Source organism: Cervus canadensis, chromosome 13, assembly GCF_019320065.1.
Source record: "Cervus canadensis isolate Bull #8, Minnesota chromosome 13, ASM1932006v1, whole genome shotgun sequence".
In the NCBI taxonomy this organism is placed as follows: Eukaryota; Metazoa; Chordata; class Mammalia; order Artiodactyla; family Cervidae; genus Cervus; species Cervus canadensis.
This window is the reverse complement of record NC_057398.1, coordinates 6858214-6970905: the sequence shown is the minus strand read 5'-3', so window position 1 is coordinate 6970905 and position 112692 is coordinate 6858214. Positions and strand designations below refer to the sequence as shown.

At 51.5% G+C, this 112692-nt stretch overlaps 2 protein-coding genes across 10 annotated transcripts; one reads left to right on the top strand and one right to left on the bottom strand.

Moving 5' to 3' along the window:
- The first annotated feature begins 14326 nt into the window (after positions 1–14326).
- On the top strand, positions 14327–61716 carry LAMB3 (laminin subunit beta 3). 8 transcript variants are annotated; one of them, XM_043486236.1, is made up of 26 exons: positions 14327–14579; positions 17715–17904; positions 20386–20458; positions 20673–20840; positions 22040–22257; positions 23321–23475; positions 36447–36561; positions 37084–37157; positions 41222–41413; positions 41904–41967; positions 42320–42513; positions 44427–44547; positions 45288–45476; positions 46533–46688; positions 47037–47233; positions 47438–47549; positions 48266–48644; positions 49992–50152; positions 50291–50511; positions 50802–50999; positions 51566–51710; positions 55387–55594; positions 56872–57013; positions 57423–57599; positions 58545–58698; positions 61243–61716. In XM_043486236.1, exons 5-26 carry the CDS (start codon positions 22230–22232, stop codon positions 61377–61379), a joined length of 3519 nt encoding a protein of 1172 aa, XP_043342171.1. In that variant the 5' UTR covers positions 14327–14579; positions 17715–17904; positions 20386–20458; positions 20673–20840; positions 22040–22229; the 3' UTR covers positions 61380–61716. The 8 variants fall into 8 exon arrangements, with proteins under 8 accessions (XP_043342171.1, XP_043342173.1, XP_043342172.1 ...); XM_043486232.1 differs by having other exon boundaries at positions 14328–14579; positions 20702–20840; positions 22193–22257; XM_043486231.1 differs by having other exon boundaries at positions 14328–14579; positions 22193–22257.
- Positions 61717–62639: 923 nt separating this feature from the next.
- On the bottom strand, positions 62640–93656 carry CAMK1G (calcium/calmodulin dependent protein kinase IG). Of its 2 annotated transcripts, none has more exons than XM_043485387.1 (13): positions 93574–93656; positions 83694–83814; positions 77632–77760; positions 74829–74903; positions 72216–72354; positions 71456–71579; positions 69712–69787; positions 68065–68177; positions 67230–67308; positions 65221–65308; positions 64571–64989; positions 63641–63768; positions 62640–63507 (listed from the first exon to the last, which is right to left on the bottom strand). In XM_043485387.1, exons 2-12 carry the CDS (start codon positions 83783–83785, stop codon positions 63678–63680), a joined length of 1425 nt encoding a protein of 474 aa, XP_043341322.1. In that variant the 5' UTR covers positions 83786–83814; positions 93574–93656; the 3' UTR covers positions 62640–63507; positions 63641–63677. The 2 variants fall into 2 exon arrangements, with proteins under 2 accessions (XP_043341322.1, XP_043341321.1); XM_043485386.1 differs by lacking the exon at positions 93574–93656 and adding an exon at positions 92587–92707.
- Positions 93657–112692: the final 19036 nt, after the last annotated feature.

Sequence of the window (112692 nt, the reverse complement as noted above, 5' to 3'; positions counted from 1 at the left end):
GGTCCTTTATCAAACTAGCCCAGGACATTCGCATTTCCTAGGCGGTAGTGGCAGCAGTAAGGTCCAGGACCTTTGCTGAAGGACCTTTGCTGATACTTTGCTGAAGTATCAGCCATGTGTCTGATACTATGTCAAGTATAGCTAGAAAAAAAAGCAGAGCACAAAATCCTCCTTGTCCTCAAGTAGCTTATAGTCAAGTAGAGGACCCCAGACAATAAATAAGTTATGATGGTCTACTAGGATGAGCACAATCAGAACTGTATACCAGGGAAACAAATAGAATGAGAAATGTATTGGTCCAATTTGGGGAGGAGATGGTCAAAGAAGGCCTGAGAGTGGGTGATGTCTGAGCCACTTAGGGTATTAAAGCAGGGTCCAGCAGGGTCCATGGCCTGTTGGGAACCTGGCCGCACAACAGGAGGTGAGCAGCAGGTGAGTGAGCCAAGCTTCATCTGCCGCTTCTCTTTGCTCTCCATCACTTGCATTACCGCCTACCCCATGCCCTGCCAGCCCTGCCCCCATACGTGGAAAAATGGTCTCCCAGCAAACTGACATCAAAAAGTTTGGGGATTGCCGTGTTAAAGGATATATAGTGTTCCCCAGGTGATTCTGGGGGGGAAAGGTGGGGTTGAGGGTTGGGGATTCAGGAATGAGAGAGGCCTGCACAGGAAAAAGGGAGGATGTGTGAGAAGACACGGCATGGTCCAAGAGAAGGTCAGCGAGGTGGGTGTTAGAGCATAAAGGCTCTGGCACCTTTGGAGAAATGGCAGGAAAGGAGGAGGAAGTATTGGTAGGAAGCAGGAGGGCGACAACGAACAGTTATGTAAACGATCACCGGCTTCTGCCACGCTGGGAACGGCTGCACGCTCCCTTCTTCTAGAGGCACATTCTCCTTGGCTTCCATGATATCAGATTCTCTTAGTTTTCCTACCATCCTATTATGGACACTCTTTAGTTCTTTTCCTCACTTTTGCTTTTCATCTAACCTCTCAATGTCAGCATTTCTCAGGACCCAGCCCTGGAGCCAGTTTTCTTATCCTGCCTGCTCTCTTTAGGTAATTTAGGGTGCTCCCAAGCCCTCTGTTACTGCCTCTTTGTAGATGACATATAAATCTGAGCTCTAGACCCATGTGTCTACCTTCCTATTCTACATTTCCACTTGGACATCTTGCAGATATCAAGCTTACCATGTCTAAAGCTAAATTCAATATTTTTACTCCATAAACTTGCATTACTAGCTTTCTTAATCCAGGCCTTACTGTTGACCTAGCTGCTCAGGTCCTAAGCCTGGGAACCATCCTTTGCTCCCCTCTCTCTGTCACCTCTCATATGCAAACAGTCAGCAAGACTTGTCATTCTACCTCTTAAATATCTCTTGATTTTATTTGCTTTGTATCCTCTTTGCCACCCTCCTCGTCAAAGCCTCCATCATCCTAGCTGGACAATACTGTGTCTCCCAGCTAATCTGTCTGCTTTGGGTCTTGATCCATTCAATCCAATCCAATCCAATCCAATCCAATATAATCCAGTGTAATCTTAAAAAAAAAATCAAACCATGTCACCCTCCTCCTTAAAACCCTCAGTGGACCCCACATTGCCCTTTGGATAATGTCCCAGATTCTTGTAAGTTCACCCATGATCTTGTCCTCTGTTTTCCCAGTTTCATTATGTATATAATTTCCCGCAACCTTCACACTCTCAGTCTTCACAGATGCCAGCCATGCTGTTGTGTTCTTTCACAACTTCAGAGCCTTCCTCACGTTGTTCTCGTCCCTTGGAACATTTTCTTCATGCTTCTCCCCTGACCTTGCGAACTCTTACTCATCCTTCAAGTGTCCCTATCCTCCCACTTCCTCAAGGAGGCATTCCCTACTGCACAGATGAGGCTAGTTCCCTTTGCCACACGTGCCCACACAGTCACCTCATTTTCCCTTTCGTAATTATTGTCTGTCTCCGTTACAGGGATGTAAGCTCTATGAGGGTAGGAACTGTCTCTGTCTTGCTCAGCACAGTGTTCTCAGACTAGTACAATGCATCGTTCCTCGAGGTGTTTAGTCATAGCTATCAGTTTTCCAGTGGTCATATATGCATGTGAGAGTTGGACTAAAGAAAGCTGAGTGCCATAGAATGGATGCTTTTGAACTGTGGTGTTGGAGGAGACTCTTGAGAGTCCCTTGGACTGCAAGGAGATCCAACCAGTCCATCCTAAAGGAGATCAGTCCTGAATATTCATTGGAAGGACTGATGCTGAAGCTAAAACTCCAATACTTTGGCCACCTGATGGGAAGAACTTACTCATTGGAAAAGACCCTGATGCTGGGACAAATTGAAGGCAGGAGGAGAAGGGGATGGCAGAGGATAAGATGGTTGGATGGTGTCACCAACTCAATGGACATGAGTTTGAGTAAATTCTGGGAGTTGATGATGGACAGGGAAGTCTGGCATGCTGCAGCCCATGGGGTTGTAAAGAGTCAGACACGACTGAGCGAATGAACTGAATTGAACTGATCAGTTTGTCTTAGATTGAATTGGTTATCCTATAGGCAATGGGAACCATTGATGAATTTTAGGCAGCAAAACAGTTCTGGCACTTAACATTGAGCAGAGGTCCGTGTGCTATACAATAGGTCATTGTTGGTTATCCATTTTAAATATAGCAGTGTGTACATGACCTTCCCAAAGTCCCTAACTCTCCCCAACAATTGTGTTTGTTTTCTAAGTCTAACACAGCTACTTTTAAGAAAGGGAGATTATCCAGATAGGCCTAACCTAGCAGGTGAGCCCTTCAAAGGAATTGGGCTCTTCCTGAAGAAGAAATTCAAAGTGTGAAAGGAATTCAAAGTGAGAGAAAATCTCCTTTGTTAACTTTGAAGACGAAGGAGGCAATGTGGCAAGGAACGTGCGTATGAGTGGCTCCCAGCTAACAGCCAGAGGGAAAATAGGATGTGTGTCCTACAACCATAAGGAACCGAATTATCCTGCAGGTACATCAACTTGAAAGAAGACCCTGAGCTCCAGATGTAGCCACCTGAATATTAGCCTTGGGAGTCTCTGAGCTGCTCTGCTCAGACTTCTGAGTTACGTAAGTGGGAGCTTATAACTGAATATTATTTTAAGCTACTAAGTTTGTGAATTTGCTATGCAACAATAGGGAACTAATGCAAGTAGCATGCCAGGAGCTCCCGCTGGGATGGTGGGAGAAAACCCAATGAAAACTTGATGAGCGTTGTGGAAGATTCCCCGGGATAAGGAGAATCTGGCTTTGATTGTATGGCCCATCATCATAAGCACTTTCCTGAAGACACCTTGTACTTCCTTGCCTTTCTCTGTTTCTTTTATGTTTACCCAGGAAGATTTAACCATGGTTGGAATCAGCTATCTGCTCTGTATCTATTTGCACCAATAAATTGGAGACATTTGTCCAATTAGGGTGTTTATTTTCTATAAATTTAAGATCACAAATTGAAAATGAGCAGTTAGCTGTAACTTAATGTTTTCCCCGTCATTTTTATTATTCTCTAAAAAGGCTTTCCCAGACTTTCTCCCCTCTTCTCAAACAGGCTATATCCTTTTCTTTCCTGATGCCTCACACCCTGGAAGGAGTACATAGGAGGAATCAGACAGGAGCTACTTGATTTTTCAACCATCAAATCTATCTGCATCAATATGCACTCTACCTTCTGTCACATTACCAGGGAGGAAGCATCCTCAGTTCTTTCTATATAGAGCTGTCCCTTCATTTCATCCCGGCTTATCTATTTAAGGTCTTGGAAATCTACCAGTAACTTAGGTTGCTTTGGGCTGCAAATGAGAATCTAATTCAAAACGGTTTAACAGAAAGAAAAATACTGTGTTTCACAAGACAGGGTTTCCAGGTTTAATTCCAAAGTGTGCCTGTGTGCATGCTAAGTTGCTACAGTTGTGTCTGACTGTTTGTGCCTCTATAGAAGGTAGCTCACCAGGCTCTTCTGTCCTTAGGGATTCTCCAGGCTCTAGTACTGAGTGGCTTGCCATGCCCTCCTCCAGGGGATCTTCCCGACCCAGGGATCGAACCTGCATCTCTCATCTCTCCTGCATTGGCAGTCAGGATCTTAACCACTAGTGCCACCTGGGAAGCCCTCGGTAGTGTAACATTATGAAAAAAACAAAACAAAACAGGGTTCTTTCCAGTGTTCCAACTTCAGCATGGAGATTGCCACAGTCTGGCTCACAAGATATTTTTAAGATAGCTTCCACTGTTCTAGGCATTGTATTCAATATGACAACACCTGGTGAAAGGACAGAGGCTGTTTGTTTTATCACCAAAGAAACCTTTCCTACAATCTCCTAGAGACTTACTCTCATTGGCCAGAACTGCATTAAATGCCCATCCCTAAAACTGCATTAAATGGCCATCTCCTGCATTGAAGGCAGATTCTTTACCAGCTGAGCCACACAAGGGAAGCCCAAGAATACTGCAGTGGGTGGCCTTATCCCTTCTCCAGTGGATCTTCCCAACCCCAGGAATCGAACCAGAGTCTCCTGCATTTCAGGTGGGTTCTTTACCGAGTGAGCTATCAGGGAAACAAAAACTACTTATGAAGGAAAGGATTACCATCGGGACCTTAGACTACTGGTTCTCAAGGATTCTTCCTGGGACAAGAGCAGCAACATTACCTGAGAACTCATGAGAAAAGTAGATTTTTTTTTTTTGAGCCCTACTCCAAACCTACTGAATCAGAAATTCTGGATGCAGGACTAGCTATTTGTGTTTTTAAAAGCCCTGTAGGTCATTCTGACACATGCTAAAGTTTGAGAACCACTGGCTAAGGTTAATCTTTGAACTAGGGAAAGGACAACAGCCCTGGGGACTTGGAAAGCCCTGGGGATCTTTAAGCAAGTAGGAAGGAGGCTAGGGATTCTGGATAGGAAGTCAACTTCCTGCCAGAGCCTTCCTCTTTCCTGAATAGTCATCTCTTCCTTCTTTATCATGGCATCCCATCAACATACAAACATACTCTAATATCTGTGTCTTAAAAAACCTAGTCCATGGCCCCAGATCACTGTCCAGCTGCTACCAGCATTCTTCACCCCTCTTCATAACTGGAACTGTTTACTAACAGTTGTCTACAATCACTGTATTTCTTCATCAACCACTCATTCTTTGACCCACTTCCAAACGGCTCCCATTAGCACCATCCCAACAGGATCTAATGGGGAGCTTGCTAAATGCACTGAATTTTGGCATTCAATAGATAGAACCATTTCTTCCTTTTAGAAACATTTTCTCTCTGCTTCAGGGTCACTGCACTCTTGTTTTTCATCATACTGTATTAGTTGCTTCTTCCTAGTGCTTCTCCGTTACATCTTTCTCCTCTATCAGACAGTGGTTCTCAGTCTTGAAAACCCATTAGAGTAACTGGGTAGCTTCTAAAATTTCTGAAGACCAGGCTGCATTCTAGACCAATTAAATGAGAAATCTCTCCAAGCAGGTCCCAGGCATTCATAATATTTAAAGCTGATTCCAGTGTTCAGCGAAGATTGAGAATCACTGCCCTTGATATTGGGGTACCGTAGGGTTCTATCATAACCTGCTTCTCCACTTGTATTATCTCCGTAGGTCCGGGGTTTTCAGCTCTGACTCTACTTTAGAATCATCCTGTCAGCTTTTAGAAATTGCCATTGCCTGGAAGTTCCCCCAGATGAACTGATTCCTAATTCCTGGGGTGATTCCAATGTGTAGCCAGAATTATGAACCACTTCATAGATGAATTCCTGTAATTCCATGGATTGTGGCTCAGTGCTTTCCTATAGGAATTTCTGTAGTGATGGAAGTGTTCTAAATCCGTGCTGTCCAACATGGTAGCCACTAGCTTCATGTGGCTGTTGAACACTTGAAATGTGCCTAAAGTGTCTGATGAACGGAATGTTTAATTTTATTCAATTTTAATTAACCTAAGTTTAAATTAAATAGCCTTGCAAGTGTGGCTAATGTCTACCATGTTGGATGGAGCACTATATGCTAATGACTCTGAAATCTGAGCTCCAAGATGACATATTAAGCTGTCTTGGTACCTCTTCTTGGGTATCTAATATAGTGGCTTAACCTAATAAACACATAAAAATGGAACTTCCTGATTTTCTTTTTCAAAATGTATTCTTCTCCTAGTGTTCCCAATCTTGGTAAAATTTTAACCACTTCCTTCCCAATTTTTAAAGTCCCAAACATGAAAACCAGCTTTTATTCCCTTCTTTGCTTCATCGCTTTCAGCCAGTTTTCAGCAAGTCTTGTTTGTTTCCAAATATGTAATCTGACTCTGTCTTTTCACCTCTAGCACCTCCCACCTGAGCTAAGCTGCCGTTATTGCTCACAAAGAGTAGTCAAAGCTAGAAGTCACTGCATCCTTAATACATGCTTTCTAAGACTGTTGTATGTATTATCTCTTTGATCCTACAAACAACTCTAAAAAGTGGGTGAACTATTGTCCCCACTTTTCAGATGGGTAAACTGAGGAACAGAAAGCGTACATAGTTTGCTTTGGATCACACAGCTAGGCAGTGGCAGAAATGGGATTCAAAACCAGATTGTCTGACTCGAGGGTCTGTATTTTTCACCTTCACTTTTCTTTTTCTCTAATTGATTACAAGGCCTCATGTCAGTGGTCCTAATCCTGGCTGCAAGTTGGAATCACCTGAGGAACTTTAAAAAAAAAATTTTCATAACCCCCCCCTTCCCCACCGTGTGTGTTAGCCTCTCAGTTGTGTCCGACTCTTTGTGAGCCCATGGACTGTAGCCCACCAGTTCCTCTGTCCATGGAACTCTCCAGACAAGAATACTGGAGCGGGTTGCTGTTCCCTTCTCCAGGAGATCTTCCCGACCCAAGGATCGAACTTGGATCTCCTGTATTACAGGCATATTCTTTACCATCTGAACCACCAGGGAAGCCCCCACCCTCCTAGGCCTGGGGTCAGGCCTCGGCATCAGAAATTAAAAAAAAAAAAATTAGGGAATTCTCCGATATAACCAGCGTTTAGAAACCACGCCCTGTCTGAGACATACTCTTGTCCACATCTCCCACCAGGTTTAGCTCCCATCTCAGTCATACAGTTCTTGTCCCTGCTTCCTACCTCCAGAAGAGGCCACACTCTTTCCAGCCACAGGAACTCTGGACTTCTCTTTCTTTGCCTGGGACACCCTTTTCTGTTATCCCCTAGGGCTGAGTGAGACTTCAGAGGTTCTAATCCCTGAAAATATTGAGGGCTCTAATATGCCCATGTAAATAAAAATAAAAACAGTATTAAACTTTAAAATATATGTAAGGAAGACAGAACTCTAATTCTGCCCAAGGGCCCTATTGTTGTATCTCTTAAAATATATTAGATTTAAATTTTTTCAAAATCAGTGTTGTTGCCTCTGCCTTGCTGGCATCTTAGATACGTGTTTAAAAAAAAAAAGGAACTCCATCCCACAGCGAACTGAGTCTAGGTGGATCTGTTTGTCTAAGTCCATTCATTCACTGGGGACCAGCAGTGTCCCAAGGCTGGCTCGGGCATTGAGGCGGGCATTGAGTCCTGCCTTGCAAAGTCCAACCCTGTATCTCTCAGGCTTATCCCAAGGGTCACCTCCTCGGAGAGAATTCTCTTACCTATCCTTTCCCAAGTGATACTTCCAACATTCCGAGACTCCCATCTATCATATCACTCTGGTTTTTAAAAATTTGTAATAAAAAGCACTAAAAGCTTCAATTGTTGAAGTTTCTAGCTTACTTGTTTATTGTTTGTCTCCTCCAGGAGGGAAGGGTCTTTCTAGTCTGTCTTGTTGGCCGTTCCCTTTTTTTTGTTGTTGTAGCCTAGCGCGATGTCCAGTATAAAATTCATGTTCAGTAATTATTTGTTTTTTAAAACAACTGTACTTATTTATTTATTTTTGGCGTTTCTCTGGGTGTGATGCACAGACTTCTCATTGTGGTGGCTTCTCTTGTTGCAGAGCACGGGCTCTAAGGCGTGCGGGCTTCAGTAGCTGCGGCCACGTGCTCGGTATTTGTGGCACACGGACTTAGTTGCTCTGAGGCGCGTGGGATCTTCCCCAGCCAGGGGTAGAACTTGTATCTCCTGCATTGGCAGGTGGATCCTTTACCACTGAGCCACCAGAGAAGCCCCAGTAATTATTTCTGAAATGAAAGAATGAATGAATGCAGGCTGATATATGGCAAGTCATAGTGAGTAGTTTCATTGCAAGGTCAATGGGCCGTCTTGGGTTGTTACCGTGTAAATGGCTGTCCTCAGGGGGTGAGATGGGAGACGTGAGTTCACAAAGAGAGGACACTCCCGACTGGTTAAAAGGAGGGAAGATGGTGGCACCAGCAACCCGGGGAAGGCATTGAGCTAAGGAGAGAGGTGGCAGCCGGAACCGGCCATAGTGTTGGATGGATTCTGGAGACAGTGAAAGCTGAATGTTTCTTTTTAGGTTATAATTTCCCTGTGTCATCTTCAAATTTTCAGTAAAATCTCTCAAACTCAGCAGCTGTGTCTTTTGTCTTTAGGAGAATGGAGAAAGGACCATACCTTCTTGTTTGGGGCCAAAACAGGCTGGAGAGATCAGGGACGGCATGAGGAAATGGTAAAAAGGAAGCTAAGAGTGCTTGAGAACTAGCGGCGACTAGAAAGAATTTGCGTTATCTGTTAGCATCTCCCTAGAATCCTCAGAATTAGGGTTGTTTGCATAGTAGAGGAAAGAGTGACTTGGATGGCGAAAGAAGACGAGATCCCTCTGGTTGCATGATTAATGAGTTATTTGGCAATGATGTGCTTAATGTCTGTGTCCCGTGAGACAGTAGTCACCCTCTGGACAGGGATGCGTCTGACTTGTTTACTACTGGGTCCCTGGATGCCTGGCATTGGGTGGGTGAATATTTTGTGAATGAATGGTTCAAGATGTCTTTGTGTTTCTTGGTCAGAAGTCAGAAGGGCTGGCTGAGACGCGAGGAGAAACTGGAAGAAAGGCCCAGAGTCTGAGGACGAGGACCAGGCAGAAGCTGTGGGCGGAGGGGTGTCAGTGAGCAGGCTGCTGTGCCGGGAGGATTCAGACCCAAGCTCAGGCCCTGGGGATAACTGGCGGGGGGGACCGGGTCCTGTTAGAGACCCAGGCAGAAAGGCCAGAAGAGCAGCAGGCAGGATATACACAGAGGGAGGTAAATGAGAGAAGTCGCCCTCAATGCTCGAGCCAGCCCTGACACTGCTGGTCCCCAGTGAGTGAACGGACTTAGACTCAGTTAGCTGTGGGATGGAGTTCCCTTTTTAAAAAGTGACCAGTGTTTTCAAAAAAGAGTTTTTAAAAATGTGGACCATTTTAAAATTCTTCATTGAATTTGTTACAATATTGTTTCTGTTTTATATTTTAGGATTTTTTTTTTTTTTTTTTTTTGGCTTTGAGGCATATGGGATCTCAGCTCCCCAAACAGGGATCGAACCTGCACACATCTGCACTGGTGAAGTCTTAACCACTGATCCACCGGGGAAGCCCCTGGGGTGGGGTTCTTAATGGGCTGGGCTTGATGCTCATCGGCCAAGGGTTGAGACAGGCCTGAAGCTCCTAGTGGAAGGACAGGGAGGGACTGACGGACCTTCTGCTACATGTGTCCCTTGACTCTGGAAGTGACCAAGAACCCTTGAACCATGTTTAGGAGTTCTTACTTCCCAAGACCTTCTCTCTCTTTGTGCCCTCCCCTCCCCTGGGCCCATATTTACCCAATTCATTACCTCTCAGGCTTCTTAAAGCTTGGATGTCTTGAGGACCTGGATCCATGGCTCAACCCCAGAAATATTTCAATTCCAAACACCGAATCTACTTCCAATTTGACTCCTGGCTGTTCTGTCCCCAGGTACCAGCCATGGTGGATAGGGCAGGAAGCACAGCCGTGGAAGTCTGCTGATCAGTGGATCAATGCCTCGTGAATTTTCTCAGGTCCTAATTCTTAAGGGGATAAAAAAGGTTTTTCTTTTTCTGGATGATTTTCTATCTATGTTGTCTTGAGAGGGAGTTATAGGGTGATATTCATGACATCATATTCTTCAAACATGCTTTGGTAGATTTTTCCTTGCATCAAGGATTCATACGAGTACATGGTGCTGAGTTGCCTCAGTCGTGTCCGACTCTTTGCGAGCCTATGGACTGTAGCCCACCAGGCTCCTCTGCCCATGAGATTCTCCAGGCAAGAATACTGGGATGGGTTGCCATGCCCTCCTCCAGGGGATCTTCCCAACCCAGGGATCAAACCTGAGTCTCTTACGTTTCCTGCATTAGCAGGTGAGCTCTTTACCACTAGTGCCAGCTGGGAAGGCCCACTAATACAGCAATATACGTTTGTTGAGCCTTTAACTATGTGCAGACAGTGGGTGCGCATAACTCAGCAGATAAAAAGATCAGCAGATAAAAAGAGTGGCCAAGGGTTGCCCTTCTCCTTAAGGAGTATGCAACCCAGATTTGGGAGCAAATCACAAAGTAACTAAATGTTGAATAGCCCTAAGTATGTAAATATGAGAAAGAAGGGATTTACAAGACAGATTAGAATTGGTTGTTAATTGAATTGTATCTGTAAGGTCTGCTGCTGGAGTCTGGGAAGAATTTACAGAAAATAGCAGAGAAGCCATCACCTATCCAGAATCTAATCTGAGTCTTGGATTTAGGATTTGGCCAAGTACATGAGAGGTGGGAAGGGCAATACAGACAGTCAGAGCCAGATGAATCAAGCCTAAGAGTGGTCAAGGGAATGAAATGGATGGATCAGAGCACCTGTGTAGAGCGGGGCTGTGTGAATTAGGGCCACAAAGGCAGCTGTTTTTCAGCAGGACTCTGAGAACCTGACTGTGGACTCTGGACTTTAACCTGGAGATGGTGGAGAGTATACAGGTCAAAGTGCTTACCAAATCCAACCGCAAATGGAGCGCTAAGCCAAAACTCACAGAACAGAATGCAGGAGGAAACAGTGCAAGGGCCTGTGTGTGCACCTGTGTGTGTGCACCTGTGTATGCGTCTGTGTGTACATGCATGTCAGGAATAGCACAACTTCAAGATGACACCGAACTTGAATGGTTTTAATGATATTTGACTTGAAAAACATCGAGGCGTTGATGTATCTATAAACTCACTATGAGTCCTTGATGGATTTGGCTGGGAAAAGCCTCCTGCACGTCAGGACACAGAAGTAGGAGCAGAGTCATAGTTTTTTCTTTCCCCAAGTCCTCGAGGAGGACTGCTTTGCTGAAGTGAGCCAATATCCAAACAGAAGCTTCCCGAGCCCTTGCCTGTGAGAGAGTTTTATTCTCACGTGCTATTTCCACCCGAGTTTTTCTTGGACGCAGGGCCAACTTTACTTTCTCAGATCACTGTGCATTTTCATGCAGAGATTACTGAGCCACTTGAGATGACGCCTGCAGGAGCTGTCAGGGAGAAAAAGTATCAATGTACAACCAGGTGACCGAGCATTTTTCTGGAACTGAAGGGTGTCCTGGAAAGTGGAACTCAGGGCTAAAGCGAGGAGTGTCCTGATGGACTAGGATGGTTGGTTAACAGCATACCAGAATCTCCTCCGTGAAGATTTGCCCTCAGCCCCTGTGGTTTTTCCCTTAGAGCCTGGAGTGATGTTAATGTCTCATAGACATTTACCCTCTGGGTACAACTTGTAGAGGTGTCACTGTTGGTGCTTAAGGTTTTCCCAAAGGCAATCTTGTGATGCTCTGTCGCTATTCAGTTGCTCAGTCGTGTCCGACTCTTTGCGGCCCCATGGACTGCAGCAGGCCAGGCTTCCCTGTCCTTCACTATTTCTTGGAGTTTGCTCACACTCATGTCCATTGATTCGGTGATGCCATCCAACCATCTCATTCTCTGTTGTCCGCTTCTCCTCCTGCCCTCAATCTTTCCCAGCATCAGGGTCTTTTCCAATGAGTCGGCTCTTCGCATCAGGTGGCCAAAGTACTGGAGTTTCAGCTTCAGCATCAGTCCTTCCAATGAGTATTCAGGACTGATTTCCTTTAGGATGGACTGGTTGGATCTCCTCACTGTCCAAGGTACTCTCAAGAGTCTTCTCCAACGCCACAGTTCAAAAGCATCGATTCTTTAGCACTCAGCCTTCTTTATGGTCCAGCTCTCACATCCATACATGACTGGTTTTGCAAATCTAAAACATTCACTATGGCCATTTTCCCTATCAGTTTCCTTGAGGAGTCATAGTCTATAAATTATTCTGTCACGAAAACTCTTTTTTTTAATGAAAAGCAAACTCTGTCAGTTTGGGGAGGCCAAACATTGTAGTGGGAAGAGCAGGGATTTTGGGAGCTTAAGGATCTGCTGTTGGATTCTGGTTTCATTATATACTGGTTGTGGTGGACAGTGCTAGTGGTCACTGAGTCCTATTTCATTTCCCTCCTCTGGACATGCAGGAAGATCTCTTAGGAGCCTTGTGAGTAGTTCTGCCCAGCAGGCCTCAGCTGCATGACTGTGAAGCCTGGGGTAACTGGAGGGAGTTCCTCCGTGCCGTATAACCTTGCCGAGGCCGTTAAGACCATGTGTCCTGGCTGCTGCAGATTCGAGATGGCAGCTGTCCCTGGGAGACTGTGTGAAGCAGAGGCCCTCTCCTCTCACCGTACTCTGTGCAAGCAACAAATAAATACTTGTTGGTTGTGTTAAGCTGCTGAGATTTTGCAGTTAGTTTATTACTTCAGTGACCTAATAGACTATAGCCTGCCAGGCTCCTGTGTCCATGGGATTCTCCAGGCAAGAACACTGGAGTGGGTAGCCATTCCCTTCTCCAGGGGATCTTCCTGACCCAGGTCTTCTGTATTACAGGCAGATTCTTCACTGTCTGGGCCACCAGGGAAGCCCATGTTGGCTAAAACACTAGTTCTGTGTCTTCATCACTTCAGGCTGTTCTAACAAAATACCACGGATAGGTGGCTTAAGCAACATAATATTCATTTTCACAGCTCTGGAGGCTAGAAGTCCGAGATCAAGGTGCCAGCAGATTCCAGGTGGCAGGAACCTGGGTTCCTGGTGAGAACTGGCTTCCTGGCTTGCAGATGACGGCCTTCTGGCTATGTTCTCACATGGTGGAGGCAGATCCTAGTGTCTCTTCCTCTTCTTAGAAGGGCACTAATCCTGCTATGAGGATTCTACCTTCATGACCTGATGTAAACCTAATTATCTCCCAACACCCTGCCTCCTAATACCATCACATTGGAATTAGGGTTTCAATGTATGAATTTCTGGGGATACATATTCAGTCAAGAGCACTTGGAAACCTTGAACAAACTACCAGATAATGCTAAGGCTATAAAAAAGGGAATAATAATAAATCCTTCAAAGAGCTACCCTAAAGGTCTGCTTGTGATGCTTAAATGAACTATTGTAGATGTGATGTCTAGAGTGATGCCTTCCTTTCTCACACAAATACTAAGGAACTGTGTTAAGTGCTTTCTTGAAATAAATCTAACAACCTCAAGAAGCAACACTTCCTAAGAGGGGGAAACCACATGTTATGAAATATACAATGATGTAGAAAACTTGTAGATCCCCGGGGCAGTCTGTGAGTTTAGTGGACAAGGTTCAGGGCAAATGAGGGAGCAAAGAGAGGAAAGATGAATCACTTGCAGGTGGGCAAAATCTCTCTCCTCCACCTGAAACGTTTTACTTTATTTTTTACTGATTGTTCTAGTAAAATAGCCTCATTTTGGAAAATGAGAGCCTCAGAGAAATATAAAGAGATGAGAAATGTTAACATTTTGGGTATTCTCTCCCTGTCCTCTGAGTATTATTTTTACCTTTTTCTTGTATAAAAATTGAATTATCATTGAGTTACAACATTGTGTTAGTTTCTAGTGTATAGGAAGGTGATCTGGTTATAAATATAATTACATATATATGTTTTCTTTTTTTGACTCTTTTCCACTATAGTTTATCACAAGATACTAAATCTAGTTCCCTGCACTGTACAGTAAATGCTTGTTGTTTTTCTATTTTATATATAGGAGTGTGCGTCTGTTAATCCCATATTCTCAAATTATCCTTTCCCCCTCCTTCCCCTGGGGTAACCATAAGTTTGCTTTCTATGTCTGGATCTGTTTCTATCTTGTAAACAAGTTCCTTTGTACTGTTTTTTAGATTCCACGTATGAGCGTTATCGTATGCTATTTCTCTTTGTCTGTCTGAGTGACTTCACTTGGTATGATAATCTCCAAGTGCATTCATGCTGCTGCAAGTGGCAATATTTCATCCCTTTTTGTAGCTGAGTAACATCCAATTGTACATACGGACTTCGCAGGCGGCTCAACGGTAAAGAAACTGCCGGTCAGGCAGGAGTCACAGGGGCCACGGGTTCGATCCCTGGGTCTAGCAGATCCTCTGGAGAAGGAAGTGGCAACCCACTCCAGTATTCTTGCCTGGGAAGTCCCATAGACAGAAGAGCCTGGCGGGCTACAGTCCCTGAGGTCCCAAAAGAGTCGGACATGACTTAGCGACTCAGCAACAACAGCAGCAAGCGGAGGCTCCAGGGAGAAGAAGCGCCCTTTCTCTGTCGCCCTCAGACTTGCTGGGCAGCTGCCCCGAGGTAAGTAGCAAACCGTGGTCCCGACCAGCTTTGACTCCTCTCTTTATCGGTGCTGGACTCTGGTTTTATTAACTCTTGGAGGCCCTAAAACAAGGTTATGCTCCAGCTTGCTCTTCTGCCCTCTGTTTGTAAACACGCCACACCCTGTCTTTGCCTGTCTTGGAAGGCCAGAAGTGTCACCTTGCTCTCAAGGAACTTAGCTCATCTGGCCCCCTGAGTGGCCTCTCTTCCCTTCGGGTCCAGATCATTGTTCCTCGAGAATTTTCCTTCGCCCCAAGGAACAGAGTGGAATGAGGGACCCGAGGCCTCCCAGGTCGGCCCACTGTCTGGTAAGTGAGCTGTCAGACATCGGGATGGAATGGGGCTTGCTTTTTGTTACGAGCAGCTGCGAAGACTGCTGCTCATACCCCAACACCTGTGTGTGTGACGCACACATGGGGACAGACTTTGGCAGAGCACGCAGCCAGCCAGGTACCTTGCTGAGAGTCCTGTAGGCGTCATTCCCTTCGATCTTCCCAAGGATCGTGAGGTGGACTATTATTTGTCCCATTGGATGCAAGTAGCTTTGGCTGTGCAGAGTCGCACAGCTGGTGAGTGCAGAACCCAGACTTGCACCTTCATCTCTCTCACTTTCAACTCTAGGCTTTTAAGTGCTATCCTAAACCACCAGCCCCGAAAGCAGAGCATCCTAAAGCTGGACGGGGCTTCGAGCATGCCAAGTCGCTTCAGTCGTGTCTGACTCTTTGCAACCCTATAGACTGTAGCCCGCTAGGCTCCTCTGTTCATGGGATTCTCCAGGCAAGAATCCTGGAGTGAATTGCCATGCCTTCCTTCAGGGGATCTTCCCGACCTAGGGATTGAACCCGTGTCTCCTGAGGCTTCTGCATTGGCAGACAGATCCTTTACTGCTGAGCCACTGGGGAAGCCTGGATGGGGGCTTCCGGGGAGCTTTAAAAGTATTGTCAATGTCCCTGCCCCTCTGCCTACCCATTAAATCTGTGGCTGGGGCCTGGCCTAGGTATATGATTTTGTAAGTTCTGCAAGTAATTCTGAGGGCAGCCTGGATTTGAGAACCAATAAAATCCAACATGTCTATTTACAAAGGATGAAACTGAGGCCCAGAGCGGGGTTCTCCCAAGTCTGTGCTTCTGTTGAGAAGCAGAAGTGGAGTTAGGACTGGGAACCGTTCAAGTCCATACGGAGACCCTATGTGGCCACAAGCACTGCTGGGAAGCGCTGACTCTAAGCCTTTGGGTGGGCCTGATTCCAGACGAGAAGCCAGACACACCTGTGCCTGCTCCCCCTCCAGCCGCAAGAGTCTCATTTGTCCGTCCGTACTCAGCCCTCAAACGCCAGTCTGAACACTAGGAAACTGAGTTCGTCTCCCAGGTGGCCCTTTCAGGGATGCCGTTTGGAATTTTAAAGTCCCTCCGCTAGGGCAGGGAGCCGATTTCCGGAGGCTGGTTCCCCCTGCCCCCGACTCTGGTCCCTCTCGGCATGCCCAGTGGGTCCTGACCTCAGCTTGGGCTGCATGTTCCCCGCGTCAGGTACAGGCCTCTCTCCTCTCAGCCACGTGGTCAGCTCCACATGGTAGATTTGTGGCCAAAGTGCACAGAGGTTGGACTTAGGTCCTGAGAACCTGGTTCACGGAGGGCAATGACTGGATCCTAGAGGGAGCGGCGGTGGGGGGCGGGGAGGGGGCGTGGTCTGAGCCCACCTGTCTGCCGAGGTGTGGGTGCTCAGTCGCTCAGAGTCAGTTGTGTCTGACTCTTTGTGACCCCATGGACTGTAGCCCCCCAGGTTCCTCTGCCCATGGCAGTTCTCCAGGCAAGAATACTGGAGTGGGTTGCCATGCCCTCCTGCAGGAGATCTTCCTGACTGAGGGGTGGAACTCACATCTCCTATGTGTCCTGCAATGGCAGGTGAATTCTTTACCACTAGCGCCACCCGGGAAAAGCTCGGGAATTTGGGAGGTCAGCAAAAGTGGCAGAGATGCCGAGATATTCCTCCCTCTTCTCGGGGGAGCCAGGAACCAGCCTTTGATCCCACCACACTGCCGGCTGCACTGGGCTGTACCCCTCAGGAGGGAGGGGACATCTGGACCTGGGAGATAGGACCTGACCTGACCCAGAGCCTGGCCTAAGGGGAGGGGATTCCCCTTCCTGCGGTGACGGGGGAGTTGTGTCATCCAGTTCTCACATTCCATCTTGTTTGTTTAATCTTGTCAGCAATCCGTGCTGTTTGTCTGCTCACCTTCTCTGGTTTCCCACCCCTTGTGGGGCGCTCGTGTCCTCACTCAGAGCAGCTTCCTGTTGGCATGAGGGGGAGACCCTGCCCGCATATGCTAGAGGCTCTGAGATGGGGCAGCGGAGCCCAGCGCCTTCTCCACCCGTGCCCACACAGAAGACGTTGTCTGCGTGGGAAAACAGGAAGGCACCTAGTGGTGGGTGCTCTGGATGTTTCTGTAGCATTGTTGTTTCCCCAGGCGTCTCCGGTCCATGTTAGTGCTCCAAAAGCACAATTTTCAGACATCGGGTCCTGATTAGCTTTGGGAAGCATCAAGTTTAGAGTCTGGTGGACTCTGGTCAAGGATTGCCAAGAGCGGAGGCAGGGAGTTCAGGCCATTTTAGGCCCTAAGTAGTGGTGAAGAAGTTGAAGCTCCAATGCTTTGTCCACCTGATGCAAAGAGCCCACTCATTGGAAAAGACCCTGATGCTGGGAAAGATGGAGAAGGAGAAGGGGGCGACAGAGGATGAGATGGTTGGATGACATCACTGACTCGATGGGCATGAGTTTGAGCAAACTCCAGGAGATGGTGAAGGACAGAGAAGCCCGGTGTGCTGCAGTCCATGGGGGTCGCAAAGGGTTGGCCATGACTGAGTGGCTGCATAACAGTGGCGAAGAACATGAGCGCTGAGCAAACTGGTCTGGGTTCCAATGACCACTTATTAGCTGGGACCAAGTTCTTGAAGATGTGCCTCACTGTCCTCATCTTCAGAGAAAGGATGATAGGTGTACACGGCACGGGGACACAGATGGTTGTTCAGGCTGGGAAGGGGAGGTGGGAGGAAGACGGACTCTGTGGAAGAGAGTCACCCGTGATGGCAGCCCAGGGCCCCGTTCTGCCTTCTCCAGGTCCCCGCCCGAGGCTGGGCCCCAGCCTGAGTTCAGGAAGCCCCACCTCCTTGCTCTGGTGTGTGAGGAGTGACCGAGCGTCTGGGTGGCCGAGCAGCTGTGGCTGAGTCACGTGGCCCTTCCTGGAGCCCACCCAGCCCCACAGACGAGGACTCAGCCATGACTCACTGGTCCAGGTGTTGCCCGAGCCGTGAGTCACCCCGCGCCCCTTCCTCTTACACCTGGGATTCGGCATGCACGGCCCGCACCAGCTTCTCTTACCTTCTCAACCTCTTCTCTTCTCTTCTCCCTCCTTCCCGCCTTTCTTTGCTTCATACACCTTTATCTCTCACTCATCAGACCCTGGCTGATCTCCCTGGCTATATGGACGGCTTGAGCCTGGCAGATGGGTAATGCAGATGGCAGCTTCTCAGGCCACTCCTGAGATGTCGTGAGGGTCAACGGACAAGCAGGCAGAGGGGGAGACTTGCCTGCCCTGCCCTGGTGTTGTTTCTGTGACCTGGGGGCGTGTGTGTTAGTCTGTCAGTCACGTCTGACTCTGTGGCCCTGTGGACTGCAGCCCTCCAGGCTCCTCTGTCCATGGGATTTTTCAGGCAAGAACACTGGAGTGGGTTGCCATTTCCTTTGTCAGGGGATCTCCCCAACCCAGGGATCGAACCCTTGTCTCCTGCATTGCAGGTGGATGATTCTTTACTGTCTGAGCCACCAGGTTAATTTTGTTAGCTCCCTCTGCCTTTGGAAGGGGAATAACAGGATTGCCAGATGGACAGACGTGAGGAAGGGAGGAACGGGGAGTCAAGGAGAACCCCTTTCCTGAGCATTGGTTCTAACAAGCCAAGGCTCTGGGGAGCTGAGGGTGGGGGGCTCTGGGGCAGGATGGTGGGTGGCAGGAGAGGAAGGGGACGTGGAGGGGAGGCTGTCGGAGCAGTGCCCAGCGTGCCTTTAGCCCTTGCCAGCTCCTACCCTTGCTTCTGCCTGTGTGTTAGACTTCTTGTCTCTGAACAGACTGAGTTCTGAAGTTCAAGGCCTGTGCCTGGGGCCCTGCGGTCCTGGGGAGTGGGGGGTGGGGGCTAGATCCCCGCTGGGACGTGCTCAACGTCCCTGAGGGGTGAGGCTAACTGGGCCCTCCTTGGGGTTTGCCGAGGCAACGTCCTGCCCTGGGCTGGGAATGCGGAATGGGGTGCAGGGGCCCACACAGAGCAATTGGCTTTCCCCTTTGTGAAGCCAAACCACGCTGGGACCTGCCCTGGCCTGTGAAGTCTGAGACACCTATTTACCTGGGCTCCTGGCCTCGTAAGAGGAGAGGAGGAGGGGGGTTTAAAGGGCTTAGCCTCCTGCCGCCTGTCCGCCCTGCCTGTCTGGGGATCTGGGAGGGCAGCAGCTGCTCCTTCTACTGCGTAAACTATTCCTGAGCTCTTCGTCACATCCTCTTCTTGCAGGACACACAGCTCCATGAGCGGCCAGGCTTCCCGGAAGCCCTGCATTCAGGGAGTTGGCGGGGTGGAAAGAGACCAGGCGGGTGGGCTTAAAGCCCCGGGGGTGTGAGCCGTGCCCTTTCCCTGCGGGGGGCTGCAGGGCTGTGTGCGTGTTCTTCCAGCAGAGGCAGAGCCCAAGAAGGCCAGCAGCTTGTACTGATCCCGGCTTGTTAAGCCAGACTTTCCTGGAATGTTTACATGGGTCAAGATGCTAACGTGTGGGAAAGTTCGTTTTGCAACTGAACGGCTTATTGTCCCTTTGCTACCTAGAGTATCTCTCCTGCCTATCTAAACCTCTTGGGCTATATGAGAATCTGAGGGTTAGAAATGCCCAGTTTACCATTTAATCTACAAAATCCTCTGTTTTGCCCCGAAGCGTTCTCAAACCAGTTTCTTGGACACAACCCTCCTGTTCCTGCTTAGGAGTCACTGACAGGCTGGACTAGCTCGTTTAAAGTCTCCTTTAGTAGAAACTTCGAGGTGACCGTGTCCAAACAATGCCCGTGTAGGCTGTGCCCGGCCAAGATCTGGACTGGGCGACCTTCCAGATCTTTCTAAAAGCCCTCATACCCTCGCCTGGTGGAGGGGAGGCGTGTCCTCTGAGACCAGCCCCTCTCTCTGGGCCTGTGACTGTCATTACAGCCACTCTCAGCCCAAAGCCCCGAGCCAGGAGCCGCCCAGGGTCCCACAAAGGCAGCTGTGTTCTCAGGCCTGGCGGGGGCCCAGGGGAAGTTGGTCCAGCTGTGCCTCAGCCCTCCCTTCCCACTCCTTGTGGTCAGATCTGTTTTCTGGCCCTCCAGGCGGGCATTCTTGCCCAGTAGGAGGGGCTGGGAGAGCAGCCTTTCCCCGAGCTGGGAGCTGTGACTCACAGGTAGTTACCTGTCCTTGGGCTCCCTGCCAAGCCTGCGAGGGAGCCGGAGGGGAGGCATTTAGAGTTCATGCCTGTTGATTTCTCCTAAGCTTTTCTTGGGTGGGTTGGGCTTTGACCCCTTCCTGATGAACCATAGCCTTTTAATCCCCCCGCCCCCTCCCCAAGAAGCAGGGGTTTTCCACTTTTTTGCTTTCCCTTGGGAGGTGCTTCCCAGGGTCCTCGATGTTTACATCTTCTCCCCTTTCAGCTAGCTGACAGGTCTGGGGCTGTAATACCCGATATGCAAGCCCTGATCCTTATGTTCTCTGCATGGTCTTCTGTCCAGGGTGGCCCAGGACCCCAGGAGAGGCTGACCTCTACGGCCTTGGGAAAGGACCCAGCGCAGCAGCTGTCACAATGTGAGTGGCCCCCCCGCCCCGCCTCCCCCGCAGCGGCCCCCAGGAATCCTGGTCTCCTGTGATCACTCACATTTCCCTGGTGTAGCCCCCTCCCACCCCCCAGCAATCAGGCGGGCACTGCTGATCTTGCTGTGAGGCCTCGGGACCGGCCCCACCTGCCCAGTCCTGTCTGGGGGTGGGGTGGGGGTGCGCTGACGGCAGACGGGTGTGCCAGCGGCCAGATTCCTGAGTCCCGCCCTGCAGCCGGCGACGCCCAGCCGGGGAGTCTCCAGAGGTGAGGCCGTTGTTTAAAAACTGGGAGCCAGGAGAGGAGACCCCCACGTTCAAGGGGAGCGTCTCAGAGAGGCGATCTGGAGAAAGCACTGCGGCAGCACGGAGCAAGGTCTGTTACCTGCCTTCACCTGCCGGGTGGGGGCCGAGGGTGGGACCAGGCTTGTGAACCTGGCTGTCTGGGGCCTGGCTGCAGGGCCAGATTCCTTCCTCTTCCTGGGAGCTTCAGCTAAGCCCATTGGGATCCAAAGGCTGGGTGTCGAGTCTGCCACTGCTTAGATTGCTTTCTCCCATCTGATAAGCGTCTCGGTGACTTAGGAGAGAGCAGGTTCAGAGCTGGGGCTGAGCACAAAGAGGGAAGGAGAGGGCGGGCTGGCCTCTTCTAAGAGCTGCTCACAGTGCCTAGTTCCAGGCGGGGAGGGGGCGAGGTTCCAGCCCCTGGAGGAAGCCAGATGATGGGTCTTCCTCTTGGGCCACAGTTAGCTGTGTGAGCTCAGGCCACCTGTCTCTTTTCTGGGCCCCTGACTCCTCTGATAGGGGATTGGAGGGAAAGAGTTTGAAGCCTTAGGATATTTGATTTAAAGATGTCAGGTGGTCCCCTGCCCCGCCTTGCCATCCCTCCACCTGGGCCGAAAGAATGTGTGGCTGTTGTTGGAGCAGAGTAAGCCTCTGATCCAAGGCAGAGGTGGGCTCCCCATGAGTAGGGTGGGGTTTGCCTCAGCAGGGCAGTGCCCTGCCTCTAGGACCCCCCGCCCCCGCCAGCCTCCTTCAGTAGCCTCCCAACCCCCACCCCGCCTGTATAGCCCCAGTGCATCACTGGAGACGTTTTGAGTTACTCTCAACTCAGATGAATTCCTCACTCACTTTCTAAAGACTTCTAGGCCTCCCTCTTTTTTCCCATTGTATTCCACTACCTGCTCAGCCCAGAGATGCTGGCCCCACAGTCCCACCCTCAGGGTGGCTGTGGGTGATACTGGAGACCACACCAACAGCAGGAGGGGGCTCCCCTCCAGGCCATCAGCCGCTTTGAGCCACTCACTGTTGGGCCTGTAGGTGGGCCAGGGCCTGAGAAAGGCCAGTCCTTTTTCCTAGGGTGACATTGAGGCCACAGACTTCTCCTGCAAAGGGCCTAGTCCTTTCTGGCTCCCCAACTTGTTCTGTTGACCATGGGGGGCAGGGCAGGGTTGACCCCTCCCGTTTGTTTCAGAGTGGGGAGGCTGGAGTCCAGGAGGAGGTAGTGACATTCTCCCAGGACAGCCTGGGAGTCACGTGCCCGCTGGGACAGGGGGCCAGGTCTCTGGTGTCTTCCAGGTTTTGGCTACAGACGCGCCTGCTGTTCAGAAGTGTCCTAGGCCAAGGCCCTGAGTAAAGGCTTCTGAGAAAACTCGAGTCCAAACACAGTAAAGGGCTAGCACAACCTAGGGGTTTGCGTGGCTTCACCCAGGCTGCTTTGCTCTGCCCCAGGTGAGGTCCTGGGTGGGGATCGCCTCGTCAAGTGAAGATGAGGCCGCTCCTTCTCCTGTATTTTGGTGAGTATCCCTTCCTGTCCTTCTGGGCCCTGTCATACAGCAGAGAGGGGACGAGCCACGGGTAGGAGGACAGTCTACCAAAGTGTGACCATCACCCATCACCCGGGGTCCTGGGGTTTGGAACACTTGCCTACTGGGATGCCCATGAGGTTTCTCTGTCCTGGGGGCCTCTGAAGAAGATGAGACTCATACAAGGCTCCCAAGTGTCTTCTTCTTCCTACCTGAGGGTGGTTCGTGGCAGCCCCAGTGCCCTGGTGCTGTGTTTATTTTCCATCTTCTCACTCTCAAACTGGTCCCAGAGCCATCGTGGCTTGAGTTCTCGATGTTCAGGAAACTGCAGCTGTGAAGTGAAAGTCGCTCAGTCGTGTCCGACTCTTTGTATCTCCATGAACTGTACAGTCCATGGAATCCTCCAGGCCAGAATACTGGAGTGGATAGCCTTTCCCTTCTCCAGGGGATCGTCCCAACCCAGAGACTTGAACCCAGGTCTACTGCATTGCAGGCAGATTCTTTACCAGCTGAGCCATCAGGGAAGCCCAGGAATACTGGAGTGGGTAGTCTATCCCTTCTCCAGGGGATCTTCCTGACCCAGGAATAGAACTGGGGTCTCCTGCGTTGCAAGTGGATTCTTTACCAGCTGGTTATTTGCAAAGTTGTGGCGGGCCGACTTTTAGAGACAAAGGAGCAGACAGAATGCAGGTCTCTCCCCATGTCCCCCAGACGGCCAGCAGCCAGCGCTGCTCTGTTAACAGGCGAGGAGAGCTGTGGCCAAGCGTGTGTCTGCAGCTCAATTCTAAAAGCCGCATATGGATGCCACATTTCAGGATCAACTTCTACTTTTTTAAAGCTGAGAGTTGCAGACTATAAAATCAGCTTTTTTAAAACCAAACAGCACCAGGATTGCAATTATTCTCACCACCAGCAGGTCGGAGCATGAAGGCAAGGAAGAGGGTCTAGTTTTGCCGATAGATGACTGCTTCGCTGGGGGGCACTGGGGTGGCCGGCTACACTGTTCTCTGTTTAGGCTGCACCCCAGCACCCGCTGAGCCCCCTGTGATTTCAGGCTTGCCCAGCCTCCTGTGTGCCCAGCAAGCCTGCTCCCGCGGGGCCTGCTATCCACCCGTCGGGGACCTGCTCATAGGGAGGACCCAGTTTCTCCGAGCTTCATCCACCTGTGGCCTGACCAAGCCTGAGACCTACTGCACCGAGTATGGCGAGGTAGGTTCTTCCTCCATGGCCTCCAGGGGCTGGAAGAAGGTGAGCTGGGGGTGCGGGGTGAGCCTGCCATCCGTTCACCGAACACTTAGAGTGGACTTGGTGTGGGCCCAGCCCCGTATGCTGTGGGGAGTGTAAATCAAGCATGAGGCTGGATCTCTGCCTCTCAGGAATTTTCACCTTAGATGGGCAAGAGAAAATGTACTCAAAATGACTTATAACTGAACACCTCCTTTTTCTCTTTTGCTTAGTAAAGCTGGAGTTTTTCTCAGCCCTTGGGCCTGAGCAGGATAGTCGCTCAAATCTGGGGCATAAGCAGTAGATCGGTACAGATCCTTTAGGTGTGTGGAGGGTGAGGGGCCGTCTCTGATGCACAGAGTCAAGGCTGGTGGCTCACAGATGCTGGGGTGTGTGCACGGCTTGTCTTCTTGCCAAAGCGAGAACTGAGCTGCGCCCCGGCCACTCTCTGCTGCCTTCTCTTCTGCCCGTGTTGGGGTAAGGGTGTGGCTGGAGCTACCAGAAGACTGTATGATTGTAGGTTGGAGATGATCCTTCTAGGTTTTGTAATTGTCATGTGTGAAGAGCCAACTTGTTTACCTCCAGTCTCTACATGTTTGGTCTGCATGTTTCACCACCCTGGGCGAAGTGGGTGACTTTCTTTTCTTTTTTTTTTGCAGAATTTCCTTTTAATTAAATTTTTTTTTTTTTGTGGGATGGATTGGGAGCTTGAGATTGACACATATACCCTACTGTGTATAAAGCAGGTTACTGATGAGAACCGACTGTATAGCACAAGGAACTCTTCAGTATTCTGCGGTGACCCAAATGGGAAGGAAATCCAAAAAAGAGGGGATGTATGTGTGTGTGTTAATATAGCTGATTCACTTTGCTCTGTAGCAGAAACTAACACAATGCCATAAAGCAACTATCAGTTTAGTTCAGTTCAGTCCCTCAGTCGTGTCCAACTCTTTGCGACCCCATGAATCGCAGCACGCCAGGCTTCCCTGTCCATCACCAACTCCCGGAGTTTACTCAAACTCATGTCTATCGAGTTGGATATGCCATCCAACCATCTCATCCTCTGTCGTCCCCTTCTCCTCCTGCCCCCAATCCCTCCCAGCATCAGGGTCTTTTCCAATGAGTCAACTCTTCACATGAGGTGGCCAAAGTATTGGAGTTTCAGCTTCAGCATCAGTCCTTCCAATGGACACCCAGGACTGGCTGGATCTCCTTGCAGTCCAAGGGACTCTCAAGAGTCTTCTCCAACACCACAGTTCAAAAGCATCAATCTATACTCCAATGCAAATTAATAAAAAATTTTTTTTGAAGGATAGTTGCTTTAAAATGTTGTGTTAGTTTTGGGTTATAGTAAAGTGATTCAGTTATATTCTTTTTTTAGTTTCTTTTCCATTATAGGTTATTTTAAGAACATAGTTCCCTGTGTTATACAGTAAATCCTTGTTGGTTATCTATTTTATACACAGTAGTGTGTATCTGTTAACCCCAACCTCTTAATTTATCCTTCCCCCTGGGAAAATATTCAAATTGCCGTTAAAGGACACAGATCAGGGAGGTAAAGGCAAAGTGACTTGGGATTAGCAGGAAGGTTCAGCGGTTCAGCTGATAAGGAACCCAGCTGAGCAAATCCAGGCATTGGAACGCTTTGCTTATTTAAGCAACTGATTTGTTTTTCAAAGAGCCACTGTGATTTTTCTCCTTTGCTTCTGGATCTTTCTGGTAGGAACTTTGGTTTTCTTTTCCCTTCAGTAAGTTTGAGGGCTTTCCTTGCTCCTCGTGTCGCCTAAGGTGGAAATCACCCAGTGATTTCTTATTTCCCAGCTGCCTGTCTCATTTGGCCATTTTTTTTGGCCCTCAAGTCACAGATTTGGACAAAGGAAAGAGTGAGGGAGTCGTTTTCCCTTGAGTCTCTGCATCTTCGGGATTAGAAAGACAGAGCAGGAGAGGGAGTGAGAGGGGCTGACGGCCACAGGGAGGTTTGGGGTGTCTGTGGTGTCCTCCTTCTAGACGTTCCTGGTCCTCAGGACCATGCCGGTGGTATCTGATCCCACGTCTGGCCTCACTGCTCTCCTCTCCCGTGTCCTCTTGGCCACTGGTAGTCACAGATGGTACTGGGTCCTGGCTTTGGAGGTGTTGCGCGGAGATGGCTGTGGTTTCTGCACCTCACCCACTTGGATGTGGGAAAGTCCATCTGACAGTGTTGGGTAAGACGGCCAGCATCAGGCGAGTCCTCCCCGTGGGCCTGGATTACTTCACAGACATCAGGAGACCTCGAAGTAGGGAGCTCTCCAGACAACAGAATGAGTCCAGCTGCCCCCTGCCCACTCACTGTCCAGTTTTGTACCACTGAGCCATGTCTAAAATGTTCAGGGTGTCCTCTGCTGGGTCCTCTCTTTGGACTGAGCCACCTTCAGGGATGGGAATCAGGCAGAGAGCCGAGGAATGTCCCTCAGTGCCAGCCCGGCCTGGACAGCGTGCCTCCCTCTAGGCCACACTCCATCCTGTCCTGCCCTCTGCCTCTCTCAAGTGCCCCAGGGAGCCAGCTGGCTCCCCTGCTCTTAAGCAGCAGCTTGAGAACACATGGGGGCTTGCAGGAGAGAAGTCTAGACTTTTGCAACCCAGGGGATGGATAAACCTCAGCTATTTTGCTGCTGTGAAAGTTGAGATGTATTGATTGGTTCTTTCTTCCCCTCGTCTACCAGGGGGAATAAATGGAACCATGGAACCTCTCAGAAGAGAAGAGGATAGGGCATCTTGAGTGCAGTGTGTAGCCCAAAGTTTGCCACTAACTCATGGTGTGATCTTAGGCAGAAGATCACCCCCTCTAAACCTCGCGTTCCTCTTCCGTGAACAAATATTAGCTCAGTGGTCTTTCGTGTCGCTCTTTGCTCCAGGTTTCTTTGGGAGTGAGCTGACCACGGAGAACCAGCTTCTCTCCCCCACCTGCCTCCTCTCTGCCTTGTCTAATTTCTCTTTCCTTCTCTCTTCCCCGCCTCACCTCCCAGAGGCCATGGGTTGCCAGCAATGAAGACATCTGTTAAGGCACTGATACTCCTCTGTCCGGGTGGACCCTGAACCTTCCCTGGGTACACGGGTGGCTGTGTGATGAAAATTAGGAATCCAGATATAACTCTGATGAGTTCTCATTTCAATTTTTAAGTTTATTTTTATCAGTAAACGGTATTACAGTAACGCTATAGTTTATTAAGCACATATTATGTCTCAGGCATTAGACTGAGAGTTTTATATAAATTACCTCAGTTAATTTTCACAGTGTTCCATGAGGTAGCTCCTATTATCCCTATCCCCATGGGAACGTCTGGGTGTGTGCTGGGATCCCCCAGACTTCTGATGGAAATGCATAGGAACTGAGTTTTCTGAGTGGCTAGAGATGATGGTGCAGTGGCCAGGCCTAGCTGGAGAGGAGGGCGGCATGGTACAAAGCTGCCTTGCTGAGGCCTGCCCCTTAACCCCGACCCCTCCCCCCCATCCCTCTCTTCCAGCCCCTCCGCCCACATACACACCTTACTTAAGTCAAAGCCTCTGGTCAGTGCCTCTGTCCTAGTTTCACGCAGGGGTGACATGGTGGCCCTGAGCCCAGTAAAATCGCCCGGCACTGCTGCCTGCCTGCCTTCCGGCGTGACATAAATGCAAGTGCACTAGGAATTTATGACTCTCGGACATTTTAGCGTTGCTCGCTGCCCCCTGCCAACCCTGGGGAGACTCAGGGGCAGTGGGGACGCCTTCCAGTTCCAAAGTGGCCTCTCCCAGCTCCTGATCTCAGAGTATGGCTGCTTTCTCCTGGGTCAGTCTTGGCCCATCGGCCCGTCTCCCCTTCTGCCTATTTTGTCTCACTGGCTTAGTCCTGTTGGCCTTTGTGTCCATGCTGCAGCCTTGACAATGGACTTAGGACTCTGGCAGCTTTGCCTTGTCCCCCCAACCCCTGCCCAACTTTGCTCTTCCAGGTCTCGCTGCCTCAACTACCCATTAACTGTCCAGACTTGAACCCAGGCTGATCTTTCCCGAAACAGCCTGAGGCGGAAGTCCCACCCTATCCCCTGGGGCTCTCTCTTCCAGCTCCTAGGTAATCTCTGAGTAAATTCACTGTACCGTTTTCCCCTAAAGCCCAAGGCAAGGATGAAAATGTCTGTGATGTCTCCATACCCTCATTTCCTTCTGTGTTTTCCCCAAGCCTTCGTTCCTCATTTGAAAAATAGGAGCAGTGGCAGCACCCTCTTCAGTGAGTTGTTGTGTTTGTGCATGCTGAGTTCCTTCCATCCTGTCGGACTCTTTGCGACCCCGTGGACTACAGCCTGCCAGGCTCCTCCGTCCATGGCATTCTCCAGGCAAGAACACTGGAGTGGGTTGCCATGCCCTCCTCCAGGGTTGTTGTGCAGACCACATAAAAAAAGGAGCCAAGTGACCACGAGCCTGGTGTCTGGAAGACGCTGCATATCCCAGCCCCTCTCCCACTGACCTGTGTCTGCATGCAGAGGCCGCCCCACCTGTCAGGCATTCTCCTGAGCACTTCTTCTCGGATCAGGATGTGCAGTTGTATAATTATTGAAGTCAACCTGCCCTTGGGCCAGCCCACTGACCACGTCGCATCTGATTTTCAGTCTGGCTGCTGGAGAACCCGGAGGCAGTCGTGGTTAGTGAAGTTGCCCGATGAGGGGTGAAGACTTTCTAGGCCAGGTCCTGCCTCTGACACTTAGAAGAGGAACGTGACCTTGAGAAGGTCATGGCTTCTGTCTAGACCGGCATTTCCTCATTCATGAAATAAGGGAGTCAGTCAGCCTCTCACATGCCTGCCAGGCTTCTGGCTGGGCTGCATGTGACCCCGAGGGTCAGCCGTGATCTCTGCCAGGTGGGCCCTGGCAGGGGCTGAGCCACGACCTTCAGTTATTTCTGGGCTGGTGCACGCTGCTTGGGAACCAGTGGGGTTTTGCCTGGAAGCTTTCCAGCCCTGATTTCTGCTCCTGACAAAGTCTCCTCCAATGTTGTGTCTGTTCCCTTAAATGCTTTATTTATCCCCCCACCCCTTTCTGGGGGAAAACTTAATTATCCAGCTGCCTTAATAACAGTCTTAAACAGTGCATTCCTCAGGTTAATTAGCTGTGTAAGCCAAACAGCTGTCATTTTTATCTCTTGGAAACAAGCTGAGGAGCAGTAGCCAGTTGACATCCCTTCCTCTTAACATATACATGCACACACCCCACATAAGCACACTCAAACCCATAGGCACACACCCAACAACCATTGCCTTTCTGTGTTTGACAGACATCTGTTTTCTTGACCTCTGGCATGGCTAAAGTGTACACACAGAATGTGAGAATGTGTTCATATCCATCCTGAGGTCCTTGTCCTCTGCTCACAGAGGACTTTGAGCCTGTCTCTGACCAAAATATCTGCTCTCCTGTTTCCTAGGAGATCTTAGCAGATCTGAAACTTTCAAAGCTCCTGCCCTTGCGAATCTTCATTTGGATGAAACATCGTTGAGTTCTTTGTTTAAAATCCAGATGCCCTTGGGAAAGGCGTCATATTAATCTATCATCATTTATATTTCAACAAGGGTTTGCTTATCAGAAAATTAGCTGTGGCTTTTGCAAAGGGTCCCAAGAGAATGAGACCAAGAATGAATAAGTTTAGAAGAGATAGCAGAAAATGAAAAAGGTCACTGGTGGAAAGAGTTGCTATCAGAGGGAAGCAAAACTTGGGCTGTGGAATGTGAAATTTGGGGGTCCTGGTTCTTTTGGACTGGGGAGTGTGTCTTGTGGGATTAAAAGGAGGGAAGAGAGTAGAAAGGTGAGATGGAAACCTGGACACAAACTTGGGTAGCCTCACAACTTTGTTGGCCTGGCTTCTCACACCATTGCTTCTTGAATCAGGTTCCTAGAAGCTCTCTGGGCAGTGCCTTGCTTCTTTGCCCTTAGCGGCAGAAGGAATCACTGTCAGTGGTAGAACTTTCAGAGGTCCAGGCATGCAAACCAACTATCTGCACTCAGGTCTAGGAGGGCACCTCTGTTTCTGGAGAAGTCTGGGCAGGGGGTGAGGCTGCCCTTACTAGGGGAGAAGAGAAGGAGCATCCTGAAAACCAACTCTAGTCCCTGCAATGTCCCATGGTTGTCACGTGACTGCTGTGTCCCTTGAAGCACTACAGGATGAGAAGGTTTGGAGACAGAGAGCCCAGGAGCAGAATCCCTGCTTCTTCTCTTCCTAGTCCTGTGAATGTGGACACATTTCTTAGCTTCTCTAGGACTTGCCTTCCTAATCTGTCAAATGAAGATACCCACTTTTGATCCAATATGCCTACCTCAGAGATTTTGGGAGGATAAAATGAGATAATGTATGTATCATGCTCAGGTCAGAGCCTCAGTTCAGTTCGGTTGCTCAGTTGTGTCCGACTCTTTGAGACCCCATGGACTGTAGCACACCAGGTTTCCCTGTCTATCACCAATTCCCAGAGCTTACTTAAACTCATATCCATCGAGTCGGCGATGCCATCCAACCGTCTATCCTCTGTTGCCCCTTCTCCTCCTGCCTTCACTCTTTCCCAGGGTCAGGTCTTTTACAATGAGTCAGCTCTTTGCATCAGGTGGCCAAAGTAATGGAGTTTCATCTTCAACATCAGTCCTTCCAATGAATATTCAGGACTGATTTCCTTTAGGATGGACTGGTTGGATGTCCTTGCAGTCCAAGGGACTTTCAAGAGCCTTCTCCAACACCACAGTTCAAAAACATCAATTCTTCGGCACTCAGCTTTCTTTATGGTCCAACTCTCAACGTCCATACATGACTACTGGAAAAACCACAGACTTGACTTGACGGACCTTTGTTGGCAAAGTGATGTCTCTGCTTTTTAATATGCTGCCTAGGTTGGTCATAGTTTTTCTTCCAAGGAGCAAGTGTCTTTTAATTTCTTGGCTGTGGTCACCATCTGCAGTGATTTTGGAGCCCAGAAAAATAAAGTCAGCCACTGTTTCCATTGTTTCCCCACCTATTTGCCATGAAGTGATGGGACCGGATGCCATGATCTTAGTTTTTTTTTCCTGAATGTTGAGTTTTAAGCCAACTTTTTCACTCTCCTCTTTCATTTTCATCAAGAGGCTCTTTAGTTCTTCTTCACTTTCTGCCATAAGGGTGGTATCATCTGTGTATCTCAGGTTATTAATATTTCTTCCATCAGTCTTGATTACAGCTTGTGCTTCATCCAGCCTGGTATTTCACATGATGTACTCTGCATATAAGTTAAATAAGCAGGGTGACAATATATACAGCCTTGACGTACTCCTTTCCCAATTTAGAGCCAGTCTGTTGTTCCATGTCCAGTTCTAACTGCTGCTTCTTGACCTGCATACAGATTTCTCAAGAGGCAAGTCAGGTGGTCTGGTATTCCCATCTCTTGAAGAATTTTCCACAGTTTGTTGTGATCCACACAGTCAAAGGCTTTGGCGTAGTCAATGAAACAGAAGTAGATGTTTTTCTGGAACTCTCTTGCTTTTTTGATGATCCAGTGGATGTTGGCAATTTGATCTCTGGTTCCTCTGCCTTTTCTAAAATCATCTTGAATATCTGGAAGTTCACAGTTCATATATTGTTGAAACCTGGCTTGGAGAATTTTGAGCATTACTTTGCTAGTGTGTGAGATAAGTGCAATTGTGTGGTAGTTTGAACATTCTTTGGCATTGCCTTTCTTTGGATTGGAATGAAAACTGACCTTTTCCAGTCCCATGGCCATTTCTGAGTTTTCCAAATTTGCTGGTATATTGAGTGCAGCACTTTCACAGAATCATCTTTTAGGATTTGAAATAGCTCAACTGGAATCCCATCACCTCCACTAGCTTTGTTCATAGTGATGCTTCCTAAGGCCCACTTGACTTCACATTCCAGGATGTCTGGCTCTAGGTGAGTGATCACACCATCATGGTTATCTGGGTCACGAAGATCTTTTTTGTATAGTTCTTCTGCATATATTTTTGCCACCTTTTCTTAGTATCTTCTGCTTCTGTTAGGTCCATACAGTTTCTGTCCTTTATTGTGCCCATCTTTGCATGAAATATTCCCTTGGTATCACTGATTTTCTTGAAGAGATCTCTAGTCTTTCCCATTCTATTGTTTTCCTCTATTTCTTTGCACTGATCACCGAGGAAGGCTTTCTTATCTCTCCTTGCTATGCTTTGGAACTCTGTGTTCAGATGGGTATATCTTTCCTTTTCTCCTTGCCTTTAGCTTCTCTTCTTTTCTCAGCTATTATACTCATGCAGTGTAATTTTGGAGTGTTGTGGTATTCATCATTTTGGTCATCAGCTTCAGAACTGAGCTTTCTGAACTTGGTTTCGATGGAGATAAGAGCTGTACTGAGTTAAGGTTTTGGTCAAGATGTTAGTTCATGACAGTGCTTCATAGCACTGGGGGTCGACTCCCACCTGGCCCCAAAACAGGCCCTGATTCTTCACCTTTTCTGGCAATATCCATTGACATATAAATGATGAGGTTTGTGGATCACAGGAGCTTCCCAGGTGGCTCAGTGGCAAAGAATCTGCCTGCCAAGTAGGAGACTCAGGAGACGCCGGTTTGATCCCTGGGTCGGTAAGATCTCCTGGAGTAGAAAAATAGCAGTGCACTCCAGCATTCTTACCTGGGAAATCCCATGGATGGAGGAACCTGCTGGGCTACGGTCCATGGGGTCGCAAAGAGTCAGCCATGACTGAGCACACACACACACACACACACATGGATCACAGTGGGAGTCTGGTGGAGACCTTGCTGATCAAGGCCTTCAGGGTCCCTTCTTTCCCTGCTCACTTTGCTGGGAAGAGTGCTTCTCCAGCACCATGTTTGGCCAATGTCTTATTTTTCTCTTACTTCTTTTGCATTCTTGTTTGGAGTGTCTTTAACCTCTGAGCAGATAAGCTGGAGTTGGGGAGAATTCTAATAGCATGTTAGAGCAAGAAGGAGCTTCATTATCTCATCCCACCCCTGCACTTTACCAATGAGGGAGCTGAAGTGGAGAGAATGTCTTGTAGGCAGCTGCATTTTTTTTTTTTTTTTTTTTTTTATCCCGGATGTCTTTCTTTTGGCCCTGGCCGACAGCCATGACCCTGACTTCAGCTCCTTAAATGGACATAGGTCGTTTCTGACTTGCTTGGGGGAGGGAGCTGGGCCATGGCTAAGCAGAGCCTGTTTTCCCATTTCCCTCCAGAATTTGCTCCCTTTTCTGCTAAGACACAGAGCTTTGATTTGCCTTGCCTTCCTTGTTCCACCCTCTCCACTGTGACTGAGGCTCCCACTGTCTCCTTTGCCCTCCTGTAGTTCTCTGGTTTGTCTTCCAGCCAGACTGCTGAGCTTCTAGAAAGCTCCGGGATAAGGGAAAAGGCCCAGCCTTTCCAGACGGAGAATGAGCAGGAGCCAAGCTGGCTGGAGGCCTGACAGGCTGAATGGATAATAACGCTGCGTCTCTGAGGTAGCCCGGCCAGGGGAGTGCTGGCCAAATGACCCCAGAGAGGGAGGCAGCTGCGGTTGGGAGCTTCCATCTCCGGGAGAGACAGAGGCATGTAACACACAAGAGGGGAAGGGCCTTGTGTTGAGAATCTCTCTTTCACACACACACATACACACACACAGTCACACTCACACACATGTACTGCATGTAGACATACAGGAATAAAATAGAAAGGGAAACTGAGGCCCAGAAAGAGAAGGAATTGGCAGCTTGTCTTCAGGTGGGCTTGTGCCATAGGCCGCCCTAATTCGGGCCTCCGTCCCTCTGGCTGGCTGACAAGCAGAGCTGCATAAAATACCTGTCCCAAGCCTGGTGGCTTAGCCTGTGTCTGAGGATTGAGATAAGTCCCTCCTTTAGCTACGTTACTGTGATGAAGGCACGTAGGTGTTCAGCTCGTGAGGTCATCTGATCCGTCTGTCACTGTCTGTGCATGCGGAGGCAGGTGGCGGGGGCTGGGGTACCCCAGACTGACTGTGAAGACAGGGAGGAAGCAGGGCAGCAAGCCCGTGCTGAGTATCCTGGGCCTTCTGAGTTTGTTTAAAACAAGGCCTGGATATAAATGTTAATATATATTCAAGGCATCAAAAATTATTAAAAAATAACCAAGAAAAAAAAGTTACCAGTAATCCCATTTCCCAGAGGTAATTAGGTTAAGCCGTATGCAGTTGCCATTTTTGTAGGTTAAGATAGCTGAATATCAGCCATTTCATTTGGTTCAGCCTAATATATTGGTGCAGTGCCTTCTGCCTACCGATTCCTTAAAAAATATGTATTTGTGATCATGATGTGTATACAAGCTTATGCCCAACTTTTTTCATAAAACATTATATTTTTTTTCATAAAACATTGTAAGCATTTCCCCCATGCAATTAAAATCTTTCTGTCAACAGTCTTTTCAAAAGTTACATAATATTTCATCATTTGGGAATATCAAGGGCATTTCCCGAGTCCCAGGTTGAGCTGTTCTAGGTCCTGTGTCCCATGGCCCAAGGAAAAAAGAGCCTTGTTTCTGGCACTCTCTTGGCCAGAGAACAGGCTGGGATCCGTTCCCAGCAAGCCCAGAGGATCTTGGATGACAGGTCACCGGAAGGCGGCTGGCCCTGGTCTCTCCGCGGGCCATGTGCTGAGTGCAGACAGAGGATGGGGGGTGGGGAAGTTTGCCTCTGAGAGGCCGGGCAGAGTGGGGAGAAGGGCGTGCCTGCGCCAGGGACCAGAATAGGATCCTGGAGGAGACTCAGATGCCAGCAAGAGGCGGCTTTTGCCCAGAAAGGATTATTTTAAGTGCTCAGGTGTTTGTTTTAGCCACTGACATTCCTGCAGTCTCCGTGCTAACTGAGTGAGGTTAGCCTGACAAACCAGCTTTCTTCCCAGAGCATTTTCTCTGCTGTGGTCAGCCTCATGGTCGGATCAAGCCCTGTGGGTGAGACAGAGATGGTCACCCTTGGCCTTGCTTCCTTCCCGCGATGTGGGTGCACGCAGGTGGCTTCCTAGTGGAGATCAGAGGATGGCAGAGAGGGAAGGATGGCGGGGAGGAGAGAGAGAGGAGAGGAGAAGAAGAGAAGGGCGTGAGGAGGGATCCTGTCTGGTGCTGGTGCCAGTACTGGCCATCAGTCAACGGGAAATTCACAGAGCCTCTTGAAGCTTCAGCCTTCTCACACCTGCAGTGGGAATAATAATATAATAATATTACTATATTACTATATATTTTTTAAGTATTTCATAATCATTTAAAATTCTCTTTCATTACAGTTTATCACAGGATATTGAATATAGTTCCCTGTGCTACACAGCGGGACCTTGTTGTTTATGTTTTATATGTAATAGTCTGTATCTGCTAATCCCAAACTCCTAATTTAACCCTCCCCACCGCCACACCTTTCCCCTTTGGTAACCATAATTCTACTCTCTCTGTCTGTGAGTCCATTTCCATTTTATAAATAGATTCATTTATATCATACCAAAATTATTGTTTATTAAAGCACTTTGGGAAGTGATGAGGACACCTCCAAGCACCAGGAAGGGGAAAATGCTCTTGTTTTGCAGATTGGTGGCGGGAGCTGGAGAGTGGGGTGGGAAGCAGAGGCTCACAGAGCCAGGACTCCTGGCTCCCCTCCAGCATCGTCCTCTGTTCCAGGCTTTGTTCAGTGGCGCTGGGGGAAGAGCAGTGTTGGGTGAAGAGTTTCTGTAACTCAAGGCACAGGCTCAGCATGTTAACTCTTCCCTTCGGGACTGAGCTGTCAGCTTCACAGGTTCAGCAGACATCACCCATTCTGATGGATCAGCCTCCCCAGCTTAGGGCCTTCCCTGGATGGGACCAAGGTTCAGAGGCTGCAAGGCCTCAGAGATGGCTACCTGAGCTTCCTCCTGGTTCTGGTGGGTGGAGGCTTAGAGGAAACAGAGGCAGGGGGTGTGGGGAGGTACAGTCGCCTCTGCCCAGAAGGACTTGCAATTCAGGGAGGTTCTCGTCCAAGCCTTGCTTTAACATGTGTGTCAATCTGTAGCCCTCTGAAAAGTGTTCTTTCTGCCGGACATGAGGTTTGGGACCGTGGTTACTCAGAGAAAACAGGTTTCATGTGTGTTGCATGAAGAACCTAGGCAAGGACATGGTGTCTCAGTGGGGTGTGTGTGCACGCATGCGCCAGGGCAAACACATGCAAACATATGCAAATGTATGCACACTGACGCACTATGGACAAACTGAAAGAACAAGGGCCAGTCCTCTGGCTGTGTTCTTTTCCTTGATGATCTCTGCCCTGCCCTGGAGCCAGTGGTGTTCAGATCTCTCTTGTCTCACTCCAGGGCATGGGCAGACCAGGGAAGGTGATGTTTTGGGGGGACTTCCCTGGTGAGGCTGTTTCCTCCTTGGCTGCCCACTTTAACCCAGGTCTTCATGGGGAAGAGACTCTGCCTTCAGCCCCAGGGCTGCAGACTTCTTCCGCCTTCCTGACTTTGGGACACCTGCCTACAGAGCTCCATCTGGTCGGACACCCTGGGCTTCTCTCCTGTGGGTCAGTTCAGTTCAGTTCAGTCACTCAGTTGTGTCTGACTCTTTGCGACCCCATAGACTGCAGCATGCCAGGCCTCTCTGTCCATCACCAACTCCCGGAGTTTACTCCAACTCATGTCCATTGAGTCAGGGATGCCATCCAACCATCTCATCCTCTGTCGTCCCCTTCTCCTCCTTCCTTCAATCTTTCCCAGCATCAGGGTCTTTTCCAATGAGTCAGCTCTTCCCATCAGGTGGCCAAAGTATTGGAGTTTCAGCTTCAACATCAGTCCTACTAATGAATATTCAGGACTGATTTCCTTTAGGATGGACTGGTTGAATCTCCTTGCAGTCCAAGGGACTCTCAAGAGTCTTCTCTAACACCACAGTTCAAAAGCATCCATTCTTCGGTGGGAGAAGTCCCAGTATACAAAGGCCCCGCCTCTGAGTCTCTGGTGTCTTCTGCAGTGGCAGATGAAATGCTGCAAGTGTGACTCCAGATTGCCTCACAATTACAACGGTCACCAAGTGGAGAATGTGGTTTCATCCTCGGGCCCCATGCGCTGGTGGCAGTCACAGAATGGTAAGCGCTTGCCACTGCCTCCAGGAGCCCATGCATGTCGGGCTCCCGTAGGATGTGGAGGGTGCCCTGGGGCCCTTTGGGTTTTCCCGTGTCTTTCTTATGGTGGTGGGACATGGGTGGTTGATGAGCAGAACCTTCTGTCTTTGTATTTGAGGCCTTTCAGATGTTGTAGGCAGAAGAACTTATTGGAGGTTAATGAAAAGGTAAGAAGAGAGAGAAATGCCTTCATTCCATCCTACTTAGTCGCAGTGGGCTTGCTGAAGGCACTGGGCTTTGGGAACAGATGTGTGTTGGGCTGAGGAGTTGAAAGTCTAAAGGTTTTAAAGACATCAAGTGACAGTGGGAAGGAAATGTGGCCGAGAAGACATGGGATCTTGAATAGGTGATGTGAGTAGAAAGGTACTGGTACCACGCCTCTTTGAGAGGGAAATGGGAAAATCAGTTAGAGGGTTTCTGATTTCCCGGAGCCTGGGAAGGTAGATGGTCTCTGCTCTAAAGTTCCTGGCTTTTGTGTCTTTCCAGATGTGAGCCCCGTCTTTCTGCAGCTGGACCTGGACAGGAAATTCCAGCTTCAGGACATCATGATGGATTTTAAGGTGTGCTTCCTGGGTATGGCAGTGGATGAGAGAGGGGGGACTCTGGGCCAAGTGGGCTTGGACTCATGGGGAGCCCCGAGTCCTTGTGTCTCCAGGCTGGTGGTGATGGTACCACACGCTGCGTACCTTCCCTATGTTGGGGCAAGGCTTAACCCTGAGCCTATATCATGGTGACAGCAAAGGTACCACTTCCGGAAAATCAGGGGCACCTCCAGGCCCACTGTTATCCTCTACCTTTCTGCACCCCCACCCTTGGCCCATCCAATTAATTCAGTTCTTCCAAGACCAGTTCTACTTATACAGTTGTGTAATGGCCACTTATACAATTTTGTATTCTTGGTATACTCTGTTTTAATAACTTTGCTGATGAGATTGAGTTTAACCAATAGCAAGGAACTGGCCAAGCCACATGTGAGATGTGCTTTCAGAGTCATCGGCTCATTCAGTGCTATTACTTCTCAGGTTTTGCTTTGAGCTAGTCTTTGGAGATATGCCTTTTGGAAGGGCACATTTTCATTCATTAGTGACAGGGTCTTTTCTTTTCCTTTACAGAGATTTGATTTCATTCTTTCTACAGAAATAGTCAAATATTTAATAATAAAGCTTGATTGATGAGAATAGATGATCAGGATAGGTAATATTGAGCTGTGAATACAAAGCAATAGGACCTAATATCCTACATGACTGAGGAAGTTGCTTTAAGAACCTCACCTCAAGAATGATAAAAAGGAAAGTGTTAGTTGCTCAGTCATGTCCAACTCTTTGCAACTCCATGGACTGTAGCCCACCAGGCTCCTCTGTCCATGGAATTCTCCAGGCAAGAATACTGGATGGGTTGCCATTCCCTTCTCCATGGGGTCTTCCTGACCCAGGGAAGATGCAGGGTCTCCTGCATTGCAGACATATTCTTTACCTTCTGAGTCACCTAGGAGGCCTCAAGAATAGGTCTCAAGTATCTTGAGAAATGCTAGAGCCATTTGAATAAATACCCAGTCTCTAACGGTGACAACTTTGAAGGGCAACATTCATTTGGGTGGATACTCATAGTCTCATTGCTTTGTCATCACCCATTCATTTATTTGTCCATTCTTGCTACACACATATTGAACATAGATTATATTCTGTTAAAAAGCTGAATAAAACTAGATCACAATCCTCAAATTGCTTTGGTATGTATAGGGAAGACAAAGAACCTTGTCTAGCAGGACAGTGGGAGGTGTGTTCTGACATTGGTAGGAAGAAGTACTTGGCAAGGGGGCACCCAGCTTGATCTGTCTTTGGTGGGGATGGGCAGAGCATGCACGCACGGGAAGATGAAACTTCTTAGGCTGGTAATAGCCAGGTGAAGGTTAAGTTCATTCCAGACAAAGAGAATAGCAAAGTAAAAAGATTAAGAAGCAAGAGACAAGAACGTATATAATTGGGGGAGGGGGCAAAAGAATGCACACAGGGTCTGGAAGGGCAAATGTGTATACGGTGGTGAGCGGCAAGGATGTGGAAGGCTACAGACTGAGAGATGAGTTTACAGATGTAAATGGGGAGAAGGAGAGTGGATGAAAGATTCATGTATTCATTCAACAAATGTACTGAATGACTATTATGTGCCAGATGCTGGGGGTACAGCTGTGAACAGCTAGACGGGGGATGCCTGTGGTTTACTGCCGTGGTTCTCAGCCAGCTTATATCTGGCCAGTTGTAGACCAATGTGTGGTTGGTACAGCTGTGGGCATGCTGTTGACATCTAGTGAGTGGAGGTCAGGGGTACTGCTAACCATCCTATAATGATGAGGACGGTCCCCAGGACAAGGCCTTATCCAACTCCAGATATTAACAGTGCCAAGGTTGGGAAACCCTGGTCTGGTGGGAGAAAAATAAAAACAAAACAGGAAACCAACAAATAAGTAATGGGAAATTGTGGTGACATTTACGACGGCAGCAAATGAGATCCCAGAATAGGAAATGATGTGGTGGGTGGGCAGGGTGTGGGCAGAAGAACGCAGGTTAGGTGGGTATAAAAAGATCTCTGTGAGGAAGTGACATTTAGCTGAGAACAAAAGAAAGAACCCACCCGGGGAGAGGAGTACTCCAGGCCAAGGAAGCCATGTGAACAAAGGCTCTGAGGAGGGAGCAAACGGGCTGTGACTGAGGGCTTGAGGAGATGGAGGTGCACAGTGGCATGGTCAGGAGTTCAGATTTATTCAAGAGGAGTGAGCAGAGGACTTGGACAGACAATCCTCCAAAGAGGACACACGGAGGGCCAACAGGTCCATGAAAAGAAGCTCAGCATCATTAACCATCAGGGAAAAGCAAGTGAGAGCCACAGTGAGGTGTCACATCACACCTGCCAGGATGGCTAGCATCAAAAAGATCAGGGGGCCCCTGGTGGGGTAGCGGTTAGGATTCCAGCCTTTCACGGCCATGGCCCGGGTTTAATTCCTGTAGTCCGGGAACATCCCACAAGCCATGTGGCATGGGCCAAAAGAAAAAAGATGAGGTAAGTGTTGGTGAGGATGTGGAGAAAAGGGAACACTTGTTTACTCTTAGAGGGAATGTAGATTGGTGCAGCCACTGTGGAAAGCAGTATGAAAGTTCCTCAAAAAGTTATTAAAAAAAAAGTTTACCAGATGATCCTGCAATCCCACTTCCAGTTGTAAATTGGAAGAAAATGAAGTCACTGTCTCAAAGAGATGTCTGTAATGCCCATGTTCATTACAGTATTATTCACAATAACCAGGAGATGAAAACAACCTAAGTGTCTATCAGTGGATGAATGGGTAAAGAAAATGTCACGTACACACACATCCATATACAGATACACATGTGTAACACACACACACACACACAGACTAGAATATTCAGCCATGAAGAAGGAGGGAGATCTTGTGACAGCATGAATGGACTTTGAGGGCATTCTGCTAAGTGAACTGAGATAGACGGAAAGATGAATACCACGTGTCTTCACATATATAGGAAATCTTAAAAACCTGACCTCACCAACGTAGAGAAGAAGATGGTGGTTGCCAGGGGCTGGAGGGAGAGGGAGATGGGGGGGGGGTGCTCCTCATAGGATATAAAGGTCCAGGTATAAGATGAATAAGTTCTGAAGATCTAATGGACAATGTGGTGACAATTATAATTATTAACACTGTACTAGACACCTGGAAGTCGTTAAGAGAGTAGACCTGAAATGTTATCGTGACACAGAAAAAGATTATGTAAGAGGATAGACATGTTAACTCACCTTATTGTAATAATCATTCTGTAACATATATGACTATCAAATCATCACATTTGATACACCTTAAACTGACATATTGCATAGCCATAATATCTCAATAAAGCTTGGAAAGAAACAGAGTGGGAAAGCCATTGGGGGGTTTTGAGGAGAGAAGAGTCACAGCCCATTTTACATTTGAGAAAGGAGGTTCTGTTTGTGTGGAGGTTGGATTTATGAACCCAAAGAAGCATTCCTAGCTGTGAGCTGTCAGCATAAAGAGAACATGGAAAGTCGTGAGAAATGGATGGAATCACTGAGGGCAGAAGTAGGCCAGTGCAGACCCGCCGAAGGGTCTCCTGCAGGGAGTGATGTGATCAGATAACCCTGCAGGTGAAGTGTGGGGGCGTGGCTTGGAGAGCCTGGGCGGAAGCTGGGCTTGAGTTCCAGGCTGTTGCAGGAATCCAGGCTCAGCGCAGTCAGGGGCCTGAGCTCTGACCACGGCTGTGGGACAAAAAAGAGGAAAGGACAGAATCAGTGTCTGGCTCTAGGAAGCCCAGTGGGAGAATCTTCTGGCCTGACTGCCTGGGTGGTGGGCTGAGTAGGGATCGTGCCTTCTGGAAGTGAGATCTGCTTTCTCTCACTTTCCAGAAGCAGGGAAAACCTGCTGGGGCCCGTGGTTTGCCAGGAGGATTGGACCGCAGTGCCCCTGAACCCACTTGCTCCATGCGGCCCTCCTTCTCCCTCCTCGCTGGGGTTCTCAGGGGCCCCCAGCACTTAAGAGCGTCTTCCTGTGACCGTGTCCCCCAGGCGGGGTCGCTCAGGCCCCCCTCCCCGTGTGTCCCTGCAGGGGCCCGTGCCTGCTGGCATGCTGATCGAGCGCTCCTCGGACTTCGGCAAGACCTGGCAGGTGTACCAGTACCTGGCTGCCGACTGCAGCTCCGCCTTCCCCTGGGTCCACCAGGGCCAACCCCAGAGCTGGCAGGATGCTCGGTGCCAGCCTCTGCCCCAGAGGCCTAACAGGCGCCCGAATGGGGCCAAGGTACGAGGGGGCACCCTGAAAAATAGGCGTGGGGAGAGGCTTCCCACTTCCCGTCCCTCACGTGGTCACCCAGGCTTTGGGGAGTCTGTGAGAACCCTCCCCCTCCTTCGGGCAGAGCCTTGCTCTCTCCTGAGCTCCCCGACAGTGGCCACTCTAGGAGAAGTACGTGTGAGTGCGTGCTCAGTCATGTCTGACTGCGACCCCATGGACTGTAGCCCGCCAGGCCCCTCTGTCTGTGGGATTCTCCAGGCAAGAGTACTGGAGTGGGGTGCCATTTCCTCCTCCAGGGGATCTTCCTAACCCAGGGATCAAACCCAGATCTCTTGTGGCTCCACGTTGGCAGACATATGCTTAACCACTGTGCCACCTGGGAAGGAGCCCTCTGGACACCCTCAGGACACTTGGCGGGGCACTGATGGAAAAGAGGCCCTCTGGGCTTGGGCCAAAGCTCGCCTCTTCCTCGGGTCTGCCCTTACCCCCCTCTCTGCAGGTTCAGCTCAACCTTATGGATTTAGCCTCTGGGATCCCAGCCACACAAAGTCAAAAAATTCAAGGTCAGTGTGGCTACTCCTCCAGCCCGTGGGACTGTGGGTAGAGAACAAAACAGGCTTGCAGCTCAGATGGTGGACATTTCCTAGTCTTTGCTGCCTTGGTCAGCGTGGTTGGATTGAACACTGGCCCTGCTTAAGCCCGTAGGGGTATGGTGCTGGCCCAGCCACTCAAAAGGCCTGAGTCAGGGTGGTGGTGGTGGGGGTCTTTTGTGTTGGGGGAGGGAAGATGGGAGGTGAGGCCAGAGTTCCTTTCCTTATCATCCCGCCCTAGGAGACTCTGCGTCTAAATTCTTTTTTTTTTCCTCCTTTTCCCCCCACTCCCGCCCCCTCCCTCCTCGCTGTTCGTTCCCTGCAGAGCTGGGGGAGATCACCAACTTGAGGGTTAACTTCACCAAGCTGGCGCCTGTGCCCCAGAGGGGCTACCACCCTCCCAGCGCCTACTACGCTGTGTCCCAGTTGCGTCTGCAAGGGAGCTGCCTCTGTCACGGCCATGCGGACCGCTGCGCCCCCAGTTCCAGAACTCCTGCCAGCCCCTCCACCGCCGTGCAGGTGGCAGCCCAGGGCGGGAAGGGAGAGGGGAGCGGGCAGGGCCAGGGCAGACTGCGGGGATCCTCGGGACCCCTGGAGAGGGGAGGGGCACTACACTTAAGACTTGAGTATTTACTGTTTTAGCGGTGGCGAAGATGAGTGTAAATGGTTATCGTTTTCAAGGTCCCATTTGATAGCACTTCTTTGGACCTGCTTTATGATTTGAGATGATTTTTATTCAGTAACACAGACGTATATATAAGTTTAAGTATACATGTTATATACATGTAAGTAGAAGTATATGCATGGGTGTTGCAAGGAGCTTAAGGCATTGATTCTCAGCCCTGGCTGCACATCATAATTTCCCAGGAAGCTAAAAAGATCGCCCAGATCCCTACCTCCAGACACTCTAATTGTATTATTATTATTTAAAGCTCCCGGTGATTCTAACATCTTGCCAGGATTGAGAGCCCCTGGCTTGGGGACTCTGAAGTCCCATTTAGGGGTGAAATGTGGGACAGGATGAGGGAACAGAGTCGAACAAGGATGCTAAGTTCACCCCAGAGCAGCTGAGTCAGATGCGTCAGGGTTAGAAAGAGAAGCTCCAGCTTAACAAGTGACCCAGGGGCGTTTGCTGGGAAACCAAGCTTGAGGGCCATCAGCAGGGGAGAGAGACCCTTGGACCAAGTAGCAGAGGGAGCTGTCATTTCAGTTTCCTGGTTCTTCTACAATATTAACACCCGGGAGCAGGATACTTGTTCTAGTGATAAAGGCACACGATGAGGTCCTATCAGGTGGCCTGCTAGGGAAACTAAGGGGACAGGAGCATTGGGCAGCCTTTTCCTTTCCACTTTCTGGGCCAGTGCTTCCCCCAGGCTGCAGAGGAGGCCAGAAGGAGACCGGTGCCTGGGATATGTCAGCCGTTAGGGCCCAAAAACACAAGACCAGAACCCAGGCTGGGCGTGATCACTGGCATATGAGGATGTAGAGGGGGGCGAGGGCCTGCCCAGCCCTGGTGTTTCTCAACGCTGGCTACCCCATGGGAACACCACTTTATAAAGTACCGATGTCTGGGCCTTGTCCCTGAGATTGGATGGAATTGGGCCTGGGCATTATATATATATATATCTACATATATATATGTTACAAAGCTCCTCAAATAATGCTCAAGTGCATCCAGAGTTGAAATCCATGGAGTTAGAGGGAGCAGGCAGGCCTGATGAAGGTTGTGCTATTCCAGCTGGGCAGGATCTCGCTGGTGAAGAGAACGAGAAGGGGCTTCTAGGAAGGAAGAAAAACTTCAGTACAGGCCACAAGGTGGGGAGAAGCGGGGCTTATGCAGGGAGCAGCCAGTTCAGCTCAGCTGTGCTGTTAGGAGCGAGTGGAGGGCGAGCAAGGAGCAAGCACCGTGCAGGTCCCCGATGCCAGCCCGCGGGTGGTGAGCTTGATTTGGAAGACGATTAGCACACAATTGCTGTTCTATTTCTGTACCTTAATGAGTCTAGTAACAATTCATCATCGCAGTCTCATTAGCCAAACAACTGCAGTCATAGCTTGTTGGAATATAAATCTCCAGAGGGCCCACAAGAATTGCGGTTTACCAACAAGGCTGTGTGAGCACCTTCCAGGCGCTGTTTTGCAGTGGGCGGTACGGGGATGGCCAGATGCCAGGACCGGGCTTTTACAAACCCAACAGGAGGAGCAGTGTAGATGTGCAAGCATGCACACACACATGTATGTACACACATGCACACGCACACCACACAAGCCGGCCTCTCGTGTGTCAGAGGAGCTCAGTGAAGGCTGGAGGAGCTGGGGTCTGAGCTGGACCCTGGGGTCTAAGCCGAGTGGGAGGGTCAGAGCGGAGAGGGCAAGTCTGTCCCTGGGACGCTCCTGTGATGGTTCCTCCTGGTGACTGATGGCCCCGCCCCCAGGTCCACGAGGTCTGCGTCTGCCAGCACAACACCGCTGGCCCCAACTGTGAGCGTTGCGCGCCCTTCTACAACAACCGGCCCTGGAGACCCGCGGAAGACCAGGACCCCCACGAATGCCAGAGTATGACCCTGGGGTCGCCCACCTCCCCTGCAACCACTGGTTGGGATGCTGGCCCCTCTGGGCCGTGATGACCTCCTCTGGGGCCCGGGGAGAATCTAATCTTTATTATTAATATTTAAATCTAAACCGAATTGCCCCTGTAACTAAAGCTCTCCTTGCTCTTTGGAGAAGGAGAGGGCTTGTGAGTCGCATCCTCCCAACCCCCAGACTTCAGAGGGACCACAGGTGGGTTCAAGCTTCTGATGCCACACAGCCTTCGTGCTAACCCAGGTCTTCCTTCCGGCCTCTCCAGAGCTTTATCCTGTGTAGGACACACCTGGTCTCCCTGTTGTCATTCTTTCTCTTTCAGATGGGCCCCTGGGGGCAGGACCCTTCCCTCCATAAATGAGGACAGCCAGGGTCCCAGCATAGGGAAGGACAGTGACCCAGCAGGAGACATGTGGTGGCAGTGGGGGAGGGCTGGCATGGGGCGTTCGAATGGCTCTCTCTTTGGCCCCACATGGGTATCATTCTGGGACGAGTCTCCACACTAGGAGTCGGGAGGCCTGCATTCTCCATTTTCCTTTCTTACTGGCTGTATGAACCGAAATTGACAAGCCTCCCTGGGCCTCAGTTTCCCCGTTTCTCAGACCTGGGCATCTTACAGAGTCACTGGGGGTGCCAGTGAGTTAGCGTGGAGCGTGCTTTGTGGATGTCAACGATGCAGGTCTAGCGTCAACCCCAGGAATCTCCTTTTTCAGGGTGTGACTGCAACGGACACTCAGAGACATGTCACTTTGACCCAGCCGTGTTTGCCGCCAGCCAGGGGGCACATGGAGGTGTGTGTGACAGCTGCCGGGACCACACTGAGGGCAGGAACTGTGAACGGTGTCAGCTGCACTATTTCCGGAACCGGCGTCCTGGGGCTCCCATTCAGGAGACCTGCATCCGTGAGTAGGGGCTCTGGGGACCTAGGTCAGGAAGATTCCCTGGAGGAGGGCATGGCAACCCACTCTCATATTCTTGCCTGGAGAATCTCATGGCCAAAGGAGCCTGGAAAGCTATAGTTTGTGGAGTTTCAAAGAGTCAGGCACAACTGAAGTGACTTAGCATGCATGCGGCAAGGGCCAGTGAGTTTGTACAGTTCGAATTGAAAGCACTCTGATTCAGGTGGATTGATCAGGCAAGACTTTCCAGAAGTAAGAGTCTCTGTTTTGAAAGTTGCGAAAGGCACCCAGGTGTTAGGGTGAAAGAAAGTTGGTTCACTTTCTGTTGATGTTATCTGCTTATGGAGAGAATGAGAAAAGCTTGAGTTTGACTTCTCGTTCCAGCACTACTTGCTGTATGACCTTGACTGTGCTATTGGAACATCTCTGAGCCTCAGTTTCCTCATCTGTACAATGGGGACAAGCATGGTCAATTCTCAGGGTTATGACAGGATTACACAAGGCAGCATGCAAGAGTGCCCAGCTCAGGGCTGGCTGCAGAGTGGTTGTTCAGTACATCATGCCCACTGAAACTTTCGTCCTACCTAACACACGCCAAGGACTTTCCTGGTAGCTCAGCTAGCAATGCAGGAGAAGCCACATTGCAATGAATTCCAAAGAATCTGCCTGCAATGCTGGAGACCCCGGTTCGATTCCTAGGTTGGGAGGACCCCCTAGAGAAGGGATAGACTACCCAGTCCAGTATTCTTGTCTGGAGAAGCCCATGGACAGAGGAGCCTGGTGGGCTACAGTCCGTGGGGTCCCAAAGAGTCGGATTCGACTGAGCGACTAAGCACAGCGTGGCACACCTGCTTTTTTCCTCGTAAGAGGCCCTGTGAGCACTACATAAGCACCCCATTTTATAGATGCGCAAACTGAGGCACAGGGGGCTGAAATAACTTGACTAAGGTGTCAGGTCGTAAGCCAGGAAGTGGAGGGGGAAACAAGAATTTGAACCAGAGTGTGCTCCTAATGCTCTGCTTTCCCTGTCCGCCCCCTGGCGCCGCCTCTGTCTTGCAGCCTGTGAGTGCGATCCCGACGGGGCAGTGCCGGGAGCACCCTGTGACCCAGTGACTGGCCAGTGTGTGTGCAAAGAGCACGTGCAGGGGGAGCGCTGTGACCTGTGCAAGCCGGGGTTCACGGGGCTCACCTTCTCCAACCCTCAGGGCTGCCGCCGTGAGTAGAGGGCCCGAGCCTGCCATGGGGCGGGGCTGGGCCATCGGGTCTGGGGCCGGCCCTGCTCCCCCTGCGCGGCAAGCCAGTTGCTATGCCAGCAGCCTCCAGCATGTGGCACCGCAGGCCTGGCTTGGAAGGAGGGCCGGAGCAAGCCCTGCAGAGGGCGGGCAGGTGGCCAAGTGGCCAGGTGCTGGGACTGGGGGGAAGGCGCAGTGGCCTCGTGAGTCAGCCAGGTTTTCTGCAGGAAAGCACCCCGCCTGGTTCTTCTGCCTGATGCACTCCCTCTGGGGGGGCGGTGGGGGGCAGATTTGGGTGCCCCCCCAGCTCAGCAGCCCCCCTCCTGTGCAGGCTGTGACTGTAGCGTCCTGGGCGCCCGGCGGGACATGCCGTGTGACGAGGAGACAGGGCGCTGCGTGTGTCTGCCCCACGTGGTGGGCCCCAAGTGTGACCAGTGTGCCCCCCACCACTGGAAGCTGGCCAGCGGCCGGGGCTGCGAGCCCTGTGCCTGCGACCCGCACAACTCCCTCGGCCCCCAGTGCAACCAGGTACGCCGCGGGCCGGCCCCCACGCCCCTGGAGAGCCCCCCGGACGTCAGTCCCTACCCGCGCTCTCAGCCATTGGCAGGCCCACGTACGTGCGCCTACGGCGGGGCCGTCCTGGGTCTGACCGCGGAGCTTGCGTTCTGCCTGGAGCCCCTGCGGCTGGGGTGCGCCGGGGAGTCCCGCTCGCTGACCGGCTCTCCCCCGCAGTTCACAGGGCAGTGTGTCTGTCGGGAAGGGTTCGGGGGCCTGACCTGCCGCGCCGCAGCCATCCGCCAGTGTCCCGACAGGACCTATGGAGAGGCAGCCGCGGGATGCCGAGGTGCGCTGTCTGAGTGGGGGGGCGGGGGCTGTGCAGACGCCGTGGGGGGTGAGTGCTCGGGTGGGCTTGTGCTGGGGGGCATGCAGGTCAGTGCTGTCTGGTCCACGGGGGCTGGGCCCCGGCAGCCCATGAGAGTACTTGCCCCCTGCTAGCCCATCCCCGTGTCCCCCCGTCCCCGTGTCCTGGTGACAGGAGGGCCGCTTTGCGCCTCTCTTCCCTGAGAAAGCATCTCCCAGAGGCCAGCTGTGGGGAAACCCCTTCCTCCCTCTTCACGGATGCAGAAAGGGAGCCCCGCGGGGGCCAGTTTGGCAAGTGGTGGAGAGAGCAGGCAGACCCCAGTCTGTTGCCGGCCCTGTCGCCCCGGGCGGGGTTGCTCCCCCTCTGCGGGCCTCGGCCTCCTCGCCTGGGAAGGGGCACCCTGCCTCGGGTGCTCGCGCCCATGACGGCGGGAGAGCAAGCGTGCCCACCCCGCCAGAGCGGGTGCGGGTCAGAGGCGCGTGCGTGCGCTCGGGGAGCGAAGCTCGGGGCCGCGCCTGCACGAAGGGGCTGCTGAGTGAGCCCCGCCGCCCTCGCCGTGGTTCTGCTCTGGCCTCGACGGCCTCGCTCTGAATCCTAAGACCCAGAGGCCAGACGTCCTCTCCAGGGCGCTCCCCGGCAGATGCGCGCCCCCCCTTTCCCCGGCCGCTGGCCCCTGACCATCCTTTTCCCCACCCCAGCCTGTGACTGCGACTTCCGGGGCACTGAGGGGCCGGGCTGCGACAAGGCCTCGGGCCGCTGCCTCTGCCGCCCCGGCTTGACGGGGCCGCGCTGCGACCAGTGCCAGCGGGGCTACTGCGACCGCGCCCCGGTGTGCGTGGCCTGCCACCCCTGCTTCCAGACCTACGACGGCGGCCTCCGGGAGCGGGCCCTCCGCCTGGCCGACCTCCGCAATGCCTCCGCCGGCCTGTGGCCCCGGCCGGGCCTGGAGGACCGCGCCCTGGCCTCCCGGATGCTGGACGCCAAGAGGAAGATGGCGCAGATCCAAGCCACCCTCGGCGACGCCTTGGTCACGGAGCAGGAGGTGGCCCAGGTGGCCAACGCCGTCTTCTCCATCAGGTCATTCCCTCTCCCCACTGGGCCGTGGCCGGGAGAAAGAATAATGCCATGTGGGTACACGGAGGGGCACATACTGTTTACAGCCCTTTACCGTCTACCAAGCCTTTTCATAGCGCTTCCCTCGTGATAAAGAACCTGCCTGCAATGCAGGAAACCCAGGTTCGATCCCTGGGTTGGGAAGATCCTCTGGAGAAGGGAATGGCAACCCACTCCAGTGTTCTTGCCTGGAGAATCCATGGACAGAGGAGCCCGCAGGGCTAGTCCATGGGGTCGCAAAGAGCCGGATAAGACTGTGCAACTTCTACGCTTCACTTTCAAGCCTTTTCATGGACGCCTCTCTTTTTCACCGTCACCGCAGTCCTGGGAGGTTGGTGGGATGGTTGGTACTACATCGGTCTTGCCAGTGAGGAAACGGGCACAGCTTAGTATCGTGACAGAACCAGGTGGCCACAGAGGGGCAGAGCAGGCGGCCAGGAGTGCAGGTGCCAGCCCAAGTGCCTGGCGCTGCCTGCGGGCGTCAGCTCTGGATGAGTCACCCTGGTGGAGGGCATCCGAGAGGCAGGGCTCCGAAAATAACTTGGTTTGCCTTTGGAACGGGAGCGGTCCCACCCACGGCCCCCTCCTGCCAGCAGAGGCCTCTTCTCAGTGAGGTTTGGTACCGAAGTTTTCATAATGAGTTTTGCCTTCCCTGAGCCCTCCCTGACTCGCTGACCATGTGTGTGGTTGGCCTCAGTCTCAGAGTCGAGCAGGGAGCCTGGGGGCATCTGGTGGGCTGGGTGTGCCGGCCTGGAGGGGCCTCCTGAAGGATGGTCCACGTGGAGCAGATCCCGGCTGTGGAGAAGGGGAGGCTGGTGGCAGGGACTAGTTGGGTGGAGCTGCAGAGGGCCTGGGAGGGAGGAGTCTCTGCAAACTCAGTGACCGTGGGTCAGGGCAGGTGAACCCCTTTGGGCGGAAACAGACTGGTGGGTCAGCAGCTCTGGGAGCCCTGGTGGGGAGAGGAGAGACCCGGGTGCCCGGGGTCCAGGCGTGGGAAGGGGCACCTGCAGGGACCCCAGGAGGAGAGGGTCAGGGAAGCTCCTCATGGAAGCTGGTGTGGGACGCAGAGGAGAGCTGGGAGCGTCAGGCGCATACCTGTCCAGAAGGGAGAGGTTTTTCTGGATCTGCCTGAAAATAGGGATGGAGGGAGACGGTGCCGGCTTTGGCCCGGCAGAATCCTCTCCCGTCTGGGGCTGCTCCTGATGGCCTCTGTTTCTCCTGACTCGGTAGCCGTTTCTCCGGGGGGATGGCTGGGTCTGGGGAGGCAGCCCCTCTCCTGTATTTTAGTGGAAGCTTCTCCCCCTCCCTTAGGCGGACACTTCAGGGCATGCAGATGGATTTGCCCCTGGAGGAGGAGACCTTGTCCCTCCCAGGAGACCTGGGGAGCCTGGACAGGAGTTTCAATCGCCTCCTCGTCATGTATCAGAGCAAGAGGGAGCAATTTGAAAAGATGAGCAGTGCTGACCCTTCAGGTGAGTGGGGTGAAGGGGAGCGTGGAGACCCCACGCCGGGCCAGGCTTCGGCTCCCCTCCCGCTGCTCCTCCGCCTCCAGGCCTGGGCGAGGGGGGGTCCAGGGCTGACTCGATGATCTCTTCTCCCCGCTCCCCCAGGAGCCTTCCGCATGCTGACTGCAGCCCACCAGCGGTCATCCCAGGCCGCTCAGCAGGTCTCGGACAGCTCCCGCCGGTTGCTGCAGCTCAGGGACACCCGGAGACAGGCGGAGAGGCTGGAGCAGCAGGTGGCAGGGGGACCAGGAGCCGGTGGTCCTCAGCTCGCGGCCCTGAGGCTGCAGATGGCCTCTGTGCCTGATCTGACGCCCACCATCAACCAGGTGACGCCTGTCGCGGAGCCCGACTTTCCCCCCTCAGGCCCCCCGGCCCAGCTTGTCGCACACCAACGGCTGCCCCACCGTTCCCACGGGGGCTGTGTAGAGCCCACCGCCACCCCACCCGTCCTGACCCTCAGCCCCGTATGGGCTGCTCAGCAGCGACCAAGCCAACCAGTTTCTGGGGGCCTGGTTGCCATGGAGATGTCTGTCGGCTGTTGGCTTCCCAGGTGTGGGATGGGAGTGGTTGTTGCGGAGCCTCGGGGACCCCCTTTGATGCCCCCATCTCTCCACAGCTCTGTGGAGGCTCCAGGGAGATGCCTTGCACCCCAGGGGGCTGCCCCGGGGAGCTCTGTCCCCGAGACAATGGCACGGCCTGCGGCACCCGCTGCAGAGGCGCCCTCCCCAGGGCAGGTGGGGCCTTGCGGACGGCGGGGCAGGTGGCCGAGCAACTGCAGGGCTTCGGCGCCCAGCTCCAGCAGACCAGGCAGATGGTAGGTGTGGCGGGGGGCGGTGGGCACCCATAGTGGGGGGAGGCAGAGGGGACAAAGCCTCTGGGCGAGTCAGAGCTCCCATTTGGCAGCCAGGAGGTGCAATCCCAGAGGTGTCAATCCCAGAGGTGCCAGCTGACTTGCCCCTGCGGCCCCACAGCAAGCGGGGCATCTTGGGGGACTCTAGTAGTAAAGAACCCGCCTGCCGGTGCAGGAGACACAAGGGACTCGGGTTCAGTCTCTGGGTCAGGAAGATCCCCTGGAGGAGGGCATGGCAGCCCACTCCAGTACTCTGGCCTGGAGAATCCCCATGGACAGAGGAGCCTGGTGGGCTACCATCCATGGGGTCACGAAAGAATCGGACACGACCTAAGCGACTTAGCAGGCGGCATGCATCACGGCAAGTGAGAGACAGAGGCCAGTGTTTCTACATCACTTCTTGTGAGGCCACACCAAGCTAGTTACACGTCTCCCAGGTGGATCCTGGGTAGCAGATGCCTGCAGGCTCCCCCGCTGAGAGGCTCCCTTGGGGGCTTCGACCCCCACTGACCCACAGCCTGTGTCCGCAGATCAGGGCAGCGGAGGAGGCTGCCTCGCAGGTCCAGTCGGACACTCAGCGCCTGGAGACGCAGGTGAGCACCAGCCGCTCCCAGATGGAGGAGGACGTCAGACGCACGCGGCTCCTCATCCGGCAGGTGCGGGACTTCCTCTCAGGTGAGCCGGCCCTCACCCTCCCCTGGGCTGACGTGTCCACGCCTGCTGGCCCCCAGGGCCCCGTTCGCTGTCCCCCGATCCCCCACCCCCCACCTCCCATTCCCGCATCAGCTGCCTCCTCCCCCTGGACCAGTCCCCGTGCTCGCCTGGGTGGCTGCTTCCTCTCCCACCTCCTTCCGACCTGTTCTCCACCCAACAGCCCGAAACATCTTTGAAACATGTGCAGGTGGGGTGGCATTCCACGCACGCCTAACGTCCTTCACCCCACGGCCTCTGTCACCTCCTGGGTGTGGCCCGTAGCCTGTCTATTTGACTCACAAACTGTCCTTGAACAGGCCAGTTGTTGCTAACCTCAGGGGTGCTCTCTCTCTTTCTCTGCCTGGGATGCTGTCTCCAAGGCGACTGATTCTTACCCTCCAGGTCTGAGTGTGCATATGTCCCTGGAGGGGACTTTCCTGATCACTCACTCTGGTCACCAGCACCCCCAGCCCCGTCTGGAGCTGGCCCTTCGCCACTCTGAGCCTGTGGTTGTTGAATTCTTCTGTCCCACGAGTGTCTTGCTTGCCTCCGCATTAGACTCTCAACTCCAAGAGGCCAGGGATGGCTGTGTGTCTTGCTCACTGTGTCCCTGGTCAGGCCCAGAAAAAGTGCCCACTGTTGGTTGAGTGAGTAAAGGAACCTGAGGCACTCCTGTGCTGCCCTGGGGAGTGGCAAAGATCCCAGGACAGGACTCAGGAAATTTGTGGAACTTTGGGCAAGTTTGCTTCTGCCAACCAAGATGAGAGTATTTCACAAGTTTAATCTGGGCATCAAGAAACTGATGTAAAATGTGTTTCAAAAAACGAAAGGTGCCTCAGGAATATGAACTGTTATTATTAGATTTCTGGTCCCTGCCAGGGTATTTGCTTGGCTGGGAGCCGAGGGCCTGGTGTAACAACAGTATATCCTCCTGCTGCTGTTGGGGTGCCTTGGCTCCAAGAGCCCGGAGCTCCCTCCTGAGTGCACATGGCAGGTTGGAGAGAAGCAGGAAGGATCTGCCTGAGGTGCCCTGGGTGGCCCCAGGCCAGGCTGCAGTCAGCACCCTCTGGAGATCCTCAGAATGGGGACGTGCCACATGCTTGCCGGCCAATGGGGCCTGACAGCGTGGATGAAGGGGGCAGGCCAGAGTTTGGGGCTCGGCCTCCCAGATGAGGAAGCCTTGCCCCCGAGTGAAGCCGAGTAGGGCTGACCCCGCTCCTGCATCGACCCCAGCCAGGGGTGAGGGGGTTGGGAGCCTCTCCTTTGGGGTGCTGCCCCGGCTCCTGTGAATGGGCAGGGAGTTGCCGGGCTGTGGGGTGCCTGCTGTCCCCTCAACTCAGATTGAGTCCTGGGACAGGACGCAGGGCAGAGAGGAGGAGCAGGGCCTCAGCCAGGACGGGAAGGAGCCAGGACGGTTCTTAGAGTCTCCAAGGCCGTAGGCTCTTGTGGCCAGGGTCCTACTGCAGGCAGCACGCGTAGCAGCTGCTGTGGGCATGCAGGGATCACCCAGCGAGAGCGGGACGGTGCAGGGCCAGCGGAAGAGGGAGGGGACTCCGTCTTTCCCAGGTCATCAACGGAAGTGACAAAAAGAATAAATCAGGTGTACTGAAGTCTTAGGAAGTGCCAGGCGCTGTTCTAAAGTGCTTCATGGGTATTACATTATTTAATCCTGACTGCCTACCACTTTGTAGATGAGGACACCAGACACAGGGAGGTTGAGAAACCTGCCCATGGGCACCCAGCTTGGAACGGGTGAGGGTAGGGCTCACCTACCTCCAGGGTCCACACTCGAGATCACTGCACTGTGAGATGGAGGCCCCCCACCCTGCCACACACACACACGTGCTTCCTTGTCTTTGCTCATATTCACCTTCTTGCTTTCTCTCCCCTGCCCTACCTGGCGCCTGACTAATTCCCGTTTACCCCCTAAGCATCCTCTAGGTATCTCGGTCTCCAGGCAGAGCGGGTTAGCTGCCCCTGCACGGGCTCCTCAGTGGTTAGACGCCCCTCCACAGGTGCAACCCTCACACCCCGTGCTTGGCCCCATCACCCAGGGTTGTGCTCCCTTGTCCCGCTAGATTCCAAGCTCCACGAGGGCAGAGACCACGTCCAATCTGGTTCGCAGCCTCTGCGCCCCACCTCCTGCTGCTCAGAGCAGTGAAGGTTTGCTGAGCCCACCCTGAGACTCAGAAGCCCACGAAACTGTGTGACTCAGACCAAGCCCTCGGGCGCAGTGGAAGTGATGAGGAACGAAGGAAGGGCAGATGCTAGGTGGGGGTGTGCTCGCCGTGGGAAGCTTTCTGGGAAGGCATGTCTAAGCTGTGTTTTGAGAGTAAGACTCAGAGTTAGGCGAGCAGGTGATGGTCTCTACTGGGAGGTCCTTGTGAAAGCAGGTGGTTGGGGAAAAGCTCACTTGATTAAACAGCTGCAGTCATGCCCTGGGCTCCTGCGGTGTGCTTCTGGCCCCGTAAGAACCCAGTAGCAAAGAGGCGTGGTTTCTACCTTCTAGGGATGTCCTTCCAGCTGGCACGGGGAGGGGACTCGGTCTGGGACCTGTGTAACCACCTGGTGAGGCAGCTTTTGATTGCAGAATAAGGGTAGATCTGGGGCCCCTTTGATTGCAGAATAAAGCTAGATCTGGGACCCCTTTGATTGCAGAATAAAGCTAGACCTGGGGCCCCCAGAAAAGTTCCAGTCACAGGGCAAACCTTCTGGATAGGCGATGCCCACTTCCTTCCCACGGCGGTACCGGTGGAATCTGTAGAGAGACCAAAGGGAAGGAGACACCACCTCTGTACGTCTGATCTTACTCTCTGACCCAGAAGTGCTTTGTGAAATTCCTGATGATTGTTTCCTATCAGCTCCTTTCACAGATCGGGAGACTGAGCTCAGAGAAGCTAGCTAACTTGGCCCCGTTGGCTTGAGTAGGAAAGGGGAAGCCTGGGTCTGGAGCCCCTTCAGCCACTCATTCGCTGTATATAGAGTGCCTCTGAGTGCCAGGCACCGTGCTCGGGGCTGGGCTACAGCTGGGGCTGAATGCCAGTCCCTGTCCTCACATTGCTCATATTCTCGTGGGGAGTCAGACGGAAAACCCGACAAACGAATTAACTGTTTGGCGTGTGGGTGGTGATAAACGTTCGGGAGAATGAGGAGGGGAAACATTGGCAGAGGGTGCAGATTGCCTCCCTCGATCGGATGGCCGGGGCCCACCTCCCTCAGAAGCTGACATGTGACCAAAGTCCTGATGACCTTGACCCGCCTTTACACAAACAAGCACTCTGGCCCGAGGTGGAAGGGGCACGTGGCAGGGGTCTTATTGCCAAGGAAGCAGTTTCCGTTCTTGCCTGGTGTCCCCACCCCAGGGCGCTTACGTCTGCGCTCCAGGCATTGTTCGGGCCCAGCTGCCTGGCACCGCCTCCTCCTCCCTAGCCTGCAACTTCCTGCGATGCCACATAGTTGCCACAGCTGTGCCAACGCCCCTCCTCCCACGGCAGGGCGCCCGGAAACCCTCAGAGCAGGGTGCCTGGGAGGGGAGGGCGGCAGCTCTGTGGGCAGGCTAGACGGAGATGCTACGGGTGCCGCTGGGCCTGGGGGAGGCCTCTGACCTTGGGGGAATGTGGCTGGGCTCCCCCAGTCCAATGGGCGGCTTGTCTTCCAGACCCCGACACCGACACGGCCACCATCCAGGAGGTCAGCGAGGCCGTGCTGGCCCTGTGGCTGCCCACCGACTCGGCCACAGTCCTGCGGAAGATGAACGAGATCCAGGCCATCGCGGCCAGGCTCCCCAACGTGGACCTGGTGCTGTCCCAGACCAAGCAGGACATCGCTCGGGCTCGCAGGCTGCAGGCTGAGGCCGAGCAGGCCAGGTATGGCCTGGTGCCCTGATCTCTCCTCCCAGGACCGGGCTGGGGTTTTGCTCCCCGGCTGTGTTGCTGGAAGCAAGAGAGGAACCTCTGTAAATCAGAGGGATGCTGAGGGCTGGGAGACGGGAGGGGTGCTGAGTGTGGTGGCAGATGGTCAAGTGATATCCAGCGTCCAGGTTCAGGTTCACTCAGCATGGCCCTGCTTTCCATGCTGGAAACTGTCCCCAACGGCCGCCTCAGCTCTTGTGGTTGGGGAAGTTCAGTTTAGTTCAGTTGTTTGGTTGTGTCCAACTCTTTGGGACCCCATGGACTGCAGCACACCAGGCCTCCCTGTCCATCACCAACTCCCGGAGTCCACCCAAACCCATGTCCATTGAGTCGGTGATGCCATCCAATCATCTCATCCTCTTTCGTTCCCGTCTCCCGCCTTTCATCTTTCCCAGCATCAGGGTCTTTTCCAGTGAGTCAGTTCTTCACATCAGGTGGCCAAAGTATTGGGGTTTCAGCTTCAACATCAATCCTTCCAATGAATATTCAGGACTGATTTCCTTTAGGATGGACTGGTTGGATCTCCTTTTGTAGTCCAAAGGACTCTCAAGAGTCTTCTCCAACACCACAGTTCAAAAGCATCAATTCTTCGGCGCTCAGCTTTCTTTATAGTCCAACTCTCACATCCATACATGACTACTGGAAAAACCATAGCCTTGACTAGACAGGCCTTTGTTGGCAAAGTAGTCTCTGCTTTTTAATATGCTGTCTAGGTTGGTCATAACTTTTCTTCCAAGGAATAAGCGTCTTTTAATTTCATAGCTGCAGTTACCATCTGCAGTGATTTTGGAGCCCCTCCCCAAATAAAGCCTGTCACTGTTTCTCCATCTATTTGCCATGAAGTGATGGGACCGGATGCCATGATCTTAGTTTTCTGAATGTTGAGCTTTAAGCCAACTTTTTCACTCCCCTCTTTCACTTTCATCAAGTGGTTGGGGAAAAGCCTGCTTTATTAAACTCAGCCGTAATCATGGCCTGGGCTCCTGCAGTGCGCTGCGCTGGTCCCCAGAAGAGACAGCAGTAAAGAGGCATGGTTTCCACCTTCCGGGAATGTTCTTCCACCTGGCCCGGGGAGGGGGTTTGCTGGGGTCCTGGGATGGAAAAGCTACTACCGAGTTAGTACTCGGCCTCTTGCCTTGGCTGGAAGGGGTGCCGTCCGGGACTGGAGAGCACCTTCCTTCGCTCTCCACTGAGTGAATTCTCCGCCGTCCCTTGTGCCCGTCCCGCCCCAGGAGCCGGGCCCACACAGTGGAGGGCCAGGTGGAGGACGTCCTGGGGGCCCTGCGGCAGGGCACGCTGGCTCTGCAGGAGGCCCAGGACACCATGCGGGGCACCCGCCGCTCCCTGCGGCTCATCCAGGACAGGGTTGCCGAGGTAGGCGTCACGGCTTCCCCCTACCCACGTGGGGGAATGGATGTTCAGACCTGGGCGCGAGGCAGAGACGATGTTGGGAAGGGACCTGGCTGGGAGCTGAGATGGGGCCCTAAAGAAGCAGGGGCTACAAGCCTTGGGCCTGGCTTCGAGCTTTTAGTTTTTGGGCCTCGTGGCTGAAGCAGAAGCAGGGGTGGCCTCTGAGCTCTGGCAGGAGTAGGCGGGGCGGTCAGCTGAGCCGGGGAAGGCTGGGAGGCTTGCATGCTGGCGGCAGTTAGGGGATTGGATGGAGGTGATAGTGATGCCTTGATTGGAGGGAGTTTTTGTGGCCCAATGAGTTGGAGGAAAGAAGACCGAAGGTCGCTGCCTATGAGACACACCCCAAGCCCCAGGTCTCTCTTTTTCCACAAAGGTTCAGCAGGTACTAGGACCAGCAAAGAGACTGGTGACCAGCATGTCGGAGCAGCTGGGGGGCTTCCGAGCACGGATGGAGGAGCTTGGCCGCCGGGCCAGGCAGCAGCAGGCACAGGCAGCAAAGGCCCAGCAACTGGCAGAGGAGGCCAGCAAGCAGGCGCTGAGCGCCCAGGAGGTGCGGAGAGAGCCCGAGGAAGCCCTGTCAGTGGGAGCAGGAGGGGGCTGTGTACGCTTGATAAGACCACGCTCCAAAGCACCTTACATGGGCGTGATCGCTTCAGTCCTGTCCGACTCTGTGCGACCCCATGGACTGTAGCCCGCCGGGCTCCTCTGTCCATGGAGATTCTCCAGGCAAGAACACTGGAATGGCTTGCCATGCCCTCCTCCAGGGGATCTTCCTGACCCAGAGATTGAACCTGTCTCTTATGTCTCTTGCATTGGCAAGCAGGTTTTTTTTTTTTTTTTTTTTTAACCACTAACATCACCTGGGAAGCCCCCTCAAAGCACTTTAAGTACCAGTTACTCTGAAATATATCCAGGATCAGGGTGAGCTTCTGGATTCTTGCACCCTTGGCTGCTTTTGGTGGAGCCACTCTGGGGATGTTGGAAACAGCCAGTCCAGTTCCTCTCCTTTCACAGACGAAGTGGATTTTGTCCAGGCATAACACTCATCTACAAAGCAGGGCTCTTGACACCCAATCCAGAGCTTATCCTCTATCTGTGGCTTCCTAGCCCAGACAGGCACTCTTGATTTAGCATAGCTTGAGCCCCATTGCTGTCAGAATTAGATCAGAGAGAAGGTCAGAGAGCCATTCTCAGTGTCTCCAGGGTGCCGGTGGCCCTGGTACAACGGCCAAGCTGCCAAGCACGCTGTTAAGTGACAGCCACGTATCTGGCTCTGCGCTGGCGGTGAGCTGGGGAGCGACAGGCGCTGCGGGTGGAGGGAAGTACAGAGGTGCAGTTTGTGGCCCGGGGCTTTTATAGAGCAGACCCACCCCATGGGGGATGTTAAAAGGCACCTCATCCCCGTGTCTGGATGTGGGTGATATCAACTCCTTTAGCCAAAGGCCTTTAGGACTGTGGATGATGGTGATGCAGAAATGGTTTTTCCTTTTTTCAGGGATTTGAGAGAGTAAAGCAAAAATATGCTGAGTTGAAGGACCGGTTGGATCAGAGCTCCATGCTGGGAGAACAGGGCAGCCGAATTCTGAGTGTCAAGACGGAGGCGGAGGAACTGTTTGGGGAGACCATGGCGATGATGGACAGGATGAGAGGTGAGACAGTGGTCCAGGGCCTTGGACCGCGGGACATCCCTGAAGGCTGCTGCCAACCCAGGGTTTCTGAGGCCCACCCTTTGGAGCTAGCAATGCTAGGGGAGTGAGAGCAATTGGTATTTCCCGAGCGCCTAACAGGAACAAGGCCTAGAATGGGGCTGTGAGGAATGTGGTGATGTTCGCAAGACTAGGCCTGCCTTCGAGGAGCTTGCAATCCAGAGGGGGCATTTTTCCTGTTGGCCATTAGCTTCATGAAACTATTTAACCGCACAAGGAGGTCTGTGATGAAAGCCTGAATAATAGGCACTCGAGGGGCTCAGAGGATACATAATGTCAGAGAGAAATGTTCAGTGACGGTAGTGTCCAAAAAAGAAAAAAAAAGATCAGATTTGAGGTGGAAGGATGAGGCTGTGGGGAAGAGGAAGGTCGTCAGGACAGGGTGGATAGGGAGGAACTAGAGGATGTGGGCAGGACCACCCTCCTGGAGGGGAGGGCTGACGAGGACAAAACCGGCGGGAGAGAAGGAGCGTGGAGCTACGTGGCTGGTGCCCACGGCCGGCCCGCCCGCCAGGAGGAGGGGGATAGACAGCCCTGGGGGCAGTAGGAAAGCATCCAGCAAGTCATAATGAAAGGAGCTTTCGAAAGCATTCCGAGGCTCCCCAGAAAGGAGAACAGGGGCCTCCAGGCTCAGTCTCTAAAGATGCGATGACGGGGTCACGGCCCTGGGGTGCCCTGTGAATGCCACGGCCAGAGTTTCTTTGAATTTTGGAGAAAGCTTTTGACAAAAATCTGTGTGGCTAGCCAGACGGACAGAATGGAGAAAGGTGGGCTGGTGAGTCGACAGTGAGTGGATTCGAGGCCGTGGCCAGCCGCACCTGAAGCGGGAGGAGCTGACCCAGATGGAGGAGCCCAGCCCTGGGTCAGGGCCTGCCCTGACCTTGTCCATCACTGTTCTGTGTGAAGACAAAGAATTTTCTAATCAAATCTGAGGATGACAGGTAGCAAATACACCGGATAACAGAACTAGCGTTCTAAGTTTCAGAAGGATGGGCTGAAACTAACAGGATAAAATTTAAGTAAAGAGAAGCATTCTCTCTTAACCTGGCATTGTCTGGACTCACAAGTATAGCTCAGGTAAGGCCGGGTACTCAGGCGGCTAATGTAGCTAGAAACTTTATAACTGGTAAGTGATAAACTCATACAAATTGTTACTCACCTGAAAAAGATCCAGGAATTTTGATATAAGCCAGAAGTGCCTTGCTCCTGACAGAAGAGCTTATAAATGTAAAGCAGCCAAAATAAGGGGAGTAATGGCTCAAGGGTGATATTAAAAATATTTCATAACTGGTGTGCCCTTCACCTACCTACCAGCCAGAAAATAACTCATTGAAGCAAGCATTTGCCTGCTTGCTGGAATTTACCTTTAATTGTGGGGTTATGGGGAAGATCATGCATAGGGAGCCCCTATCCCTATGCATGAACAAGAATGGAGGAAGAGAGCAGCAGCTATTAAAATGTCACTATTTTATTATGGCCCATAGGTCCATATGGGGGCCTACTGGCCGACTGTCAACCTTGTAATAACCCCTGATACACTCCACTGATAATCTCACCTGGGACGTGGGGTTCAGTGGAGGCCAGTTCATCTCCAGAAGAAATATTGGCAAACCAGTGCACATCGGGGGTCAGGGCGGGGGTGAGCAGAGTTGGGAAGTAGGAAGTCCTGGTGATTATATCAGGTGAGGTGTGGAGGAAGGAGCTAGGGCGGTTTCCTCTGGGGAAGACGAGGCTCAGACATGTGAAGGACTGCCACGTGGGAGGCATAGCAGATCGGGTCTTAACAACCCAGGAGACAGACCCGGGACCACGGGGTGGAAGCAAGACGTGCTCAGATTCTGGCTTAATGAGAAGACTTTGTAATGAGGACTGCCTGAGGATGGAGCCTCGTGAGGCAGTGACCCCCACTGCCGCCCTGCTCTGGGAAGTTGAGTCTGAGGCTGGGTACCAACTCCTGTGAATGCCAAGCTGCCTAGGACCACAGGAGGGACAGACTGGACCAGATCCCTTCGGAGTCCTTCACATCCTCCACACATAATCTGGGGGGTGGGACACAATATGGACCAGGGGGTAGGACTAGGTGTATCTGGAGTGTCGGGGAGAGAAAATGGGGAGGAATTCAGCCTTCCAGCTCTTTTGCCCTGGCGCTCACCAGGATCGCTGGTGGGATGGCGGCTGACCGGTCCACCACAGCGAGTGTCTAACCTTGGTGCTGGGGCCCTCCCTCATCAGCCTGGGACTGCTCCGCCTAGAGCCGAGGAGAAGTGTAGGGGCAGGGGGACCCCTGGGTCCAGCCTCGGCCTGGTTTCTTTAAAAGTGGGAGAGGGGGCTGGGGAGAGCTGCCTTGGGGGCCAGGCTCCTCTCGGGGTGGAGGTGGTTTCTCTGGCAGATGCAGCTCTGGGTGGGTGGGAGGGGATGAAAGGGTTGGGAGTCCCGGGGCATCTCACCAGCTCCTCTCCCCTCTCCGGCTGTTCCCTCGGCCCTCAGACATGGAATCAGAGCTGCTTCGGGGGAGCCAGGCCATCGTGCTCCGCTCGGCGGACCTGACGGGGCTGGAGCAGCGCGTGGAGCAGATTCGGAACCACATCAACGGGCGCGTGCTCTACTACGCCACCTGCAAGTGATGCGGGACCAGCCCGCCACCCCCAAGTCTGCCCTCTTGGCTCCTGGGCCCGGCTGGCTGGCCATACGTTCCAGCTCCAGGGGACCCTTACGCAGCCTAAAGCACGGCCGGGACCACCCCTTCTGGGGTGCAGCTGAGCCTGGGCCGGTGGGACTGGGGGACGGCGACCGTGGAGGTGGGCCTGCATCCCTGTGACCAGCAGCTCTCGAATGCGGGGTGCTTGGCTGGACAGTGTCTTTGCCTTCTTTCTCCACTGAGGCTGAAGGCCTGGGCCCACTCAGAGTTGTAACTAACAACGATGCACAAGGGAAAAGTCCAATAAAAATCTCGGGAAAGGAGCCTGGAGGTCCAAAGAGGGGAACTTCTCTGTCTCCCTGTGACGTAAAGCTTTCTCACTTGTTTCTGTCTCCGGTCTGGGGTCCCTGCGTGCTCCCCTGCTCAAGCCCAAGGCCTGGTGGTGTATGAAGCACCAGCTGACCCCCTCTGCCCAGTCTAGCTGGCGCACCACCCAGACGTGGGGAGACTCCAGGAACTGGTTGAACTCCTTCCTTGAGAGGCCAGAGGAGCTGTTTCCATCTTTGAACAACCATCCAGTTTCTCATTTGTAGATGAAGAAATAGAAACCCAGACATGGGGAGGAAGTTGTTTGAAATCACACAGTTCCGAGAGGCAGAACTAAGACTAGACTTTGTGTCTCTTGGGATTTTAAAAAGAAGCTGTAAACGGGTGTGCGTGTGCGTGTGTGTTCGTGTTGGCAGATGTGCGAATGGCACGAATATTTGTGTGTTAACTGTGGTCTAGGCACCATGCTAGCGTTTTATCTACAGTAACTTCTTGGTCGTCACTGATCACAGTAATTATTCAGGGAGTGTGTGCATTATCTCATGCCATGGGTGGCATTGTTGTTCCCATTTGATAGGTGAGGAAACCAAGGCACCAGAGGCTTGGGGACTCCACCAGGGTCACAGATGTGGCCGGCAGGGCTGAGCGGGGCCTCAGACCCATGTTCATCTGTTACAGGCATTAGGAGGATGCTGGGGCCGGGCTGTCTGGGTTCCAACGGCGCCTACCTCCAAGGGGCTGTTGGAGAGGAAACTGAGTTGATGTGTGTCACTCACGACATGAGGCGCCGGGTCCACCCCCCAGAGCTCCTGCCCTCCCGAGTCCGGCCTGACCTCCAGCTGTCACGCATCTTCCACTCTGCAGGGCCCAGAAGCCCCCAAGCTGCTTCTGACTTAGAGAACGACCGAAAGAAGCCTCATAGAGAAAAATATGTCCATTTTATTCAGCACAGCACAGAGCAGGAAGCCGGAGGGCCGGAGAACAAGAGAACAGGGCCGGGACAAGAACAATGTGCCTGATTTTCAGGGAGAGAAAAGAGCAGAAGCAGGATTTGAATGACTGGCTGAAAGGGCAACAGTCAACTTCCAATTTTTACTTAATTGAGTGTGTGTGTGTGTGTGTGTGTGTGTGTGTGTGTGTGTGTGGAGGGCATCCAGCCATGATAAAAAGTGCTTACAGTACCTAGTGGTGGGTTTCTTTCTGTTTCATCTTGGAGGGTGTGGTACTGCTTTTGGACAGGGGTGGAGGCATAGGTGGATCAGAAGTGCAGAGGGTTGGGAGCCATCCCGGAGTTAGGGAGTTGGGAGGTGAACTCCGAGAGCTCACAGGCAGACCGCGATGCTGCCTGTCACTCATGCAGAAGGGCAGGCCCCTCCGTCAAGGAGAGGCAGGAGCGAGTGTGTGCTGAGTGGGGAGGCTGGGTAGCTGCTCCATATGGCTTTGCTCGGAGATGGCAACACAGATGGGCCAGCCCATTAAGCTTTTCACGACGACACAGACCTGGGCATGAGCTGTCTACGCGCCCTGCACAGAGCCACCCCGGCGGGCGGGCGTGTCGGGGTGGGGGGCATGGAGCAGGCAGGCCCCCGAGGATGCTGCTCCTCCTGCCCGCAGCTTCCCGAAGCTCCACCGCGCCCGGGGCTCACTCCCGGGCCTTCGGGGAGGCTCTGCCCTGGGCGGCAGCCGGCTGCTGCATCCGATCAGGTCTTGGTCTGCTTGCTGTCCCTCCCTCCCACCTCAGGGTAGACTCCAGGTCTGGAAGGGCGGAGAAGAGTTGTGTATCTCTCCTGCAGAGGAAAGGGGTTGAGGGTTGGGGTTGGGGGGTGCTGCCGCCTCTAGTACCCCTTGTCCCCCATTGTGGAGACCCCAGGGCAGGGCTGTCCCGTGAGCTCGCAACCTTCCTCCCTCTAGTCCCCTCACCTGAAAATTGTAGTGAGACAGACGCGGGCCCCAGGGATCACATGATGAGACAGACTCCAGTCTGCCCCACCCGGCAGTGGGAGCTGCCGCCGGCTTTCATTGGCACCATCACTTCCGATTTGAAGTTCCTGGAAAGAAAACGTTGCAGCAGGCTGTGGAGTATTTGGGGAAGGAGGAAGGGCCATGCCTATGGCAGCCACTCAGACCTCCCTTTATGAGGTGCAGAAAGTATAAACCTTTATAGAGAAAACGGATGAGATAACCAAGCCCCCTAGTCCTCCCAAAACACAGTGTCCCTGGAATCTACTGCCCGCCACTCGCATGTATCCACTTTCCTGCAGGCGTTTATAGCCCCTGATGCCTCACTAAACTCTGACAGCAACACTGTAAGGCTTCCCTGGTGGTTCAGAAGGCAAAGAATCTGCCTGCAATGCAGGGTTCGATCCCTAGGATGGGAAGACTCCCTTGGAGGAGAGAATGGGTACCCACTCTGGTGTTCTGGCCTGGAGAATCCCATGGACAGAGGAACCCGGCAGGCTACTGTCCATGGGGTCGCAAAGAGTCAGACACGACTGAGCGACTTTCATTTTTCCTGTGGGGTAGACCGAGCAGGTGTGACCCAATCAAACCATTTTACAGACATGCGAGCTAGAGACAGAGGTACAGGCGGACACGTCCAATCAGACCATTTCACAGACACGCGAGCTAGAGACAGGTACAGGTGGACATGTCGGTGGCCACACAGCTGGTGGGGGGCGGGGACCGGGCCAGGGGCATCTCCCTGGACCCCCCGACTTCCAGAGCTTTTCTACACCATGGAGCTGCTTCCGAGTGGGAGAGGCTCCCGGGTCTCTTTCTTTTCGCTCCCTTGCCCTGAGTTCTTTCAGCCCCAGGTTGAGCAGGGCTAAGCCTGGGGCTGGAAGTACGTACTGTTTTTTGTTGGCCTTTTTGAGGAGCGTGGGCTCGGAGCAGTAGGACGCGTTCGCTTTGGTACCGACGTTCGTGCAGCTGGGGCAGCAGCCGCAGGGCCCGACGGCCAGGGGCCCCTGCTGCATGGGCACCAAGCTGCTGCTGATGCGGAGGGACCCGTTGACCAGGCAGTTGAGGGACCTGCCACCGGGGGCCGCAGGCTGGGGGCCGTGCCGGCAGGGCAGCCGGGTCGGCACGGAGGCTGCCGTGCTCGGGCCCGGGGCGGCGGGAGTCTCAGAGATGGTGATCTCCGGGGAGGTGGGTCTCGAGGCTGCAGGGATGGGCGGCCTGTTCTCCACCTCCGGCCGGACCCCCGGGCTGTGCAGGTTCATGTGCAGCTTCCGCATGTGGTGGACCACGGCCGCTGCATTGAAGGCTTGCTGGGGAGACACAAGACCCATCTCTGACCGTCTCCACCCCAGAGGGCCTCCAGCCTTCCCTCTGCCCCGTGGATGCTTGAAACCAACGTGCACACCTCTCATTTCACAGAAGGGTCCAGGGAGCTCCAGCGTCTGCTGGGAGAACCCCAAGGAAAGCCCCCTGCCCCAGCTGCCCCAGCCCAGCCTCCAGGGCCCAGACGGCCCGCTCGCCTCCTGGAGAGGACAACTCACCCTCCACTTGCTCTTGGCGAAGTTCTTCTGGATCTGGAGGCTGACTGATGGGTAGATGTCCCGGTGCAGGGCTGTATTTCCATTAATCCTGTGGATGTGGAGGGGACATCTGGCTAGTGGTGGTGATGGGGACTCTGTCAGGGGTTGGGCAGGGGCTGGGCATCCAGGGTAAGCTGCCTGGAGTTCCCTGGGTCAAGGACTGGAACCCCCTGGACAGGTCATAGGGGGCCTATGCTTTAGAAGGGCTTCCTAGGTAGCTCAGATGGTAAAGAATCTGCCTGCAAGGCAGGAGACCCGGGTTTGATCCCCAGGTCAGGAAGATCCCCTGGAGAAGAAAATGGCTACCCACTCCAGCATTTTTGCCTGGAGAATTCCATGGACAGAGGAGCCTGCCAGGCTGCAGTCTATGTGGTTTCAAAAAGCTGAACATGACTGAGCAACTAACACTAGTGTTACTATGCTTTAGAAACTTGCTTTCGAACTGGGTGGGCAACCTACAGCCTGTGGACCAAACGTACTCATTGCCTGCTTTTGTAAGTAAGGTCTCTCTGTGACACAGAGATGCCCATTCATTCAGCTATGGGCTATACTGCGTCCATGCTGCGACGGGCAGATTGAGTAGTTGCCATGGAAACGATATGGCCAGTGAAGCCTAAAACACTTACTATCTGGCATTTTATAGAAATAAAAGTTTACTGATACCCCATTCCTCACTCCTGGCCCAATGTCAGAGGGCATTTGGGCTGTTACTATTCTTTGACTCTAAACTTTGCACAGAAACCACCTCCTCTCGGAACCTTTCCTCTATGAGGCCACCCCCACAGAGGCTGCCTGTTCCCTGTCCCCTGAGCCTCTTATCCATCCATCTCTAAGTGTCCTCAGACACTTGCTGTGTGAACAGTACTTTCTAGGTACTAAGGGACCCAGGGAGGTAACAGATGTGGCCCTGATCGCTAGGGGATTACAGTGCAGGCTGGACGCCTTGTTTCACGCCATGAACTAGAGTAATTCATGGTGAGGTGTGTAATCGTTAGAGAAAGATGGGAAAGTCTGTCTGGACTGCAGGAGCCAGGGCTTCCGAAGAGGATAGACGTGGCTCTGGATCCTGAAGGATGTACATCCAAGGCAGGGCCCTTGAGGTGGTGAACATGGTGTTGACCCAAGGTGAAATGTGGAAAGAGCTTGGTATGGGAGAGGGCAGGAGAAAAATACAGCCATTAGGCCTTTCTGGAATAGAGAAGGTGTGTTGGGAACTCTGAGAAATGAAGTTGGAGGTGACAGGCCAGGCCAGATTAGGGAAAACCATGGCTTGCTGCAGTAGGAACTGGGGAGCTTGTAAATTTTCCCAGCAGGGGGGTAGCACAAAAAAAGGAAGTGTTTGAAGACTTTCTTTACCTGCTTTGTGTGTGTGTGTGTGTGCGCGCGCGTGTGCGTGTGTGTGTGTGTGTGTGTGTGTTAAGCCGCTTCAGTCATGTTCGACCCTTTGAGATCCTATGGACTGTAACCTGCCAGGTTCCTCTGTCCATGGGACTCTCCAGGCAAGAAAACTGACATGGGTTGCCAAGCCCTCCTCTAGGGGATCTTCCTTAGCCAGGATCGAACCCCCATCTCTTGCATCTCTTGTATTGGCAGGCAGTTTCCTTACCACCAGCAGCACCTGGGAAGCCCCTTACCTGCTTTATCAATTGGTTGCTTTGTGACTGTTCTCAAAGCACCTCGCATGGAGCAGGCTTTGACCCCAGAGTGAGATGATGCTCTTAAGGAGAGTAAAGTTGTCTATCTGGCTGCATCTGATTCCCGATTTGATGATCCAGCTGCTACTGTTGGGTCAGAATCCACCGCAATAAATGCTCTTTACATCTCTGGCTCAATCTGATCTGTGCCGTTTGGGTACCACACCAGTAAACAGCTCAGGTCAAGCAGACTCCAGGGAAATGTGCTGTGAAAAAGTCAGCGTGGTGTCTGGGGAGCAACAGTGAGGGTCTGGAGCCCACCTGCTCCTCACTCACCAGGGGTGCCTCAAGGCCTTCTCACAGGTGTACCGCTCATTCGGGTCCTTCTCCAGCAAGTGGCAAATAAAATCCTTGGCTGTGGGGAGCAACCAAAGACACAGCAGCTAAGGACCAGATCTCATGACTGATGGAGAGTCACTTCCAGGCTGGTGGGTGGCACAGAAGGCATCTTTAGCTCATCTTCCAAAGAGGCAATTTTAAGAGTCTTGAAAGAGAAAAAGAATCCAAACCACCAAGCAACAACCCACCCGAAACCACCAGAGCGGCTCCACGCAGCCGTGTCACCCACACGCAGCACTGCAGATACATCTCTGGTCACGAGGCGCCCATGTGCCTGACGCCACACGGGTGCCCGCCTGCACCAGTCAGGGGCCAGCACCACACATGGGCACACGCGTGAATGCTGGCTTAGCTCTGATCCCCACTTAAATGGACCCAAGGACAAATACTGACGGCCTTTGCTTACACAGACCATGCAGGCTCTCGGGCTGGACAGGTGAAAGCAAAACTCGGCCTTGGTTTTGCCCCTCCTGCCTGGAACACGCCCCTGTGCTTGCTCTGCCCTCCTGGCCCCTCATCTGAAGTACCTCCCTGCTTTTCCAGGCATCTCACGGTCCTGCCTCCAGGAAAACAAAAGCAGGAACCTTAGATGCGAATCATTTATTTGGCCTTTGAACCAGATAAAGATTTCTCCACTTTCCTTGGCAGCCTGTTCCATCAGATTCCCCAGGGCCTGCCAAGAGCCAGGACTGTCATCGTTTGTTAAGCTCGCTTCTCTTGGCAGCCTCTGCCTTGAGCCTGTTATTTTGTCTTTCCCTCGGACTGGTCTTACCTGACTCAGAAATGTCATCCCAGAACGGAGATTCAAACTCATAGTAGCCTTCCTTGATCTTCTCAAACAGCTTAGACTCAGTTTCCTCGTAGAAGGGGGGGTACCCGCACAGCCTGTAGTGGAACAGCAAGGTATATGCTGCTGAGGGACCCCGTCCTGGGCCAGCCGCTCCCCTCTGCCCAGCCTCCACTATATACACAGGCAGGCAATGAGGGTCCCCAGTCAGCAGTGTGACCAGTACATGGGTCTGCCCCTGATTCACGAATGATGCGTGCATGTGCTACGTTGCTTCAGTCATGTCCAACTGATGCAGGAATGATGCAGGTTCCATCAGACGTTTATTCAGGAACCGAAGTTTGGAACAGGTGGCCCTTTGTATATTCTATCCCCCAGACCCTCACTTTCTCCCTTCCCCTGACTCTTGCATGTGTACAAAGTCGCTTCAGTTGGGTCCAACTCTTCGAGACCCTATGAACTGGAGCCCACCAGGCTCCTCTGTCCATGGGATTCTCCACCCAAGAATACTGGAGTGGATTGCCATGTCCTCCTCCAGGCAGTCTTCCTGACCCAGAGATCGAACCCGCATCTCCTGCGGCTCCTGCATTGCAGGGGTATTCTTTACCACTGTGTCATGGGGAAGCCCCCATGACTCTTGAAAAGCGAAAGTGTTAGTCGCTCAGTCGTGTCCAACTCTTTGCGATCCTGTAGACTGTAGCCCACAGGCTGCTCTGTCCATGGGATTCTCCAGGCAAGAATACTGGAGTGGGTTGCCATTCCCTTCTCCAGGGGATCTTCCCAACCCAGGAATAGATCCCAGGTCTCCTGCATTGCAGGAAGATTCTTTACCATTTGAACCACCAGGGAACCCTGACTCTTTAGATAATGTATCAGTTGACTATCTTTAAGAAGGATGGTAGAAATGTCTACTTGAATGTAACTTTCCTGAGGGATTTTTTTAGGCTGTTTGGTTCTTCATTCTTTAGAACCTAAACCACTGCTTGGCACAGAGGAGACAGCCAATGACAATTTGTTCAATAGCTCATTGAAGAGAAGAGTTATTCAATATACGTTGAGGAAATGGAGAAATGCATCCACACTGAGGAGGAAATGATTAATTTCAGGTTATTTTTCAAGAGCAAAGTTTGCTCTTGAGAGCAAACTCAGTGAGAAGGGATGCTGGGCAGGGGGTGGTGAGCAGATCTGGGAAGGAGAGCCTGAGAACGTGAGAGGAGCAGTGACTAGGTTTATCCAGGCCATCCTTTTGCTTTGGGCTGACGTTACCAGGAGAGAAATCTGAGACGCGAACATTGTGCCCACTTGGCTTCTAAGTTTAGGATGTCTTTTCCCTCCTTAACTGCTCATTCCATAGAGTGGGACTCAGTACGTTTATATACAGTAAATGGGGGTGGGATGCAGAAAGCGGGAGTGCCATATAAGAACTCTGTTTTTATAACGGGGTGGGGATCAGGACAAGATCCTCTGGAGCTGTGTGCATGAGTAAGTGTGTGTGTGTGTGTGAATGCACGTGTACATGCACATGCTTTGGAGGTGGATGCTGCTTGAGGTGCTGAGATGGGGAGGAGAGAAGAAAGGGTGAGTAGGCTCTGAGATTCCTCAGGAACTGAGCCAACACCAGCTTCTACTCACAATATGTAAGTGATGACGCCGATGGACCAGCAGTCCACAGCCTTGCTGTAGGGTTTCTGGGCCAGCACTTCTGGAGCTGCAGTAAGCCAAAGGAAGAGTCAGGGGTGAAGGATCAGTGTCAAGGGTCAGGAAGAGGCTTAGAGAAGAGGACTAGGGTAGCACCTGGGATGGTGTTGATATTTAAGACTAGACATTCTCCTAGGACAGGGACGGTGTCTCTCCCAGCAGGCTAAATCTTTCTCCAGTACCCTGGGAGGTCCCGTGACAGGGCCCATGACTCCTCCATCAGACTGGGGATCTCCGGGGCTAGGTTTTCTGCTTCAGACTGAGTACTCTGGAGGCAGGGCCTGTAGCTTTCCACTCAGATGGGAGACCCCCAGGGCAGGGATTCTTTAGACAGGGAAATCTGCAAGGTAAGGACTTTTTCCTCTCACGAGATTGGGATCTCCCTGAAAACAGAAGTTCCCGTTAATTGAGGAGCTTCCAGAGGGCAGGTGGGAACTGCCCCATCAGTCTCTGTTACCTCCTGAGGGCAGGCCTCAGTCTTCCCCATCAGCCCAAGAGCTCCATGAGGGAATGGCCATGTCTTCCTCTGACTGGCAGCTCTGGGGCAGTAGTGAGCTGCCTTTGGTATTTATCCCAGATACCAGGGATTTGTATCCTGTGGACTCAAAACCTGTTGGTAAGTAACCAACCTCTCTTCTAGGGAGAGAGAAGATTCCCTCTGCTGAGTCAGGGTTATACTTCCCACTCCCAGCCCCAACCAGGTGATGAGTGAAGGGGGAGAGAGAAGGGGCAGACGTGGGTCCTCTGAGCTTTGGCTTTCTCCTTCCGAGAGCCCAGGAGTGCTCTCTCCTGGTGCCCTGCCTGTTGTCCCCTTTTGGGGGGCCCTGGAAGCCTACAGAGCTATGAGGCAGGGGGCCCCACTTGTGCCAGTTTCCTAGGGTATGTCCTTGGGTGTATATTTGGGTGCCCATATTTAAGTTCCTCAGATTCAAACTCAACACTGCACCTCCAGAATACCAGTAGTTGGGGGGGCTGAGGTCTCCTCCAGACTGGGAGAAAGGAGAGAGGGGGGCTACTGGCCAACCCCTCTGCAATCTACTCATCTCCGGATTTGCGATCTTGTTTCTATCCCTGGTCTAGGTGGAAAAACAAAAGCAGGAAGCCTTGCTGCAAAAATGAGAGCCAAAGTATAGACGGGGCAGTGGGAAGGCTCAGCGGTAGGATGTCTTTAAAAGATGTAGGGTTTGGGAGCAGGTGGAGGAGCTTCAGATAGAAAGTGAAAGTGAAAGCCACTCAGTCACGTCTGACTCTTTGTGACCCCGTGGACTATACAGTCCATGGAATTTTCCAGGCCAGAATACTAGAGTGGGTAGCTGTTCCTTTCATCAGGGGACTTTTCAACCCAGGGATCGAACCCGGGTCTCCCGCATTGCAGGTGGATTCTTTACCAGCTGAGCCACCAGGGAAGCCCAAGAATACAGGAGTGGGTAGGCCATTCCTTCTCCAGTGGATCTTCCTGACCCAGGAATCGAACTGGGGTCTCCTGAATGGCAGGCGGATTCTTTGCCAACTGAGCTACTCAAATCTTAGACCAGATAGATCGGGTGGCCCTAAACCTCACATGTGACTGTTATACTAGGATCACCACTGTCTCCTCACAGCAGTCTTTTTCTGTGAGTGATATCCATGTGGAGGAATGTAGCCAACTGGTCAACCTCCCTTCTGTCCCTAGACTCACCCACATAGCCTGGGGTCCCGCAGGCAGTGGACATGACACCACTCTGCTCCATCTTGGAGAGACCAAAGTCTGTGATCATGATCTTAGAATTCTCCTCGGGGGTGAGGTACAGGAGGTTTTCAGGCTGTGAGGAAACAGAAATATCATGTAATGTAGGATACAATCACCTGAAACATGCATTTCTTTCCTTTCCACAATACATAATTTCTTAGGAAGCTGCACGCTGGGCTCCTGATTTTTAAGGCCAGACTTATTTCCCTCCATCTTTCCTATCTTCTTCCTACCTGGACCTTCATTCACCATAACTCAGCACCTTGTATTTTGGTTTTGGCCCTGACTTTACTTAGCTTTATAGCTATTGATATACTAACCCTTCCTTCTTCTCATCCCCAACTACCCCAAAATTGTTTTATTCTTTGAGGAAACCAACCCTTATTTTGTCTGATCTCTCTAAACTCTGGTACATGTCTGGTGCGATGTTGACTCTCAGTAAGTCTTTATTAAATACTGTATTCAAGGAATAGCATGGATTATCTTGGTAACCTAGTAGGGTGAGGATAGTGAAAATCAGAAAAAGACTGAGGTGCAAATTAACAATGATTGTTCAGTCACCTGAGATTTGTTTCAGAATCTGAGAGTGAAAGGGACCTTAGGGATCATCTGGTCCAACTCTCTCGTTTTACAGAGCTTAGACTGCCCACGACTCATGCAGCTTCCCAAAGAATCATTCCATGTTTCCCCGAGGGCCCCGTCTCAGCACCTTTAAGTCTCTGTGGACGATGCCGTTCTCGTGGAGGTATTTCACAGCTGACAGCACCTGCTGGATCACCAGGCTGGCATCCTTCTCTGTGTAGACACCCCGTTCCAGAATCCGGTCAAAGAGCTCCCCGCCAGAAACACTGTGGACACAGGGTAAGTGCAGGAATCCAGTCCTTATTTCAAGTCAAAGGGACATGAATGCCTTTATTCTGGAGCTCTGGGGACATAGAGCTCTTTGATGGAGTAGGCAGGGTTCCACCCACCACCATTCAAGGGGTGCAGGGGGAACCACTCCCATCTCAGGATATATCCTTTGAGTACCTGGAGTGCTATCACTAGGAGTCATTTCTTTTAGCCAACCATTGACCTGTCTATGGAAACTTTTTTTTTTTTAGATGCAAAATACCACTGTTGAGGGTTTTGCAAGAAGTCAATTTTCAACTAATACAACATCGTAAATCAACTATATTCCAATCATTGCTTCCTGTGGACATATTTCACAGCTGCCTTCTTTCCTGGCCTGGGACATAAGGAGCCATGATGAAAGGGAGAAGTGAAGCTGAAATCAGACAAAGCAGAAAAGAGAAGGATGAGGCTAACTGGGCTTCTGCCAGGGTTTCTTTCCTCATTTTGGAAAATTGAGTTACCTAAAACTGAAATTATGAGGTGGAGTCATAGTAGTGTTTTTAGGCTCACACGGTACAGTATCTGAGGGTTCACAGGAGCTTTAGGATCAAGTCCAACCCTCACGTCTTGGATGTTCTCTAAACTACTTTTGCCAAGTTTTCTGTCAGTACTGGAACACATCAGTGGCAGAGAATTCCCTCCCTCCTAAGACAGATTGCTTTATTTTTCGTCATTTTCTTAATATTTCTGTGTATTATGATGGAAACTGACTCCCTGCAGTTTCTGCAAGCGACGTTGCTTGTGGATATCCACAGCGCCATGCAGCAATAAGGGAGCAGAAGTCTCTCTAATCAAAATGCACACCACCCTATTCTTTTTGTTTCTTCCTGGAGCTCTGGGCCCTGTTGTGGGAGCTGGAGACTCCTGAAAAAGACGCTCTTTGTACATGACTATGAATTCCTGACTCATAGCAGCATAGGTCCTGGAGTTGGTGCTCTGGAAGCCTTGACGGTACTTTGTGCATCCGTGTGTGCTTGATCGTGTCTGACTCTTTACCCTGTAGCCTGCTAGGCTCCTCTGTCCATGGCATTTTTCTAGCAAAATCCTGGAGTGGGTGGTCCTGTGACACAGGGATTGAACCCGTGTCTCCTGCATTGGCAGACAGATGCTTTAGCACTTGAGCCACCTGGGAGCCCTTGACAGTACTTTGGTGACATCTAAACCTGCCCACCCTCCCACCTGGGTGACTGTGTGCTAATTCTGTTGACTTGGTCTTATTAAGGTGCCCCCTGACCCCTGATCACTTGTTGCTGCTGCTCTGGGTCCCTCTAAGCTCACTCCCTTGGCTGCTTGCTACCACTATTCACTGGGCCTCATGTGAATCCAGGAGTTAATAGCCTGAGTAGACTCATTAAAATTCCCCGGGGAATCAGCCTATTCTTTAAAAAGACTGCATCCACCTTTGCTGAGATTGCAGGGTTAGTGTATATATGTGTGTGAGTTTGTGTGTGTGAGTGTGTGTACCTTATACACAGAAGCATCTCTGGACCTAAGGATGAGCCCTCGGGGCACGGACCAGCCCTACATCGGTCACTCTCAGGCATAGCTCTTATCTGGATGTCACCATCACATGGACACCTTTGCAATGTGGCACCATTTCTGTCCGACACGTGGACACACACACAATCTCAGCTTATTTTTAACACTGGGTGGCTCTCTTCTGAGAAAGTCATTCTTTCTATTGAATTGCTGTCTATCTACTTATGGCTTCTACTTTCATGGTAATTTTACCCTAGAGTGACGCTAAAATACTTAATACTCAGTTTAGAGAACATGGAGGCTTCCTGGTGGCTCAAACGGTAAAGAATTGGTCTGCAGTACAGTAAACTCACATTTGATCCCTGTGTTGGGAAGATCCCCTGGAGAAGGGAAAGGTTACCCACTCCAGTATCCTTGCCTGGGGAATTCCACGGACAGAGGAGCCTGGCGGGCCACAGTCCATGGGGTCACAAAGAGTCAGATACAACTGAGTGACTAACACTTTCACTTCACTTTCTTTAGAGAACATGGACTGTTGGGTCAAAATGGACTCAAGCCACAGTGCCAGAGGAAGGTTCTGGAGGCTTCCTGCTACGCTGGGCATTACCCTTCCAAATGTAGGGTTGTGAGGCCGTCCAGAAAGTCTGAGAGGCATAGGGAAGCAGGGAAGGATGGACATGTTAGGGCTATAGCCATTTACAGTCTGGCATTTCAACAAGTGGTGAGGCTACACTGGTACATACCAACTCAATTATCAGCCCTAGTTTTAACCCTCAGTCCACTCAGAACATGTCCACAACCAGAAAGAACTCTTGGCACTTCAAAGCCTCTTGAACTAATTCTTGACTTGTCTTTTAATCACCATCCTTCCCTTACCACCGACAGACCTCTTCTAGGCCTCTAAGGTCACACCAGACGTGTGTGGAGGAAGAGGTCCCCATGCACTTACAGCTGCATGACCAGGTAGTAGTGAGTGGTGCTCTCATAGATGTCCTCCAGGGTCACAATGTTCTCATGCTTGATCCTAAGGAAGAGAAGGGTCACCGTGAATGACATATGGTTCACGTGGTCCAGACAGAGAATGCAGATCTAGCCTAGATGGACTTTGATTTCTTTCAGAGACTTTTGAGGACAATGTTTAGGAAGACAGGGTCCTTGTGAAGCAGTAACAAAGAAATTCCAGAGAAAAGATTCCCAGCGTGGTGTTCAATTTGTATTTTTGAATGGGTAACTTATCCTCCTGACTTCAGGGAACAAACACCTCACTGTTACTCCAGGAATCTCTTTAAACTTTACCGAGAGAGAAAGCTAAAAGAACTGAGGGAAGCTGAGGGATCTTTGATCATTAGTTTATTCTACAAAATGGGTCTCCAGGTCTCTTTCAGAAACATTCCATCAAGTGTGATCCCTCAACAGTTGGGATGTAGGTTAGCTAAGCCTCCTCATGGATAACCTAGGAGGAAGCATTGCAAGATGATTGTTCCAGGATATTGTGAGTAAGACAGATGCTCATTTTGAGGGTCAGTTCCGTGGGATGCCTTAGATCAGTGGTTCTCAGCCTGGGGCTCTTTTGTCCCTCAGGGGATCTTTGACAGTATCTACTGACATTTTTGTTTGTCACAATTGGGGATGGGGGATTCAGTAGGTAGAGACAGGAATGTTGCTAAGCACCCTGCAATGCTTAGGAGAGCCCTCAACACAGCAAAGAATTAACTGGTCTAAAATGTCAGTAGCACCTAGGCCAAGAAACCCTGCCCCAGACTACCTTTGTCTGGGATTACTCAGAGGCTGAGTCAAGCAGAATAATCATATTAGTTGAGGGGTTGGTTTTGCAAGCAGCAATTCTGTGCATGCCCATCTAGGAGGAAAGTCTCTACCCAGGGGAAGAGGTAGTTTTACCCAGGGCTGTGCAGTACAAGGATTAACTTCAACTTGGAGACGATTGGACCTGAGTTCAGGTCCATTTGCTTCTTGGGTAATCTTGGCTGGTTTACTCAAACCTTTCAAACCTTGCTTTCCTTGTCTATAAAGTATATCTCTTCCATAGAATTATATCAGGATGAAAAGCGGTAAGACATGTACAGTGCTTAATACAGGGCTTGGGGAATAGTAAACACATAATCAAGAGTAGCTAGCATCTTGAAGATATTAAAAAAAATACAGACCCCATGTAGTGACTGTCTGATGGATTCATCTAAATTTATAAGCTGATGATGCTAACAGTAATTTATCGATGATTTACTCACTGAACAAATATTTATTGAATATCTATGCTGCTAGTGACTGGTGATACAATGAAATGATAAGAAGGACCAGTGAGCCTATAGTCTCTCTCTACCCTAATCTCCCGGAACCCCAGACCAACTCTTCTACCAGACACTGCTATGTAGAGATAGCTGGGTATTTATTCAATATATATAGAGGTAGGTGCATATTTATATTCAATATATTGCAACCAATTTCTATTTCATCTCAGCCTACACATCCTTTTCATTTGCTGTCCTAAGCAATAAATGATGTGACTGTCCATAGAACAGCTGAGTCTCAGGGTCTTTTTAATGCTTTCTTTCTTTTATACTCCTACCAACCACCTCTCTCTCTGAAATATCTCTTGAACTCAATCTTCCTGCCACCACGTGATCTTGCCACCACCTTTGGTCCTCATCCGTTGCCTCAGTTATTGAGAAAGTTTGGCAGTTGGTCTTCTGTCCTCTAGGCTGGCATCCTCCAATCCATCTACCACCATGCTTAAGAGGGAATGACTCTAAAATATAAACCGATCATGGAAATTTTGCCTTAAAACCCCTTGATGAATAAAGTCAGTATTCTTTATCACGGCATCCAACACCCTTTATTATCAGGTTCCCCTTCACCATTCTAGTTACATCTCCTATCCCTTGACGGGACTCACTCTCAGTTCAGGGGCTTCCAATTCTAACTCTCCCCTGATGTCCCTTGCCCTTCCATGATTCCATTAATAGTTACACTACACTTTATCTGACTTCTCTTTCTGCACTTCCCTTCCTGCCTCCATAAAATTCTACTCATCCATCAAGGTCTGTCCTCTTTGAAAATGTACCTAAAATCCATATTCATGAAGACACATATACAGGCAACATGAATCTCTTTCTTCTACACTCTGTCTTTGCTAGTGTGGCTCACAACCAATGGGGCTGGCATTTGTTACGGGCACCTCTGTCTCTGCTAACAGAGATATGAGTTCCTGAGGATAAAGAGTTTTTTTTTTACCTCATCTTTGTGGTCCTGATTCCTAATCACTTTTGGATTACTGTTGGGGCTCCACAGGGGTCTGGTTTACGAGTCCTGTTGTAAACATTTGATGATTTGTTAGTGTTGTCTCCATCGTAATAGTTGGAATGCTGAACCTACATTTGAGTTAGAAGAAATTGAGGCTCATTTCCAAATCTTGTACTTATTTCCTTAATTATTAATTCTTCCTAGTGTTGACTTTCAATTGATTTTTGGTCCTTTGAGCTAATTACTTTGTGGTCCATGTGCACAAACCAGCTTGGCTCTCAGTTGATCACTAATTGATCTGATGAAAAAACAAAAATGAACCAAGACAGCTGTCTGGCTAATATAGCTGATGGATCAAACTGACTCATCAGCTTAAGCAAAGGGAGTGATAATTTTGGGGGTGGAAGTCCCGCCTCAGTCTCTCTCAAAGGTAATTTGTGAAGGAAAGGTTGTGATCCCTTGGTTGTCCTTGACCAACACTAAGACCCACTCACTTTTTCAGCACAGCGATCTCATTCTCCAGGCTGCTGTCCCGGAAGGCAGGTGACTTTTTGATGCACTTCAGGGCAAAGAGCTTCCCAGTTACCCTTTGTTTCACCAGGAAGACTTCCGAGAAAGCTCCTCTGAGTAGAAAACACCAAGAGATAAACATTAGTACTGGCAGGCTAGGGAACATTGCTGGAGACAAAAGCAAAGGGCAGATGAAAGAAGGTGTGGCCGGTAACTTGTTTCATCATCATCATGGGCACCATGGCGGATCCTATCTGACATGCCATCGTATTCTTTGACTCAGGGCTAGGAGGCTGGTTGCTCTTGCCTAGTTCCACGAGTTTGGAATGATTCTCAGAAACTCTGCTTTAGGTCCGGAAATTGCTCCTCTTGGCAAACCCATTAAGGAGAGGTCACTGCCGATCTTAGTGAGGCAGCATGTGACAGATTCTGTAAAGAAGAGCCTAACTATATGCTTATAACCCCGGCTGCTGTCTCTGAGAGACTGAAGCTTGGTGGTTCCCCGGGCAGGGCAGCCCTCTGGAAGCTCCTTAGTAAAGGACTCACTAAGCTGCTTTCAAAACACAGAGCTCAAGTAATTTACACCAGAAACACCAAGGGTGGAGACACTCCAGCTGCCGGTGAAGATGCATGAACAAGTGCTACAAGTGTACATTCTGAGAAAACTTAACTAAATAAAAAAAGAAGAGAGGTCACCACAGAGTCATTTACTTGTCTTCTCCTAACATGGTGTGGGCTTCCTTGATAGTTGGACAAGACTCGTGAGAGTCCCTTGGACTGCAAGGAGATCCCACCAGTCCATCCTAAAGGAGATCAGTCCTGAATATTCTTTGGAAGGACTGATGCCGAAGCTGAAACTCCAACACCTTGGCCATCTGATGCGAAGAACTGACTCATTTGAAAAGACCCTGATGCTGGGAAGGATTGAAGGTGGGAGGAGAAGGGGATGACAGAGATGGTTGGATGGCATCACTGACTCAATGGATATGAGTTTGAGTGAACTCCGGGAGCTGGTGATGGACAGGGAGGCCTGGCGTGCTGCATTCCGTGGGATTGCAAAGAGTCGGCTATGACTGAACGACTGAACTGAACTGAACTGAAAGAATCTGCCTGCAATGTAGGAGACCCCGATTTGATTCCTGGGTCATGAAGGTCCGCTAGAGAAGGGATAGGTTACCCACTCCAGTATTCTTGGGCTTCTCTTGTGGCTCAACAGGTAGAGAAATTCGCCTGTGTTGCGGGAGACCTGGGTTCACTCCCTGGGTTGGGAAGATCCTTGGAGAAGGAAAAGGCTACCCACTCCAGTATTCTGGTCTAGAGAATTCCACAGACTGTATAGTCCATGGGGTCACAAAGAGTCAGACATGACTGAGCGACTTTCACTTTCAACATGGTGTGGTCACTGCTTGGCAGTTAGAAGTAGCACTGAGATGGGGCTCTAACATGAGACAGAAAAGACTCCTCTATCAGTTTTAGATGGTGATGACTACTGTGATACAACCATCAGCGGCAAAGGGGCTGAGCATCCCTTGCTCAGTAGTATCTGTGAGGACAAAAAGCAGAGCCCAGCCACTCTGGGCAGGCTGTCTGAAGGTGAAGAGGCTGGAACCCAGTGAGGACACAGGGTTGGATTCCAGACTGCAGGCTCCTTGGTTTAAGGGCAGCGTGGGGGGCGTGGTGGTGGGGGGTCCTCTAAAGGCAAGGCCATAATAACATTTAGTGAACAGTGGATGCTGGAGCCTGATGTTAGAACCTCAGATTTTGGGTAACAAGTCATATACCCAGTTTCTTCATCTGAAAAGTGAGAATGTCAATAATATCTGATTCATAGGGATGTTGAGAAGAGTATGTGAGTTAGTATGCATAAAGTGCATGCAAATGTAGCCTGACATCTAGTTAACTACATGCGTAAAGTACTATTACTGTTAGAAGTACAATTTTAGGGGGAGCACAGGCTAGTAACAAGAGGAGACAGAGTTTAGGTGAGGAAGTAGCTGAGCCATCCTCTCCCCTGCCATCTGGGGACTCCAGCATGGAGGCCAAGTGGCAATCCAGCTTCTGTAAGGACGTCCGGAATCGGCATTAGAAACGCTTGGTGTTTCACATGCCTGTTTCCTGTTTCCCCCAGCTGCACGTGGAACCGAGTTAATTAGAGCCTTCAGAGCTTGCTCTATTCATTCATTCATTCACTCATCCCTCCAATCAAGATTTACTGAGTCTTAGACACTAGAGATAAAAACCAAAGTTTTTATTCTGCTCTTAAGCAGCCTGTAAATTAGTGAAGAGCCCAGACAAACGGGCAATTAGCATTCACTTTGAAAAATGTTACTAGGCTTTCCGTGAATGCTGGTTGAGCTGACAGAACCTCTCTGTGTCAGGCCCTGGGATGAGTATTGGTCTGGCTTAGAATCTAGTGTGAGAAATAACACACAGACAGACCCGCAGGAAGTGCTGTGACCCCACAGGAAACAGACACTTAAGAGAGGGCCTCGGCTGTGCTTGGGAGGGTGGGTCACATACTGCGCAACCCCAGCAGAGGCCGTCACCTCAGAGCCACTGTATCCTTTCATACAATAATTACGATAACATTTTTGCTCTGGACAGCAAGCTAGAGAAAAGGACTACCCACCCCGCCCCCGCCGCCGCAATGTGTACAAAGCAACCTCTTGCGTCGGTTGAGAAGCACATCATCCGTGGCCCTCTGACTTAAGAACATGCCGAGCTCAGTCTTCAGGGCTCAGTGAGGGTGAGCCCAGGGCAAAATCAAGTTGGAAGTGATGCTTCAGGTGGGGGTGGGGAAGAAGCAGGATTAAAAGGCCTGCAAGTGCAGAACAGCAGGGAGGGGTGGGGCCGCTGGAGGGTGGTCCAGCCCCGTTTGTGACGGATGAGGCAGAGGATGAGGGGAGATGGATGTGGAGGGGCACCAGGTCCTATGCCTGGCTCTGGGTGGAAAAAGTTCATGTGTTTGTGTGATGGATGGATGGAGGGAAGGAGGTTGGATGGGTGAACGGACAGGAAGTTTGGACTGGGATTATCACTGCGTTCTACTCATCGTAAGACCTTGCTTTCCTTATTGTAAAAGGAGAGTTGAACCACATGGCCTGAAAGATTCCTTCCACCTGTGATGGTCTCAGGTTTGCCTTCAGATTTCTCCTTTTTGCCTGTATCTTTGGAACCACACGAGGATGGTTCCCTGATTTCAAAGCTGACACCCTCTCTGAGTCCACTTGGAAAATGAGATCAAACTAAGACCTTCCTGGGGGATCTATCCTGCAGTGGGTGGCATCTCCTAGGGTTGTGAGATGTTGTGGTAATTACTGCTCTTTCTGCTCAGACTGCTTTATGCATGGTGTGTGTGTGTGTGTGTGTGTATGTGTGTGAGGGGCAAGGGATTAGAAGACTTAACTGTGCCATCTGCCAGATGGGGGAGCAGAGAGCTAGTTTTGAGAGGCCAAGGTTGCGTGGGTCAGAAGGCAAGACGGGCCGAGCTTTGAGCTAAGAGCATTTGCTGTGATAGAACTTGATTTGAGTTTCCTGCTCTGGACAGTTTTCTGCTCTTGCTGGGAGTCTGGGTGTTAGAAAAGGAAGGGAGGAACCAAGAAGAAAAACCTCCTCCTGGGCCATGAAAAAAGGAGGCCTGGCCCTCGAAGACACATCCTCTGTAATGGATGAGTTTTGCCAAGTGTCCCTACAGCTGCCGAGGGCCCTGGAATTGTGGGTGATGTCTGGGCAGATTTCACAAAAGCCTCTTTCCCCTGATGGGTGGTTCCAGGGGAGCTGAGGACTAGGGGGAAGACACCTTCATCATGAGATCCTGGTGCTTCCTGAACGGGGGAAGTCGGCGCTGCCCAGCTGCCCCTCTGACATCACCCGACCTGGGAATTGCCACGGGGTCTGCAGCCTGGGGCTGCCTGTCCCCATCCCGAGCACCGCAGAGGCGTCTTCTCCTGAGCTTCTGTTCAGCCTTAGCTGCTGCGGCAGCTGTGACTTGCCCCGTCTTGTCCGTCTGCTCCCCTCATGTTAGTGCTGGGCTGGGCACGTCAGAGCCACCAACAACACAAAACAGATGGCTGGCCGCCGGGTCCTGGCCCTTTAAATTCCAGTTTAGTATTCTGAGACCAGGAAGCTGTATTTTTCAAAAACCCCCTAGATTGAAATGATGCTAGGAAATTATTCATTTTCTTGACTGTGACAGTGATACTGTGGATATAGGAGAAAATGCCTTTGTTCTTAGGCGGTGCAGACAGAAGGAGTCAGAGGTGATGTGTCATGATGTATGCAACTTGTTTACAAATCGTTCAGTGAAGTGTGTAAATTTGTGTATATTTGTGTAAAGCAAATATAGTGAAATGTGAACAATTATTGGACTCAGGTATAGCAGAGTTCACTGTACTATTATTTCCCCTTTACTTAACATTTTCATAGTTAAAAGTCAGAGGCATAATAAGCTCCCCAGGCAGCTCCCATGTCCCCTGGGGTTTAGAAGCTGCTTGGCAGACCTCACTGAGCTCCTTGAGGGTGGCACGCCTCTGTCTCCAACAGTCCTATAGCTCGAGTCTGAGCAGACGGTGAATACACTCTTGTCGACCTGGGCTTCTTTTCCCCTCTTTCTCTGGATTTTTGGGATGCTTAGCAAAGCATTTTTGATTCACTCATGAGCTGTCTTTCCTGCCCAAACGCCCCTGCTAACCACCCCTGCCTTGGCAAAGGCCCTTCACGGAGAGCGGATGCTCTGAGGCCCGGGGTGGCCGCTGAGACCCTCCTATGTGCTGAGTACCACCCTTGCCTGGGGTGGGAGGGCCCAGGGGTCTTCTCTCAGGGTTGACCCGGCTCCTCTCTGGTTTCAGTGACTGTGTGGGCAGCGTCATTGCCTGAGGTCACTGCCTCCTAGCCAGGCGGAGGGAGCTAAACTTAGCCAGAGTTGGCTCAAAGGAAAGCTGGCTTGTGTGGACAGCCCACGAAGGGCCCCTCGCATCCCTGGCCCAATTAGCCCAGACTAATTAGCTGACCAGCAGGAGTTCGGAGGCCATGGGAGCCGGTGGCCCGGAGCCGCTGCCAGCCTGCGTCAGAGGCTGGGGCCTCCTGGAGGCGAGGCAGGACTAAGCGGAGAGTCAGCCCCAGACAGGCGGTCTCTGCTCCCCCAGGCATGCATTCGCTGTCAAGGGGCAGGCACAGACACCCCAGAGGCGGGTAGGAGCTTGGCTATAACCTGACTTTATTTTTCCAACATGGTACTTCAGTACGCAGCCGAGAAGATGGTGGTGGTGGCGGTTGTGCATGTGTGCTCAGCCGTGTCTGACTCTTTGCGACCCCATGGACTGCAGCCCGCCAGGCTCCTCTGTCCACGGGATTCTCCAGGCAAGAATACTGGAGTGGGTCGCCGTGCCCTCCTCCAGGGGATCTTCCCAATCCAGGGATCAAACCCAGCAGACGGATTCTTCACTGTCTGAGCCACCAGGAAAGTCCAAGAATACTGGAGTGAGCAGCCTATCCCTTCTCCAGGGGAATCTTCCTGACCCAGGAATCGAACTGGGGTCTCCTGCATTGCAGGCGGATTCTTTACCAGCCGAGCTACCAGGGAAGCCCCAGAAGATGGTGATGGTGGGAGGCAATTCAGGTGTGTGTAACCCATTGGCTTCCAAGCCTCAGAAGCACCACCTTCTGTCGACAGCAGACAGTGGGTTTGACCTGTTCACTGGGGTGGGGAGTGGAATGAGGAAGCCAGGGGAGGAGGTCCAGGAAGGTTCAGGTCACAGGATCCCTGGAAGTGCTCCAGAACTCCTCTTCCCTGCAACCAGGGCAGGACTCACACGTTGTTATGGATCTGGAAGCAGGGCGGGGGCCTCGGGGGTGAGAAGGCAGAACCTTGGGGAGAGGGCTGAACTGACTCTGTATCACCCCAGGTGCCTTTCCCTGAATTCCCCGCTGAAGCCCCTCCTCTGCTCCTGCGACCTGTTGAGACAGTGTAGCTGCTGGCCCAGGACAGCTGTCTCCAACCACCGCCCCCCACACAGCAGGCAGCCCCAGCCTTGGCCCCGGGACTCACGAGCCCAGCACTTCCATGAAGATGAAGGTTTTCCGGATGTTGGTGGTCTGTTTCTTCCAGGAACTGCAGTCATCTTCTTCCTTTCGACCCATCGCCTCCAGAGTTGAAGCTTCTGGGGATGCTTGGTTTGAGGAAGGGAAGAAAGAGTCTGATCAGCTAATTTCTCCAATAGGATGAGAGCAAGTTGTAAGAAGGATCTATAACACTCACAACCTTCATGTAACAACTAGGAGTAAGGACAGAGAGCAAACTCTGGATAACTGGCAAAAATAAGTTACATTACCATGACAGATTTTATTGACAGTCCACTACATGCCCATTGGGCTTGTCCCATGCTCACAGGGTTTAGACTCTAGTAATGGAAACTCCCCCTTGTACGAATGTCTTTAAGGACAATAACACATTTATGAATAGATTAACATGGGACTATCCACCTTGATGGGGCTTCCCCACTGGCTCAGAGGGTAAAGCGTCTGCCTGCAATGTGGGTAGACCTGGGTTTGACCCCTGGGTTGGGAAGATCCCCTGGAGAAGGAAATGGCCACCTACTCCAGTATTCTTGCCTGGAGAATCCCATGGACAGAGGAGCCTGGTAGGCTACAGTCCATGGGGTCGCAAAGAGTTGGGCACGACTGAGTGACTTCACTTTCTTTCTTTCTATCCACCTTGAAGGGATCTGACCTGTATATGAAACTAGTGCTTCCCTGCTGGCTCAGACAGTGAAGAATCTGCCTGCAATGCTGGAGACCCAGGTTTGATCCCTAGGTGGGGAAGATCCCATGGAGAAGGAAATGACAGCCCAAAGTTTTTTTATTGATTCAGACTACCGAGTCAGCTGGACTTCTCTCTATTATCACAGCTTGGCTGCCTGCTCCAATCACTACTATTCTTAACTTCTCTCCTACTATTCTGAGTTAAGTGAATGAATAGTAGATGAATGAGCATTGTGTTGTTTCCTTTGCAACGCCCACAGAATTTAGCACAGTGCTGTAAAAATAGTTCCTCATTAAAATCTGAATGGAAATGTGCCCCGAGTTTATATTAGGCTTCTCTCAATATTAAATACTGTATTTATTCAACGGTCAGCACCTACGATGTGCCAGGGGCTGTATGTACCCTATCTGATTCCCCCTAAATAGTACCTTTGGTAAACTCTCTTCATCTGTCAGTGTGTGTTATTTGTTTTCCTGATTGACGTAATAAGAACTGGAGAGCCAGAGAAGTAGTCTTAGATCCTCGTGCAGTAGGTAGAGCAGATCTCAAATCTTTTATAAGGATGATTCAGGATGTATCTGAAGACCAGATCATCTAGCCAAGATTATAGGGCTGATGATCTGCATTTGATTTCTTATTCAAGATTAGGAACAGAAGCTATGTATCCCCTACTGTATTACACTGCATTCTAGCCTCCTGACGCCTAGTTCTGTGGTCTTTTTAGTGTTTTTTAATACGTTTCTAGACAAATGGGTTCCTGTTACATTTCACTGCAAGGTAACGTTGCTTGTGGTACTCAGGGTATAACCCAGTGGTCAGATGAAGAACGTAGGTGGTTGCCCTGGCTTTCAAAGGGCCAGAAGACTGGAGAAGTCAGGAACCAAGCAAGTGAGCTAATATGTACACAGTGACAAAGCCTGGGTAAACCATGAAAGAACAGAACCTGAGCTTGTTACAGAGACAGTCAGGTCTCCCTGGTCTTCTTTAGGGGAAGGTCAGGGAGGACTCGTGTCATAAAGTAGCTTCTAGGTTCTTTTCTGCATTTAAGTCATACCTGGGAGGCCTAAGACCCTGGAAATAAGAAGAATGTGACCAAGTGTGGTCCTTGCTAGGAGGAAGAGGCGTGGAAAGACTGACAATTCTGGCCCAAGTGGATCCTGGGAAGGAGATGGGGAGACAGATGGTGTAGCTGGCAGAAGTATACATTTTGGTTTTTAAACCTCTTGCAGTAAGCACCCATCCAGGACCAGAGGAGATCAAGGAATGTGGATGGGTGGGCTCCCCAGGACCCTGATGGTGGGAGACTGTAAGCCTAGGAGGAACTCCGACTGCAACCGCATTGAACAGTCACCTCTGGGCAGGCTTAGAGGTGGGTGGTAAAACAGTGTCACATGGCCTGCAGGGACTCCAGAAGCTCCCCAGGGCCCGAGGGGGCTGCAGCTGGCTTGGACAAGCTCGTGATGTCTAACCGTGCTCCATGCTCGGTGGCCCCATGTTGTTAGCATGGAATCAGCCACCATGGGAGTATTGACTCCATGGAAACAGGCAAATGCTACCAACAGGGCTTCTCTTCCCCTCCTTCCCTCAGCCCCCAAGAACCAGACGGTAAACATCTACCAGCTCACCTCTGCCCACGGCCCTGGAGAGGGGATATATAACTACCAGAGTGCCTGTCAACCAGAGTCCAGAAGAGACTGCTATAATCAGGGCTTCTTGGATGGAAGCAAATGTCTGCGATCAGGGCTTTAGTGGAAGGTGTCAGCATGACACCCTGGGGGCCAGATGGAGCCAGGTGCATGGCAGAGGTCACTGGACAGCCTCTGGCAAGATCCCTGAGAGCCGGGGTCCGAGGCCCCTGATAAGTCTGGGGTCCCCTTCTCCCTGCCACTAACAGGTTAAGTAAGTACCTTAGACATAGAAGGCCACCTTGAAATAGAACAGGAGGAAAGGTTATCTCAAGGCTGTGTATTTTCTTCAAAGACACTGGATCAGCTAAATGAGACACTTTATTAAACATGAGGTCATATGTTTATGGACAAGGTTACAATGGACAAGGTCAAATGTAAAGTTTTCCTTTTTGCTGTCTGGTAAGGCCTCCTCATGTGAAGAGTTGACTCACTGGAAAAGACCCTGATGCTGGGAGGGATTGGGGGCAGGAGAAGGGGACGACAGAGGATGAGATGACTGGATGGCATCACCGACTCGATGGACATGAGTTTGAGTGGATTCCGGGAGTTGGTGATGGACAGGGAGGCCTGGCGTGCTGCGATTCATGGGGTCGCAAAGAGTCAGACACGACTAAGCAACTGAATTGAACTGAACTGAACTGAAGGCTGGAGTTCATGGGGAAGGCTTTATAGGAATTAAAGAAGCTACATTTCCTTTGTACATTTCAGTCTAGTGTGTAAATGTGCAACTTGGCTATATAATACATGCTAAGTCACTTTAGTCATGTCTGACTCTGTGCAACCCTATGGACTGTAGCCGACCAGGCTCCTCTGTCTGTGGGATTCTCCAGGCAAGAATGCTGGAGTGGGTTGCCATGCCCTTCTCCACCCAGGGATTGAACCCATGTCTCTTACGTCGCCTCCCTTGGCAGATGGGTTCTTTACCGCTAGTGCCACCTGGGAAGCCCCAAAGAGGCTCTTATTATGAAAGACACATGTGGGCAATGATCAGCATTCTTTAGCATTGGGTCCAGCCACACGTAGACCCGGTGTACTCCTCCTTCATATCTCTAGGCCCATTGGTTGATTTGTTCCTTTCAGCAGGATGGCAGCCCAGAGGGACCACAGCAGCTGAGGGTCCAGGCATGGGCCAGCGGAGGACCCACCAGCAATGTGATGGGCTGATCTTGAACTTTGAGAGCACAGTCTCCGAGGTGGAGACAAATGAACTCTGACTGGCAGAGACTGCTTTGGGGAAAATGAAATATTAGAATAGAGGGCTATCTTTAGCCAGGTACTATTCTGCAGGTTCTTAGCCCCAAATCTAGCAGCTTCCACTTATCAGAGTTATTGGCAGCTGGACTTGGATCAAATGCATCTTACTGTCTAAACACACAACAGCCGAGAAGTCTTGAAGGCTGTAGGGGATGAGGGTCAAGGCTTGGACCTTAAAAGGAGCCAATTAACAGCATTAGTTTGTGCGACTCCCTCTGTGTCTCCCCCTCCATAGAACAACAGGCCTGCAGACACTTGGCCCTTTTCCAATTAAGGAGCCAACCAAGAGCCTTCTTTCCAGTGCACGCCCACCGACAGGGCGGGCATCACTCCCCTTTCTGGAGCCCCCTTGGATTGATGGTCTCACTCTCCAGGAGGCATCACCACTTCATTAGCAGCTCTGTACTCACTGTTCCTTCTTTCCCATTGCTCTTAAATAGCTTAAAAAACAGAGTATTCTTAGTCTAAGCTCAGTTATAGGAAAACATCTTTCCCGCCCACCCCTCCTCCCATACACTCCATCCTAACAATTCAGTTCCATCTTCCAAGCCACGTGGAAAGCTCAGGGCCCCCGTTTGAAACCCCACTTCAGTCCCACTTCATTCCCTCCTTGACCTTGGAGAAACCTCAGGACCTTGCGCTGGGGGCCTGACTGTGGACTCTGAGCTGGGGCGGGGCGGGGGGGGCCTGCTACTGCTGCCTCTTGCTTCTCTGCCTGAAAATCCTTCCCCTCCTCTCTCGACTTCTGTAATCGAGGCCCTTTCAGTGGAGGAAAAAAAAAAGAAAAACAAATTCTGAGGAGGTTGAAACTCCAATATTGTTTTCACTTGGTTCTAAAGTGATCCCCGCAGGGCAATGCCTGGCTCCTAGTTCCTGCTCCGTTGTGTGGTCTCCCGCAAGACCGTGGCCTTCCTGATCTCTTGAGAGAAACTTTCATAGCTGCGAGTGCGGGGAGGGGGGGAGGCCGGGAAGACCGCGGATGGAAAAGTTCTTCCTAAAGGACAGGCTGTACAGCCTTCGGGTGGGCGCTGCCCCTGATCATGACCCTTTCTGAGCTTCTGGGAATGGGCTGGTGGCATCCAGCCTGGCTATTTATGAGATGCTGGTGAGAGATGCTCAGGCTGTGAGCCTGGGGGGCAGGCATGCCTCACATACTTCTTCCACGGAACATTGCTGTCCTTCTCTCCTTCCCAGGCTCCATCTGGTCACAGGGGGCGGTGGAGGGGCGGGCAGTACTAGCTCTAGACAGAACTCGAAGGCAGAGGAAGCTTATCTTCAGGGCCCTCGCCATTGTCATCACCATATCCCAAAGGGATCAAGTCACATCCTGACCCCACCTACCCTGGGCCCTCTCTCCCTGGACCCTGCCTGCCCTGATCCGCATGGCTTCCTTAGCCGAAGTTTTCTATTTTGGGTCATAACCACATAAGACTCTGCTCTGAGGTGCTTTAAAAAAAAAAAAGGAATCAGCAGGGCTAATTGCTTCAGAGTGTCACTCCACCTGATCGAATGTCCCCAAATCTCAGGGGCACCACGTTTGAATCCAGAGGAATTCAATTCAGTGCAGTCCAAATGTATATCTCCCAAACCCACAGTAGGTTTCTAAGCTGGATTCAAGTAAACTGGGGGAGATGGACACAGGGAAGGGGAGAATCTTGGAGCAGCAGGTCTGCCGCCTAAACCCACAGATAATGGCTCTCAACTCTGTCTATGCGAAGGGCCTTCCCCAGGGTCTCACCTGAGGCTTCTGAGTGAGGAGGTGTGGATGACTCTGGGGGCATGCTGGGCAGGCCTCAGAGCCTTCCTGTGGGGCCAGGTGTGGCTCTTTCACAGACCCCAGAGGGATCAGCCCATCCTAAGACAGCTTCTGGAATTTTCCACTCCCTGAGAGCATGACTCAGAAAGGGCAGTGGGTCTTGGGAGGGGGGTTATCAGTTGGCTCATCTTTCATAGGAATGTACTCTCTGTCTCCAGGCTGGGGCACACAGAACCAGAGGAATATATACATTGTCTGGCCATAAAGGGGCTAAAAGACCAACGCTGGGACAGATTCTGGCCCAGGCCCCATGTTTTCCTGGACTAAACTGCACTTCTCATCATCCTCTGGACTGGGAAGTGCGCTGGAAAGAGGTCAAGTTCTGGCTCCAGTCTTGGCTCGGCTGTGAGCTGTGCAGCCCCAGGCAGAGTCCTGTACATCTCTGGGCTTTCACCTTTTCCTTAGTAGAAACAGGAAAATGAACTAGATTGGGGTTCCTTGACATTTGTTTATTTTTTAGAAATATTTGTCCCAGGAGATTCTGCAACCAAAGTGGATTTGCTATCCGCCACTTCTTGGAGAGTCAAGATCCGTGTTAGCTTATTAAAGGCTCTGAGAGTTTTAAAGACACCTGCTTCATGTTCCGTAAGCTGGCGTCTCCCAACTTTACGAGATTGTAATTGTAAATTCTTTCCTTATGCAACTCCTACAAGCATCCAGAAGACCTAGACTTGCTCAGAGCCTGCTGGGGAAAGTGGAGACTGGGCCAGCTCTGATGCTCTGTGATTGCATACTTGAGCAATATATGACATTTCCAGCAGCCTGCTGTCATCACTTACAGCCCTGCTCTTCTCCTGGTGCGCAGGCACGTGGCCGGGCCTTGTGCATGCTGTCAGAACCCATCTCCGACCATGGGCTGCAGCTCAAGTGGCTGGTCCGCTTTCCTGGGCCTGTGCCCTCGACCCAAAAGGCCCCTGGACACTTCTTGATGGACAGACCCTTCCAGGAACACCAGCTGCCTCCCCAGCCCTTCCCCTAATCTGGCGCCTCCAAAGCCAACTCTGCACGCCAGCTTCTGTCCACCCCCCCACCGCCCCCAGTCACTGAGGAAGGTTGTTTTTCAATTGCCTCCTGCAGTTTACTTCACTCTCAAACCCACATTTAAGTTTAATCAAACCCTGCCGCACTGACAAGCCAGAATTCACAATCTGCTTAAGGCTTACTGTGTGCCTCTTGTTGAGGAAATAAAGAGGAAATAAGGGGTTTGGTTGGCGGCTGAGGGGTCGACATATGAGTCACTGGAGAGAGCTGGGCGTGTTCCTTATTCTTCGTGTGTTCGGTTTTATCCTCTGCTGAATGGGACTAATGATCCCCGCTGTCTCTATTTCCCAGAATTCCTGTGGGTGTCCAATACATCAATGGGCACAAAAGCATGCTGCAGCCTATCAAGCCGTGAGCCCACTTTAGAGGCACGTGGATGGACCGCTGGGGGTAGGGGGAGAGGGGACACAATTTAAATAGGGGTGAGCACACGGCAGGAGACATGAGTCTGCTGTTTCCTCAGTGGGTCTCAGCTCCCACGTGCCTCTCAACTGTGACCCCTTCTCGCTGTGATTCTAAAGTGCCTGAGGACAAATAACACTTCATACATCATGGTCCTGAAATACAGACCAACGATTTTATCTGCTACTCTCCCCAAAAGAGATCGACTGGAGTACAGAGGGAGCCCTGCCCGAGTTGGGTTTCTCCGTGGGCTGATCTCCATCGGGGCACCTAGTTCTGAGCTGTGTTCAAGGGTCTCATTATTTTTTAAATTAATTAGTTAATTTTGATTGGCAGATAATTACTTTACAATATTGTGATGGTTTTTGCCGTACATAACCAACAGGAATCAGCCACAGGTATACATGTGTCTCCCCCATCCTGGACGCCCCCTCCCACCTCCCTCCCCACCCCATCCCTCTGGGTTGTCCCCGAGCACTGGCTTTGGGTGTCCTGCTTCATGCACCCAGCTTGCACTGGTCATCCATTTTGCATACGGTAATATACAAGTTTCAATGCTATTCTCTCACATCATCCCACCTAGGCTTAACTGTGTGTCTGCCACACTTTGCCTTTAAGACCCTTTCCCACACGGGAGGTGGGGGAGAGCGGGGGTGGGGGGCGCGTCGTTGGTACCCAAGTGGGGCTCGCTGTACTGCGCCCCTGGGAGGTTGAGAGGAGGGATCGCGGGGAGTGGAAGCAGGAGGAAGGACCGTCTTGAGCAGCGCCCGCACCCCGCCCCGCCCCAACCCCGTCGTTAGCTCGCATTCACGCAGGCGGCTGCCCGGCCCCAGCCCCCTCGCCCTTGACCAGCGGTTGTAGCGCCGGCTCGCAGCCTGTTTGCAGACAGCCGCCCTCCCTCATTCATGCCGCAGCTCATTCACTCCGCTGCCTCAGGCAGGCTGCGGCTGGGCCCCAGGGCTTATTTATTTCTGGCCGCTTGTCTGTGTGTGAATGGGGGACAGGGAGCCAGCGAGGCGCCGTCCTCCTAGAGCGAGATACATCTCCGTCGCCGCCGGGAATTGCACACAGACCCTCAGGTGCTCACTGCCGCAGACTGAACCCCTGGGCCATGCCTGTGCTGGGCGCTTTCCCTGAAATCTCTCTAATGTCTCTCAAGGGAGGGATCGTTGACCCCATTTTGCAGTGCAGGTACTGACAGGTGGAGATATTAAGAAAAATGACCTAAATCTAACACAGGAGGGGACAGAGCGGGGCACAAGCCCCAGCCCGTCAGACCCCCCGCAGCGGTCTCCCTGTCCACCCCGCACCCCTCCCCACGTGGAACCTGTTGCCTCTTTCCTGGAGGTGGTTGTTGGAATTTCACTTACCTCCGACCTCATCCTCAGGGTGCTCTCCTGTAACCCCACCACCAGACTGATTGCTCCTGGAACACGTGGCTGGCTCCCATGATCTGGGAAGCCTGGATCTCTCAGCTTTCTCAAATTTACGCCGAGGCTGGACATCTATCTAATGCCTAAGTGACTCCTGACTCCAGCTCAAACCTTGTCTCTCTCTAACCTTGAGCTTCTTTCCGAAAGTTTTGCCCTATCTTTCTAAAGAGTGCTCTTAATACACATACAAACACCCACACCCACACACAGCCATCTGAAGTGTAGTATCATGGAAAGGTCTCTGATTCTATCAGAAGATCTGGGTGCAAATACCGCTGTCATCAAACGGATACGACCAGTATCCAGTTTTGCCTGGTGGAGCCTCAGAGGAAATGCGATTCGCCCCACCAACCCTACGGGCTTGTCTTAAAGATGATTAGAAGCACACTCACTGTCAAGTGTGGTCCCCACATCAGGTATTACTAAGCGCTTTGTGCTATGGCCTGTGGGGTCTTGTCTTTGGTCCTAGATAAAGCTTCAGTCAAGTAAGACTGCCGGGGTCGGACTGTCTCCAGCCTCTGATATGAGAAAGATGGTCTCCTTACCCAAGAGGGAACCCTCTTGACTCCCGTGACCCTTCTCAGAGATTTTCCTCTTCATCAGTTGATCTGATTCCAGAACAAGCAGCAGGCCAGCCATGCGGTGCTGCCAGGGCAGCGGTGAGAGAGCCCGGACAACTGCCTCCGGGAGCTTCAGGGTTAATGTTCGTGCGTCAAAGTTACGTGGAGAGAAGGGGCCCCAGCGCGGATGGGGGTGGTGGTGGCGAGTCCAGACCTCCTGTGACCATTGTGACCTGAGAACTGAACTAGGGAAGTTGCAAGACGGAGGGGCAGACAGACGCGCCCCCGGGGAAGGTGAGGGAGGAGCCGCGTGACTGACGGCGGTGCCTGCGCTGAGCTCTGCATCCTAACGTAGCCGGGGACCGGCCAGGACGGACTGAGGCTGGTCTGCCTTCCTTGGGTCTGTGAAGCCACAGGCTGTTTACTAACCTCCTTTTCCACCCCCGCACTGGCTCTCCTAATCCTCACAACAACCGAACAGGTAGGGAGGACCAGAACAGGGCACTGCCCAATTTGACAGATGGGTCAGAGGTTAAGAGATGCAGGCAGGGCAGTGAGGATGCTGGAACTCCTGACACCCTGCACATGGCCGGCTCCTCCAGGCACAGAGCCGACAGGACTGTCCCTGGAATGCAGGCAGGCATGGCAGGTGAGGCGCATACGAATATTTTGCTCCCCTTTCTCTGCCCAGAAGGTTTCCACTCAAACCAGCCCTGAAGTTATGGCCAGATGACTGCCTGCCCCCCACCCCCCACGAGATTCCCTCCCAGACCTCCATTCAGACTTATCCTCCCAGGCAGCTACAACTTCCCTCTGACACCTCCAGAGTCAGGCAAAACCGGACCTGGGGCTGAAATCAACACCCAAGTTGCTTGCAGGAGTGGCTGTTCAAACCCACTCTCTTGGTTCCAGCTGCCTCCGGCCGAGGGAAAAAAGCTCCCCGGACCAAATAAAGAAGCAGGTTCATCTTACCCAGGGACTCCGAGAGAATGGTCCTTGCTGGTCCTCCCACTCCAGCTCCTACAGGTCTGGGAGGCTAAGCGGCTCCAGCGCTTCAACAATACACCGAATTAAAGGGGAGGAATGCAGAGGTTTTCTTCCCCAGGACCGTAACCAAGCAGCCTTAAAGGGGAGGAAAAGGAGCTAGGGCGGCTTGCATGTCTCCTTCCTTTCCTCTGCCTTTCCTTCCCTCTGAGCAGATCCAGAAAAAATCCTTTTGCCCAGGGCCCCACTTACGCTGCATGTGTGATTGTGTTTGTGTTGACATGTGTGATGCAGAGAGGGGAAGAATCAAAGGCAAAAACAAAATGACAAAGATTGCTATTGGCCTGAATGGGGTGGTAACAGAAAGTCAGAGACTGCCTGCCTCAGTCTCCTTCTTAACCACTCAGCAGCTGGTGTATGTTTCAGATATCTTCCAGAGCAATAAGACATCTATACTGGCTGCAGGTCCCCCCGGGTCTCACAGAACGGGAGGAGAAGCACTTGGATGTCCCTCGGGGGGACACGGTGCTGGACGGTTTCACCCGACATCGGTGATGCCTCCCCTGTTTCTAGAAGCAAAGCATTCCGATCCCCAAGTCTGCCATCCTCTTTTCAGTCCTAACCTGTTGGCCCCCAAGGAGACCATTCCCCTCCTTCTGGAAACTCTAAGCTTTTAAATTGTGCCTTTCCAGTTTTTATCACTTGGGGTTTTTGAATAAACAACACATTCCTATGGGTCGGCAATCAGGATTCTATTGAAAGCCATACCTAAAGGTGTCTCACCCCATCCACTCCCCGCCCACCCCGCCCTCTACAAGTGGCCGCTTCAATTAGTTTGTCCTGTGTCTCCAGCGTTTCATGCAGATGCAAACAAAAGAATATATATATTCCCTGCCCCCCTTTCTTATGTAAAAGGGGACATCTATTTTCATCTCCACAACCTTAATTCAGGTCCCCTTTCTCCTCTCTTGGGTCCTGTTGTAATAACCTAGATTCTAATTGGCCCCTGGGTGAGGAAGTCCACTGGGATAGTTAAAAGAGGCTCTGGAGAAGGCTTCTGGGTTGGATGCCTGCGTTGTCTATTAACTGGGTGTGTGACCTTGGACAAGTGGCTTAACCTCTCTGTGCCTCAGTTTTCTCATCTGGTCAATGGATGATCACTGAACTTATTTCATGCACTAGTGGAGTGGAGCAAGGCAGAAGGCTTAGAACAATGCCTGGCACTTGGTAGGTTGTCGGTGAGTGTGAGCTACCATTATTCTCTCTGCAACTTTAACTTTTGGTAGAATGATCCCCTCAAAAATATCCATTCCCTACAGAAAAAAATCCAAACACCTCATCCCATCATTGCAGGTGTTACAGGATCTGGCACGATAGTACCCTGCCCCCCTCCACCCCCGAGTCCCTCTGTCCACCTAGCTGATGCTCCAGCCACATCATAGGAGACACTGATTTCTAACACATGGCTGATTTCCAGAGCTCCTGACCTTTGCTTCTGGAGCTCTATCAGGGTAGAATGGCCTTTCTTCATTCTCAGCCTATGGAAATACTATAGATTTTCAAAGCTTACATCAAATGCCATCTCATCCATGAACCCTTCTATGATTTCCTCATCTCCTTGGAAGGAATCACTCCTTTCTCTGTGGTGGTTCCCAGAACTTTTCATCTACCGCTCTCTTAATCTTTGTCTGCCTTGAATTCTAGTCTGTGTTTCCACTGCTGTCTCCCTTCTGGAACAGAGAGTTCTTAGCAGAGTGATTTTGCCTCTCTTCCCACCCTCTTGACCTCCTTTCTCTAACCCTCCTGTGTCCCTCACAGGGTAGGCACTCGGCCAATATTGAGTGATGAACCAGATAGGTTCCACCAGAAGTGGAAATGCCTTTGAGAGTCAAATAAGATAGGACTTCTCATGGTAGGTACACATGTCATTACTCAATAAATGCTAACTCATCAGTACTGGTCACGAGAATAATAGCGTATTATTGCTATGGGTCTAGCTTCCGCTTAGTGCTTAGATTCTCTGGGTATAGCATCCCTGATGGGCAGCTCTCCTTTTCCTGTTTGGCCACTGGAACCAGGGAGTTTATCACTGTATGAGTTAGTCAGGTATGTTCCATGGGCACCAAAGATGTTAGCAGCTCTGTAGAGAGCTGATTCTGAAGTCTCCCCCAGCATGCACATACGTATACTCACTCCTCAACTATTTATCAAGCACTGACTCTGTACTAGGGATTGAAGATAGATGGGAGTCAGACTCAGAATCCACCCTCATAGAGCTTCTACCGTCCACACAGGAGCCCGTCAGTTCTGACTGTGTAACTCAGAATGCGTTGCTCTGTGGTACAGAGTCCTTTGTATTCTGACACCACTTTGAATCCGGCAAGGACCTGTCTGTGAGAATCCGCTGGCCTCCTCCTGCCAGTCCCCTCCCATCTCCCTGCACGCTGCTGGTGCTGGCTTGCCACAGCGCTGGGACTGAGTTCTCAGCTGCGCAAACACAAGTAGGTTCAGCAGGTGTTAGACTGCCTGGGGCACAGTGTCACCTCTTTATACCGACTTCAGAAGGCAGGTACTGACTGGGTCACACGCCAGACATTAGAGGTCAGAGCGGGGACAGAACATCCCACTACTCTGGTACTGACAGAGGTGACTACAAAATGTTTCCCAAGGAGGTGGAAGACAGCTTTGGGCCTGATAACACGTGCACACATACGCACACACACACGTGCACATACACACCCATGCTTGCAGTTTGACCCCCTTTAGATTCTTGTAATGGCCTTATCACTATGTTTCCCCCAATCAGCAATTTAACAAAATGTTTACTAAACATAAACAAACACAGAGGACTGTAGAGCCTCTGTGATGAAAGTGAAAGAGGAGAGTGAAAAAGTTGGCTTAAAGCTCAACATTCAGAAAACTAAGATCATGGCATCTGGTCCCGTCACTTCATGGCAAATAGATGGGGAAACAGTTGAAACAGTGGCAGACTTTATTTTGGGGGGCTCCAAAATCACTGCAGATGGTGACTGCGGCCATGAAATTAAAAGACGCTTACTCCTTGGAAGAAAAGTTATGACCAACCTAGATAGCATATTAATAAGCAGAGACATTACTTTTCCAACAAAGGCCCGTCTAGTCAAGGCTATGGTTTTTCCAGTAGTCATGTATGGATGTGAGAGTTGGACTATAAAGAAAGCTGAGCGCCGAAGAACTGATGCTTTTGAACTGTGGTGTTGGAGAAGACTCTTCAGAGTCCCTTGGACTGCAAGGAGATTCAACCAGTCCATCCTAAAGGAAATCAGTCCTGAATATTCATTGGGAGGACTGATGTTGAAGCTGAAACTCCAATAGTTTGGCCACCTGATGCAAAGAACTGACTCATTTGAAAAGACCCTGATACTAGGAAAGATTGAAGGCAGGAGGAGAAAGGGATGACAGGGGATGAGATGGTTGGATGGTATCACTGACTTGATGGACATGAGTTTGCGTAAACTCTGAGAGTTGGTGATGGACAGGGAGGCCTGGCGTGCTGCAGTCCATGGGATCGCAAAGAGTCGGACACGACTGAGCAACTGAACTGAACTGAATCACAGAGAACAGTTGGAGATGAAGCAACAGCAGCTAGGATGCTGTTAACTCCCGCTGTCACCAGAGATGCAGCCATGGGGAGCCAGCTGTGGGCTCGAGAGGTCAGGGCAGGTTTCATGGAAAAGTTTCATGGGAGTCAGCCTGGGCCTTAAGAACGAATAGGACCAGATCTGGGAGCTGTGGTGGGTGGGATGGGATTAGGAAAACACAGAGTTTGGGACGTACAAGACGCGGGCTGGAGATGACAGCCTGCAGTGCAGGGGGAGATTAGATTGGCTGGGCAGGGTGTTGAAACAGCGGGGGCTTTGGGCTTGCCCACCAAGGCAGCAGGTTCTGAAGCGAGGGTATTGGTGGGAGCCCAGTGGTGATGTACTTGATGCTGGGAGAGATCAGAGCCTGGAAAACCAGCAGAGAAGCTATGTGGTCACCAAGACCTGAGGGAATGAGGGCCAGAAGAGGGAGGAGTGGGGATGAGGAGGAGTTGGCCTGAAGGGGGCGCCCTTGTCAGTCAGAGAGTGTCCTCTCACCCCACAGTAGCTGGTGGGTCTGAGCTTCTCAAGCTGTTAAGTTCACAGTGATGCTGGCAAAAGGAGAAGCGGCCAGGTGTATTCCCCAGGTCCTCACCTCTGCTGCTTCCGCGTGGTCACACTTATCCCTGAAACGAACAAAATAAGGGGTCTCCCTGTGGTTAGGATAAGGAGGAGAAAAGGGAAGTACACTCATGAGGACAGAGCAATCCTTTGCCTGTCAAAGAGCAGATTCTTGCCTGCCTCCCCTTGGTCTGTGCTGTCTTTTATATTTTTTATGCTAAAATGGTTAATTTTTATTTTTGTTTAAAGAGTTAGCACGCATTGCACCAGCTCTGTTACTAAACTGCCCCAAATCACAAAATAAATTTAGTATTGTAGGTAGAGGAATCATACAGCAAATAAAGGGAAAAGATAAATTCAAAAAGAGGAAATAACAGTAAAGGTCAAGAAATGAAGTAGTGGGGGCGTTCGTTGCTATTTGTCTTTTACATTTAATTATATCTCAGATTGCGCTTTCTGGAAAACAAATAACAAGACATGATGAGGTGCCAGGGTGGAAAAGGGAAGGGAAAACAATCTCCATTCATTTATTCATGCAACAAATATTTGCGAGCGCCTCCTTGGTCCTGGGCGATTAAGCTAGACTCTGAGTATACATTAATAGACACAATAGGCACAGCCTCTGCCCTAATGAATAATGTGTTCCAGCAGTAACGTCGGATCTTAAGCAAATACAGACAATTACAATTTAGGGCATTAAGAAAGTGTATGTTAGGGGGATCTTACCAGCCCTGAGGAAGGAACTTTCAAACTGGAGTCAGAAGAAAGAGGAATGAGCTAAAAGAAAAGAACAGCACTTGGTAAGGCCCTGGGGTGGGAAGGAGCCATACCTATTGGGACAGAGAAGTACACTGTAGCTGGGCTGGGGGAGCAGGAGGGAGAGGAGCCCCAATTGCTGCTGGTGAAGGTGGAAAAGAGGAAACTGTGTGTGATCTTCAAAGTATGATGGGAAGGATAATGAGTGGGGAGGGGCCTCCAAGGAGCAGATCCCACTGATGTCATAACACATTCCCACTGAAGTTGGTTAATAGAGAATAGAATGAGCTCAAGGAGTGGGAATGGGGAGGGGGTGATGGGGAGGGAATGGAAATGACAGGACAGCAGAGACAGGCTGGCACACAGGTGTGAATCAGTGTGATACCTGCTACTTTAGTATTTATTTGTTTTAAAAATAAGACACCAGATTTCTAGTTCTTCCGGGAACAGGCATAGTCTGCATTATTCCTGCAGCCTGTGGTGTGCTCATTTTTCAATTTGAGGTGGGCTTATAAAAAGTCTCCTCATCTAAACACCTTTCTTTGGGTCCACAGGCAAAAGGGAGCACCCTCTCTGTTCTCCCAAGGCCCCATCTCTGCAGGGGCATGCAGCTTGCTCCATCTGATACATGTCACGTTTGGCCCAGAAGTGACAAGTTCTCTCAGGGTAGGAACCATGTCTCAATGACCTCTATGACGACCCTATTGCCTGGCAGAGAGCCTGTCCCACAAAGGTCTGAAAAATCAAAGCGCCGAGTAAAACCTAAAAGGAGAGTTTTCTGGTGTGTCCTGAGTTTGACACCATTAATGATGGACGGAGCAGGAGTTCAGTCCGTTAGTAACAGGCTACCATGAGCTGCCTCGTGCACATGCAGAATACAAAAGAAGATACCAAATATTTCTTTTCTTCTGGTTTTGTTGCATCTTGCAATTTCTTTAGGGTCCTCAGAGTTGGGTGTTGGGTGGCCCATTCAGTCAGCATCTCTGGCTACTTCCCCATGCCCCACTCTACCTAGGGAGGAAGGTATTAGTCCATGACACCTGGGCTTTCTCTTTCTTCTTTCCTGTGATTCCTCCATCCTATACACCCTTCCCATACATCTTTCTGTCCTTTTCAGCTTCTGTCAAGGTTCAGCAAGCCTTCAGTTATATCAGCTCCGGTCTGGGTGTGGCTGAGGTGGCTTTGGATCCTGTGAGTGGAATGCCTACAAGGTGAGTAGATTTTCACCTAATCCCCTTTTCGCATGCTAGCTGTGTATCTATGGCTGAAAGAATCTGTCAGCTTTATTGCCTGGAGTCATATTTCCAAATAAGCCCAGTCTTGGTATATGCCACATTCCAGGAAGAAATGGGGGACAGGACAAAGCCTATTACCCCAGACTTTGGATTTTTGGCTGATGACCTTGTCAGTTTCTATGTGGGAACTTGCTTCCGGTCCTCGGCAGAGATTGCAGGACCCTCTGTCCTCCGTGTCCATCATTATCTGCAGTATTTCCGTATCCATAGCTGGTGGAATCAATCATGACTCTCCAAGGTCACCAGTGTGACCTTGAAAGACAGTAGGGGGTGGGGTTAAAGGTAGTGGGTAGGCAGTCATGCGTATCACTTGCCTGATTCAAAGTTTTGTTAAGGCTGCTTACAAAGCACCCTATTGTGCAATTTGATTTTAATCTCCTTTTTCTGTTTCTTCCTAACCCTCCAGGGTATGGACAAATAGACTGGCCTATAAAAATTATGATGGTGAAAATTTCACTGAAGAATTCAGCCCACATCACCATGTTTACAAACAGAGATGCCCCGGACTGGGGATTGGGTGACCAAACATTTGTCCCCAGAGCATTTTTTTTCTTTTTTTTCTATCTAAGCAAGCTGGGATTAGTCAAAATCTCAAGGATCTTCCTGTTCTGCTCTGTGAAATTGGGCTAACAGTGTCAGTCTACCCCATGAGTCTGGCAGGGTCAAATAACATGAAACGATGTGTGTGGAATATGAAAAGTAAAGCTGTGTCTATTTCCGGTTGAAATAATGTGTCCGACGCCAGGTACCCTGCCTTGGGCAGAGTTACAAAGCAGCAGGGCTGTTCTTAGCGTCTCCAGAGGAATGTGGGGTGGCCCAGCTTCTTCTGTCCCAGAGTGAGCTGCCACTGCCCTCTACTGACAGCCTTCTGCCCAGACGTGGTGTCCGCCCTCCGGCTGACGGGGAGAGTAGACCTCTTTCTTGGCAGGACTGTTTCTGACCCATCCTTCATCAATAAATCCTCACCTCAAATTCTCCATATGTGTGCTCTGGGTGGGTGAGCGCTTCTCTTTTCCATGCTATTCTAGGAACTGACGCGTATGTGTCAGGGTCTGCTGTGTGGGTGGGCTGTGTCAGGGGTCTGCTATGGGGTGGGCAGTGTCAGGGGTCTGCTATGGGGTGGGCAGTGTCAGGGGTCTGCTAATGGGGTGGCAGTGTCAGGGGTCTCCTATGGGGTGGGCAGTGTCAGGAGTCTCCTAGGGGGTGGGCAGTGTCAGGGGTCTGCTATGGAGTGGGCTGTGTCAGGGGTCTGCTATGGAGTGGGCAGTGTCAGGGGTCTGCTATGGAGTGGGCTGTGTCAGGGGTCTCCTATGGGGGTGAGCAGTGTCAGGGGTCTCCTAGGGGGTGAGCAGTGTCAGGGGTCTCTATGGGGTGGGCAGTGTCAGGGGTCTCCTAGGGGGTGGGCAGTGTCAGGGGTCTGCTATGGGGTGGACAGTGTCAGGGCTCTGCTATGGGGTTGGCAGTGTCAGTGGTCTCCTAGGGGGTGAGCAGTGTCAGGGGTCTGCTATGGGGGTGGGTCTACTCTGGGGGTGAGCCGTGTCAGGGGTCTCCTAGGGGGTGGGCTGTGTCAGGGGTCTGCTATGGGGTGGGCTGTGTCAGGGGTCTGCTGTGTGGGTGGGCTGTGTCAGGGGTCTCCTAGGGGGTGGGCAGTGTCAGGGGTCTCCTATGGGGGTGGGCTGTGTCAGGGGTCTGCTTATTGGGTGGCAGTGTCAGGGGTCTTGCTATGGGTGGGCAGGTCAGGGGGTCTGCTATGGGCTGGGCAGTGTCAGGGGTCTGCTATGGGGTGGGCAGTGTCAGGGGTCTGCTATTGGAGTGGCAGTGCAGGGTCTGCTATGGGGTGGGCTGTGTCAGGGGTCGCTGTGGGGTGGGCAGTATGGGTCTGCTATGGGGGTGGGCAGTTGTCAGGGGTCTGCTCAGTGTCAGGGGTCTGCCTAGGGGGTGGGGCAGTGTCAGGGGTCTCCTATGGGCTGTGGGGGTCAGTGTCAGGGGTCTGCTATGGGCTGGGCAGTGTCAGGGGTCTCCTAGGGGGTGGGCTGTGTCAGGGGTCTGCTATGGGGTGGGCTGTGTCAGGGGTCTGCTATGGGGTGGGCTGTGTCAGGGGTCTGCTGTGTGGGTGGGCTGTGTCAGGGGTCTCCTAGGGGGTGGGCAGTGTCAGGGGTCTCCTATGGGGGTGGGCTGTGTCAGGGGTCTGCTATTGGGGTGGGCAGTGTCAGGGGTCTGCTATGGGGTGGGCAGTGTCAGGGGTCTGCTATGGGCTGGGCAGTGTCAGGGGTCTGCTATGGGGTGGGCAGTGTCAGGGGTCTGCTATGGAGTGGGCAGTGTCAGGGGTCTGCTATGGGGTGGGCTGTGTCAGGGGTCTGCTGTGGGGTGGGCAGTGTCAGGGGTCTGCTATGGGGTGGGCAGTGTCAGGGGTCTCCTAGGGAGTGGGCAGTGTCAGGCATCTGCTATGGGGTGGGCAGTGTCAGGGGTCTCCTATGGGGTGGGCAGTGTCAGGGGCCTCCTAGGGAGTGGGCAGTGTCAGGGGTCTGCTATGGGGCTGGGCTGCATCAGGCATGGGAATGATCCACCCCTTCCTGCATATTCTGTCTCTCTTAGGAGTGTGTGATGTCACACCAGTCATCCACAGGACGTCAACCTGCTGGAAACTTTCCAGGGATGATAACTGAGCCTCCCGCCATGTTCCCTGCTTTGTCCCCCCCGCCCCCCCACCCCGACATGCAAAGGACCCAACAGGCCCAAAGAGACGACCTGCCGATTGTCTTCATCCCCATGGTGCTCAGCACAGAGGTGTACTGAAGGACCCACCTATTGAAGAATTTGTCTGTTGAGTGAATAAATTGACCTTCCGAAGTGCCTTCCTGGATACACCCTGAAATTCTCTAAAATGTGTACATCCCCTTGAGAGTCACAGTGAGGAGGCTAGGCATCAGACGGGGGAGCAGACTGGGGGCTGCCTTTTAAGTGTCTGATCGCGAGTGGCGTGCTCCTAGGCACGTTGGTTAACCTTTCTGTTTCTCACGTGCAAAATGGGCCCAAGGGAACCACCTTCCTTGGCCAGGGGGTCCTAAGAATTAAATGAGACAATGGACGTGAACTGCCTGGGAAAGGATCTGCGATCAGAAGTGGGCGCTTTGGGGGTGTGAGCGAGAGAGACAGGGCAGGGGCCGCACAGAGAGGAGGGCGGCTCAGAGGCTGGGCCGACCGGGGAAGGGGCGGTGTCCTCGGAGATGGTAGGCGCGACTGCGCGGTGGGTGTGCACGCCTGCAAGCCGAGCTCTGGGCAGAGGATTTCCACGTCCAGGGAGGTCTCAGCTTAAGGTCCTAGGGTGTGGTGGTGACGGGTCTTCTACCCCCTTGGGATAGCTGTCTGGTCCAGGAAGAGCAGCAGTGCTGAGCTCCAGAGCGCTCCAGTACTCAGGCAAGCCGTGGTGTGTGCCCTGGGCGTGGACTGACTCACAAGTGGGAGAAGGCCTCTGAGACACCAGATCTTTCCTTAGTCATGCGCCAGGGACAGTGACACCAGGACTCTCATACGACTGAAATGCTAGGACCTAAGGGCTGGACAGCGTTCTGGGGACACACCCGCCCCCAGTGCCCACCGGAAAAGTTGCCACAGAAAACCTTGCCTTCCAGTGGCCCTCCGTCCACCCTGGCCGAGGGTGAGTGAGCCCCTTTGCCCTCCCTGCATCCAAAGTTTCAGGAGCGGGGTGGGGGGGGCGGGTGGTGCTCCCAAGGCTGCTGGCAGCATCACCCTCCAAATGTTCTCATCTCCCATTGTTCCTGAGATAGAACACTTAAATAATAGAGCTGATGATAAGTAGAAATCAGCAGAAATCGTTTAGTCCCGAGGAAGGAAACCATTGGTTGATTCAGATGCCAGATCTCTTGTCCAACTGTTTGCAGTGCTGTGGTCCAAATCTGACCTTGGGAGATGCGCTGAAAGCATCTTGTGGGGGGAGAAAATGCAGGCAGGAGGCCTCCAGGGCAAGGCCTGTGGGCTGAGAACAACGGGCGGCCTCGTCTCTGTCTCTGGGCCCTACACTGGGAACAGACACAATACACTCCAGTCCAAGGCGAATTTCTGTACCCTGGGGTGGAGGCGAGTCTGCAGCACGGGGCAGGGGGTGGGGGGGAGCAGGCTGGCACTGATGCTTCGTGTTATGCGGTGTTTTGATCTCAGCTTTCAGCACTGCTACCTCCCCTACAGGTGGGAGGAAGCAGGGAGAACATCGTCTGCCTGGGCTTTCCAAAACCCTGGGGAAAGCAACCAAACTGGAAGCTTACTGAGGGAACAAGAGATTGCCTTCTGTGGTGGTGGCAAGGCCAGCGTACTCAGTAGCACTGGAAAATGAGTGACTGATCTTGGGCTGCAGAGGTCCTAAATGAGCCTAAAGGGTCACGTTGGGGGCCCAGGTCTGCAAGATGAGAAGGGGGGTGGGGCGGAGACATTTCTTCTGTTCCCCTCCTGGACGAGGGCACAGCAGATTCCAGGGACAGGAGGACAGGTTAGCACCAAAGGCAGACCTTGCTCCATTTTCAACCCTAGGAAGCTTCGGGAGGAACAACCCCAGGAAGGAAAAATCCCAGGAAGCTTTTTGAAACAAGACAATGTCAGTCATTTTGGACATTTCTCTGTAAGGTGAGGTTGGCCTTATGGCAGCCTGTGACCGGCTGAGAATGGGAGGATTAGGGACCAAGGCAGAGCTCAGTATCTAGAGGGGGTGCTGATGGGTAATAGCTGGTACGTCCCACAAGAGGTCATGCGGACATCACAACGGGTGTGCAGGGAACAGCCGTGGGGGTCCAGGAGCAGGCAGTTCTCTGAGATTGTCCTGCCATATGCCTTCGTGTGGGCCGCCTCCTCTGCCCGAGTGTCCTCTCCTTTTCTGATGGGAAGATTACTAATTGTGCTTTGAAAACAGCTCGCATCTTACCCCCTCTGTGAAATCCTCCGTGACAAAGTGATTCATTTTCTCCACAGCGTTTGGCAATCTCTTATTCATTTTTGCTACCATTTTCAAAATGCTAAATTATTAGATGAACGTTATTTCATGAAATATTGAGCCCTTAGAGTAGATACTTGGTCTTTAAGTGCCTCCCATATAGCAGCTAGTAATTTATTAGCTCATTCAGCAAACATAAATAGGGATTCAGGGAGGTCAGCCGGCGGGTAGCATGGGGGTGAGATTTGATGGGGGCGAGGCGTGATCAGGGCAAAACCTGGAAACCCAAGATGAGGGTGGAAACAAAAGCAAGGAAGTGTCCTTGTCCCACGGGAACTGGACACTGGTTGGGGTTCTGGACACAGGCAGGAATTCCAGCACAGGAACCCAGGTTGGAAATGAGGTCCAGGAAGGGGAATTCACTGCAGGAATGAAACAGGGCCTCTGTCCCCGAGTTGAATGTTTGCCCTGAGAAAGGCTGGATGCTGACTGAGTTTCAGGAACATTGAGCAACAGGATCTTCTCGGCTCCTTAGGAAAAGGCAGTCCTGATGTCCAAGCTGGGATGGGTCTGAGTCTGCCGCTGCGGGCTCAGGGTTGAACAGATCTCAGCTGCAGCTGGAGGACTGAGGCATCAACAAACCAGAGCCCTGGACCGTGGCTTTGTCCTCGCTTCTCCACAAAGGGAACCCAGGTATCCATACCAGCCCTCCAGCCTAGAGCGGGGGGATACTAGCATACCCGATGGCATCCCTGGAGAGTTGACCCCTGCTCCCTTGGATATTAGACACGCCACATGCAGCACATGGAAACTACACCTGCAGAGACACGGACGCACCCTCCACACCTACTACCTGTCCGAGTTTTCCGCAGAGCCTACTTCTGGTTTTAAAATTCAGGAGCTGTTCTGTGGCTTTTCTCTTTCCATGGGGAGTATCAAACAGTTTCTCGATCCAGGAAAAATCTCCTAGGAGAGACCCTGCTCCTAACCCATGGATTAGAGAGGGGAGGGTTAGAGTCAGGTGAGCTAAACATGTCTGTGGGTGGTGTTTAATCATCACCAAAGCAACCAGAAAGTGAAGTGGACAAGTCATGCAAGTTTTAGTCTCAAAGACAGTTCAGGTCCCAGTAGCCCTTTGCAAATTCTCATCTCATAGAAGAGGTTTTCATTCTAGGTTTGAGTCCTTGTCGGGTGACTTCAGATAAATCTGAGCCTCAGTTTCTCCAGCTCTACAATGGAGAAATAATCTTGTAATTATTGTAAGTAATCTTATAAGTGGGCTTCCCTGGTGGCTCAGTGGGTAAAGAATCCACCCGGCAATGCAGAAGATGCAGGAGATGCAGATTTGACCCCTGGGTCAGGAAGATGCCTTGGAGGAGGGCATGGTATCCACTTCACTATTCCTGCCTGGAGAATCCCAAGGACAGAGGAGCCTGGCAGGCCACAGTCCATAGGGTTGCAAAGAGTTGGACATGACTGAAGCAATTGAGCATCCAATCGTATAAGTAAGTACTTGTAAGTAAGTAATCTTGCCTGCATTCAGGTTCTTACGAGAATAGAGGATACAGCTCCTGTGGGGCCTTCACAGCCCCCTTTGTCTTTTCTAGGTACAGGCTCCCACCCCTTTTTCTGTTGGGAAATTCTCAATTTCCTGTCATATGGCTCCAATGGGAGCCATCGTGAATATGTAGAACCTACCCCTTGGCCACAGTTGATGGATCAATGGTGAGTACAAGTTAATTACATTTAGTTTTGTTGCTAAATGAGCTTCAAATTTATTTTTTAAAAAAGCTTTTTATTTTGGATTTTCTGGGTTTTGTGGATTTTGTAATTGTAGATAAGGGGTGGTGGAATTATAGGTAGTTGAGTCTATACATATTTATATCACACATGTCTATTTTCTCTATTAGAATGTAAATTCTTTAGGGAAGACATGAACTCCCCCAGGGGTCCCACACCCTTAAGTTCATCATGTCTAATGTGAAGTTGGGAGTAGAAAGCGTCAGGGGTGATAGGGAGCCAGAAAACTAAATGTGACATTGTGTTTCCACCTCTGGAAAGACAGGGGTTCCTTTGTCTGTATCCTGTATTACCCTCTTGGTCATCCACCTGGTACCCTGAGTCACTTGGGATCCCCCAACCTCCCTCACCCTTCCATATCCAATTAATCTAGTTCTTGCTGATTTCACTTCCTATTTGATTTACCCTTTCTTCTCTATTCCTTCATGACTTGACTCCATCACCTCTTGCCTAGATGATATTAAGAGCTCTGAACTGGTCTTGCTTCCTCTAGTTTTGTCTCTCTCCCACCCCCATTCTTTGCTAGCCCTGCTAGAGTGCTTGATCTGTAAGGCAAATCTGAACACATCACTCATTTAGGATCTGCCCACGGCTCCCCACTGCTTGCAGGACCAAATCCAAGCTCTATGGCACAGCACAGATCTGGCTCAACTCTCTGCATGTGCCTCGATGCGTCATGATTCATGGACTTTTTCGTGCAGGACCTCGCCTTTTGCTTAGGATACCTGTCCTGTGTTCTTCACCTTTAAAAGTCATCTCAGACTTCCACTCCTTGAAAGCCTTCTTTGGACTGGGCAAAAACGTCTATGACACTTTATTGCTCTATTTATGTGCCTTTATCACTCAGTCCATGATTTTGTGTTGAAAATATTTTCCTAATGACTGTCTCCTCAGCTGGACTGCAGATCCTTTGAGAACAGGGACCACGTCACATTCATCTTTGTAGCCTTAGTTCTTACTTAGTGCATGAATAGAACTCAGTAGATTCTTAAGACGTGCTGAGAAAGATGTGAGTGTGAGAAAGATGCTTCTGGGATCATCTGGGAACCTGATGAAGTTGACCTGCTAGTGATCTGCTTGCTTTGAGGTCGAGTAGATTCTGAGAAAGAGCCTCAATGTATGTCTGCTGATGGGGTCCAGATATAAGAGGCCACGTCTTAGGAAATCAGGATTGTTCTATAGAAGCCCACGTGCAGGGGAGCCAAGGAATGCTCCGGGAGAAGGCACTCTGAGGCACGATCAGCTTGCTCCTGGGAAAGACACTACTTGTTAGATGGGAAGAGTATAATCTGGTGGCGGTCACTTGAAATCACCTTTGGCTCGGTGCTAATCTGTGCTCTCCAAAAGAAAAAGCGATTCTTACTGAAACCAGAAAGTGTTGTTTCAGCAAACTCTATAAGCTGTTAAGGCACAAAGAGCCTCTTAACAGTGTTCCATGAAGGGGAAAGAGCCGTTTCCGACGGACTCCACTTCATTCTCAAACTGGCCGTGCACAACAGGATAGGTACTGAGAAGGTCAGGACCCTGGAGACGGTGCGTGATGGATCAGCGATGGTCCGCAGGGAGGAACTGCGTGGCTCAAAGCAGGTGAGATCAGAGTGGCAGGTGGAGCGTCCCCAGGCATCTCAGAGCAGCCACAGTGAGAGAATTGCTCAAGGGCAGACATGAAACAGGCCCCGAGGATTTGCAATAATACTTGGGGCAACTTTGCAGAAGGCTTTCAGTTTGATGTGAATTGGAGGGGTGGAGTCGAAGAGGTGGGGACATTTGGGTTATTACTCAGGGAGATTTCCAATCTGTACTGATAGGCTAGCAAGCTGGAGAAATTACATCTAGAATCTAATTAATGAATGATTTTTTTTTTCCTCTTTATCCCCTGGACACAGGCATCCCATCTAATCTGGCAGATGAGTTGGTGGTTTTGGGAGGGTATACCCTCCTATTATGGGTTGAATTGTATTTATCTCAAATTCATATACGGATTTTGAGATTTCCTAACACACACCACCAACCACCACCTGCCCCCCCCCCAAATGCCAGTAACTCAGATTGTGACTTTACTTGGAAATAGAGTCCCTGCAGATGTAATTAGTCAACATGAAGTCATCGGGGTGGGTGCTAATCCAATATGACTGGTGCCCTTATAAAAGGGGACATTTGAACACAGATATGCACACAGAAAGTACACCATGTGAAGATGAAGGCAGAGATTGGGAGGATGCCTTGATAAGCCAAGAAACACTAACAATTGCTGCCAAACCAGCAGAAACTAGGACAGAGGCAAGGAAGACCTTCCTTCATGACTCCCTGAAGGAATCAACCCTCCCAACTCCATGCAGAAGGCTTTCAGCTTGATGTGGATTGGAGAGGTGGCGTGGAAGCGGTAGGGACATCTGCGTTATTACTCACTGAGGTTTTGAACACAGAGCCTTCAGAACTGTGAGATAGTACACTTCCGCTGTTTAAGCCACTCGTCTGTGGTCCTTTGTTACAGCAGCCCTAGAAAATTAATGAGACACCCTGGTAGCTCAGCTGGGAAAGAATCCTCCTGCAATGCAGAAGACCCTGGTTTGATTCCTGGGTCTGGAAGACCCCCTCGAGAAGGGATAGGCTACCCACTCCAGCATTCATGGACTTCCCTGCTGGCTCAGATGGTAAAGAATCTGCCTGCAATGTGGAAGACCTGGGTTCAATCCTGACTTGGGAAGATCCCCTGGAGAAGGGAACTGCCACCCACTCCAGTGTTCTGGCCTGGAGAATCCCCATGGACAGAGGAGCCCAGCAGGTTTGAATCCATGGGGTTGCAAAGAGTTGGACACGACTGAGCGACTAAGCACAGCACAGCAAACTACCGCACCTTCACAGGGACGGGTGGGCCTGAACTGGGGGTAGGAAGCTGAGCAGCTGGGCGGGGATGAAGCAGGGCAGTGCTGGATCCGCCTGCCTCCCCTCCCCTCCCCGCCAACACACACGGGCAGGAAGGCGAGCTGGGGAAGGTCCCAGGTCTGCCTCTGTTGTTTGTTCTCGCAAAATGTGAAAGCCTCGATCCTTAGTTTTTCATTCTCAGTCTGGAGTCAGAGCCCGTGGGGCGCCCTCCGGGAGCTGTGTAGGCAACATGCCTTACATGTCAGAATGAGCTGACAAGTGAGAGGTTATCACTTGTTGTTCACAGCACCATTCCCACTGCCCGTCCGTCTGACTCTTGCAGGAAAGGGAAGACATGATCGCATGCCTTTGACCACCTGGAGCTTCAGGCAGAGAGAATCGCTTTAGTCACTGCTTGATAGCACTGTGCCTTGGGAGGGCCAGGCAGGCCCCTGGGCAGGCGGAGACCCCCCAGCGCAGGCCTTCAAGGCAGAAGAGCTGGTCTGAGCGCTTAGTCGATTCTCAGCCGCCTGTCTCCTCAGTCAGACCCCAGGTTGTAGACAAAGCCTTCAACTGTTAGCAGAAATGATGGCTGTTGAGTGAATGTGTGTGTGTGTGTGTATCTGTGTGAGGGTGTGTGAGAGAGAGGGAAATGGATGGAATAATTGGCCTTGGATCTTTGATAGCTGTCTAAACAAAATAGCCAGTATTTTTAGATCGCCTTGAAAACTGTAGTGTTTCAAAAATCATGGCCAGGGAGATTTTGAACTTTTATTAAGAAAAACAGGAAATGAGAGAATTGTAAACCCCAGGGAAGAAATCTGACGTTTTGAGGCCAAAGACTGACTCCCTTTGATGCGCTAACAGGGATCATTGAATATCCTGTGCTTGGTTTTAACAAACCCCTCTTGATGATGTAACCCTAGGAATACCAGGACTGACTGGAGAAGGCCAAACTGAAGCGAAGACTCTGAAGCTCTCCGAGGCCCCAGACTAGCGCCCTCTGCTGGCCATTCTTGGATCAGCCGAAGGCCCTTTCGGCAGGCGAGTCCTACTCCGCTGGTGAGGAAAAAACCAAGTTTTGGATTTCTGTCTCCCAGCTGTACTTTTTTCTAGCTCCTCCGTTCCGGATTTCTTGTGGAATTGGGATTTAAATTTAAATATGGTTAAAGATTTATTTATTTATTTATTATCATCTTTGGCAGGGCTGGTTTTCGTTGCTGAGAGCGGGCTTTCTCTAGTTGCGGTGAGAGAGGGGGGCGATTCTTCATTGCAATGCATGGGCTTCTCACAATGGTGGCTTCTCTTGCGAACCATCGGCTCCAGGCGTCCGGGTTCAGTAGTTTTGCCTGTGGGCTCAGTAGTTGAGGTTCACAAGCTCTAGAGTGCGGGCCCAGTAGTTGTGGTCCACGGGCTTAGTTGCTTTGGCGGCATGTGGGATCTTCCTGGACCAGGAATTGAACCCGTGTCCCTTGCATTGGCAGGTGGATTCTTAACCAGCAGACCACCAGGGAAGCCCGAATGTGGGTCTTTAATAAGACACAATAGAGGAACGGTTTTCATTGGCATCACCCATGACGTTTTGAGAGCCTATCACTATCAGTGGGAGAAAGGCTCATTTTTCATGTAGGTGTTCTAACCTGAAGAGCTGTTTTAGTCACTACTCACTGGGATTGCCCTTCAGCAACACTAAGACTCAAAGTCTGCTCCTACAATGCTTTCAGGTAAGAGCTGAGCTCAACAGTGGTGAGAGGAGGTGCTGAGACCTCTGGGGGTCACATCACAGCTGGCCATGTTCCTCTGGGTGGAACAGGGCCAAGGGGAGGGGTTGGGGGTAAAGAGGGACAGAGTGGAGTGAGGACATCCCTGGGTCCCCATTTTAGGAGGACCTGTATGATCTGGGAGGCAATTCTATGAGAAAAGTCAAGAGGTGTCTTATCTCATCCTTTTGGTCACTGAAAAGCTACTAGGAAGACTGTGTTCTTTTAGGGGATGGGGCATCAGTGAGGGCCTTAAAGGCCCTCTGTTGGAACTGGATCCCATATTAACATATCCGGCTTGAGCCGACTCCCTATATCAGTAGGGTTACTGGTGTGGTGTTGCTCTCTGCAGAACTGTTTATGTTTAGAATAGTCTGAACTATCAGCTTATCCAGAAACTCGGCCTTCCCACCAGAGTCTCCTCTATTCTCTCTTCAAAAACAAAATTAACTGCACAGTGATGGAGCAGAACAGTGGTTGAAAACATGGCCTCTAGAGTCAGACTGGCTGGGTGACAATCCCAGCTGTGTGTCTCCCTACCTGTGTGACCTGGGAAAACTACATAATCACACATTGTTTCAGTTTCCTCATTTGTAAAATGGAAGTGTACATGGTCCTTACCATTAGTGCTGTTGTGAGAGATAAGTGAGTTAACACACAGAAAGCATTTAGGACAGTTCCTGGCACATAGGAAGCACTCAGTAGTTATTGCCTACCGTCATCACCAACATCATCACCACCACCACCATCATCACCACCACCACCATCACCACCACGATCAACATCACCACCACCATCACCACCACCACCACCACCATCACCACCATCACCACCATCACCACCACCACCATCATCACCACCATCACCACCACCACCACCACCATTACAACCACCATCAACATCACCACCACCATCACCACCACCACCACCACCATCACCACAACACCATCAACACCACCCATCACCACCACCATCATCATCACCACCATCACCACCATCATCACACACCACCACCATCATCACCACCATCACCACCACCACCACCACCATCACCACCACCACCACCACCATCACACCATCACCATCCACATCACCACCACCACCATCATCATCATCCATCACCACATCATCACCACACCACCACCACCACCACCATCACCACCATCACCACCACCCACACATCACCACCATCACCACCATCACCACCACCATCACCACCATCATCACCACCACCATCATCATCACCACCACCACCATCACCACCACCATCACCACCACCACCATCACCACCACCATCACCACCATCATCACCACCACCATCATCACCACCACCATCACCACCACCACCATCATCACCACCATCACCACCATCATCACCACCACCATCATCACCACCAGCATCATCAGCACCACTATCACCACCACCACCATCACCACCATCATCATCACCACCACCATCACCACCACCAGCATCATCACCACCACCACCACCACCACCACCATCATCA

What these genes read in the sequence shown, in the direction of transcription:
- LAMB3 (XM_043486238.1), top strand. Translation starts at nt 22,230, where the DNA reads ATGAGGCCGCTCCTTCTCCTGTATTTTG. An exon ending in CAACCCTCAGGGCTGCCGCC is followed by an intron (nt 46,689 to 47,036) that starts GTGAGTAGAGGG and finishes CCTCCTGTGCAG; the next exon opens with GCTGTGACTGTAGCGTCCTG. An exon ending in AGGCGCTGAGCGCCCAGGAG is followed by an intron (nt 57,600 to 58,544) that starts GTGCGGAGAGAG and finishes TCCTTTTTTCAG; the next exon opens with GGATTTGAGAGAGTAAAGCA.
- CAMK1G (XM_043485386.1), bottom strand. Translation starts at nt 92,680, where the DNA reads ATGGCTGGCCTGCTGCTTGTTCTGGAATCAGATCAACTGATGAAGAGG. An exon ending in TTCATGGAAGTGCTGGGCTC is followed by an intron (nt 77,761 to 83,693) that starts GTGAGTCCCGGG and finishes TTTTCTACTCAG; the next exon opens with AGGAGCTTTCTCGGAAGTCT. An exon ending in AAGGCCTTGAGGCACCCCTG is followed by an intron (nt 65,309 to 67,229) that starts GTGAGTGAGGAG and finishes CCACATCCACAG; the next exon opens with GATTAATGGAAATACAGCCC.